This window comes from Passer montanus, unplaced genomic scaffold, assembly GCF_014805655.1.
Source record: "Passer montanus isolate IOZ18808 unplaced genomic scaffold, ASM1480565v1 scaffold56, whole genome shotgun sequence".
NCBI classification, from domain to species: Eukaryota; Metazoa; Chordata; class Aves; order Passeriformes; family Passeridae; genus Passer; species Passer montanus.
The window spans coordinates 4,389,320-4,499,484 of record NW_024370595.1 but is presented as its reverse complement, the minus strand read 5'-3'; the positions used below and the strand labels follow the sequence as shown (position 1 = coordinate 4,499,484).

Below are 110,165 nucleotides of genomic sequence, written 5' to 3'. Positions count from 1 at the left end.
TGTATATCAGTGCATGCAGTCTGGGAAACAAACACAAGGAACTGGGGCTCTGCACCCAGTCAGAAATGTATGATGTCACAGGAATAATGGAAAGATGGTACGCCAACTCACTTGGCTGTAGGATCACACTGGATAGGTACAGGCTAGAGGAAAAGGGGATGAATACCCACTGAGAACTACAAGGGACTTCCCAAGGGTTGCACAGATGCAGTCAGAAAAACAAAAGCTCAGCTTGAACTGAAATTGGCCAAAGATACAAAAAAAAACCAAACCAAAAACACACAAAAAAGGTTTCTTCAGGTATGTAAACAACCAGTAAAAACAGAAGGAAAACATGGACTTACTGTGCAATAGGAAAGGTGAATTAGTCACCAGCAATCCTTAAAAGGCAGAAGTTCTCAATGCTTTCTTCACCTTGGTCTTTACCAGCACTGTTGGGCCTCTGACCTTTGGAACAAAAATCCAGGTTGATGCAAACCTAGACTCACCATCAGTGAAGAAGGAGTTGGTGTGTGAACTATTGCAGGAGCTCAACCCCTACAAAGTGATGGGCCCTGACATTATCCTCCTGAGATTATTTAATAGAGCTGGCTGACATCATTTTGGGTGCACTTCCCATAACCTTGGAGATCAGGAGATATCCCAGAAGGCAGCAAGAAGGCTAATGTGACCCCCATCTAAAAGAAGGTCTTAAAGGATGATCCAGGAAGTTACAGGCTCATCAGTCTTACTTAAGTCCCTGGGAAAATTATGGAACAAATCCTCCTGGGAGGCTATCACAAGTCAGATGAAGCCCATAACTGGGAAAAGGGAGCAGGGATTCATGAAGGGCAAATTCATGCTCACCTTTTACGACACGTTCACTGGCTTGGTTGCTGTGTGGCAAGTGGTGGACATTGCCCACTCCATACGGATGAACAGAGCGCTGCTGCAGCAAAGAAACCCAACCAGATACTGGGTTACTTCAAGATGGAATCACCAGCACTGATAAAAGTAGTCTTTATCCCACTTGGCACTTGTGAGGCCACACCTGGAATGCTGTGCTGTTTAAGATGTGGGCAGGCTGCAGAGGATCCAGAGAAGGATCACAAAGAGGACCAGAGGACTGGAAGGCCTGTCATGTGAGGAAAGGCTGTAAGAACTGGGTTTGTTCAGCCTTGAGACCTTATCAACGTAAAGGGTGCTTACAAAGATAGAGACTCCTTTTTCACAAGGAGTGGCCTGGAAAAGGGAAAATGGTACAAATTATTACAAACTATCTTAAGGAAATGGTTATTAGACGGAAGATAAAAAATTTTCACAGAATAATCTCACCAGCGAGGTGGCAGATTTCCCCAACATGGACACTTTTAAGATTCAGCTGGACAGAATGCTGAACCATCTTGTCTAAATTGTGCTTTTGCTAATAAAGGTTGGAACAGATGACTCTTAAGGCCCGTTCCAACCTGATAATCTATGAAATGCTGTAAGTAATGCCACAGGTCACAAGCATTATACTGTAAAAGTTGCCTGCCGCTCTTATGTTAGGATGGGAAAGCAAAGGAGGCCTAAGAAACTAAGAAACTTCTTTTACAGTTCAATGCAACTGCATGCAATAATGCAATGTTTAGTGCAACAATGCATACAGATTCCTTACCTTAAGCATACTTCCTTTTTGCTTTTCTTGGATAGAAAACCCTGACATTGTTTTTCTTTCCTATAAGCAAGTTATAAACTCCATGTTACAGTAGTCCATATGCTTCTGAAATGGGGCTTGAAATTCAGGAATGGCAATTGAACTTGGTCAAAGACCTTGTACTGAGATTTGGGCATGACTCATTCATCCCCTCTCCTGAAAGGCTGACTACAGAATCTCTTTGATTGGGTTGGATGCCTACAGGGCTCCGGTGTTAGCATGCCGAGGGGCAGCAGACAACCACATGAGCACTTCTGTACTACTTCTTCACTCCTTACCCTGAGGAGAAATTAAATACAGCAGCAGAGATAAAAAAAGATTTCTTTAAGATTTTTGAGTTTTGCATCTTAAAGACTCAAAAAGACAGAGCATTTTTCACCAGCAGACCAAGAAAATTTGGAGGACCAAGCACAGGCCTGACTTCTGGAACCTCTGATGAGACAGAAAATCAGCAAAGGGGCATTTATTGCAAGATCTTTAGCACTAAACAGAGGACTCTAAAGATAACTTATTTCAAACCACTGACATCTGACTACCAGTAGTTTCACCACTACACTGAAATATCAAGTCTGTCTCATGAAAACTTAGTTCATGATCACAGTTAATATTTAATCTAGTTGGAACAGAACTCAAATGCACACACTAGAAAAGAATGAATCCACTCATAATTATAAAATGTTAAATTGTACAATGCTGAATACTCATATATACCTATCTTAATAATTACAGAAGCAATGGCATCACATCACCTACTAATAGATTTTAAAGTAAAATATTAGTGCTTTGGCACAATTAATCTTATTCTCTTAATTTGAAAAATGAGTGCATAAACTGTGTGGTCAGGAATGGGTCATGATCTATGTGTCCTGTGCCAACCTGTCATGATCAGGCCTTGTAAGGTGACTAAATTTTTTAAGTGATACAATGCTACACAAGTGTCATCAGACTCTTGTCCTCATCTTCAGGTACTTCATGACAGCTCAAATTTTTTTCCCCAAGTGTCCAAGAATAAATTCACCATTACTGACAACAGTGGCCCTAGGAACAACTGCGTAAACAAGGTGTACCTAATCATTACAATTATCATGTTATCTGGACTTGCTTAAGTTTTCTGTAGCTCACAAAATCTCTCTGGCAATGCACCTGCTATTGGTGGAGCAGTTTGGTCAAAAGCTGTACTTAGCATTACTTAGCAGAGCTGTTTCAATGTTCATCCCTTGTCTGACCTGCATTACCACGAAAAAAAACATCTGGTTCTTAATGTGGCAGAACTTTTATTTAGAGGGAAATTATAACTTTTGCATTTACATGGCACCAATTATATACAGTACACTTTCCATGATAAGAATTATGATGCTGTTCACAGAAAGGTATCAAATTTAAGATAAATAATGCATAAGCTAAAATATACAAACCAGGGGTGGAGGTGAAACTATTGGCCATTTTTAATTATCTTTAGAAGAATTTCAAGGAATAATGTTTATTCAATGTTCAAAAACTTTTAACAAACTTCTAGTAAAGTTAATTGAAATATTTATAATACTATTCCGTCGTTGCACAGTATTTCCAATATACAATCAAAAGATGCACAGAACACAACACTTAATATGAAAAAAAAACCTATTGCACCCACAATTTAAAGGTTTCACTGCCTTCTGGATGCTGCACTACCATATTTATATAAACATTTACAACACTTCAGTAAACACAAAGGTTCTAAATGTAGTGCAGCATTATGGGGGGGCCATTTTCAGGTCTTAAAATAAATGTTAAATGCCCATATACTGTGCCATTTATTTTAAGCTGATGGATTAAGCTGTAATCCTTAAATCCTACTGTGAGTAGCACACACACTCTCCCCATCTTCAGAAGATTACGATCCCTCTGACTATACAGTCTTTATTCTGAAACCTAAACTGTCCTTGGCTTCATTGTCATTTTGGCATTTTGCCTCAGTGCTTTTTCACAACTATTCCTTATATTACTTTTCAATGGCCTGTTAAGTAGTCCTGGGTAGAATCTGAAGCAAAAGAATCTGCATCTTCGTTATCAGAGTCGTCACTACTGTCATCAGCCGCCGGCTCTCCCGTCAGCGCTATGCGGGCGTAGTCATCAGTGTCTATGGACTTGCAGAAGTGAATGGCATACTTCAGCTTTTCCTCCAGGACCTGCTTACAGGAATACCTGGGCAGCTTCAGCAGAAAGAAGCATGTGTATGACTCAGGAAGGAAGTGGTCTGGAGGATTGTATTTATCCAATACCTGTTAACACAAAAAAGAAAAAAAGCACTGTATTTTTGATTTCTGTTCACTGTCCAAAACACAAGTAAGTATTGAAATAATAACTGCAATTTTTTTTTAGCACCTTGTTATATTTTTGATTCTGATGCTGAAGTTTCTTAACAGAACCATGAAGAGGCCAAATCCATTTTCCCTCCACTAAATCAATAAATAAAACCATTTATAAACCCCAATAAATAAAGCCAGACAGTTATGAGCTGCTTTGATTATGAATATGTGGTTGGGAGCAGTCTAAAAAAAGATGCTATTACTTCAGATAGTAGCAAAAAATGATTTGAAGATTGTGTGGTTTTAATTTAGCTGAAATTATTAACTGAACTGAATGAAATGCTAAATAAATGCCAGCAAAAACAGTTGCCTGACAGTGGAAAACTGTCGAAATTCACAGAAACCAATGGCTGGGAAACTAAAGGCATGTCCACTTGTCCAAGTCAAGAGAGAAGAATAGTTCTATACACTACATAACTGTCACAGACATTATTCAACTGTTGCACTGCTGAATCTACAATGTAAAACTGCAGAACACTTTAATGAAATCACACTCTTGTTATGTCACGCTGCAACTTCCCCACTACCAGCTTTTTAAGATGCCCCCAACTTTCCCACATCCCACACAATAACAATACCTGAATTACCTGAATAACAAAGTCCCTCCCCCTAAAGTCTGCAATAGTCCTGGGCAGCCTTGTTCTGCCCCATACAAAACGCAGGAACAGAGATCTCTCTGTGTTGGAAAAGGACTCCATCACTTCCCAGAACCACTGTATCAAGGAAGCAGTTGGCTCAATGCCTTTGTAAGTTGCTACAGATTTCAGGAGATGAAGTGGGATATCTGGGCTTCCACATACCTGAAAAACGAAATACAGTGATAGGCTACACAAATCTGATCAAATCAATTACAGGTGATTTGTTCCCTCCCTTCCTTTAAAATATTTAATCAGCTTTTACAGTAACAAACTGAGCATTCAGACCTTTAAGATGCCATGCAGTCTCCTAGTACAATAACACTAAATATACATCTTCCCATGAGGCAACAGTAATGAACTTTTTCATACTCCTAAAGTTAGGACAAGTATCTCCAATTTACTTTCTAGATCACTGGAATGAGATCACTAGCATGTGAGGCTTTTTTGGTTTTGCTTGTTTGTTTCTTCCTGAAATAAGGAATTTTATATCACTGCTCATCTATGTCAAAATAATTTTACTAGCACCAAGAGGGCAATTAAACATTTTCTGGTCTTCCCTTGAACTGATGTTTTCAACCACACAGCAATCATTAAATGCTGTAAACAGCATTTAATGTGGGTTTTGTATTAGTAAAGCAAATGAATGAATAATTTAACTCCCAAGTTAATCTGACAGAAGTAACAAAGCAGAAATTGATACCATGGTTTCCAGCTCATATCCTGTAAAGAGTGAAAGTAGAGGAACTGGAACAACACGGGCCATCCCCTCACGAACTGCTGCAACTTGCTCATCAAATTCATGAAGCCTGTAAAGAAAGATTTTCAAAGTTTCTGTGAATGTCATTTCTAGCAATTATTTATAGCAATTACTGTGTTACCAAAGCAACTTAAACCATTCTCCTCAAATGTCCAGCTATGTACCAAAGAACATTAACAAGCATTTTTTACAAGATACTTGATTTACTACACCAAAGAACATTAACAAGCATTTTTTACAAGATACTTGATTTACTACACCAAAGAACATTAACAAGCATTTTTTACAAGATACTTGATTTACTACACCAATTCCTATTGCACAGCAAGCTCAACATGGAGGAGATATCTCCCAATGTTTTAGATATTTTAATTCCAGTATTATTCATGTGCTATGCTGGGCAACAACAAAATAATATCCCATTTGGAAACAATATGCTCTTAGAAAAGAGTGGCTGCGTCTTGAAACTCTAACTTCAAACAGTCTCCATACAAAACAGATATTATCATTTTAAAAAAAAAAGGGTCTGAACTAAAATAGCATGTCTGACAGCAGGTTGTTGGTTTTTTTAAGACAGGCAAAGATAAATAACCATTTTCCACTTGTGATTCCACACACGATTTGTGTTTGGCTTATTCATTTTCCCTGTCAAATAATTTCTGAGATGTTTTACAGAGCCCTCCAGAGCAGAGACATCTCTTACAAGTGCTGTCCTCAGGCTAGTCATCACCAAAATAAGCAAAGATGCCAGGACAAGTTTGGTCTTTTGCATCCGCTTTGCAACATGGGTTCTATTCAAGTGCTAGTTTTCCCTCTCAAGGGCTTCATATAGTTAAAAAACTTGATACTTAACCTTTAAATGTTTCTCCACAAGGCCTTTTAACTGTAAAATGCTTTAGAAATGCTCACGTCCTCTGCGGACAGACACAATTGGCAAGAGAGCAAAGACATTTCTTCAAAGGAATATCAGCTCCAAATGAAACCTCTCTCTTTACTGTCAAAAACATATCTAAGTATTGGTTCATAAGCACTTACAGTGGGGAAAAAAAAAGAAAAACTAAGGCTGTAATTCATAATTGTTGGCAGACACTGGAACTACAAACTAATAAGCAAGTATATAAGACTGTGATGATACAGTCCTGCTCAAGCACTCTAAAGAAGAGGAATGTGGTGGATTGAATAAAACAAGCCTGAACCAGTTTCTTATCTAAATTACCTAAATTTACATATTTCAGTACGCATTAGGCCCACTGCTTCAGAGACAAGATGCTTATAATTGTTTCTGAGATTTACTCATCTAGATTAGCTACCTGGCCATGTAAGAAACCAAAGGCCAGTCTTCTCAAACACTGAGCAGTTATTTCCCATTGATTTCTGTGGGGTGCTCAGCTTGTGGCTCCCAGGGGTGTGCATCAGTGTCCTACCCAAGGAATAAACATTTTGGTTCATACATTCCAACCTGGCGTAACAATTCAGCTGATACTGCTCTTGACTGCAGTTGATGATATGCAAAGGTATGAGTGCAACAGTACTAGACCTAAGCTCTCTTCACAAAGTGCTTACTGATCAAGCCTCTTACTTTAGCCCACAGGAAGAATTAGATGCCTAGGACATTACTCCACCATTAAAACTGGCTGCCAAAACTGCTTGGTCAGGACAAATCTAGAGGCACGCCTGTCATTTATTAAGATATTTCTCCTTGGATACAATAAGTGAAATCAGAAAATCAACACTGTAATCACATGAAAATATTAATATACTTCTATATAACAGGCTAAAGGAACATATTCTTTAAAAGCTGATATATATTTCTAAAAATAAAATCCATATTCATATCTGTAATTTTACTGATTTATTCAACAAACCTGTAGTTTATTGCCAGCCTCACATATTCCGCTCTGTTATCCAGTGTAATATGGGTGTACTTGGAACTCAACTGAATATCCTGACCACTTGCATTAGGCACAGTGAATGGGAGGCTCATAGCTTCAAATTCTTCTGAAGTAGCTTCATTGTCTCGAATGTACATAAGCCCAGGAATAAAATCTTTATCAACCTTTGAAAGTAAGAAGCCTGAGTTAAAGCCAGTTTGCTAGCACTGTATAACAGCACCTCTTGCATGCCAAAAGCAGTGCATCATGTGTCACCTACCAAAAGCTGTGACCAATGTCTGACCACAATTCATCTAACTTGAATTCAAAGCCATAAAATGGCCTAGTACTTTACATAAAGCTTCGTTATGTTGGATGTGGGAGAGTGCACATATTCTAGATGCCAATCTTTCTGGAGGACATTTGCCAAGAAACTGTATCATATAAGAAAAGGGATTTAAAGCTTGAAAACATAATCATCCCTACCAGCACTGGATTTGGTACAAAAGGAATCCCCTCAGAGACAAATAAATGACTCAATGCTTTTATAGGAAGTACATTTCTACACGACAGTATTTGAAAAGGAACTTTTCTTCATAATGAAGACTTAAGTTTTACATAGCATTCACTGAGCTTGGTAAACAGAAATTGAAAGCTTGTGAAATTCAGTATGTGAGCACACACTAGTGACAGTCTGAGCTTTCTTTTACTTCAAAACAGTGCAAGCACGTGCCCTCAAATCAGTTATTGCATCTGGGTACAGCAGACAGTAACAGCTACTGGGAAGTAGGAATTGAACCACAAAGACTGTCTAGTCAAACCCATAGGAAGATTTGAGAATGCTCTAGAATTCAAATGGATTATTTAACTACTCTTGAACAACTTAAATTTACAGTTTTACCAGTCAGTACAAATCATCCTTCTGTAGCAGATCAAAATATAAAAGGCCAATCAAAATACAAGGACATAAAAAGCAGGGAGACCAATCACTTGAGAAATTTATGCCAGAGTCTGCTTGTCTTCTCTAAGTTATATCCCACCCAGGAACTTCCTTCTCACCTCACTGAGATCAGCAATTGTCAGGTTCATTCCTGCAAGCTGTTTCCACACTGGCTCAGCCAGGTTGAGGCTCAGGGGGCTGCCAGTCCGGATAGCAATGCCCAAAAGTACACCTGTAAGTTAAATATAGTCCATTGTTTAGTTAGATTCCCAGTATTCTGACTACACATAAAGCACACAGAATGCCACAAAGCTGCTAAGAAATTACCAAGAAAGCGAAACATGTTCATATGCAGGAGTGACTTGGCAGCAGGATTTAATAGGAAACAATCTCTGTTTGCTCCAGATTCATCTCTTCCATTTGGCGTCACAATTAACAGAGGGGTCAGCCCATTCTGAAGTTCTTCACACATTTCTGCTATTGATTCACTATAACCTCCACCACAATCATCCACAGATTCACCTTGTAGAAGAAAAAAGACTCAAAATTAAATATTCTTTAAAAAGTAACTTACATATTGAAATAATTTGTATTTCCTCTCTGGGGATAATTGAGTAAACAAAAGTTTACTAAAAGCTGCAGTGTTGTATCCCTTCATATGAAAACCCTACAAGTCTGGCTCTGTATTTGGATGTTTCCAGTTCATGGCCAAACATATAATTTAGATTATATGACATATCACAATGCCAAAAATACTATTTTAACAGAGTTCAAAAAATATTTTGTGCCATATGCTACTCACAATAAAACACAACAGAAATAGAAAAGGAATAGTATTGCTTTTATAGGTATGTTTTATTTGGCCCATAGATAAAATTGCTCTTCAATCTAAAATATTTTTTATTAAAAATCAGAGTGATAGGTGAATTGTAAAAACTACACTACCAGTAAAACTAGCTAGGCCAGGATTATTTGCCAATTCAGACAGCTGAAAAACTAGGTTTATGTTTTCCAGAACATTTGTTGTAAGCAGAAGAACTGCTCAAGAACCTGAAGAGAATTACAGACATGCTTCCATTAATCTTGAGGGGTTTTATAAAATAATTTTGAAAGGTTTTTTACTTCCCAGCATTTTAAGCACCTTCTTCTGCCCACACACATAAGCTGTTTTTCTGGATCTCTTTCTTCCTTCCTTCAGGTTTCTCCAAAAGGATAAATCCCCAGAAAACTGTAAAGTGCACAGGAGGAAGGGGTGGAGTGTTGAGAATTTCCTTACCAACAAACTTGACTTTCCAAACACGATGAGGAAGCAGAAGGCTGTCAGGGCTAAAGGAGCTCATTTTAGCACACATCTGTCCAAACACCGACTTTGTACCATCAGGTCCAGCCAGTCCTCCTTTACTCCTGGAGCGTTTTACCTATTGAGTAAGCACATTATAAAAGTCACCGTAAGACGTATTTCAACTGGCATCACTGTGCAGATAAATAAGGAATTTTCAGTTCCCCCAACACCTTATCTTCAATTTCCAAGCATTCTTTGTTCATCTGTCATTAATCAGCACTATATCTGTTCAGCTTTAAAGGAAAAAAGAAAGACAGAAGGATAGCAAAGATGAAGTCTGATGATAAAGACCTCTCTTGTTTCTAAAGAAGCAGCTCATGACTTGGCTAATTAAGTTTTTCTGATTTTAGTCCATTTAGTTAATTCATCCTATCTCTACTCATAGATTCAATTGACAAATTTCATACATGACACAGATTAGAGGCTGTGTTGTTGGCCAGAAAACTGAATGTGTTATTCTTATATTCATTAACAGTAATGACTAAATATGCATCTATGATACTTACTAGGAGCCTCTAAAAGAGAGTAAATACTACCAAATACATCTGTATATAGATACACAGATAATGTTTTCTTAGGCACCTACAGAAAACGGGTATTTGAATATTTTATGAACAACCCTAAGATTGGCATGCAAGTGAATTCCCATGGATTTTGTGCAAGAGATGCACACAAAGAGGCTAAGAATACAAAAAGTCTTTCACCAGTATAGAGAAGAAAGAAATGGAAAGTGAACAGAGACCTGAAGAAACACAAGGCTGTTTTTTTTCCCCTGCCTGGTGTTCTGCAATTTATCTTCTCAACCTGTCCTGACTGCAAATGGACTCCTATGTGCACACAGATCATCAGTATCTGTGAGACCATTCATTCAGAAATAGCTGAAACTTATCCCACTATATTTAGTCACACTACAATCCACAGTGCATCTCAAAATCCAGTTGTTCTCATGCTGGATATTTCTGATGGTTCTGGATGAAACGACCACCAGATTTCTTTCAGGTTTTAGTGAAAGGCTGATACACTCAGATCCTCCTCATGTGTAAGATGTTCTCTATCAACACAAGCTGGTTTTAATTCAATGGATTTCTGTGACATTTGTATGCCCAAGAAGTTTTAAATTGAGAAACTTTTTATTAATCTTAAGCAGCTTGAAAAATACATCCTATAAGACTCTCTTCAACACAGAAGAATTCTCTCCCAGAAGATAGGAGAAATCTAGTACACAAAGCCATGCACTCAGACACTAACAAAAAAGGTTTACAAAAAGATGACAGCTTCTGAGTTGGAATCAGCTAAGAAAGAGGAATATATGTTAAGACAGATCTATGAAGGAAACGCGATTCAAAGATGTCACAAAATCACCAGAAGAGGTACAAAAGTATCACTGTAATAATTCTAAAAGCACACAGTTCTCACTTGCACCCTGAGTTTCAGTTTTCTATGCTCAAACTTAAATGCTACAGAATAAATAAGAGTATAAAAACATGAAGAGTAGACAAAAGACAATTCTACACAAGTAGACAAACAAACCTTGATCTGATCAGCGTAGGAAAATGAAGGCTGTCATGAAATGAATGTTCACAAAAGTACACTCAAAAAGAACAAATCATTAATTCATTCATATGCTGTGCCTACTTTAAGATTAGACCATTTCTACTTATCATGTTAGTGAGATTCCTGTAACCCACATTGCATAAGAAGTCCTTGTAAGGAGGAAATAACTAGTCTTAAAGTGATACTTCATACATCCACACAGATCACATTCCTCCCTTCAGAGTAAAGAACATTAAACCAGGACATTCTTTGCCATATTACATTTATGAAAGTCGACATTCTCCTTAATAAGTGAAATCTGCATCCTTTTGAGAAGGAAGAAATTCCTTTCCACTGCTGTGCAAAGATGTGTTTTAATGCAGCATTATGAAAGTATCTGCTTAGAGGTCAGAACATACTGTCCATTTGACACTGCATGAACTACACAACAACTTAAACACTAGGAAATCTGATCTGCAAGTAAGAGGGTCAGTAAGTAAACCTGAGCACTGCAACCCTGTCTACTTATTTAACTGTTAGCTCACTTCTGGCTTAGTTTTTGACCATTTATATTACACCTTTCCAGAATAGGGCCCAGGTGCTGTTTTGAAACATGTTACTTCATGACTATTCCCAAAATATACTATGGATAAACCTGCATGAAATTTGGTTTCTTCTGCCCTATGCAGTCTCCAACAGCATCCCATACTGCCTCTGTACATCCAAGCTTGCCTTCAAGCTACAGCTCAAAGCATAAAATACCTACGTTCCATTTTATGCTATAGAAACACCAGGGTGGCACACAGCTGAGTAACAGTACAGCCACCACATTGTTTCTCACATACCCTGAGCAGAAAAACTACAGAAAACCACCATGTCCCATCATTACAGGCTCCCAACAGAAAAGACCCAGGGCCAAGAAGTATGTAAGGTAAATGTGATCTATCCTAAAGGAATCTGGTCCCTGTAACACTGGACCCCAGGATAAGGGACTGTTGCTTTGCTTGTGTTTACACTACTGTTATGTTCAGTTCTGGAACTTCTAAAGAAGCTACTAAACAGCAAGGGACACTGAGGAAGTATTGTAAAAGACAAGTCAATACCTGAAAAACAAGTTTAAATTAAAAACTCCTTTGGTTTTTTTTACACCAAGGAAGATGACGTGAAATGACTACACCACATAATCAATAAACTGCAAGAGGAGTCTTCTGAAAGCCAAGAGGTCTTAAAGCCCAGCTGCACTTTAACTTACAACTGCAAGGAAGATTTAACACTGACATTTAGCTTTTTCGAGACTACAAAAAGCAGCCTTGAACCTTCAATTAAAGGTTCAAACAGTTTCAGAATCCACATTTTCATTCTGAGCAAATGCTAACTCAAGAAATTGTAAGCCATATTAAGCCATATTTGGTACTGTGTAATCAGGGCACATTATGAACATGACCTTTTTTAGTCTTCATTTGGCTAAACTGACGGAGTTAGTTACAGCAGGATTTTATTTCCCCTAGAAGCTATGAAGAAGGGAAGCTGCCAATGCTTTTCTAGGGTTCAAGACAGATTTAAATAATAAACCGAAATACAAGGGAAAGCCCATCTCAATTAATGGAGGACACCAGAAAACCATCCCAAAACCTACTCATCACTAGTTTCCTGCTTAAAATACCAGCAATATTTATTGGACTTTCTGAATTCACACACTTATAAAAGTAATGAAAAAATCTCTGCTTCCTAAATAATACCGTTAGACTCAATAAGTAAAAACCTAGTGATTCTATGATTCTAATAAACTAGAACAACACAGTCACAGAACATGAGCACAAGAAATTTAACATGTCCATAGAATATTGTAAAGAAGTAGAAACAGGGTCCAGCCAAAACAGGATGTATTTCTGTTCACTAACAGAAAATAAGTTTAAGTTTTCACATTTTCTCCACTCTAACCTCACAAATGGTAATGGTTTTGCATGTTAAGGGGGCAAAAAAAAGAAAAAAGAACCCACCACAACAGGAAAGAAATGCATGCAGACTCTAAGATCAGGCTGCAGTCCATTTAAATGAAAACAGTGTTTTACTATTCTGTGTTACACAAGTATCTATCGAAAAAAGGCATATCTGGCCTAAGGCACAACATTACATTTTCAAACATCAATGATAAAGAAAAAAGCCTTTTTGTATCAAAGACTTCTGCAATCAATATGACTACATGTGATGACCACCAAAGGACAAGAGTTTATCATCCTGAATTTTAATTATAGTCAAGAGCTTTCCTTTTTTGCCTTTTTTTTCCCTTACCCTTCATTTTTTTTCTCTTTTTTTACCCTGCATTCAGCTGAGCATTTGGAAAGGTAAGAAGACTATTAGAATCACTACTGTCTTAAACTGTCTAATGTAGTGAGCTCTGAAAAGGCAGTCCTTTATCAAGCAGGACATACTTTGCTCCTTAAGAGTCTAAATAATTCACTTAACATTTCAAGAAGTGTCCCCTCTCCCCAAACAACTGCAGTATGGATAAAAACATACTGAAAAGAATATAAGCAGCCCTAAAACTGCAGTCACTGCTTCATTGCTTGATTCTCTGATAAAAATTCAACCCTTTAGTATTCAGATCCCAAACAGCTCAAAGAAAGGGCTTTGACCAACACAGCACTGTGGGCTAAACAAGCAGAGAGTGAATCAGAGCTCCAGCTGAAGGTACCTGTATCCTGTTGAGCTCCACGACTGGCCCATGCTGACGGTCTCTCACCATAGTAGCTTGCACAACTTTTCTGAAAGCTGCCTCCTTAAAAAAAAAGCCAACAACAAACAGATAATGGCAAAACTGGTATCAAGTAAAAACCCTGCACATATTTTGCAGACTAACATGTAGTTCAATCCAGGAAATAAAAAAATCAGATTCATCAGAATATGAAGGTGCAAGATATAAGTCCATGATCATATTATTTGTGCTAATCTGTTTCATGTCTAAAATAGTGGAGATACTAAAAAAGTACGGAAGAAAGTCACATCTGTATCACTTAAAACTATGGCTTGAAAGGTTGCACTTCACCCAGATACAATTATTAAGCAACCAATGTATTGCTGAAGACACAAGTACAAATTATTTTATACCAGAAAAATGTAAGTATATAGAGGATAATTAACATAGACAATGACAATCAAAAGAGCCAAATATGAGATCATCTTGCTATGGAAAGCAATAAAACAACAAATACATTTTTTTTAAAAAGCAAATTCAAGTATCCGAGGTTCCCACACTAAATATTTGAATATAATTTTACAGTCAATTTCAAGCAAGATTAAGAAGATTTTGAAGTCTTTAGAATCTCTGAAGGTAAGCCTGAGTTAAATGCCTAGATATGAATATGGCATCACAACCTCTGATGCCTCGTGAATTCTTCTGATGTATTTGTGCCCAATATCCCACTTTATCTTATGTCTGAAGCCTTTCTGTAACTATTCTGCAGACTCAAGGAAATCAGGTTGAATGTGCCTCCTGCACACACATTCTTATATGGAACATTACATATGTAAGGACTCAAAATTAATAGCATTAACACATAAAAGTCTCATGAACAGAAGAGCAAGGATTTCCTTTCTAGTTTAGGTTTGATGACTTCCCTCAGTCTGTGACATATGTACACAGCTTGACTGTTCTACTACACAATTTCAGTGGAGTCTAGAGAAACAGACCTGAGACAACAGACACTAAGTCATCAAGTTACAGGCCATGTGTCTTATTTAAGGACACAGAACAGCACTGCAGGAGGAAACTTAATCAGCTCTCTTTTCAAAGATATCTCCCAGTAGATTGTCTGTCTGTATAATGTTTTCCTTTTCAGTTAGACAAATTATTGTGACAATGAGAAAATTTCAGACCTAAACCTGATGATTATACTGAAGGCAAACCATGTTTTTATGGCTTATCATATTTGAAGTTTTGAATAAGTGTTGCAGCTTTGAAGCATTACAGTTGTCCAACGTTTTCTCATGACTGACTTGGCTTAACTACTAAAACCCCCTTTCACTACCACTTGAGATTGAACTCCTAGGTATTCTATTTTCACTTTAATCTCAGTCTAAAACAAGTTTGTATCTGCAGAGAGCTTTGCATTAACTAGTGTACTGCCTGAACTTGGTAACTGAAATACAAATAGGTATGAATTGATCATTGTCTACTATCTTACATTTTTTCCATGATATCACCCACTTAATACTCTAGAAGCATTCAGCTATGCTACAAACTGAAGATTTACAGCATAAAGTTACTTTCAAGATCAACACACAAAAGCACTATGATGAAGAACTGAGAAAAACACTGTAGAAAGAACACAAAGAAAGGAGTTTGCATCATCAGATTGCAAATATCTGATACACAACTTACAGAAAAAGATGGATATATACAGCTCTTTTTTCTTCAGAAACAGCTTAAACAGCACTTCTGTGCTATGGTTACAAATCTCTCCTTTAGGAAAAGTTTGATACAATACCTTTCCCTGTGATATCAGTATTCCCCGTAGTGTGTCAAAACCAACTGAGGGTCCTTGACCAGTTTCATCAAGTCTTCCTTCAAGATCAAACATTGGAATGCAAGGACAGAAGAGTTCTGAAATGTGATGCAGGAGCAGAAGCCTGTTCCTTAATGAAATGATGGGAATTTCCTGCAGATGATTGTACTCCATAGGAACCTATGATAAGGCAATGATATCCAAATATAAATTATAGTTATTATACACTTTATTGTATTCAATAGAACAACAATCTTTATATTTGTAGGTAAACTTGTATAGAATTTCAGATATTTGCTTATTCACACTGTCAAAAATTCATACATGGAGTTGTTTATAAAACAAACTAATAGTATCGATCTAAATTGAACCAAGTATTATATGAAGGCTAGAATACAAGTGCTGCTCCATATCTTACAATTTATCCATTTCACATCCTGTCATCAGTACTTCCAGACATAGCTGAAATCCAGAATACTCAAAAAAACAAGTCTTCTCAATATAAAGCAAGCAACAAAAAACTCCCTTGGAAGGCATAACATTTTCATAGCTGCAAGGCAGAACTAAATTCCTGCCAATTTTCAAACTGAGTTACTGTTCCACATTTGGATTAAAAACTGAATGAAGAGGCTTTTTCAGCTCAGAAAAATGGAATCCTTTGGAAATAAATACAGAAGTAAAACGAAGTTGAAGTCAAACCAAAGCACACTGGGCTTACGCAGGGATTTGGAAAGGAAATACATCTACTGAAAGGTCAGCAATAAAAACACTAAGTATCCTTAAAATCTGAATTCAATAAGCCAAAAACATTACCTGTGTAGGCAGCTTGCCAGCATTAGCAGGTTTACTGGTTGACCAAGCCAAAGTATGTGCTGAGCCACAGGCTACTCTGTTGATCTTTTTACCCTGAAGCGCTGCAACCAGGCGTGGTCTTTGGATGGCATTAGTTGTTCCATCTCCAAGCTGCCCTTCATCATTATCTCCCCATGTATAGACTTCCCCTAGACCAATAAAAATAATTTATTATCCTGAAGCTAATATACAACCTTTTATCAATTATTTGACCAGAGAAGACCTTGGGCTGTAAACAAGATTTCTGTGACTGATGGCCATCGTGAAATCCACTATCTAGTGCAGGTAAATCTTGATTGACACAGTCAGGCCCACAGTCTCTACAGAGCAGCTGCATAAGATGCATTTCTTTCCTCATAGTTTGTATAACTGAAAGGTTCTACCTCAGAATAGGAGGAGATGGTAGAGCACCATACCCTGGAACAGAACATCAGGAACAGCCTGTATTTGACAGTTTCATAGCAAAAGCAAAGCCAATACGAAAAAAAAAAAAAAGAAAAGGCTTAATATTTTGTGTAAGACAAAAATCCTATAATAAGCTCCATTACTAGACAAGATACTAAAATAGGTGCTTGCTGTTGGCAAGATAATTGGGAAATACTTTAAAAGTAACAACCTCATTCCTGAGCATTTATTTTCTGCAGCTATATTCATTACTCACATTCATTTTCAGCTTGTATATTTCACTAGCACCTATAAAACACTCAGTTATTGTGCAGACTTGTTAATTGTGGGAGTGAATCTCCTACAAAGGACATTCACAATCTAAACTTGCTAAGCAAGAAGCAATATCATTTGGGCAGTGCTTCATTTAATAAGTTGAATCTCCTACAAAGGACATTCACAATCTAAACTTGCTAAGCAAGAAGCAATATTTGGGCAGTGCTTCATTTAATAAGTCAAACAACAAACTCACAGGACCCTGCAAAAAGGAAAAAAAAAGGCCAAGTCCATTCAATGTTACTTCTTGACCATTCTGTAATCGCCTTTAGAACTCTGTATTTTTCTTTGATCAGTGCTTATGCAACTTGGATTCTTTAATTATTAGGACCATTCTGTAATCGCCTTTAGAACTCTGTATTTTTCTTTGATCAGTGCTTACGCAACTTGGATTCTTTAATTTTAATTATTATTTTATGTGATCACTTTAATGTCATGCTTGCTCCTCAAGAAATATGTAACATCTGCAAATACAAAATACGTCCATGCACACAGAGAACCAGCATTTTTAGCGAGGACAACCTACCAAGAGTTGACTAAAAGACAAAGTTTCATTTTTTTAAATTCAGTGCTAAGAACTAAGTAAATTATATGATTTTTATACCATCTTCAGTGCAGCAAACACAGTGCAAAGACCCTGTAGCAATTGCAATGACTTTCTTTCCTTGCAGTCCCTGCACTTGTCGTGGTCTTCTAACATGGTCATCAGATCCATGGCCTAAGCGATGATAATCTCCCTTGCCCCTGCACAGAGAAATAAACATTTAAAAACTGAGTTTTAACTGTGGAAAAAAATGTAATGACAGGCTATGTCTGACATTTGACCTGTAGATGTACTTATTAAATCCAATACCAAAATATTCTCCAAACATTCACTGTGAATCATCACTACTTTGGACAGATTCTTACAGCTCCAATACAATGTTCCTACTTAATCTGGGTAGTTCCTTTTATCACTTTTCCAGAGGATGGTCTTTATTTTTAACTCTTAAAGGAATCAAGTATTAGAAGCATTTATCTGCAAAAACAGTGTATTTACTGTTCTCAGAGACTGAGACCTCATTACAATTTAAGGATACCTAAATGTCATATAAACGAGGTAGCTGAGGGAAGTTGGGAAGGTATTTTGATAAGTCTTTTTAAACATTTCAGTCTAGCAGTTTAAACTACAAAATTTGGAATGGTGTAAAGAAGATTAAAACAATGACTTCTAAAATCAAATTCTCAGACTACAGCCACAAGCTAGACACAGTTTTGATAATACATGAGAACGTTATTTATGTTATCACTTTCATGCCCTGCATGACACTTCATACTGACCTTGGAAATTCTGCATCTTGCAGTGATCAGTGTCTGGAATGACAACCCTGTGCTTAGGTTTCCAAGGAACAATACTGGGATTTTTCATTCATAGGACTAGAAAATGTTCCCCAGAGTGGGAGATTGTATTACTAATCAAAACTCAGGAAATCAAAAAATTTTTGAAAGAGAAGATCAAAACAGTGAGGGAAGCATAACACCGATATCTGTTACAGACGAGGTGACATCTAACACAGTCAAAATAACAAATACAGAACACTCACCATGTATACACAGCTCCAGATTTGGTAAGGGCCACAGAAAATTGTGATCCACATTCTACTTTAACCACTCCAAGCCCTGTAAGGGAATCAATCTAGAAAAATAATATCAAATGAAAATTAAATGAGTTAATTAAGGAGACCATAGACTCAACTGTCTTAAGTAAAATATAACAAGCTACTGTATGTCTGTATGTATATTTACAAATTATAATGTTTACAGATTATTTAGAACAATTCCACTCCTTTCATCCTTCTGTCATTTACTACTCAAGTACTAAAAAGAAGCTCAAATTTCACAAACTGTTGAAGATCACCTCTAGTATGTTTTGCCCATAATTACTCTGCCATTGCCCAGAGTAGAAATGATAAGGCTTCGTCTACTAACACTCATAATCATCCTTAGCTTGTAAGACATGGATGTGATTCTGCTGACATAATGAAAATATTTCTGTCTCCAGCAGACCCTTCCTATTTATTCTGTGTAGGACCTTATGCTGCTCTACCATCGATCCTACAGGACTGACTGATGAAACATAAACAAGCTATTTCTACATTATGTTACACTATGCTGGAAACATCTGGAAACAGAATGATACTTGGATACCTTGTATTCAAGTACTTAAGTGTGATTCTGGATTTAGGATCTAAAATCCCCTGTGCATAGGTATACACAGTGACAAACACATTTCTCAAACACAAGCAACATTCACCTTCATAACAAATGCTGGAAGTCAAACTTAATGGCTATATGGATTTCATCCATAATATGAAGAATTTCCAAGTCAACCAGGCATTCACAGAAAGGGTTTAATGTAAAGCAGGATTACTTTCCAATTAATTGATAACCCTTTCTGGACTGATATTATGACTGTGGTAAATGTATTAACACAAGGAAACATGAAGATTTCTAGGCAAAACCTAATGTTTTGACTGGAACCAAAATTAAAATTAGAAGTATTATTTACACCAGCAATGTTTTCAAAAAAAAAAACCTTTAAGTGCAACTTTAACAGTCAGCACAAAGCTTGAAGTCCTGTTATTGTAACCTACAAAGTTCACTCTTAACAACCACCAGAAGAATCCTGATGTTCCAGGATGGATGAAAGTTGGCACATATTGACAAATCTCTCTTCAGCATTCTCCACCAATATCATAGCTTCTAAAGCAATGAAAAAAATCACACATAAATACCTTCATTGGTACTTTACAGCCATCACTGCCTCCTCTCCCAAGTTTTCCATAATCTCCATCACCCCAGGACCAAACTGTATCATCATCAGTGAGGCACAGGGTCTGTGCATCTCCACTGCCACAGGCTATATCAATCACACGGTAACCCTGGAGAGCTTCCACCTGGAATAAAATCAGACATTTTTGTTTACCTTAAAATACTCAGTTATTTAGTTTCACAAAAGATTACAACCCTCATCTTAGAGAGGTGATGGATGACTGGAACTACAAGTCTGAAACACCATAGGAACAAGGAAACAAAGGCAACTCTAAGAGCCTTTCTCTTTTCAAACAGAAAAATTAAAACTAACTACATATTTTAAATATAAGATTTATTATTTCTTAATTGGTGAACTAGTTGAATTTTTTTACCTCAATGTCAGTGAGAACAATGCAAAACACCTAAGGTTATCAAAGACTACATTCTGTTGAAATAATTTCAGGCACTTTGGGCTTGTACTGAATACAGTATGTGGAAAAAAAAGTCTTACTTTCAAGTAATCTTTTACTAGTTTACAATTTTTGGGCACTTGCATAATAATCTGAATTTAGTCGACATCTTTTGAAATGATGCCACCTAGTGAAGAAGTAGAGGATCTGGAATCACAAAGTAAAAGGTTGGTAACCCACATGCATCACCATCCTTCCCATCATTGCCACTACTTGAAATAGATTCCAGGTGGCACAATCCATCATTCAAAGCAGCACGAAACTTCACATATTTCTCTGAATTTTCCTTAAATCTCTAGAATAAATTCCTTGTAAACTTTCTGGTGACCACTAGCAAAGTTCTGCAGCTCCTCTTTCATTTTATCATTTCAATCACGGCAGCTTGTTCATTTATTACAAATACATGCCACTGTTCTGCCCTTTCATCCTCTGCATGCAGAAATGCAAAAATTTATAAATCAAAAGACATTAACTGGACACTAAGACTGCTGAATGCTCCAACAGTTTTTCTTACCAGTTTAGGTTTTAGTTGGTCCTCACTATCTCCATGGCCAAGGCGTCCATATCGTCCCTTTCCCCAGGTGAAAAGGTCTCCTGCAGCTGTAATACAAGCGCTGTGTGCTCCCCCAGCAGCAATGTCAACCACTTCTATGCCTCTCAGAGACTCAATCACACGAGGCCGATCACAAGGGCTGAAAAGAAAACATCTGTCTGGACAAAACTTCTGGGATAGACCATTCACATTCACCAATGTATGGAGAGTCCCCTCTTAAAATGAGAATGAGGGCACCTAAAATCACTGAGTATTTGCTTTGCTCCAGTTTAATATCCTAAGGATTTATTTTTGACTAGAAAAATTCATTAATATATAGAAACTATGATTACCATCCGCTAATAATTTTTTTTAAATAACATTTTCAAGTGTTACTTGCCTTCGGTTTCCATGACCAAGTTTGCCATCTTCTGCTTCACCCCAAGAATAAACTTCTCCCTCAAAAGACAATGCCAAACAGTGCTTTCCTCCTGAGTTCACTGCAACTTTCTTTATAAACACGTGTTGAATGGATTCCAGTAAAGTTGGAGTAGAAACTGATTCTGTTCCTCCAATTCCAAGCCTACCACCTGCTCCATATCCAGTGGCATACAGCTTTAAAATAAAGAATAAAATTTAGTTTTATTTCTCTCATGCAGAACATTCCCTAGAAATGAATTCTAGAGAAGAATTCTTAATGTATATATGTCACCATGCAGTTCAAAGAAAGTCTAAAAAAACTTTCTTGCAGGCTTCTTATTTTCTCTCTTTTGGAAGATAAGGAAATATTTTGAAATATTTCACAAAAAACTTTGGGAAAATGTGGCTACATTCAAGTCAATAAGAACTCTCACTGACTTAATGGATTTAGTGTGAAATATTAAAGCTTATTTTGTAAAACTATCAAGGGACCATAGCTTTGTTTGATAGCATTACAAAATCATCTATTGCCTGTAGCTCTCCCTTCTAAGCAGCACTATTCTAGTTTTCTCTCTTCTGTAGAATATGCACACCTAAACACAGTTTCTTCTTTCCCTTCCATCCCATAGTTTTAATTACTGTTTTTCACTCTTTTTGTCTCTCTGAAAATAATTTCTTCCAACAGAATTATGTCAAGAAATGCCACTAATCGGCTCTTTACCCTCCTGTGAATTATTAACAAGGATGATACTGACCCCAAGGAATCATTATGGTACCTCACTAGATCAATGTAACTGTTACACAAAGCTATAGCTAAAACTCTCTATCACATCCTTAACAGCTGCCATCTGCATAAAAATAAAAGCTTTTCAAATTCATGAACTGATTTTTTTCTCCTACACCTTACACTAGACTTCTGTGCTCAGATTTCTTTTCACTCAGGATTTCAGCACTAGGAAATGAGATCCTGCAACATCTAACTTAGATTCAGCCAACTGTGAACAATCTCACATTACACCTCTCCCCCAACTGACAGAAATAATCACCCCTGTTTTAGGGAACTCTGTGAGCATGCTGCTTGTATCCAACTTTGTTTGACAAAATCTGATCACATTTTTGAATTGAGAACTCAAATACGTTTCTTGTTTCAATCATATACTGCAATAGTAACTGCAGTCCTAGCAAATACTGGTGGAGTTGGTATAGCTTAGATTCTTTAAAAAAAAAAGTTACTTCTATCAATAAAAATGAACCCTGGACTATGCACACTATTTTTCATTTAGCCAAACCTATTCTAACTGAGGGTGAAATATTTCAAGAGAGTCAAATAAGTCAAATTTGTTATATCCTTACTTTCCCATCAGCAGTCACTGCAAACAGAGTTTGTTCACCACCAATTAATTGCACTGGTCTAAGGGTGGCAAGAGCTTCACATGGAGTTGGGACTTTGACTTTTGCTCCTTCAATTCCACCAAGCTGTCCTCTGTGATTATGACCCCAACCATAAATAGTTCCACTGCCTCCAGCTGAAAGTGTCCAATCATCAGGTCGTCTACAGGAAATGCAAAACAAAATCTTATATGAGCTTTTCAAAAGTCACAAAAATAGCAGTTAATCATTGTACCACAATAGTATCACAATACCAAAACAGTAGCAGTTGAAAGAAATTACCTATTCATCCACTGGACAAGCTGTTCATCCTGTTCTCTCTTAAAGACATCATGGCACTCATGAAGAACATCCATATTTTCATTATCTGCCATTAATTCTCGGATTTTCTTTGCCACCTGTGAAATATTTTGCATTAAACATTATTCAAAGTTGGCATAAAATAATTCAAACTCATTGTATCTTTTTACATGAGACACTCTCACATGTTCCATTAACCATTTGAAGTATTCCTGCAGTACCTCATCAAGGAAAAGGCGGGGTAAGGGTGTCCTTTTATCAAGAGCCACAGCAACCCTGGATGCCATGCAGTATCTCCTGAACCAGGCCCATTTGTGCGTCTCTGCACAGCAAGGGAGTGTGTCCAACTCCAGATCACAAGCAAGAGCCACAAGCACCTTCATGCAATCAAAAAAACATTTTTAGAGAGGTATCAAAAATATGCAATAAAAATCAGTAAGCATTTAATAGAGATGAACAGCTCATAGGCCAGTAGGGCCTGAAGAGTCTCAAAGACTTTAATAGTCTTAAAGTCACTAAGAGCCATCTTCATTACACTCATGGATGGGGTAACATCCAGTGAAGCCCCACTATCTCACATGGTTAGGTATTTAATTTCCTCTTTCAATCTAAAAATTTTCATCATCTCCCTGTGAAAAGCATTCCCAGATTAATTACCTTTTCCACATCAAATCTCACGTGCTTAACATTTATCTTCCCTTTCTAAACTAAGTCTCCCTTCTACAATTCAATGAATTTTCAATTGATTTTCAGTTTGACTCAATTCAAAATCAATGTTTCAGATCAATATTGTGAACAACATATTAATTCCTCCTTCTATAAACTTTTTAAGATTTTCTCTCTCTTAAGATAGGTACATCCTCTTAATTTCACTTTTATATAGTATAAAGGAGGCTTTTTCACCTTTTATTCTTCTTGCTCTCTAGAATTACTCAACTTGTTGATTTTTACTTTGAAGTACAAAATTTTCATTTTTTCCAACTGGATGTAAAAAAACCTTCAGAGTACTAAACTAACTAAATAGAAATTTACAACAACCCTATTAGGAAAACTCAAAATCACTTACCAAAAAGTGTGCATATAAGATGTTTTCCTGAGTTTCTCTGCCTAGCTAAGTCCTCTTTATTTTTCATTTGTGTATTTGATTCTCCTTTCAGAGTAGGATTCTGGTTTTGTCAGTTAACATTACTCATATAGGACTAAGTGAGCTTAGCACATCTCAAAAAAATCCCACAACTATTATAATGTGTTCTTTACTGATTGTCCTGCATTACCTTAAAGAAAGGGCTGTGGAGCAATTGTTTTCCACCTCTCACAATGGGGTCTTCATAGTCAAACTGTCGCTGCAAAGCTTCTGGAAGACCTTTAACCAAAGCAGCTAAAGCACTCCCTGTAAAACTCTAGAGACACCACAAAAGTAGAAAGTTAGTCATAGTGCATGCATTACAGGAAGTACATTATTTAGATGACTGTGACAAAACAGAAATAACTTCCCAACCTACAACTAGCTGTGTGAAATACCATTTCCATCCACTTGCTCAAAAAAAATTATTTCTATCCCTTTCTGGCAATTTAGAAAGTGCACCTGTTAAGTCTTGGAACTGGCCATTTTTTCTTTTCTAAACTGGAACACTTTTTAAGAGATGCGCAGACCTGTGCAAGAAGACTATTCATTTGCCCATTTCCTATTTTGCCATGAACACAAAAAATGCTGTACATCAGGGCTAGCACTTTAATCTAGTGTGAAAAATGTGAAGAGGAGAGCACCACTGCCTTCTCACCAAAGCTCGTGTTTCTCCCTCATTGTCCCCTAGGATCCGGTTGATGTTGATGGACTGGCCAAACTCCGTGGTGAGCAGCTTCCGCAGTCTCTGCAAGGCCCACATTCTGTGGCCAGCAGCTAAGTAAAAATAACCACACAAAGAACATAATTACTTAAAACAATCACCATAACTTCAAGAAAACAGACCTAATTTCAAGACTATACTCACCTAAGGCACTCAGTTGAGCACAAGCTGCAAGGGAAGCTGCCAAGCGAGGAACTATGCTCCTGTTGGAAGCAAAATTTAAGCGGAAATCCAACAAACACGTAACCAAATCCATGGAGGGACATGAAAGAATGCAACGATCTGAGAGAAGGTCTTTAGGGCCTGAAAGAAACAATAAGGAACAACAGAAAAAAAAAGCTGGGGAAGGTTTATCCTCGGACTGAAGTAAGAACAGAACATAGGCAGGACTTATTTGACCAAAAAGAGCACTCTAGAGGACTAGTCTGCATGAGTTATCTATTCTACTTCCCTTTGAAGAGACAGGAAGACAGATGTACTTTCATGACTTAATTTACATAATTTTAAAACAGATGGATTTTAAAAAATTTCAGGTGACTTGTGGCCCAGAAGTATCCTCTCTTCACTGATGAAGAGGCAAATTAGAGTGACTACAAAATATTTTTTTCTTGTCTATGTACAAGTGCACCTCTCAGGATCCAGTTGAAAATGCTTCCTAAGTATGAATGAAAATGTTTTGTTAGTATAAATGTAAATGAACTATTAAACTCTGGCACGTAAATACCACGCAGTAAGTGCAGTGTAAAAAGCAAACAATAAAATCTACTCTTACCCTCCTGTAAATGCTGTATGTGATGCCTTACCTGCAGCTGGCATGATAGGATAAACTGTGAATCGCCATCCCCATCCATTCACAGACCCATCACTGATGAACTTCCACTTCAACTCATCCCCTGGAATTCGCAGCTCACTAGACCAATCTGACCACTCACGACCTGTTATGGCAGGCAAGACAAACATACTCAGCCACACTGTCTGAGCCATACACAGCCACTCATCAATAGCAACTGGTTAAAAATTATAAATATCATAAAAGGCATTCTAGAAAAACAGCTGTGTACATGAATATAAATGTAAAGTATATTAATGTAAAGTGCATGAATAGCAAAGTACATAATGTAAAGAAGAAATGTAAAGTACACAAAGTACATAAATATAAATGTAAAGATGTTACATTAAGTCTTAAGTTCAAAACCAAGTCTTAAAAAGTTCCATGTTAGCACTGCTAGCAGATAGCCTAGAATCACAAGCAGGAGGCAACTACAAGAGCTTACTAAAATCCCTTGTCCTATTTTCAAATTATCTTTCACATTACAAAAATATATAATAACCTGTACATTAAATAAAGCTTTACAGCTTCCAACCAGGAACCAACCAGAAATATCTCAGTAATGAAACACCTTTGAGGAAAAATGGGTCAACATGAAAAGCCTACATTATGACTGCACAGGCAGTAGCTACTGAGACCCTTGCAGATAATGTAGTGTATGGGCAGGTTCAACACAAAATTTGATGAGATTGAAATATTCCTCCAAAACCCACTAGAAATTAATAGTGACTAAAAATTAAATCAGAGATATCAAGATTAAAGATGTGAAGAATTCATGTTGTGTCACATACAAAGGCCAGAGCAGGAAACAGAAAGAAAGAGCACCAAGCTATTATTTTGGGCATTTGACAGCAGAAGAGCATTTGTCTTGACTGTATGAAAGCTGAAATTTCTCCAAGTACTACCTGAAAAAGGAAAAAGCTAGCAAAATAAGTATCCCTTTCCAATTTGTTAAAATACACTTTGATTATGTAGAAATTCACACATTTTGGCAGGGGTGCTAAACACTGAATTTTACACTCCATCCGCTCTTTGGAAGAACTGGACTACCTAACATGCACTTCCCAGAGATTCTCCATATCCAAAGACACAAGATCAATCTTTATGTCCACATCCTGCAAAACTTTTTAGCTTAAAAGACAGTATCAATCTACAGAGGTTTTCCTCTCTTTGACTGGCCTATGCCCAAGAAGAAGTCGGCCAGAAGCAGTGGCACAGTTCATTCAGCAGTTAGGAGTGCATCCCACAGGGCACTTTTGGAAAGCCTCTCTCCCCCACCTGATCGGACGGACACAATCCTGTTGACGCCGTCCATTATGGTGAGTGGATCGTGACGCCGCTCGGTGGAGCACTGCCGGTCGAACTCCACCCTCAGCCCCTCAGCACCTGAACAGAACAAAGAGTTCACATACTTCTACAGCCATCAACATCTGCAGGATTCCAGAAACCCACATGAAATCAAACAGTTGTTTGGAAACCATAGTGCCCATTAATAAAAATAACTTGTTTTGATTTAATGACATATTTGCCTGTACTTTCTTCTTGTTGCAAGGCTTAAATCACAGCTTAAATCATGGGAACAGGACCAGCAGACAAAAGACCATACCAGAACATTCAAAACTAAAGTTGCAAAAGACAAAAAAAATGCCTATTTACAGTTAAGATAGCTCGCTGTTGTCTGTGACTTTTGGTAAGTACTAGGTAAATTACTGAAGGAAGCACTAAATGAAAAGACAGCATTAAAACAAAGAAGTATTTCCCTTGCTCAAGACTAGAAGATGAGATTTCAATTACTGAACCTGAAAAAGACTCAGTCCTTCTCAGCTTCATAACTGAATGGAGAAAAGCAATGATATGCAACTGGAATCACACTCAGTGAAGCCAGGAATACACATTGTACAGAACTGAGATTTTCATTAGCATGTAAGAAATCAGCTTCAAGAAATACTTTCTTATAACAACAGGACACATGACATGGCTTTAAAAGTTCAAAACATATTCTTTTAAGCTAAGGAACAACTTATAATTGAATCATAGCAACATAACTCAGAATTCTGTACCTGGTATTTTAACTGTGCCACTAGAAGATGTATCATCAGTATATGGATGGCTGCTCTCTACCACAACTGGTTGTGAAGAGAGGCGACCACTTTGTGAATCAGTTGCTACGTCTTCTAGTTCTGTGACACAAAGCTCCAACAACATATCAGCAACCTAAGAAAAGAAAAATACGCATTTTGCAAACTGTATGTTTGATTAACCCAATAAATCTAAGCAAATTACCATTCTTCCCAAATTTAAAATAAATCACTTGGGTTTGGAAATCTGATTCAAAATCATCATATTAACTCAAAAATACTATTTTTGGTATTGTTAGAGCAAGAAAAACTTCAAAAACTAAAGGCCAAAAAACTTCAGTTTTCAGTAAGTAAATGGCAACACAAATAACTGCTTTACCTTACAGAAAAAGCAAACTATTAAATCTAAGCTATAGGGCATACACCAGCATGGAAAGGTATAAATATTTAACTAGTATGAAATATTGCAAAATCCTTTTTAGGGAGGAAATGACAATGGTACTAATATTAAAAGAGTTTCTAATAAAAATTCTGGCTCCAAAACACAAAAACCCCACACAAACCCAAAGATGTTCAGTTACTCACTATTAATGATTAAAAAAACCCCAGAATTAATGTATAAGTGCACATACAGCATGTACATAATTTGACTTGGAAAACTCAAACCCAGCATAAATACACATAGCTAATCACCAGAAATTGGGCAGGGGGAATAACACTTTTGAAATATTAAAAAAAAGTATTTTTACTCGTGAGGAAAATTGCTAGTTGAAAGGTAAAGCTACCAGAAATATTAAACAGCTTTCATTTCATTATTGTACACACGTATTCTATAAATAATTTAAGAATTGTTACATTCTGCCAGCTATGTCAAAAAAACCCCCACACCCATGGATACTTTGTAAAAAGTTAGAAGCTTCAATGCATGAAACGTACATCTTAACAGTTCAGAAGAGTTATTCATTAAGATATGAAGATTTATTCATTAATGATATTCATTAACAATACAATATACTAACAGCATTTTAGCTAGCAGTAATGACTGCATCAATTTGAAAAATAAAGTCAGATGCAAAAAAAACCTGTCATGGAAGTTTTTACACTAACATCCTACAGATCAAGTAAATAGAGCTTGGTTAATTCAGCTTCATTCCAATACCCACTGATACTTGGTCAATACACAAATACATTTTACCTTAATGTCTAATTCCAGCATGAAAAACTGAGAAATTGGTCTGTTACTGACATCTGCAGCCCATGCATATATTCACATAATATTTCCATTAAAACAGTTAAAGCTCACATGCATTTAATTTCAGCTCAAATTTTCACGCGTAATAAGTTTCTCAGGATGCTGAACTGCACTTCCATTACAAGAAAATATTTGAGCAAGCTCGTAATAAAAAGGGCACAGTTAAAATGCAACAGAAACAGAAGCTGACCTGTGGGTAAGCTGTGCCCATGCCAGACAGCACAGCTGAGAGAACATCTCTTCCCTTTTCGCCCGCTCGGTTGGACACCGCAAGCTTTAGCAGGTCAACCATGACTCGCGTGTCATCTGGGACCAGGAGACTTGTAAACTCATCCAAGTACTGTGGTTCTGGGCCAGACACCTTACTCTGGCTTTCCACATCCTACAAAACAAACAACAAACATCCCTCTGTCTTTGCACAGATTTTTTTAAATGCAGTCATTTACAAAGTAACTTTTAAAGCACAAAAACCAGAAAAACTGCTTGATAAAAACATGATAAGGACTTAAGCTTTGAGAAGAGTATTGACAACATTACTTCTTTGGTTTTTGTCATGGTTTCTGCAATAATACTGGCAGCTCCAGGATCATCTGTGACTGGAATGAAAGGACGGGAAGAGGCAGCAGCAGCTGAAGGAGTTACAGCAGACGGTGTCACAGCATCTTCTGAAGGAACAACCTAGCCAGAACAAATAATAACTCATGAAATCTTCAACAAGACACTCTAAAACCATTAAGACTTTAAGTATTTATTAGAAGGTGTAGTGCTCAAAGACAGCAGCAATTTAAAAAAAGCTGTAAGTTCAAAACCAACAGATTCACTGCCTGTATTTTTAGCTTATTAATGTGCATAAAACAGCAAACGCTCCCCTCAATGCCAGCTGCTATAAAAACATACAATGAAACATCAATGCCTGCAGAAAAGTCTACAAAGCAGAAGGCAAGCCCTGACAATACCTATCAAGTTCACAATTTATAAATGCAAAAGACCTCTTCAGTAGCAAGCCTTTTATTTTTTCTGCTTTTGTTAGCAGTCAGGAATCAACATAGTAGAATTTCATTCAGGGCCTCATGTCTATATCTGTTATTTAAGTTTACAACTCAATTTCATTAAGCAATGGTCAAATATTCAGCTATTCTTGACCTTTTTTAACATCACTCCTGTAAAATGAATTCAATATCTCTAAAATATTGCTAGAAATCATGATGATTGCATTTAAATGACACAATGCTTTCTGAAAGTTCAAAACTGATCTTACGCTTGAAGTTTAATTTTTTTCAAATCTGACGTGCAGAGAAACTAGTCCTGAAAGTAGGGCATCATGGAATTTTTTAATCTCTGCTACTATCAGAATAATTGAGATATTTGTCAGCTTCACAGGTAAAACCTAATTAAAAAAAATAATGTGACACTTTACCTCCCCTCTCCTGTCCTGCCATGGGTTTGGGCTCAGCCTCTCCTCAATATCTCCCACAAGCACACACTCATCTCCATTTGCAGGGCTTCCTGCAGAAGTGGCATCTGATGGGGGGGCTGGTGATGAAGAGGGACATTCTACTGGTGCAATCATACTTGCAGGCATCAATGCTCCAACAACTGCATCCCTGAAATCATTTAGGATGAATTAACATAAACCTAATTATACTCCCTTGTTGAACTTGAAAATTTTTATTATCTTAACAAAATAAGGTAAGGTTTCCAAGCTGTAAAATCTAAAGGGTAGTTCGTTGTTATTCTCCTTTGGGCCTGATGATTCAATGTTTAACGTGAGTTTCTCTTTATAAATTTTAGCACAAACATTCTGTTCTCTATAACAGTGATGGCACTGCAAAGTTTTATTGTTATTTCCACTCTGCCCTCTAGTGCTTCCTCCATATCATCCATCATGATTTACTTACACAGCTTCTACATTATTTACTTGAGAATCTCTGAATGAACAATTTTTCCCCCCAGGCAATAGAAACTTCTTTAAACACAAGAACATAAAGCTAACATCAACAAAAAAAGAAAATTTAGATGAAGCTTAGGCCCATCATGAAGATCTAAAACTTGTTAAAAGAATTTATACCTGACTCAAGAGTACCTATTAGATGGTAAGTTATGTCATCTTTTGCTCTGCAACTGAAGGAATGTTTCCATGCCTACCTGGCATACATGATCTGTAATGCTATCAGTATGTGAGACAATGCCTGCTGTTTGGCAACGTTCCCATCAAGTGACAGGAGGATCTTAGCAAGGGAAGGGCGATTCGGCTTGGAACTGTTCATCCCACTGATTTTGTTACTGGCAGCAGAAGAATCTGCATCTGAAGGAACACCTAAAAAGAGGCAGCAGGAAAGAGAAGGTAATTACTTTTTAATGGTATAATACATAAAAGAATATGGTTTATCTAATTTCTTGTTAAATCAGAAGAGATGACTGAAACTAACTCTACAGGAGATTCTTAAACTGCAGTGCCTACAGTTACAACATTAAAGTTAATACTGTGGCTTTCCAACAAGGGCTTTCATAAAATACTATTTGATCTTGTTACTCACTTATGAGGATTAAGGCAATAACAGACAAATATTTTAGTGATCAGCACCTAAAGCAAGTTTTACTTACACAAACATTCTGAAATAACAAGAATATTTATTAGGTACAAATTGCTTTGGTCATGAAATGCTTAATCTGCAAGATGTTTGATGCTTTCATATTCAACACAAAACACCGATGTTTTGATTCCCTAATCCTTAACTCATTTACACCTTAGAAACAAGAGGTAATGCCTAAGATTAATACTAGTGTAGCATTCATGTATCATTATCTCCAGAAAGAAAAAATCCTTAGGGTGTTTGAGAAAGCACATTGCATTTTAATTTAAAAGTTCCACTTTCATGAAGAGTTTTGGTTGGGCTTTTTTTTTTTTTTTACCAGAGGTGTATTTTGAAATTTTGTGATTTTTTTCTAAACCATTTTCTTTTGCACTCTTCTATCACCTACTAAACCACACACACAACAAACACTCCATTGGCAGTAAAGGAAAAACAATGTAAGGCAACAAATACCAACCAAGATAAGAAGCACCTAAAGGGTCCCTCGCTGTTTGGAAAAGGACTGGCTCATGAACAGAAGGTGTAGCTACATCCACCGTTGTCCATGCTACACTGTGGGAAGACCCACAGGCAACCCGAGTGATTTTCTGGCCTTCCAAGCCCTGGACAAGAGTGGGTTTTCTGTTGACTGTGGTAGTTCCATTGCCTTGTTGCCCATGGTCATTGTCACCCCAAGCATAAACCTGCCAGGAAAAATTTCCACGCATTACTTGGCTTCACTGCTTATCTCAATTAAATGCTTTCTTAAAAACTCCTAAAAAGAATGTTTGTGATTTGTGCCAATAATCTAGAACACTTTAGACAGCCTATTGTCGTGACATTCCCTGGCTCCATTAAATAAAGCAGCATTGTCATACGCTAAAAGAAAAAAAACAACAATCAAAGCAGCACTTTATCAGATAATTAATAAATTATCACCAAATTATAACTGATCAGTTGATTCATAAATGACTCAATGTTCACAGTAAGTTAGAAGAGTTAATTGCTTAGTAATTACATTGGACATCTGAAACAACATTATGATAAAGTTGAAAAATCTGTCCAGAAAATACTATGACTGCTGCTGCATTTCCAGAGTAAGAAGCAGAAAACTGATCATGGATAATACAGGGAAAACACTACAAAAGCTACTATGACAAAAATATTTCAATTCTAATACTAATATTTTAAATACCAATACTTTTAAAATTACAATTGTGCTTATATTTATGCCAGAATTTTAAAAGCAAAGAAATAAAATTAGGAATTTGTATTTCATTTAATCAGCACCAATGCTGTAATACGTCCCTTGGAAAGGAGGGTGACACACAGCATACCTGTCCAGTGTCAGTCACTGCCAGACAGTGGAGTGCTCCCACAGCCACGTGCACAATCTTTTTACCCCTCAGTCCTTCCACAACCTGTGGCTTTCGTACATGCACGTCTGTGCCATGGCCCAGCCTGAAGTAGTCACCCTTACCCCTGCAACAGACAGAAAATGTAACACTCAGAACAACTTGACTGTTTACACACTCCTCTTGAATGCAGGTTCCCAACTGAATATACTTCATATATCACTGCCTGAAGCACACACACACCAGCTAGCAAATGTTTCAAAACTGAATCCCAAATGCATAAGAATGAGGATAACTGCAGTTCTACTACACTGTAGCTTCTCACCTCCCTACAGAAGAGCAGGATTATGACTATTTTTATATGCAAAGCAACAGGTATTACATTTCATTTCCTCTGCTGCAGAAACACTGCAATTATAAACACTTTCAAAATTCACGTGGCTTGGTAAGACTTGGACATATTTAACTACTGAGGCTAAACTGAAAAACCTTTAACCTAAGTCTGCCCCCATGAAAAAAATACACAGGGAACTAAAATGTCTTCAGAATTGAGAGTCTTTTTCCCATTGTTGGAAGCCTCAGTATAGATTCTGAGGTCTCCATAATTTAAATTCATCCAATACACAAATGGCACTAAAAAAACGATATAGCATACACAAAAGGAAACACCTTAAAATGCTTCCACCAAGAATGTCAGTAAAGAAGAAAAAATCTGATATTTCTTCCACTATGTTTTTAGTAACCACTCACTCGGTCCTTTTGCTCACCAAGAGTGGTTATATTATGCTGGAGAGAAATATGATGTAGAGTACTGCTATCAACCTAAAGTTATAACCCAGAAGTGATGGTTTTTTTCCTCAAACCACTACAAATTCAAGAAGAATAAAAGCTGAAAAACAATTCAGCCATCCCCAGCTAAAACAGACCCAAAAATCTCCTTGCAGACCTGTTATGTCATGAAATAGCTGTAGATTTTTGACTAGACATGACAGTGTTAAGAAAAAACTAGGGCAAGGAAGGAACAAACAAAAATTTTGGCAAGAGTTCTTAATTAAAAAAAAACTGTCAAATTATCTTTCCTCTTGCTCCTTTTGTCACTACAAAAAAAAACCAAAAAACATAACTGGAGAGAGAGCAAATACCGTTTCCAACATTCACTCTGAAAACCAACATCTCTGTTAAAAACTTCTCCTCCCTTTAACAACAGTAGTAACTTAAAAAATAAGAGTTTTGAGGATTTCTCTTCCTGTTATTCAGCAACTGCTGACAACACAACAAAAATGATCGGTTTAAGTCTACTTAGTTTTGATACACATCAAATAGGTCACAGTCTTATTACACAAGGATGGGGTAAGACCTTGATCTGCTTAGTGCTCTGAAGTTGACCTGCTATGCAGTAAGCTCTCAGATTTTACCAAAAGATTTATAAATACAGAAGGCAGATTTGTGTTCAAAACAAAGCAGAAGCAAGCAGGCAAACAGGAGAAAAATAAAACCATATCTGAGAAGCTCTCAGTGATCATCTCATACCAATTCTTGCTCCAAGGCATCATTACTGACAACTCAGTGGCCTTCTGAGCAGCAAGAAGCTGTTATTATGCTCCCATGTTCCCAAGGAAGCTCTTCCCATCTGCTCTGAATTTCAGCTTACTTCCTTACTCTCCTGCATCCCTACTCTCTCAAGTCTCTGCTTTAGCTGTAGGTTTCATAGTCCAAGCTATGGTTGTCAAGTTTTCTTTTTTCCTCTCCACTCTTAACATCCCTTTACATGTCTCACAGTGGCCAAGAGAAGACATTATCTTCCCTTTCTGCCTCCAATTCAATAGGAGCCAGGCATTCTAACAGAGTACAGCAAAGAGGAAAGCATGCTACAGTGTTAGAGTGATTGAATGGATGCGGCTTGCCTGGAAGACAAAGCACACAGGTAAGGCACAAATGGAGTCAAAAAGCATTAAATACAGCACAGAGCAACTGCTTTGTTAATACTTCCTGGCAAATGTAACATACCATGTCCATACCACTCCTGACTTGGTCAGTGCCAACGAGAACTGTGCACCACACTCAATCTGACAAACTCCTTGGCCGTTCAGTCTTTCGATGTTCTGAGGAATGTTGCAGCCTTCACTCCCTCCTCGGCCCAGTTTTCCAAAATCACCATCACCCCAAGAAAACACCAAACCTAACAAACATCAAATTGCAGGTGAAACAATGATCACGGTATTCCCACATGACAGAATGCTTCTGAAACAAGATATTCCCACCTTCATCTGTCAAAGCAAGAGTCTGAGCATCTCTGCTTCCACATGCAACCTGAATGACTCGGTGGCCAAGGAGCACTTTAACCTACAAAACAGAAGGAGCAAGAAAGAAGTTGTCAAAGAAATTGTGTTTTAAAACCTTACAAGCGTGTCCAAGGTCTTATGACTCATCTTGGTCATTGTGCCGAGCCTGAGCAAAGAACTACCCAGCCATGTCCAGAATCCAACACTGCTACATGGTAGCTTCCAGCTACGTATCAAAGTAGATGCAGGACATGAATGCTCAAAGCAGCACTTGCCATTTTACATCACTTCCCAAAAAAGAGACTGGATCTTTTTGGCCTTTCTGAAATAGCTTTACTTTCACTAGAGGTACAGGTACTAAAACCTAATTCAGATCACTCCAAAACAATGTCTTCATACAGCCTCCATGTTTTTTGCTACATTAGCTTCATGCTGCTGTTTGCTAAACATGTTTGCATTTCATCAGAAACAAGAAACATTGATTTTACCATCTTAGGCTTCAGCTGTGTGGTATTATCTCCATGTCCTAGTCTTCCATACTCTCCAAGACCCCAGGTATACAGCTCCCCACTAGAGGTAATAGCAGCACTGTGAGAACTGCCACAGGCAATATCACGGATGCGCTTGGTTTTCAATGCTTCGATCAGCCTGGGTTTATCACAGTTCCTGGAGAAAATGAACAACAAATCCATTGTGTTAATCATAAACAGCCACACAATATACTCCAACTCTTGTAATACAAATTGTGTAATAACTAACAGTAATCTCCAGATAAAGTAATATGCAACATTCTGATTCCAAGATGTACTCTGTAGTAGCACCATAAATCCAAGGTTTACACTATTTTAATATACTTCAAGTTTTATTTAAATAATATTTTAGGTATATGCTGCCAAACTCAGGTGAGAAATTCAAAATCAATCAATTAAACAGCACATAATAGAAAATGAAAACCAACTTCCTGTCACTGCCCAAAGCTGAGTGAGTTATTAGCAGTGGACACACAGTAAGATTAGGAGATAACACTCCCATCCCAACTTTGCTCTTCACGGCAGAGATATCAGAACTAGAACCCACTGTTAAGACTTCTATGCCAGTACTGCTAACATTTATTCTTCATGTGGTTACACTGGTCTCTCAATTCCAAAAAAAGGTTTAACGCAAGATTTCCTAACATGGGCTGTACCAGGACCACTAATAAGATTCTACAAAATTATGCATGGCTTCTGGAAATATTGCTACTATGAAATGCCCACGAGTTCCAAATCTCATTTTCAGTAAAATTACATAAAACATGAATTACATAAACAGCAATACTGCTCTCATCTGGACTTTCTTTTTCATCAGTCTCACTCCACCTTAAAAAAAGTATTTGCTGTAACATATTAACATCTGATTTAATTTCGTATGTATTATGGGCAGGTTCTCAAAATATATCAGAATGACAAAGTATTTATCAATGGGCTTTGTTTATCAGGGTTTTTTTCTTTCAAAATACAGTTCAGTGCATATATACAAAGCAAAATCTTAAAAAATTCCTATTTTTCTTAAAGCTGTCCTGTGGAAGATTAAACTACTATTACTAAAAATTGGAAGAAGTTTATTTCTGGCTAACAAGTTGGTACACTGAAGTCTAAAGAAAGGGCTATAAAATGACAGCTTAAGTTATGAACTGTTACAGCTGTTACAGCTCAGGAATACAAATTGCTATGTTTTCACCCCTCAAGGCACTTCTGAAAACCATACCTTATTAAAGTAAACAAAATCTGCATGTCCAAAAGTATGGAATTTCACCAGCGAAATCTGAAAATACTAGTCAAGACTTTATCCATCTTTTTAAAGTATTATATTAATTGAGTGCCTTCTTTCTAAATGGCTGAGGCCTGCTACAAATGCTGCACCATAAATTGGAATATACTGTGGAAAAAAAGGTCTTCTTATAAAACATTTTTTTATTCCTACTGTATTAAAAATACTGTTGTTGTCAATAGTGGTGGTCAGCTGTGCTGTGACATTCAACACAAATCTACCGAAATACAACAAATTGGGTATGCTTACATTCGACTGAAGTGACCAAGTTTTCCATCATCTCCTTCACCCCACGAAAACACCTTTCCATCAACAGTCAATGCCATAGCATGCCGGCCCCCTGAAATTGTAAACATAAATTTACATTTTTGAGCTTCCAAGCAGGCAGCAGGTCTTAGGAACAATTTAACATTGCTGTTCTTCTACAATGCAACTGTACAAGCCTTTCAGCTCCATAGACATTATGTATTTTCTTTGGAGCTTGTATGTGATTTAATCTAAAATAAAAAATTTCTGTGACAGTACATCTCCTGGCATATTTGAAGAAAAACCCACCAATAATCACTCAAATTACTATTTTCAGAGCTGCAAGAAAAAATAGTGAGAAAAACAAACCCACCATCTGGAAACAGTAAAAATGACAACTCTTTCAACCAAATGGAAATACCAAAGTGACCTGCCAGCAAATAAGAAAACTTGTATGATCTAAATTCACAGATTTTAGTAACAGAACCATTAGATTTAATCAGACATTGTATACAACAGACAGAGTTCAACAACCTGTATTTATTTTAAAAAAAGAAGACGACTCTGACATGCCAAGGCATCACAGCACCCAAGAAAACTGCAAAGGAACTATTTTCAGGCTTAATAGGTTACATTTATGCATGTAAGGACAGCAATAGTCAGTACCTGAGTGAACAGCCACCTTCTTTACCACATAGTTGCTGAGAGCTGTAATCTGGCGGGGAATAGGCACAGTTCCACTAGATATTCCTAAACCCAGCCTTCCATTTGTGGCTTCTCCACAGGCATACACTTTACCCTCTACAGTCACTAAAATGAAGAAAAAAGTTTGAAACCCCATTAGTGTTTCACAACTCAAAATCTGTTTCTGCCCTTAAAAAATTACATTTAAACTTTTGTTACCTGCAAAAAGGCTTTTGGATCCTCCAGCTACTTGCACAACATTCAAGGCAGACAGGGTTTCAGAAAAGGAAGGGACTTTGATCTAGAGCAGGCAGGAAATAGAAACCATTACAATTCAATGTTTTGAATTTGTTTCAACCATTCACTTCAATCTTTTACACTCTAAAAAGAATAGTTCTTAAGTGAAAAACCAGTTAATCTAATAGGTACTTTCAGATGCTTCACCCATGCCAATTAATATTACACCAGGCAAAGGACAAAAACCAATTTTTAAAAATGTAATACTGAAACTATGATAAATATAAAACCTGAGAAAAAATGAAAGGCCATACAAACAAGGACTTTCTTTTAGTGAAGTTTTCTTGAGAAAACTGAAGAATACAGGAAAGATGAACTTTCTTCAAGGTACTCTATGGATACAATACTATACTTTCACAACATCAACTGAAGAAATGCTTTCAACATAATTTTCAAATTAATGAATGATATTTGAAACTGATTAAGCATTTACGATGTATCTCATCTTGTATTATATAAAAATTGCATATAAATGGCTGCACACTGGGCTGAAATTCCTACTGTACAATTGCCAGGTACAAGTAAAACACAAGAAAGTTCACCAAAACTTTTATTTTATGCGTGCAAACTCAACAGGAACAGAACATGTCGAGTGTTACATATTTTTTAAACAATTAGTTCATTATCATCTATAACAAATGACTGAGTGGCTGCTAAAAATCAAGCCAGATTTCAGAGTACCAACCAAAATGAAAATTCTCTTCAATTTTCCACCCAGCAGACATCTACATGTCTTAACAATAAAAAGTCACCAAATCCTAATCTTTGTAGCTAATTTTAAGTTCTGTAACTCATACATTTTATTTTTCATTGTTTCTCTCTTGTACTTAAATGTGAAAACAACCTACCTTGGAACCTTTCAGCCCTCCCAATTGGTCTTTGTCATTCAGTCCCCAAACAAAAACTTTGGTTCTTATTGTAGCTGCTGATTCAAGCCCAGCTGCCTTCTTTCTAACAAGACTGAACATATTGAGAAAAGAAAAAAATGGTCACTTTAGCAAACAGCATGCTGTAACATAGGCATCTTTTTACAGAATTTACTGATTTTTACAGTTTGGAACAGTTTCAGGACTCAAACTGCACTACCACAGTTGGGGAAAAAAAAAAGAAAACCAAGTATCAAATATAAGCACATCAAGTTTTTAGCTCAATTTCCAACCACAATTGTATAGCAAAAGGGAATGAGTCATACAAAATGGTACACCTCACCAGTGTGATCATCTCAGAGAAGGTATTCATTGAGAAAGGATCTACTTACAACTCCAGTAAACTAAGATACTGATTTCTCTTTACTACCATTCAACCTAATTAATGTGTTCTTCCTCCATTCATCTTCACTAAGGTCACTTACCATCCCCCTGCCTTCACCACTGCAGTTACCCACCTCCCAGTGTTAGCTTTATCATCATCCTCTTCCTCATTATCAGAAGCCAGGAATGGGACTGCAGCCAAATCTTCATCCTCAGCACGTATACGTCCCAGTATGCTGAGGCCATGTATTTTGCAATCAATGCCAGAGCTTCTGCATTGCTTGATTGCAATCTCAATATATCTGTGGTACTAAGAAGAAAAATACTCTGTTGACATCTTTTATGTTCTATGTAACTTCATAAAACATAGGAAAGAATTAGAACTTCTGCTTGACTTTATCACTTTAAGAACATGAAACTGTCACTTTAAATGCTTGTCATTTCAGCTCTAAATAATTCATGATTTATCATTAGCATATGGCCTCATTCATATGAGAAATTTCACTCCCAATCTCATAGAATTCATTATGCATTTCTCCTTGTTGCTAGAAAAGATAAGAGCTGCTACCCAAAATTATCCCCAAAATTTAAGTCTATTGGAATGCCTTACTTGTTCACAGGTATATTGATTTACATAAAACTCCCTAAAATATCTAATTCTATTATAGAATTACTTTGTGATTATGGAAAAAAAAAAAACAAAACTTCTCAGAATAATTAACTTGACTAACTAGCCAGAAATATTGCTAAGGTAAGAGGAAAAATAAAATACCAGGCTTTAATGAGCACAATACTTTTCATCCATCTCCTGCAGCACAATACTTTCTGCTGCACACAAGAGTAATTCTCACGAACTTCACTTACTTCAGTACAATCACTGAGTAGAGGCACTGTGGTGTCTGTAGGATTTATGTTGATTGTCTTTAGCTCTATAAGGTTGTTTAAGGAATTACCCCCTAGAAAACGAAACACAGAATGAAAAACATTTTAGGATATGGTGGTTGTTTCACAAACAGGCACTATGCATGTTAAACAGATGACTATGTTAACAAAAACCAGATAAATCCCTCCTGTTGGGTGCAAAAAAAAAAGTTTTGACTTCTTAGAGAACATACACATACCTGAAACTACAACTAAGGAGGGCATGTAGCTGCTGTCTGCAGGGTCCACTATCATCTTTAGTCTGTGAACAAGAACATCTGGAAAAATCTCCAAGCGAATCCAGTGCTAGTGGAAACACAGAATTTCATTTTTAGATAGTATTGTTATGATTAACAAGAATATATATGTGATATTTTTGAAGAAAGAATGGAAAACATCTCTGAATGGTATACAACAGCTGCAATATATGGCAAGTGGCCAAAGGGAAATGACCTTGTGAACTTCTTTCTTGTCCTCTGTCCAATTACAAGAGAAACAGTTGTAGCAAACAATCTCAGCCAAGACCAACACCATTGAGAACATAGAAAGCACAGTACCACTGGAGGTTAAGTAATGGGACATATAAGTAGTAGTTTACAGTCTGTAGAAAACATGGAGTAAGGGTACTTGGGCATACTCTGAGCATGGCCATCAACAGAGCATCAAAACACACTGGAGATGCCCAGCTGCAAATCCTGGTGCCTAGGCTGGTCACAAAGCACTACTGCAGGCCAGTGAAACTGATAAACCATAAACTAAGGAACAACACCTTTTATAAATTATCTGGCTGCAGGAGTCAAATGTACATTAAGTAACTTTCCCAATGACACTAAACCAGGAGAAGCTGCTGACTCCCTCCAAGGTAGAGAGGCCTTGATGGACTAGAGGGCTGAATAACCACCAATTGTATGAAATTTAACCACGGCAAATGTGGCATTCTCTGTGTGGGATGGGGTAATTCTGCTTATACTAACACTCTGGGGGATGAGGCTGGAGAGTGGCTCCACTGAAAGAGAGCTGGGGGTTCTAGTGGATGAACAGCTGCACACAAGTCACCAGTGTGCACTCACAGAAAGCCAACTGAATCCTGGGCTGCATCCAAAGAGCAGTGACCAGCAGGTCAAGGAAGGGGATTCTCCCTCTACTCTGCTCCTGTGAGACACCACCTGGAGTGCTGCAACCAGCTCTGGGGTCCTCAGCACCAAAAAACCCTCGTGAACCTGATAGAGTGGATCAGAAGAGGGTGACAAAAGCAATCACAGAGATGGACTACCTCACCTACCAAGACAGGATGAGAGAGGTAGGGTTGTTCAGCCTGGAGAAGGGAAGGCTCTGGGGAGATCCTTTTAAGCATGAAGTATACCAGAATAAAGCATTTAGGGCTTGAAGTTACCTTTCCCTGTGAACCAGAAGACTGCCAGCACTGCTCACTACCATCAATAAGACGGGAAGCCTGATTCACAGAGGACGAGACATTCAAATTCTTGACTATCCTTGACCAATCATCCAATAACATTCCCCGCTGGCTACTGTGCCTTCTCTTCAGCTGCTTCCCAGAACGTCCACTGAACACGGGAGACTGACCTGCAGGGTTAAGTGACACATTTAGCATGCACCTCTCAAAGAAAATTGCTTCTCTGAAGCCCATAAGCAGGGGGAAAGGAAATATAACAAATCCAACATTTTGGGTACATAGGCTACATTTATGACACAGGTACACGTCACATCAACATGGTGGCACTGTGCACACAACACTCATGCTTAAAGGGTGTAGCTCCTTTTTTTTAAAGAAGTTTTAACTTTCCAAGTTCTTGACTAGACAACTACTTGAAAAGGTCCTTCCCTTTAAAATACAGATCAAAATTTACGATGATATGCAATCCAAAATACAGGTCCACAGCACACCAATTTTTTACACCACTACAGCATATGAAAAACACACAACTAAACCTCAACAAAATTCCCCTACCAAAGAATAGAAATAGAAAAGTTGGAACACTGGAAAATCCAAATCTTGTTCCAGAAGAAGGTGGTTTAGTGAGATGTTGATTTTCTCCCTGCAAAAACCATACTCCCACTATCCTTCACTGATTTACTAGCATCTAGAAATCTTGATGAAAAGAATATTGTAACTCCTCTGCCCTACAACACAGGGCAAGGGGAAGGATTACAGATTCACTCCATTCTAGCTGCACAGCTGTATCAACTGACTTATTAAATGAATGTCTTTCTTGCCCACACAACCCATGTTCACAATCTCTAGGGGATAAGCAGGTTTGTACATTTTCTCCAAAACAATTACACTGGTAATGTGTAAATACAAAAAAATTTAGTCCAGAAGTCACCATCATCCTGCAAATACCAGGAATAAGATTAATTGTTGAACAGGTGGATGGAAAAGAAGTAAAATGAAACATCAGGTAAGTTTTGCATAACAATGCAAAGCCCCAAATTTTAGGGGCTAAAATGGCTGTACCTGTTCATGCCCTAGGGGAAAAAAAAGTCTGATTATGAGTTTTTTAAAAGGCTTCCCTTTCCCATTACACTCCTATGGAGCCTTCACATCGCAAAGGAAATAAGGCAACAGCCATCACACAGTGAAAAGCAAAATAGCTGAAGAGCAACTGAGGCATAAGAAGGCATCTTAGGTATTTCCAGCTGCCCCTGGCACCATGAGGATTCTATTCATCTACATCTAGGCTGACAGCAAAAGGCAGAAGGATTAGAAAACTACACATTTTATTCTTGGTGTAAGTAGAAATGCCATTCTGACAGTAACAGTAGAGTTACTGTTACATAGGAGGTATTTCCAGCTGCCCCTGGCACCATGAGGATTCTATTCATCTACATCTAGGCTGACAGCAAAAGGCAGAAGGATTAGAAAACTACACATTTTATTCTTGGTGTAAGTAAATGCCATTCTGACATGTAGAGTTACTGTTACATAGACATTTTTTAAACTTTTTAACACTACAAAAAAGGTTTAGGTGTTAATGTTTTGTTGTAGTCCATTGGATGCAATTGTAGTAGCACATAAAAATAATGCTTTATTGTCTAGGGGGTCAATCTGAATAATAATTTCATCATATTAAGGAACTGAAATTTAAAACATAAGTTGTTTTTTTTAAAAAACAAAACTTAAAAGCATTTTAAATTGATCTAAGAAACACACTACAAAGCTTACCTGGTTCATTTATTCTGCCAAAAGTATGTCGGGTGTTATGCTTCCTGGTTTTAAAACAAGTTTCACAAAAGTCAAAATCATCACAGTTTCTGCATTTGAATCTAGGCCCATTGATAGGAAACATCTGACAGCCATCACACCTGATTTGATAAGAGAAAAACAAGTCTATATATATAGTACAAGTCACTTGTTAATAACACAAGATAACAGAATCAAGACAATAAGATGAAGGACAACCCCTATACACTAAGATAAAAGTAAATCATCACTTACGTGACTCCAGGATGAATGCTGGGAACCAATTCCATTTCTGACAACAAGCCAGTCCAGTGTGACTGCTGAGGAAAGTCCACAATAACATCTTTTCCATTGGCACTAAATGCTGTGACAAAAACATGGAGAAAACACAAGGTGTGGCAAATCTCTACAAAATGAAGCCAAAAGTGCTTAGAGTAGTATTCCATTTAAATTCTTCTACTCTGATTTTTTAATTAATTATTTTTAGAAGCAGTTCCCAAGCAAGCATGTACTTCTAAGCATAGATACAGTATGACCAAAATCTGTACCTCTTCAAAGAACCTGTGTTCCACAGATTACTTCAATAACATCCCTTACAGCCTGACACCAGTGCATCCCACTTTCTCCTCACTTCCTTATGAAGCTTCAAGTTACAACTACTTCTTAAAGAAAAATCATTTGTGGTTCATCCGAAGCGTAAAAGAGAACAACAACAGATGCATGTACAGATGTTTAAAGACTTTTACTGCGTGCAAATGAAGTGGCTCAAAAGCAGATGGACAGGCTAACAAAATGGGCTGCCACAGAGCACACGTCTACAAATTCACCACAGACTTCAGATGCATTCTATCTTCTCTAACATCATACAATACTCTACAAAACAGTGTGGTTTCTAAGTGTGTCTAGAAGAAAGTCTGCATGGTCTTGAGTTTCTTACCTCCCCATGCCCCATGCTGAACACACATTACCTTTGACGATGCCTACGCTTCGGTGAGTGACTGATCCCCATTTATACTTGGGAGTGGTGACAGAGCTTTTCACACGCACTTTGTCACCTATCTTGATATGGGAGGCAGAACTCTGGGGCGGGAATCCTAGCAAATGCAAGAATAAATGGATAGTGAGTGGGTTTCTCCCTCCAAAACTACCTGTCCCTTAGTCTACCATTCACTTTTTCAGTTAAAAAGCAGTCAGAAGTGAACTCACCTAAAAGCTCAACATGGATATATCTGACCCAGTAAGTACCACCCTTTTGTTGCCAATCACACTGCACGTTCAGGTCATGCAATCCATCTCGATCCAATTTAATAACTTTGCCTACATCTCCTTCACAAACCTCCTCATAGGTTCTGCAGCACCTAACCATCATCCCCACCTAGGGAAAAAGGACAACAGAATGCAATGGATCTGTAAAGGCTTTAGTACCAAGAGGAAAGTAGTTTCCATGTTGCTTTTGATCAGCATACTTACCTGAATATTCTCCCTAACATAGACAGCATAGTCATCATTGCTTAAGAAATCAGCTCGTTTCTTGTAGGTCTGGCTCTCTGTTACAACAGCACCATTTGACTGGAAAAAAGTCCAAAATAAATATGAAATAACTGCAAAATTTGTTTTGAAAAATAAATAGATAAATAAAGAAAATAAAAGATAAATAAAAATGTTGGTGAAGATTGAAGATAACCCAACAAAAATAAGCCCTTACAATATTCCCAGCTGCTTGCCAAAATGGGAAGAAACTTCAACAGGTTCAACTCACGGTAAAGATAACATTTATTATCTACTTGATTTTAAATTAAAATTTACTTCCCAAAATTACTTATCGAGGAACTTAGATACAAATTTTCAAAATGTTTGAAGGAAGCTGCAAGTTGCTTTTATGAAACCTGATTGCCAAGGAAAAGCCGAGGAGAGAGGATTTGTCACTACTCTTATTAGCCTTTAAGACAGACATTCACATTCTACTTCCTAGGACATTTGTTGGGAGAAGAAGAAAAAAAAAAGTGGTCAATGGCAATCTCTAACCTAAAGCTTACTAACTTTTCTTTAGATAATACAATGAGATTTAATGTAGTTCTTTAGAAAAAGAAGCTAAAAAATTAAATTGTATTTATTAAAAATTATTCCTTTCAAGATTTGATTAGCTTATTTTTTTTTAAGAGAACTACTGCATTCCAGCTGTAAGGAGAATTTTCAGAAAACTTTGTTCTGTTCTGAGTATTAAATGTTTGTTTTTTTCATTAAAGGCAATATATAGCCATTTTTCACTGCAATCCTGATAAGGTAGCAACAGCTGTCAAAAGTTAATTTCCTTCAAAACATAATGCATTAATTTAAATTACAAAATCCCACACGTGCAAGAAAACCAAGGTAAGTCCTTCAGGGATAAACACAAATATGAAACCCATTTAATTTTATTGACAAGTCCTTTTTTGAAACAGTTGAAGTCAACAGAAGACTAATATAAATGCACATTAAAGCTATCACACTCAATGGGCACTGTAATGGTAACTTAATCATCAGTAAGTGGAAAAAGTTTTTATAAGGAACAGGCTAAGTTATTTAAGAGACTTTTTTGCCATTTATTCACTAGTTCTTAAGTCCTTCCTTGTAGGTAACATATGTTTGTTTTTCAGACCAAGGGAAAGGAGAAGGGAGAACTCCTTTACACTATAACATCAACTATTTTCGAAGAAAATAAAAGGATCTGTCAGGGATACTTAGAACTACCACCAGTGAAACATCTACCTGCATTCTGCTCTCCAGTGCACTAACTCACAAAGTATTTATGACTATTCTGATTATTCTCAGTTGTTTTCTGTCATGTCTTAGAAACACAGGGCAAACATGATCCCTGTTACTGTTTTGGGACAGCAGGTTATCCTTGTACTCTTGCCATTTTCCCAAAAAGGGAAAAATGACAAAATTTGCTGCTAGCTGGCATAAATTAGGTTTACTAAGTTAATACTCACAACAGGACAAGCAGCTTCAGCTTCTTCCACTTCTTCTGCTATTTCCTCATCTGAATATTCATCGGAGATGGTATCAGCATCAGAAAGATCCGTGATTTGAACATCAGGGTGATCCAACAACCAGCCAACTAAGGCTTCCACTCCTAACACAAAAACAAACTCAGCTTGTCTCCAAGGGATTCTCTGACATTGTTAAGATTGTATCTAAAAAGAGGGTAACAACTTCTCCCACCAAGTACTGTTTTAATCAGCTTGCAACTCTTCTTCTACTTCTAATATTATTAATTTTACTAAACAAAATACCTGGCAATCCAGAAGCACTTCCAGAGGTTCCTGACAGAGATTTTAGTGCAAATTCTATGTTTTTCCTAGGAAATCCCATTTCCATAAGTTGAACTACAATGGGGAGGGGTGGAATTGGAGACTGCTTGCGTTTCTTCACTTTTGTGGGTCGGATATGTTGCACTGTGATGGGTGTTGTAGCTTCACTAGAGCTGCAGTCTTCAAACAGTGGAGTTGAAGGATGTGTAGACTCTACAGCCAGATACTGGCACACTGCCAAAGCAGCAGCCTAGATGAGAACAAATCAATCAGTCCAAGCAAAACAAGAATATTTGGTACGTTTGTATATGTGAACATGCATGCCTTAAGCATTATTTGCCCCAAAGGGTTCAGAGTCGCTTATTTTTAAAACCTATAATTTAATAAACTTCAAATGGAATGCAGATTACAAGGAGTTATTTCTTAGGTTACTTAGCAGAAAACACAGACTCTACCTCAAGCTCCTGTTTGTCAAATATGGCTTTCACGGGTGATGGTTGTGTAGCAGCTGACAAAAGCTGCTGCAAAAGGATCATGGGAGGCTGAGGTCCTTCAGGAGACATATCTCCTATGTCTGGAGAGGCAACTGCTCCATCCTCTTAAAGAAAAACATTATTTTAACGAAAACCATGTAACACAGCCAATCAGAAGACTTGTTCTATTGTTATTTCTCACATATTTCTTCTCCAGAGATACAATGCATTTAAGATTAAGCCATATGTACCACAATCTCTGGAGTGTACCATATATATACCACAAAAAAAGCAAGTAGAGAATTTATAGATAAACAATGTATTTATTAAAACACACCTAAGACATGTCTAACAGAAACTACCCAGTGGACAGTGAATTTGCACCTTGTGTTTTTTGAGTCCACCTTTTTTGCAATAAGGCTATTAGCAGGAGGTACTTCCAGGATAAACCACTTGACATAGATAACCAAGGATTTTAGTGATCCCAAAACCATAGTGCTTGCTTTCTGGATTTCCTTCAAAATATATGCATTAATTATAGGAGCTATTTTCCCTATAATGTACCTCTTGGGAAGAGCTCCCTTCAGGTGTTTATTGTCCCTTCAAAGCAGGATACTTTTACTGAACCAACTTGCTCACAATTCCGCACCTTTCATATTTAATTTTGTATTCCTGCTGGCATAAACATTCACGTTTCCTAAATATTTATTGTGACTACCACACAAAAATGTTCTCTCTTCATTAAACAATAATAAATTAATAGTCCTCAATATACGTTCTTCCGGTTAAAAAAAAAAGTGTTACTTTGTTTTCACCTTTAAAAATGATGGTAAGAGTGAAACCCTGCTCCATTCCTAAAAGGACCCTGTAGATTCATCTACCCTTGCAGATGACAAGAAAATCCCACAAATACGTATTTATTATATTTAAAGATATTGCATGCTTCACAAATACCCAAGGAATTAATACATACTCCAAAGGCATTGATAGCTATCCCAAAAGCTGACATAGTTATTGTATTTGTTTTTATATGTAGAATGCAGGTAGAAGAAACAATTCAAATTACTAGAACAACAGCTCCTTCAACTCCCTTAATACTATGATTAAGAAATTATATTTCTATATTTCTTTCACTGGAAGCTGCAAGACATTTGAAGTAAAATCAATAGCCAATTTTAACTTTTGAAGCAGAAAAATAAAACCACTGCATAAAGTATTAAGTATTTTAAAATTACTTACAAAGCTTACCAACTATAGAAGACCTACAAATGTAGCTAACTCCAGTATTTAGAGCTTCAAACATTTGATGTTCTTGGTTTTCAAAACTTACGTTAAAAAGTCAATCTTTTTAACACAGAAGCTTAAAACACACATGAATTTTAATTTTTAATCTTTTGAGAGCAAACTGAATTTCTACCATCCAACTGCCACTAGCAAGGCTTATGGTCACATACTCTATCTACCATCTAAACAAAGACCAGCACAGTCAGGTAGCATTCCAGAATACCTGCAGGATTTGATGCACAGTCCTGTACAGCTGGCTGAGATAAGATCTGCCTGAGTGTATCCTGGTGAGAAAGCAGAGCTCGTCCAGCTTTTAGTATGTACAGCTTTAACTGCTGGCACCGCAGCAGATCCAGATCAACTTGACCTATCAGAAATATTAAGTTGCCATTAGTGCTAGAAATCTCTTGTATTAGGGAAGAAAGATTATTATTCATACAACCTCAGCCCAAACATCAGTTTACATCTTAATTTGCTGTGTACTACTCCCATGAGTCAGTTTAAACAGCACACGGATCAGAAGTCTGCACACATTGTATGACTCATGATGTTAAAAATACTGCCTTCCTACTTTTCACTACCTGGACAATCATACAGCTGGTTTATAACACAGTAAGTGCAGCTAGAGATGTTACTTGGATCTGACATTTTAAGTAACTCAGTGGAGTCAGATCAGCCCCAAACCTTACTAACATTTTCCCATCAAAGATATTTCATATATAGTGCAGAACAATTCACTGTCTAGCTAAATATGTCCCTTAAGTACCTATTATCCAGTGCTGAATAAGAAAACAAGCAAGGTTCCAGGACACCCTTTTCCTTGTCTATGTTTGCTGATACTAGTATTTCTCTCAGAGCATATTCATCTATTTCCAAAGAAAACAAACAGCAAAAAAACCCCAACTGTACCTGAAAGACCTTGATTGGGAGACTTCATTCTTTGTTTCTCTATTTTACTTCCAGCTAAATTTACTAGCTGAGCCCAAATGGATAGCATAGGTTCAGTGAAAGGCAAGTTGTTCACATTAAAAGCCACAACTGGAAGCTAGACAGTGGGAGAAGAATGACACAAAAAAAGCAGGTAAGTCCTATGCTTTCACTAAAGTTGTATCAACCAAACCAAGACTCAATTGCAAATACCCAAGACTTTCTAAGGTTAATAAGCAAATCAAGTTAAATAGAAAGCCCCTCTCATCTAAGAGCTATAAAACACACTACAATGACTTGGGCTTGACCTCCAGCTTAAACCCCTCTTCCTTTCACCTCCCTAGCAAATGAGGATGGGATTTAAAGGTCATACAGAGGTTTGCATGAGGACCATCTTAGACATGCATTCAGAGCATTTTGTGTGTTGAATGTCAATGTATTTAGCCAATGAAGAACTAATGCTTTCTTTGGTCCATATTAGAGTTTTACACCTTCCCAGAGTTAAAGCCTTAATAAAACAAACTTACTGGTTTCAGCTGATTCAGAGGGCACACTCTGCACGTTCGCATGTCGTAGAACTGCACAGTGATTTTCCCTTTTGGGGTGATGCGTGTCACCGTGCCTTCTCCAAATTCATCATGAACTACTTGTCCACCCAGTCTCAAGCGACTGTCTATGCCACCAATGACAGCCAACACTGCCATCAGAGCTCCCACCTCTGGATTCTCAGTGTCAGGGAAGTAGTCATCCAACACAGCCTACCAAAGAACAATAAAATTTAACTGTAGGGAGAAAACACACCCTTCTATCTGCTTTAAAATACAAAGTTAATCACACATATTTCAACTTAAAAATTACAACACAAATATATATAAAAGTAGAAAAATGGTTTCAATATTAAGCTTAATATTGTTTACAAAGATTTAGTATTTAGCATTTCAAAATAAATATTGCTATAAAAATGAGCTTATTTTAAAACGTGGAAACTACCCCTTCTGACTGTTTTCCTGCAAAGATGTGGGTGATGGAGGTTAGCTGAGAGTTGATGTACTTGTTTATGAGTCCATTCCACTGGCTGAGCGAATGCAGCGTCCTCAGCAGTGCCACTATCTCTTCTGCTAAAGTACTACTATGAGTGGCAGTTAGAGATGCTTGGGGCCTGGCCTTTCTCCTCCTCAGAGTAGATTCTGGAAAGACAAAGCAGTGGCACAACAGTTATGAGTTTAATGCACTCATTTCGCATACAGAAAAACAAGCCACTGGGGAAAAAAATCCTCTACCTCTGAGTAGTGGGATATCTGAAGAACAAGTACTAAGCAGGCTCCCTAAAAATCCAAACAGTTTTTCCACAAGAAATTTCATGTCTCTTGACCTTTCATTTTTATCCCAGGATGGAAGTACTGCTTTCAATAAATGTACAGCAAGGATCTAAAAGAGAACAAAATTAGTGTCATTCTAGTCTACATTACCAAATAATAAAGAAGCTCTCAAACACATTAAGTACAGAAGAATGAAGTTTTCAAAGTTTGCTTTCCTTTGTAGTTGTTTTTACAATGCTGATTTCTTTCCATCTGTGGAAATTACAGAGCTACTGATCTTGAGTTTGCTAAGGGATATTTTAAAATAAGTGGATACAGTTCAGAGCCAGTAACAATTTTATTGGTACATTATATTAGTAAATCAATCTCTTAGGACATAAGACAAGCACACTGAGAAACAAAAACAAATAGGAAAAATAGGAATAAAGAATGGGAAGGTTTGTTCAGATTGCAGAACTCAGAAGTTAGTGCTAAGATGTATTTCAGAATGAAAGTTTCCAAGTGTTCTGCAAAGAAGGTATAATGGTTAAAATTCATAAGATATAAATCTGAATGGTGAGGGCAAGCAACAGCAGTCAGAGTGACATTCAAAAGTAGCCACTGTGAAACCAGGACCTCCAGCACAGCACAGAAGGAAGAGGCTGGCATCTCTGAACCCAGACACTCAGAGCAGGACTGACAAGGAACAGGGGAAGGTGCAGCACTGCAGTATCAAAGAGCAGAGGGGGTTGCATATTTTGAGTAGGAGCACTTCAGGTTTTGAGCTTCCTCCTCTTCTACCCAGAAGACTGATACAAGTGACTAACAGCAAAGATAACTCTCCTCTTGCAAACTTCTGTCAATAACATTTCTTTATAGAACTTCAAGGTCTCATCTTTTCATTGTTCTTCAGTTGGAACATGAAGTACATGAGGAATGGTCATTTCTCTTAAGTATTCTCTGAACAGCACAGATTACTCTACTGCACTAAGTCCTGGATGATAATACAAGTCTCACCATATTAAAAATACTGACAAGAATTTACTGAAAGATCACACAAAAATGAACAGGCCTTTATGACACAAGGCTTTAGTTAACAAATGTTGATGGCTTATCAAGGAAAAGAATAAGATCATCTTTTGATTCCTCAAGCCTTAAAATTTGGCAGTTATTCCATAATAAATTTTCTTTTCAGTCTCATGTAGAAGGCACTAACAAAATGCTAAGGAACAGCAAAAGAGGGAAAAATAAAAAGAGAAAAAATTTAAAGAAGATAAGAAATGAGAAAAGGGGAAAGATGGCAAGGTAAATACAATAACAAAATAAGATGCAAAGATGTAGCTTCTTAAGTGAGACTGTAATGTAAATAATATTAACAGTTTCCAATGGAAATAGGGACAGCAAACACATAAATTAGCTTCTTAAGTGAGACTGTAATGTAAATAATATTAACAGTTTCCAATGGAAATAGGGACAGCAAACAACACATAACTCGGTAACTTTAAATTAAATGTAACTTTTTCCTAACCATACACTTGTTATTCTTTCATTTATTCAACCTATAGGAACTATTATATGGGAGTTTCTGAAGCACGATTCTGGAACACTATTTTGACCTTTCTTTCAATAGAACTAAGTGCAACAACTAGTCCATAGTGTCCTGAAGGCTAAAAATTCAAGAGATGTAAATTTAAAAAACTCCTAAATATGAAGAAAATGTTATCTTTTTCCCAACTAACTAAAATCTGATTTATGGGACATCTCCCAGCTGTTTTGTAAAATACACCTTTCTTTTTAGGACAACTAAAGTCTACTAATTTTATTGTCTATTGAAGCAATTTGGAAATACACACATTACCTGTCTCTGTAGTGAAGCAGCAGTGAAAGATTCATGCCCCTCAACAATTTTCATTAGCAAAGTTATCCACTGAGAGGTACTAAGAGTGCTGCACATCTGAGGCATGAGTGCTATGCTTCGAATGAATCCCAACGTGCACCAACTCCTATGCTGTTCTTTATAAACTAATTTATTTGGCAAGGAAGCTAAAAACAAAAAGATATATACATGAAACAGTTGACATTTCACCAGCTACATAATTCTTTATATGCTGCATGGTGCTTTTTCTGGACAAATCAGAACATCAAGCCATTTCACTGTCTTTACATTAACTATTAATTTCAACTTTAGAGCCTGTAATTAATTTTATGAAATATGCCTTTAAAATAAATCTCATCATTACACTGTTTCCTTATTTCAAAGTAGTTAGTAGCATTACATCTGAAATTACAAAAAAGCTACAAAAAGGAGTATGACACACCCAGTCATACTGTTGTGGCCAAACACAAAAAGACTGCTAATAAATTAAGTGTCTAAGTCAACAATTCATATTTCAGCCATTTCTTCTGTTTTTATTGTTTATAATCTAAGAATGCACAGGATCACTTACATGACCTTTAAAAATAAAGATTTTAAAAGCTCTGAAAATGTATTTTCCAGCCTTTGGCCTTAAAAGGACTAAAAACTAGTAGGAAAATATTTACAAACTTACAAGACAACAAAGCACAAGCCAAGCACAGAGCTCAATCAGATTGCTGCTGTATATACCTGATTTATCTATTGTTCCACTCTCCACAAGCATTCGGAGTAGCCCACACAAGGTCCGAGTGGCATCACTTTGCATGACTTCAGCATGGACACCAGCAGAGAGACACAATGTCTGCAACAGGTTCACAGTACTTGTCAGCATCATGGAAGTAGGGTGGAGATTCCTTTCAACTTGTTCTCCTTCTGAAGGGAGACACAAAAGGCAAAGGAATACATTAATACTGAGTTACTTTATTTCACAAAGGTTCTGAAACAAAAATTGTGTGAATGATTTATCATAAATAGTTTCTCTGAGATGATCTGAAATGAAGAAGATTCCTTACTGCCAACTGCTAAGTAGTGCAAAATATAAACCAGGTATTTTGCACATATATCTTCAAGTTTTTTCTAGCAGTACCCAACTGAAAGGAATTCCAATGTATTGCCAAGAATAGGGAAACACTCTGACTAAATGCACAATGAGACCATATATAAAACCCACTTCAGAATGTTATTAACATATGTTAAAATGCATACCTCCAGGTATCTGTAACTGAAACAATTTCAACTGAATGATACTATTTTCTCTGACTCATGAATATGCAATATGCAACAATGGGACACCATCTAGTCTACCTTCCTTTCTCACAGTAAAGTTACATTAAGGAAGATTCTGGTCAGAAGTGTACACCTATATAATGAATCTTTGATGAAGCACTTACTTCCGCTGTGAAAAAATTATTTTATATTACAAGATACCAATTTTAATATTCAACTAAAACTGTGCCTCTGCTTTTATAATTTATTTTTTTTACCAGAATCATCCTCAGTGTCTGAATCCTCTGTTGTGGGCTGTGTTGCAGGCGGTGGCTCAGCTAGTTTGAGATCGTATTTTCCCTCCTTTCCCATTCTGTAAGAATTTGTACTTCCAGTATCCCACTGCACTCTAATCCAGCCATCTTCTCCCAGTTCTCCAATCACACGACCCAAACCTGGTGTGGGTCCATCCTGACAGAAGAGAGAGGTTCAAGTTACTCAATCAATAACGCTAATTCGTACCAAAAGCTCATAAAATAATGCAGTTGCTCCTTTTTGCTGCTAACCTAATGATTAGTCAGTAAACATTCAACAGGGTTTCAAAAATCAAGCATGAAGTTAGAAAGCATTTCACAATTTTCTAAAGAATCACCCCAGTAAGCTGCATGTTTGAACACCCATTATTAGATCACTTTTACTATGTCTTACACAAGTTGAAGTTATGTCCTACATAGTTGGAAATGGATACTATTACAGCAAGTAAGTTATTCAGTTTCCTGTTAAATGGCAAATTAGCAGAGTCTAACTAAAAGAGAATTTTAAACATTTCCAAATAATAACAGATAATTTATGTTATATTAATTCTCCAAGACTTTTGTGGTAAATGGTCAGAATTGCACAGCACTGCTCTAAGACAGTGAAGGATTGATAAAGCTGGTTGTGAAAAACACAAGCTGGGTCTCTTGCTTATCCTGCACCGGGCTCCAGCAAGGCCTAACAACTGAATGATGTCTGGAGTGACATGGAGCTCTCGTGCACCCATATTGTTTCAGCGAGGCACAGAAGGGCACCGGGGCTCAACCAACAGCCACACTACCCCTTCACTGAGAAAAACAAGCCTTGTTTTAAATCCAGTTCCTTCAGGAGATAAGGATGCACACAAAGACCCTCTGATGAAGGTGAGAGCCCCTACTGCTGCCTCAGTACATGGAGGAGGACTGAAGTGTTTATTCTACCTCTTTTGGCAACTATAAATTCTGACAGAAGGTAACTGAGACCCTCATTGAGCCCTCTTATTAACTCAGGCACCCCTCTGGATGCAGATGAAGGGAAACATGGGATGTTTAATAATACACATATGGCCCAAGTCACCAAATCCCATCTGTAACATGATTGTTCCATCTCATTGGGACAGGCCAAAATTTACAGTATAAAAAAGAGTAGATTCAGGGGCAAGAAAGGGCTGGAGGTTGAAAACTCTGCCTGCTCAAGATCTGTTAACAGACTACATCTCTCTTCTTTTCCCAAAGAGAAGCCTTTATGTGAGCTTTGCATCTCCAACAACATTGGAGCATACCTGGGAATACTGATTTACATACACACAGATATATATACATATGTGTGTGTATGTATATATAAGATATATATATATATATATATAGTGCTATTAGATGTCTTGCTATACTTTGTGTCGCAACACAAACTAACACTCTGTAGTTAGAGCACTTACCACCAGCAATCCTGAGCCTGCTTTTCTGGTGCTTCAATTAAGCATACTACTTGTGAGTTGGGATCATGCAGGTCCTTACTGAATCCATCAGATCTACAGAACTGCACTGTTTGTGCTTCTGTACTCATGCAAGTTCTCTCCAAACTCAGATTTACAAGGCTAAACTGGGCTATAATTAGAATTTAAGCCCAGCTGCAACCAACCCCTCTGATCTCTGAGGACCAGCTGGAAGGCAAGGTTTATTTTCTGTTAAATTCCTATATCCTTAATGCAACATTTTGGGAATGTAAAATGCCCTGAAGTTTGATGGACCAGAAAATTCACAGACAATCCACTGAACAGAGACTTTAGATAAATAACACACCCAAAACCTGCATGAAAGAAGTTGTACCTGATCACCCCATTTCCAGTCTACCCCTCTGACCACTCTGGTACCAATTTTCATCATGGCTGCCAGCTCTGGTCCAGAAACAGGGAGCTGAACAGGTGTTGTTTCTTTTCTTGACTCTTCTAGGACCGTGGCAGAAGCCCCATGAGAAGAGGCAATCATATCCTCTTCAATATTATCAGAACTGGGTCCTAACAAGGAAAAAGCACAAAAGAGCTTTTATCCAGCTACACATGTATATATGTACCTTTGTGACATGTAAACTTACAGGCACATAAACTTTGTAATATAAAAGCAGTAATTAACAGGAAAGCTGACTAGCAGGTGATAAGTCAAATGACCTTTTAGAAAACTGGGGTGTAATGGTTTTGAATGCACAGAAGTTGAAATACTTAATTCTGAATGAAAAAACAAGTGACAAGTAAGAGACATTAATAGTGATGACTCAATTGGCTCAAGTCTACAAACAGAATTTTTTAAAAAACTTTTGGTGCACACTCTAGTTGAACACAAGTTACAGGAACAAATGTTTGCTATTATAGAAGAAAACAAAGAGAGAAAAACCATATCAATTTGAATCATAGTGAAACACGCCAGAGAACAAAGAAAGCTTCAAGCTTAAATATGCAGACTGGGAACATTTTTCATATGTAGAACAAATGAAATAGAGAGTAGAGAGCAGGCAGATTTTACTACTTTAATTTTAAATTTTCCATTTTTAATTTATTTGCAACAGTTCCACCAAAACTACACATTAACTGAAATTTTAAAAAGGATGGCCAAAGCAAACACTTAATAAAAAAAAAAAAAGACTGAATAAAGACTGCAATTAAATTAACCTCCTTCTCAATCATGCTTGCAGATGTGCTTTTTGTATCAGGATAAAGGTAAATATCATTAAGCACTGTCTTCAAGCAGCAAAGTGATTCTGTAATTTGGGTACATCAACAGGTAAAAAATACAGGAGATTTGTATAGCAAATGCCTTCTTCCAAGTAAGAAAGAAGAACTGTACCTATCAGCCGCAGTGTGGTTTGTGTCAAGGCCAACATGCCAGAATTGAGGAGCAGGCTCAAGGTATTTGCACCATGCTGCAGTGTCAACATGTTCAGCATGACCAGCAGAAAACGTGCTTGGGGAATGGTTCCAAGACTTGGTCCTGCTGGGTTCTCATTAGTAATTGTTTGAAGAGGAACAGGCTGCAGACCTAGTTCAAACATAATATGAATAACAAAGTCAGCTGGCATTTGGGAACACAATAAAACAGCTTATAGATTTGTTTGATTGATGGTTTAAATTATTTTTTATTCCCTGCTTGGCTTTGAGCAGAAGTTCCAAGAAACGGACTAATTTATATTATAATACTAAAATGTTACTCATGAGTAATCAATCACCTGTTGCTGGGAAATCAGCAATATACTCAAACACTGAAAAGTAAGTTAACATGGGGTCAAGGTGAGAAGGTTGGAACAGCACACAGAAACAAAGTCAAATTCCCAACACAAATCAAGAGAACGGATTTCAACATCCTAATTACTGGGATCTTAAAGCAGTAATATTCGTGTAAAACAGTTTTCTCCACAGAAAACAGCAGCCAAGATTCACCTAGTTCTTTAAACTTTGCATTAGCATCTAGCAAGATGTTCCGGACATTCTGAATAGCCCAGGCATACAACTTCCCAAAAGTTACTTCCAGCAGCATTCTGTTAAATGGTGGGATCAGATCAACATCCTTCAGGCAGTCAGTAAGAGGCTCCCTTCAAAAAAAAAAACAACAACAACAAAAATAAGTATTGCTTTCTTACTAAGGAATTGTGGAAGCAAAAGCAACAAGAAGTTTTACCCTATGTTGGCTCCTTCTGGGATAAGCCTCTGCCATCCACAGAACATGGCATACTGCACAGATGGGAGCAAAAAATTTTTAGCTGATAATTTCAGAATAGTGTCTATTCCCTCCAGACGAACTTCTGCTCTTTCCAACTGTCAAAGGGAAAAAACAAGTTGTCATACTTATGTAAATTGCTAATAAACTGTCATAATTATGTAAGTGGCACATTTTCGTTCATGTCACCTGTTTTAATAAACATTTTCTCATTTTTTCTACATCCACTGGCTCTTCTTTAAGTGCAAATTCAACAATGGTGTTAAGGAGGGCAGACTGTGGATACAGGCCTTGAACATTTTGCTTCAGCCATTTGTATTTGTGGACACCTGTAACTGTACTCAAAATTGGCTGCCATTTATCCTGCAAAACAAGAAGGTAGTATGTCAAAACCTTTTAAACAACTTTAAATTACTGAAAATATAAATGATTTCATGCAAAACAATTTCCAAATTTAAAATACTGGGGGGATTTGGGAGAAAAACAAAAACTTGTTAAAAGTCAGGAAAGAACTTAGCATTATTTTAATCATTATCCTTTTTACTATTGCTACATAAAATTTCAAATGCCTTAACATTCAAAAAAAGAGGAAGTAACCCATCACAACATTTTATTTTTAAATGAAGCTTTATCTAAGATAATCAATAATTTTTAAAAAAGAGAAGGTATATTCACACATGCTAAATACATAGTACAATCTTATTTTTAAAAATCACTCCAGGCTTCACTGAAACAACATGTCACACTTAATTATACATACCAAACAGCATTATCAGAACATTAAATGTCAAGTTATAGCAATCATGCTTTAGGTCATGTTTTCTCCCTTGTTTTTTATTGACAAGGTTGATTCAAAATCTAATATCCTACCTTGGGTGATTTGATTGGTATAGGCTTTTTATCTATAGGTACAGGACTGTGAGGTACAACACAAGATTCTTCTAAATCACTCTCTTCATTTCCTATTTTGGATTCTTCTACATCAGCAGATTCAGATTTTTTTGGCACTATAAAAAAAAAGTATTATTTTTTCATGCAGTCTGATTAGATTTTACAGTGTAACATTTTTAGGTTTGCATGATAATCTAAGCACACACAGTGCTCAAGATCTGTCTGCAATAAAATGGAAATGTATTCTTGGTGAACTCTATGCCAACTATTATCAAGTTAACTCTGGTATTACTTTCAGTATGCTTTTCTCTTTAAAGACAACCTTGAAAAGCCCTTTGGTGTTTGTTCACCACATTAATTTATTTCCAGTTATATCACTTCTGACTACACTTTCGTAAAACATGACTTCTAAAAAGATGTCACTTCCAGTGGAACATTACTAAAACCAATTCAGAGGGTCTCATATTGAAGGATCATTTTTAATACACTGGAACATGAATAAACACACCTCAACTAAACCTGACACTTTAGTTTGCCAGTTCTTGCTGTAGGATCTGACATCCCACCACTGGTTTAGAAAACTTCATGAACAAGCAGCAGAAAGCAAATGGCTTTGATGCTTTATCTTTAGGAGAGCCTCATATAGCAGCAAACCTTGAAATAAGATGGATTTCCACTGTTTCAAAGAGAATACAACATTAATTCTGCCTTACCTCTTTTTTTCCTTTTTTCTCTAATGATTTTCTGAGCTACCCTTCTCCATCGAGGCAAGGAACTAAGAAGTTTAAATTTGGACATTATAGAGAGATCATTGCAAACTGCAGGACGCAGCTCATTGAATAAGAACCTCAAACGCTCAATGACAGGAGCACAAACTTCCTTGTAAGAACGCCCTTGTTCCTGATGTGTCTACAAAAGACATTGAAAGATTAAATTACTGCATAATACACATGAAAATGAACAATATATAACTTTTTAATAAAACACTTCAAATGAAAGTTAAGATTAACATCAGCAGCTAAGAGGCTTACCTTAATCAGTGAGCATTTTGCTTGGTAGACAACACGACACACATCCACTACAGATTTTGGTAAGGCTTTGTGCTTTACCTGGTCAACTCCAAGGGTACCAGGATGAACAAGAGACAGTGCTACATGACCTTAATAGGAAAAGACAGTGTTTCAATATGCAGTTCCAAAACCATCCACAGCAGAGTTTAAACTGGTCAAAACAATCACACCACAAGCCTACCTACCCAAATCTTCATGCTTCAGGAGACAGCACAGTAACAGACGTCCTACTTCTTCCACAGGATGCTCAGGAGGGAATGTGATCGGTGTTGTTAAGTGACACTGTTTACAGTATCTCTCTATTTGACACAAGAAGTCCTAAGAAAACACACAACAGCCCCTGTTTAACTTCAGTTTTAAAATACAATTAAAGGACTCAAAATACAACATTTCTGAGGCAGCATTTAAATAACACTGAATAATCTCCACAATCTGAACTAACATTCCTGAGATACAATATGCAGTGTGTGCAATTAACACACAGCAACTACAACCCAATCCTAAAAAGACCCTACATGTGCAATTAACACACAGCAATTACAACCCAATCCTAAAAATACCCTACATCCCTTCTCAAGAGAAACATGACTCAAGGAATAAAGGTCTACTGCTTTGATCTCTTCATGAGATAGTCAGGTCCTCTGACACAATTTTCAATTGTCTTCAGATAAATCATGACTCCTCATTATCACTATTCCCAAATAATTATTCAGGGATTTTCTTCATAAAGGAACTGAACTCAGAGGGTTAGAAAATCTGAATGTATTACAGAAGATAGTGCTCAATGTAAATCACAGGGTTTTTCATAATCTCCACAATTCCAACCATGTGAAACCTGAACCTCGAGACACAAAGGGATTTTAAGACAAAGGCATATGTGAATCTGAAACACAAAATACACTTGCGTCTTGACAAAAAAACTCCATCCTAGTTCAACTGGAGGTGAGCAGGATCTCTCATTGCTACTGAAACTTGACATGAGAAGTAATGCATTACTAATTTTTTTGTAAGAATATTCACATTTTTTAGCTCTCCCACTCAAAAATTCTGAAGAAATAACATACTGTTATGCCATTAAGTGACATATAAACATTTTATCCATCAGTAGTACTCAACAATTCCTTTCACAAAAAGTAACTCTGAAATAACTTCTTCAATTGTTTTGCTATAACTTTTGGAGAATTTTCATCATCACCACCACCACCACTGAGAAATGGTATTTGTGCACAGAACTACTGAGGGCTTACCTTCACAGTGTGATCCTGAATATTATTATCTGCAATAGCTTGGAGAAAGGGTTGTGAATGGTCACTCAAAGTTAATCGATGTGTATATAGTTTTGATTTATTTGGGGTAGTGTTACCAGGTGAACTGCAATGGTCTTCATCTTTTTCCTCATTGTAGCTGTAATGAATCTGACTAGTTTGCAAGCCTCCAGAAAAGATTGATGACTTCAACCATTCTAAAATAAAGAAAGCATGAGTGAATATTCTGATCAAAGATCGAGTCTTACCAAGACTCAATTTTTTCCAGTAAAATGCATTCACAGACTTCAACAATATTTAGCAACTTTGTCATTTGCTAAAGCTTTTTCACAGGAAAAAAAAAAGTTCTCCAACCAAGAAACAATTAACTAACTGAGCAGTCATTTAGAGATATAGGGGCTTAGCAGTTTTCTGCTATTAATACTGAATTATACCTTCTATTCACCAGACCAAGACACCCAATAAGAAAACATCCAGTACCACATGAGCCACTCTTAACTGACAACAAATTGGTGAGTCAGGAGACTGTGTAGCATCATTTGCTATTTTATGTTGCATACTATGAAATTCTAAATTCAACTGCTCAAAATTATCTAATCCCCATTTAAATCTTGTTAAATTATTGGGATCTTGATGAGTGTGGTAGCTAATGCTAAGAATAAAGAACTCCTACGGAAGCTATCAAGACTAGAGAAGTGCAAAATTTTCGGCCAACTTATTTGTCCTGTCTTTTCCTTGCATGCTTTGACAAGCATTTATCACTTAATAAAGCTCAAAATTACACCCTGCTTACTGGCACATTCAATTTCCAGAGGAGAAAGCGGTGTGCTCATTGCCAGGTAGGAAGCGTGCAGTCCAAGGAGAAGACCCAAATTCCGTTCTGTGTCTATCAGAGGTGATGACAAAGTGCTGAGATCTGGCGTTGTAATCACTTCTTGGTCAGGCTGCACAAAAGAAATAGCAACTGTTAGCTTGAACTGAGCTCCAACAAGAAATCTGACAGCAAGCAATGCTTGACTTTAATAAGCATTTACCCACTAGTAACATTTTTACCTCTATATATTGGCCAACACAGAAGGCATGCATCGATTCCCGTGTGTCCTCAAACTGCAACGCAGCTTCCAAAGCAACAACTGGGTCCTCACCAGCAAACTGAGCTAATGAAACAATGAGGTAGTCAATACAGCATCTAAAAATCTGTTAATTCCACCTGGTTTTCAAACAAAAGTAATTTTTGTCTTTAAGTCAAATGAAAATTCTCACCAAGTATGCTACTGCCAGTTAAAGACTGGGTTTGGAAGTCCTTTATATCATACACTTTGCCATCAATCACTGTCCAAAATCCTCCATCTTTGTTGTGGTTCTCTAGATCAGCCTTACGTATAAGTGTCACCTCCTCGTTATTTCTGCAACTCTGGCCAGTAAAAAATGAACCTATCCATATAAAACAGAAAAGAGAATTTATCAACAGAAAATCAGAAAGTAAGGGGGTTTTCCTGAACATTCTTTTAATAGCTGCCTAATCCAATTCTTCACATCTGTTCAAAAGCTGCTTATTTTTTATATGTTCAAAAATAAAAGTGGCTATTAGTATGTTCCTGTCTACATATTGTGCAATTAAACTGTCTGAATACTGTGTTCTAATGCACTAATCTTTAATGTCACCTAGCACTGCCCAGCTATATGGCTGCTTTGTGTGAAGGTGGAGCAGAATAATCAGTTTGCTGGTAAATCACTGCTCTAATTGCTTCTTCCTCCAAATTACTTTGGTTTTATTACTCACTTGCCTGCAAGGAATTTGCTGTATATTTCATTTCAGCTTAAAATCAGATTTTTTTTAATATAAAAGAAGCCTCTCTTTTGACCACAGACAGAGATCATATTACAAAGTGCCCTGAGAAAGTAAGAATTCTTTATTTCAAAGCTTTCACATTACTCATCCTTTGCATTAGAGACAGAATTTAGTAGCAAAACGTCTAGATGCACTACTCAGGTTTTCACTGCAACTTTTCATACTCAAAATGTGAAATAATGTGAACTACTTCTTGAAAAAGCAGCATCTGTAGTCTGCTTAATGCTACCTCTCTATGTAACTTCCTTAAGAATGTACTGACAGAAAAAAATACTGCCTTATAACTGCCATATAATTTGGTTAATAAAACTTTGTACTGTAAAGTAGAATTCCCTTCCTGAGAGTAGTTCATGAACAGCCACCAATTTTTTATAGCTACTTTATGAAAGCAGTCCAGATGCTTCTAAGTTCATACCCATTATTCCTGGCCATGCTAAATCCTCATTGTCATCCCTTTCCTTTCCAGGGGCTAAGTGGTTAAATCTGTCTAGATGTTCCAGCAAGCCAGCCAAGAGAGGGATAGCACCAGCTTCCTGCATTAATCCAGCATTTTTACTGAGGAGTAGCACTATAGAAACCACCAGCTCTGGAAGAAGAATGCCTAAAACAACAAACAAACACAGAAGAGACTCACATTTAGTTCAAGTTCTACATTCATTGCATTGCAGAAGTAAATCACCATTAATATACTCTGCCTTGGACTAGCGTTGAGTACAAAGCTCTTGCCTTCCTCATTGAATTTTCCCTCCTTCTCTCCCATTAACCAAAAAATTAAACTGACTCCTTCTTAGTCATTCAGAACTTTCAAAAAAGACTTAAAATTCCATGGAAGGGGAAGAAAAGAGGACAAGAAGTAAAAACCTACCTGTTAAATCTCCATCCACAACACAAGATACTTCTGCAAAATGCCTATGACTAGTACAAGCAATGCTGGTTGCCACAGGAAGTATATCACTAATGTGTGTGCACAATAGAGCAGTGTATTTCTTCAGTAAAGAACCAACACCTAAGAGGTCAGGACCTGTATAAAAATAAAGGAAGAGCTCAGAAAATCATCATATAGTCATATTTAAGAAAGAGACTTCAAAAGCTGACAACTCTCCTGAAATTATGCCACTGAATATTAGCACTAATTTAGGAAATCACATATTTTTTTAAATTTTTAAAAAGTTTATTATCTATCCTAAGTTTATTATCCTATTACCTAATCAGAAAAAAATCTCAGAAAAAAATGTAAACAAACTACTTTCAAACACTGTTCAGACAGCAACTAGGCTGATAAATGAGACAAGAAGATAAACTCAAATAAGAAACTGCTATCCCGTAAAAGCTATTACAGAAATACTTGGGGAGGGGTCAGAGATTATTTGCTTTTAATTTCAAAACCACAACTTACTGTATGTATTAGGGACCTGGCCAACACAATCTGCCGGGTAAAGTTTGCTAACAAGCAGACGCTGAAAACGGAGCAACAGGTCCAGAGAAGCAGATCTCTCTTTGCTGTAAAGTTCTTGGTCCATGCAGGAAGAAATGCGACGAGCAACATCTTTGAGTTTTGCTATTGTCTGTGAAGCGATGTTCCTAAGCAGTATAAAAGTATCACTTAAGGGGAGCTCACAGTGAAGACAGTCCACAGTCCATGGGTTAATTAAGCTTTTGCTACAATTTTGCATAAATATGTAAGAAACCTCTGCAAAGTTTCTATGCAGAACTTTCACTCCTTTGCATTGTAGTGCTCAAAAAGTCAATGGTTTTGTGAATACATGTTGGTTAACAGGATTTGTGAAACACCTCAAGTTTGTGCTTTTTGTCATCACTCACTACAAAACACAATTTGACAATCTTCACTGAGAGGCTGCAGTGAAAGCCATGACACTACATAGCTCAAAATAGTCTCAGTATTGACTAAATTACATGGCTGCCATCACAATTAAATGAAAAAGTACAATAAATTTCTTACTAAACTCATAATTATTTCCTGCTATACATCCTCTATGCTAAGTACCCCTTTAGCTTCTCTGGCTGATATAAAGCAGCTTTGTTTTCAGCACCCTAATTGGTCATGCACTCACAACTCTCAGTCAAGAATTTAAAAAGGAAGTTTCTTCCCCACTGACAGTCTCCTTGAGGCAATTCTAAATAGGACAAAATACTCAGTTCTGAACAAATTTGTGGTGATTCTCACACTTTGTAAGGACAGTCTTTTAAACATTTGTCCTGCACCTGGTACAAAAACTTTCAGGTATTTTTTCAAAGATGTATCAAAGTCCATAAAACCAAGGCAATCTTACTAAAATTGGGTAATTTAGTATAGAACATTGCTCCTTAGTAAACAGAGCAGAACTGCAGATAAGCTACAAGTGTTCAATATTTTGAATTCTGAGGAGCTAAAAATGCTATCAAGAGACTTTACTAACCAAAATTAAACATTATTTAGATGACTAGTTTATAGAACGTCTAAATTCATCTTCTGCACAAAAGTAAAAGACAAATTCAAAATAATTACCTTAGTAACTGCTGAATTAACTGAACTAATGGTAAACTTTGTTTTCCTGCAGATTCATAGATTCCAGTGTTAATAAGGTCTTTGTCTAATGGAGTTCTGCTCCTGTGAAGTGTTGATGCATTTGCTTCTTGTTCATCAATTTCTTTTTCTTTCTGTGCTTCTTTTTTTGCTTCAATATCCTAAAAAAGTAAATCAATTAAAAAAAACCACATGAACTTCCACTATGATTATGAAACATTTTGCTAACAAGCCTTCATGGTAATAAGATCAAGTTACTTTTACCTACAGCAAAAATGAAACAATTCCTACCAAACAAAATGAGTATTCTATATTCTGCAACAACAGTATGGGCGCACATTTTTAAAAACAATTATAATGTAAAAAGAAAGGCAAAGGGAGAGTGGTGAAGGTAAAAAAGAGTAGGGGAACTCCACAAAACTGTGGTGGACACATGCCTGTAAGCTGCTGCACAGTTCACAACTGAAGGCACATTTACTCTTGTATTTATATAAATAACATATCCAGTACCCTGCAGAAGAACCTGAACTGCAAAGCTGATGAACCATACCTGAATTTCTGCAGTAATAGCAGCGTTCAGTGCAGACTCTAAACCTCCATCAGCCATCAAACTGCCCACCAAGAGGTCAATCATAAATCTACGTCCGGGGCTGACATTCATTTCATTTCCTGAAACTAAGAATGGAAGAAGCTATCAATGAAGTCAAAATGCAAAGCCCAAATAAAAAAGCTTCAATCTGAGGACCGACCTGCACTGGGCAGGAGCGCTGAGAGCGCCCTGGCGCGCTCCTCCGCCGTGGGCAGCAGCACAGACCAGCCACTCTGCAGCACCGCCTGCGCCGCCGACTGCACCGTGTTCAGCACCCCAGCGTTGCTGGCCAATGTTACCACTGTCTGCTTCAGGCTGTTAAGCAGGATACTGCCCAAACCTAAGCCAAGGCATTCTGGATCCACCTGATGACTAATGGCAGCATGAAGCTGAAAAATAGAAGGCAAATTTTAATTAATAAGTGATATGAACTTGGTGGGGATGGCAGGAAGTCACTCCTGGCGCAAATGAGTAAATTCAGTGACCACAATACAAACTTTCACCTGCAAATCTGTAAAATTAAAGGGAAATGCGGGCTTGACTACATCCTGAATATAAACCAATATTCAAAGATTACAAATGGTAGCTATAAGTCCCAAAGATCTGAAGTAAATATAGAATAACCTAAACTGTTTCTGCGTCACTACATTTTGCTAGAAAAAACAGCACATTTTCAGAGACTGTCAGACACCAATTAAACAGGTCATTCACTTCTAAGTATGCTATTTAAAATTCATAAAAATGCTCAGAATCTCTGATTATAAAAGGTTTAATCCATTTAGATATTGTTTTTATAGTTCATTCTTAATGAAACTCAGAAGCTGTCAAGAAGAACAAAAAACAACCACTAGATGCCAAATTTCAAAGAGTAGAAAATGATAATGTAGTTATTTCACTTTTAAAAATCAATAGAAGTGTTTTGAGGCACATTAAAGGTCATAGTTTCCATCCAAGCAACTTAATGAAACCATTCTGCTCAATGACTGCTCAAAGTATAAGAAATTGAAGGTACCTGAAGCCTTAGAAGATTTAATGTTGCCACAGCCATACACTCCTTTTCCTGAGGAGGGGGCCAGTCTGAGGATCCATCCATTCCCTCAGTCACTTGTCTCAGTAACAGATCCAGCTGCTCAAATGTCATGGGGCAAACATCCACCACAAAAGGTACCCGCAAGCCTATTGACCATTCTGAACATGATGACCAAGCAAAACTCTATAAATGGAAACAATACACAAAGTTCCACAGTTAGTTATTGTCTAAATATGACACCGACTACAGATAGGAGTGTAAAGCTAAATTTGTCTTCAAACAGTAATAGATGATGTGGAAATAGTACCAGCACAACTGTCAAAGAGAATGCTCTGCTTGCATCCTTGTAAACATACATAATAAATCCATACAGATGCAAAACTCTCTTATCATATTTACCAATGTGCTGTCATACCCAGTCCAGGTACCTCACTACTTCTGTCACAGGAAACCGTCTACTGACAACTCCACAATTGCTGTATCACACAACACAAAAGAGGTAAATAGCTACTTCTCAGAACACCCAACACAGGGAAAACTAATCACCCCTTTTTGGCAGAACAACTGTGCAAAATTTGTTTTTTCCAAAGCCTTCATTTACTCAGAATAAGGAAGAATACAAAAAGTTATGCAACCACAGAAAGAAGGACCATGATTATAATACAGAACACTAACCTCAATGGGAAGTAAAACCAAAGAAATAAAATTTAAAACCTACCTGAGCAGGTCCACAAGCAATTCCAACTATGTGCTTTGTGTCTAATCCTGGGAGAGCTGCAGGCTCTGGTTTAGTGATACGCAAAGTATCAAAATGCTGACACTGATCATTGCTTCCCCAGCTGTGCACTTCGCTGTCTTCAGTCAGTGCTAAACAATGGGTAGATCCAGCTGCCACATCTATCACTTTCTTTCCTGATAAGAAAGTTAGATATGGAAAATATAAGTTAGATACAACAATCATTGACAGAAAACTGGCACATGTAAGGAAAACTATGCTAATTACAACCATGCTTAACTAGGAACATGTTATGGATGCCATGAGTCTCAATTCTGCCTCAGTAGTGGATTGAAAGAGTACAGCAAAGCATAAACCAAGACACAGATAAGTACAAAAGTTACAAGTTTCCAAAAAAATTTCTACTTTGTGTCCCTTCCACTTAGAAACTTTTTTGGTAAAGAGTTATTTAAAAATCTCCCCATCTATGTTGAGAGACTGTAAAGTTATTCGCATTTAGATCAGTCAACATATATGAGTAACAATTTAAAGGAAGGACAGAGCAATGAAAAAGGTTTCTCCCTCATCTTCACCTACAGAACCTCAGGTTTCTCCCAAATGAAGGAAGTAATTTTCTCTCCATTACAAACTAGTCAAAAGTCAAACACAACTTTAGTGACATTATTTCTTGTCTGTTATTTTCATTTATTCCATTCACCTGCCTTAATCTAAGCAAATATTATATATTTATTTGCATGACAATACAAACATGCTTGCTTTAAATAAGCATTTCTGTGAACCAAATAAAAGAAAAGCAATAAGAATAAAGAGAACACAAGACATGCAGCATTTAAAGTAGTCATAACATAGTGTCTTTAAGTCTGCTAAAATCTTGTAGGTGTAAATGCAGAAGTGATGGGAAATGCACATTATTACCTTTTTCAATGCGCCCAGCATAAAATATGACCGAGTGTATGGTGTCATCACTCAAAGCAGAACTCATTTGTGTCGGGTAAAAAGCTCCAACAACAGAAAGAGCTCTGGAATATTTCCAGCTCTGAGAATTACCTTTCAAGCGTTCCAGCAGTTTGGGATATCGAACATGCTCTTCTGTCCCATGCCCAAGTCTCTGATTGTCACCTTTCCCCCAGGTGTAGACCTGGCCATCTTTGGTTAAAGCAATAGAGAACTGACTCCCACAGCGTACTTTCACAATGTCCAGATCTTGAAGCTTTTCTATCAGCTTGGGAGTTTTGCAACCATCACTGCCTCCTCTTCCCAGTTTTCCATAGTCTCCATCACCCCAAGACCAGACCTGGCCTTTAAACCAGGAGAAAGAAAACAAAATAATTCAATTGCTTTTTTCATGTAATTAAGTAATCCATTTTAACAAATAAATTAGTCATAATCTAAGATTCTATACAAGCACAAATTTTAAATTGTATTTTAAGAAAAGCAGTTCCAAATTAATGTCTAATTGTTTGACAATAAGGAACAATATTTGAAAAATATTCATGCTGACAAAACTAAACAAAAAGATTTTCAATGAATGTTCTATATTGCGCTATCAGTGTATGAAGAGTCCTTCTTAAAAATAAATGAAGCACAGGATTTCCTGTAAATCAAGCAAGTTAAAAACTGCTTTCTTTAATTATTTATAAGAACTTACAAAATGTTTTCTACATCAAATGGCCACATTTTCTGCTAAACCTATTTTAAATTTCAGTTTATATCTTCCAAGTATTTCTCAAAATTAAATTAAATCATCATACTTATCATGTGTTTCTGAAATACACTACTAAATCTAAGTCCTGATGTAGGAACTTAGAAACAGTGAAGTCATTCTGCATCTGCAGTAAATAAAATTATGGTTCAAGACTGGTAAACCCATGCATGCCCAAACGGAAAGTCTTGTTTTATGTTCTGATGCACTTTTGTTCCCTACTTGCATAAGCAGAGCTCCTAAGGTACTCTGATAAGTAAAGGAAGCATGCAAGGCAGAGACCAGAGAGAGGAAAAAAATTGATAAAATCTGGGTTCCCATTTCCTGTATGAGCAAACATTTCAGTTTTTAAATAATGCACATCATATTAACCAGCTGTATTTCAAAGGAACAATAAGCCTCCAAGAACTATCTGCTTTCTAAGAGATGACTTTAAGGCTTGATCTCACAATGAAATGCAGGTTTTGAATCTGTCTCACCCTAGGCACCTTGGTCAAGGATGTTGGAAAGATGAACTTCCATGCAGCTTCTCTTGTACACTTTCAAAGGGTTAAGAGAGACAGCTCTCCTACTCTGAATTCTGGCTCTTGTGACAACATAAGATATTTGCACTTATATAGTAAAGAATAAAATTTAGACACATGCACATATATGTACTATACATTTACATGAAATATATATACACCATAAACTCAATATATTTACATATTCATAAGGAATGTACTGCATACCTGTGGATGGAAATACCTCTGCAACATTATATACAAAATGCATAAATGTACATATTTTTTCCCCAGAAGGAATTTCAGCTTCAAATTCTTACAGAATTCAAGCTGCTAGAAATAAGCATATCTGCAGTACAAATATCTTCAGAGTTTTTAAAAGGAAGGACAGGTAACCTTATGTAAAATTTTAAGTTTTGTTTTGCTACTAACCATTTTCAGTAACTGCAAGAGTCTGAGCATCTCCACTCCCACACGACACATCAATAACTTTGAGTCCTTTCAGCCCAGTGACCAGCATTGGGATGGTCTGATCTTCACTGGAACCTTCAAAACAAAGTGGTTCTGTGAGAAGCTAAACCCAGAAGGCCTGACAGGTTCTTTTGTTTGGTTTTTTTTTTGCTTCTTTGCTTTTGGATGATTTATGGTGTGAGAGCAGGGCAGCATTGTTTAGTTTTGTTTTCAGATTTGAGTATCATGACTAAGTTCCTGTATGGTTTCTGAGAGACACCCAACAAGGATTTAACCCATGAAATAGTCTTAGCTTAATGAGGAAAGGAACAGAGAACATTGCAGATTTTTCTTCTCCATCCAGTTGCTTATTTCCAGATAACTCAGGGAATTTAATGGGTTTGAGACAATCCCTCCCATAATTATTTCAATTCACATGAAGCCACATAATGTTCGCAAATCAGCTTTTTTTGCAACAGGCACTAAATTATTCAACAACTCATTTGAAGCTGTCAACTAACTCACCATGACCAAGCCTGCCATAGTTTCCTCGTCCCCATGTATACAGCTCTCCCTCAGCAGTAATAGCTGCACTGTAGGTGCTTCCACATGCAATATGAACAACATGTTTTCCAGCTTGCTTCCCAGATAAAGCAGATATCATCTTAGGTTCCTCCAGAGGGCTATTTAAAGAGAAGGTGACATATTTCACAAAAGGTGATTTGATGAGTAGGTGATAAAAGGTGTGACATACTTGTTAGAATTGCTGCAATTCTACCTGCAAGCCCTATTATTAGTCTGAAGTAACAAAATACAAATAGAACTACAAGCCAAAATTAAGTTCAAATTGTTCAACAATATACAAACCGCTGAAGGAATGTCTAACAACTGCAACTTCTGTTTTCAATTGAGTTCATGCAATGTTTTTTAAAAAATATTTGTCTGTTGTTAAAAATACCACCTTGAATTACTGTATCTGACCAACTAATTTCATGACACTGACAACCTTTGCACAGTCTCTCTTGCCTCAGAAGGAATTCTGCAATGGGGGAAGACACATAAAATCTCTAAAATGTATTGATGTACACCCCCTATACAACACTGTTGTAGAAGACTGCTTCTACACAAAAGCAAGACAGTAGTGTCCCAGAAAAATGAATAATGTACAACATGACTGCATAAAAAATAATGAGCCTGCTCCAACATGTGAGTGAACATTTCAGAGAAAATGTGCTCTGGATTCATAAAACCATTAATAAAAGGCCTGATAACAGTGCTCACTACTACACCCTCCACCTACAAGTACTTCAGAAAGTAGTATCAATAGAGAGCTAGGAATATTCCAGACAGAAAAAACATGCAGGGAGAAAGCAACTTTTGTTCAGTAACAGAGTCAAATGTCAAATGCTGAGCATTGCTTATATACACAACAAAATAATTTTTACTATGAATTCAGAAAACTTGCAAATAAATGTTATGATTATTTTTAATACGTACACTGTATCCCCATGACCTAGTCTTCCACCATCTCCACAACCCCAAGAGAAAACTTCACCATTTGCTGACAAAGCCAGATAGTGATGCCCATCTGAATGTGCTGCTATCTTCACAATATTTCTGGAAGCTAGACTCTGCACCAGCTGTGGTCCCTGTAAATCAAGCAAAAGCAATATGCTTACAAAATCTGCTGACATTTGCCATCACATAACTAGGTACAGTTTTCCTGTTTGCAGTTTTATCAAAACTTTGCTCTCAAATTAATGAGGTGAAAGCATGAAGAAAAAAAATGGTCAAATATAACAAAAGCAATGCTTTGAAGTTATTTGTTCCCATTCTTACAGGTCTTCAGTACATATGAAAATGGTGTTTCTCTTAACATTCCAGGCTATCTTAGGCTCCTATTTACAGTGCATTTTTGTTTGAGAAACTACACAGCTTGAAGACAGTTACATCACTAAAGTAAAATCCATTTCATATCTTGCAATTTCTGAAGTTACCAAGGCCAGCATACCAATAAAAGCAATTATCATAGCACCCATAACCTCTAGCATGATCGGAATTATAGAATCCATATGCTTTTCATCAAATCAACCCAAGAGACAAACTCCACTATTTCTGAAAGTTCAAATATATACAGAAAATTACATACAGAAAGCTCACAAAAAATCAGCATGTCTCCATCTACTTTCCTAAGAAATTGTAAATATTCAGAAGAGGAAACTTATGAAGTAATACAGAACAAATTTTTTTAAAACATGTAAAAACTCTCACCAGAGTATCGCTGTTATATGCTTGTGTATAAACTCTTCCATTTCTAGATAATATCAGAAAACGTTTCTCTGCACAAGCAACCTGTACAACACCAAGGTTGGCCAGTCCTTCACACTGGATTGGACCACTCACATTAGCATAGTATTTCCAACCTATTAATCCCCAAGCAATGACCTCTTGCAGTGATCCCTATGAAATAAGAAATTCTGTAAGTATTAAATTTTGAAATACACAGCTTAATAAAATCCACAGAGCAAATTACTTTTTAAAACTTTATATGCCAAATATGTTCAAATCTGAAACCGTCATTCCTTCCAATAGTCAATAAAACCTACCTAATTAGAAGATACCAAAAATAAAGACTTGCATGCATCATATTCAGTTCAGTGTGGTACTAAATGAGCAATAAGTGTCTACAGTAAGAGACTCAGATTTTTCAGGTTGGAAAGTTTGGCATTTACTTTTCTCTTTCTTTTATTTTTTTTAGTAAGTTAGATTCCCAACATTTATCAAGTCTGCTTTTGAGAATTTACTCTGAGAAACACAAGAAACAGCTCAAAATATGGCAGAATTCACTGTGGTAAGTGTGGTAAGAAAGAATGGTTCATAAACCATAAAATTGCACTCCAAGGCTCACTGAAAAAGGGCTGATGTAATATAAGTTACCTAAGTAAGACAAATTTCGGAACTCAAGGTTATGTTGTGAAAATCAGAAAGGAATTTGAAGAATCTTAGGAGCTGTTTTCCTTGCATTCAGAAACTCAGATGCTTTCAGGGAAAAGCATCTTACTGTATTCAATATTGCAAACAATTACCTTATGAGATGTAGGAGAGCTACACTGTGGAGGCATACATGGGGTGGCAAGGCGGTCTAAATGGGCCATGATCACCACAGCTGTTTGTCTCAGGTCAATTGCCAGTTCATTGTCCTGTGGCAAAGTCAGATACCTCAGAAAACTTTCATTTGGACTTAGAGGGTAAGTAAGGAGCTGGAAAAGAGAAAACAGCAGTCAGAAAAAGATTCAAGGTATATCTATGAGACTACACAATAACATTTAGATAAGATGACTATCTGCACAAGTATAAGAAAAAAGAAACTCTGCACAACCTTTTTTCACATTAGAGAAAAATTTGAAACATGAATGTTGACAAAATAGTCAGATTGTGTATATAATAGAAAGTTACAAGGATAATGTGATGGGAATGTGCCCTTTTTGTTCACTAAAAACAGGAGAGAGCATAGGGTTGTGATGGGAATGTGACCTTCTTGCTCACTAAAAACAGGAGGAAACATAGTGTAAACAAGTAACCGCCAACTAGCATGCGATAACATATGAGACTAAACATTGCTGAGCTAATCAACTACGAGTTGTTCCAAGTCCCAGGTTCCCAGAAGGGGGGGCACCGAGGAAGAGTACCAGAGGCCTTCATCGACGACCACCAGGAGGCAGAAGGAGACCCTCTAACAACCGGGCGGACATGCGCGGAGAAGCACCGGAAATGTGACGGGGCTAGAAAGCGGGAGGGTACAAAAAGGGGAAACGGAACAACTTTCGGCGCGGCAGTTGGTGGAGCGAGGACTCCCCTGCCGCCCAGCGCTGCAATTTGCTTTCTCTTTTCTGTATTAATAAATTGGCTATATAATTGACCCGACTGGCCCATTGCGCTCATTTATAACAGATAATAAAGGTTTTATCAATCTCAGTAATATTTACAAAGAGTCATAATTCAATTGATTTTAAACACAAAGAACAATCCAAATATGCAGAAAAGTTACTTAGCCACAGCTAAGTTCTTTATCACATCAGCATTAACTACTAAACACGCTGCTTACCTCTAATCATGCTGTGACATTCTTCCCACTACCTCAAAAAACTCAAATGTTCATATGAAAACCAAACGACCATGGTGTATATACACCCTACATGGAAAACACTGCCAACAACTTTGTTTGGATAATTTTATGACTATTTTAGCTAGGCAAAAGAAATTTCATTCCAACATAATGCCCCTTTTAAATAACCCAAGAATAAGTACCTGAATCTCTTCCTCAGTATTGGGCATGTCTTTATTACATATTATACTCTGAAACCTTTGTAGCAAAGGTAGAAGGGGCGCACTTGTTCCCTGTGCAGATCGCTCATTATCCGTTTCCCTCGTTCCGTTATCCCAAAGCTGAAGCAGCAACATAACTGCAGACAACATTTGGCTGAAAGAGAATCAACATTTTCTATTAATAAGCATTCCTAAAATCATTGGGTGAGGGTATCCATACAATTCAATCTCTACATTTTGAAGTTCAGCAAAATTGGATGCCAGGGTTTTCTGTGTTATCAAAATATAAAAGATGGATTTTGCAGGCTAGTTAGTATTAGGTCTCAATCACCACTGACTTAGTGAAATGGTGCATATGCTTTGAACCACAGTTATTACATTAAACCCAAATTCATCAAAAACTGAAGACTGTCAGCCCATTCCAACAGTGATGGTTAAAAGTCAGAGTGCCCATGCTTCTCACCTTAGTGTACCCCTCTGCACTGCCAGTTCAAGCAATATGGCAAGTGCCAAGTGCTGGTCTTGCAAAGGAATGTTTCCTGGCCCCTTGGTACTGGGAGCTCCATGCACATCTCTATTGAAAAGTCAAACAATATACATTAACTAAGAGCACATCACACACAATTGCTTACCAAAAGCATCTACAGCACCCCACTAAACTTACAGAAAAATATCAAAGGGCTGATGAAAGCGCTGAGAAGAAAAGCTCACACGTTCCAAACTAGATCAAATTTTAGAGGGACAGCTAGGCTTTAAAAACACCTTAAGCTTCACTATCTATCTACAGTTCTATTAAACAGCTAAGAACATGAAAAACATTTTTCACAGGTGAAATTAGAATATGTTTTATGATATTCACCTTAAAGAAATAGTTCCAGTACTGAAAAGACATTTCTAGTAACTACTGTAAAAAGGTAACAACTTGAAGCCTACTTAAATAACAGGGAAAAGAAGGGGACTGTTCCAAGTCCAATATGTGGATAACTTCCCTCATGCACAAATATCTGTATTATCTTACTCTCCTTGAAGGGCACACACATAGTATTACCAAAGCATTCTTCTGCAGATATATTTACATTAGTAAAACACAATTGTTTTGCTAAGTTTTCATGCAGTGATTCAGAATATTCCAGTTCAGATTTTTCTTAAGCAGCTAAATCATTACATCATATTTAAAGATCATTTCAATAGTTCATTAATTTTTTGCTTGTTTGTATAACTACACTGCAAGAGGAAGGAAACCTTTCAAATTTTCTATAAATCACTATGTTTTTACCCCCAGTTTCTGAGAGATGCAAGCTTGCCATTTAACAGCTCAGAAAAAGGAACTTACCCAGTCACAACAGACCTTAGGAATTTAGTAGCTCTTTCTACCACTTCCAGCCACACAGAAGACACAGTCCCTTCATCAAAAAGGGATGCCTCTGGTAGAGCTCGCAGTGCATCAAGTGATTCCTGTAGCAATTCACTGCACAAGTCTGCATCTTCACCTAAAGAACACAGCAAGAGCAGTTAGATTCCCACATTACAGAAGTTAGAGAAATGGTTGTAGACAATATTTTGTGGAGCTTTTTTTCAACACAAGATACAAGTCGCTTCCTACGGACAAAGTTCTCAATTTTCACATGAACATTTGATGACAAGATACTGAAGAAATCTTCACCAAAAAAAAAAGGTGGAAACCCAAACTAGCTGATTTCACTATGCAGCCACTGAGAAAAGAGGAGAACTAGAGCTGGCTGGAGTAAGCCCACACCTGCCATCTGACCAAATGGTGCAGACTGAGACAGGCAGGTTTAGTGGCACAGGTGACAATTCTGCCAACCTCTGCAATTTGACAATTGCTGACAAGTACACAAACTAAACACAAGCTTCACATTCAAAGCTTTTTCTAAGCTGCTGCTATCATGTAATAATAGTGGGTTGACCTTGTCTGAAGAATAAAACTAACTTTTCTGAAATCTAGCATTAAAAATACATGCTTTTCATGAAATCCAAACTTACCTTCCTCAGTATAAAATATCCCAGAAAAACCCAAGATTGATATTGGCTTGGGTGGCTTTGATCAACAACAACATTGTTGGGCATAGTATCACATAAGTGCAATTATGAAAATCCATTATTGACAAATTCATAGTTCTATGCCAATATTTAACACAGATACACACACTTTAGTGAGTCACATGGCTTCAAATTAAATATCTATGCAATATGCTCAAGAGCAGACCTACCTGATCTCCAGGCTCTACGAAGGAAAGCAAATGCAAACGAAAGTGCTGCTCGGGATCCAACACGTGCAAGTCCTTCCACACCTTTGCCTACAGGTCTTGAGCTAAATAATATTGTGTATGAATAGTTTCAGTAAATTTGTATTACAATAATATATATTTATGTTATGATTATTCTTTATGACATATATTTGATTAATTTACAATTTAGCCATATGCATGCATATACAATTACACTTTTTTTATTTGTAAAGAATCATAGCTGTGCCTTGAGAAACAAGGTGAACAACATCAAAATGTCAGCAACCAAAGTTCAACTTCAAGCATTTCAAAGAAACAATTCAATGTCCGATATTAAAAAGCTTCACAGAGAAAAATATAAACCAGATCAGCATAATGGACTGCCACCAAAAAATGCCCAGTTACTCAAAGTGAAATTATGATGCTTTACTCAAAATACACAAACATGTACTAATTATTTACTGGGGAAGTCTATATTTTTGGTGAGTTTGGACTTCATAAACTAAGCTTGCAGACTTTTTAAAATTAATTTTTAGTTATTGATGATTATTTCCATCCATTTTGTCACTACTTTATCATCTCTCTAGTCAAGTCTCAATGCTAAAAATCACTCTTTGAAGTTTCTGTACTTGTGTGTGCAAGCATGAGAGATAGCTTCAACTTTTTGTAATATTCACTGAACTCCCATTCACTTCTGTCAACTTCTCTTCTCACACAGACAATCAAATGCATTTAAGTAAGCTTCCCTTTGTGCTCAGCAACAAGAGATTCCCTACCACTTCCAACACTTAACCACCACGTCTAGTTTGTTTTGTTGTGAGATCACGACAAAAGTGAACAGCTTAGGACTTTTTCAATAAATTACACTTGCATTTTTAGCTATCTGATAACTTAAACAGTATCAGTGCTCTTTTTAATCAGAGCTGAAAAAAGATTTCAAGGGAACAGTCTATTCAAAGATATCCTTATCAGAACTCCAATTCCACAATAACTAGTGGTGATATCTACTTATAGTCTCCTTTCATATCTGAATCTAGAGACAATCTAACAAAAATTTCCCTAGACAAAGTGTCAGACAGCTACTGAACACTTTATTTAATGCCTTATCTGATAGATTTTTCTATTTTTAGGTCTAGACAGCTATCCAGACATGAAAAGTAATCAGATGATTCCTTACTCAGTTACTTCTCTTTGAAGAGTTGCATATAAAATGCATAATCACATCACTTCTCACTCAAACTAAGGAAAACTATGTTCAGCCTTTTTTGTATTTGTATTAAATAGCAGAATATAAAATGCACAATTACATCATTTTTCACCCAAGCTAAGGTTCTATGTGCTGCTTTTATGTATTTGTATTTTTTAATTTATGTGAGCTGAGCAACTACTGACAAAAAAAATTGTTATTCAAATGATGTCATTTCCCTTAGCACCATTTCTGAAACAGGCTTCTCCATACTTTCTAGTTGAGCAGAACAAAAGAAATACTTCAATAAATGTATACTTACAGCTCAAAGTTTAATATCTACAGCAATGTACTACAATAAAAACCTACTAGTACAAACAGAGGCACTATAAGAAAGCACCAGACAAGAAGGAGGACTGATGGCAGGTAACACCACTTAATATGGTAAAGCCATCTTAAGAAATAAGTTTCTTTACCATTAATGTTTCACAAGGAGGAATAAATCACATTAAGCCCCCACAGACAGGTTGATAACATTTCTATGGCTTTTCTAATGGATTAACTTGTTCATGCAGGTGTTATTACCTTTTCTTATCCACAGCAGGTAGAGGAACACTACTGCTTTTCCATTTTACTTTGATGTTCTCCTGAAGAACTGCTCTGTTCAGAGCAATGAAATATCGTTCCAGGATGACCAGCCTCTGCTTTAGCCTCATAGCTGAGAGAGCTGTCGTTGCAGTTTGTGTGGCCAGAGTTTGCTGTTCCTTTACTAGTACCTGGAGGCATTCCTTCAGTTCATTCACATCTGAGAATCAAGAGAGAGATGCCATTTTATGAACCTTCATCTTTGTTATATACAGTATCAAGAAAAATAAAGACAAATTGAAAACTAAAAATTGACCAGAAGTCTGAACTCAGTGGAACTCCCCATTTCTACATTTAATGCACACGATATGACATAAATAAAACAGGTGTTTAAACACAGGTTATCATCAGAACTGGTTTTGTCTAAACATATCTAAACCTTCATATTTCATGTCTGAAATTAAAACATCAGGAAATGTTTTATGCTTTTCAAAAAAACAAGTTAGACAACAACTTCTTATCATTATCCAACCTCAGAGTCAGACTTCTCTTAAGCTCAGGCAAGCCCCTTGCAAGTCCCCACAAGAATATGCTGTCATTTTACACTGATACATATCATCTAAAGCTTCTCAGAAGTTATAAAACTACTCAGAAGCTCTAGGATCATTGCTAAGACTTGTTATGCTTCTGAAACAACTCATAAATTTAAGATGCTTTCAAGTACTATTAGCAAATAAAAGATCTCACTTATGTACCCATGCTAGAATATTAATTCTTCCTTCTCTTCACCACAGCAAGTATGCAACAGCCCAAAGTCCTATTCATCTAATAACTGATGGCAACAAGTACAGTGTCAAAAACAACAACAAAAAAACTCTAAAATAAAAATTTGGAAACTGTATTTTTATATACTCTGTTATGGCAACAAGTACAGTGTCAAAAACAACAACAACAACAAAAAAAACCTCTAAAATAAAAATTTGGAAACTATATTTTTATATACTCTGTAGCTTTAAATCCTAAGACAAATATCAACAATGTACATTCCTAAAGGGGTTCTTTTCTGTCCCTTCATTAACAGTCTGATCACTGAGCCACCCCACTCTGCTTTGCACTGCATTACTATACTTGTCCCTAAGCCAACCACATTTGTTGCCTGGCAGCTACACAGAAGTGTCTTTGTTTTAAATGACACCTGACTAAGGGTATGAAAAAAAAAACCACCTATGTCTGTATATATGTAACAACGGCTTATGAGAAGATGGACACATTTCAAAATAATTATAAAAAAACAAATAATCCCAAAACCATATAAAATCAGTATGTTTTTTAGAACAAATGTCTCATAACTATAGAAATTTAGACACTTTTATGGTAGCCTCTATGGTTAAAGGTTTTAATCTAAGGAGGTATAAAACTTCTTTTGCAACTGCAGCTGTAAAAAGTATTTCAAAGTTTTGTCCCCCATCTTTGTGTACCCAGGAAAGAATTCAAGCAACCCTCTCTGCCACTGGATCACATTGCACAGTCAATTATGGTTTGCTGTCAGCCAGCATCCCAGCCTGTTTTCAACATTGCTACTCACCTTTCACTATTTCATAATGTGTTAGATTCCTTCCCCTAGGCAATTCCCACCTCTCCACCTGACTATGAGGGACTTATTTTTTTCAACAGGAAAGAACAGATTAAAAAATATTCCTTGCAGTCCAGACCTCACAGATAAAAGTGACAGCAACAATTATACATCCTGACTCAAACAACAAGAAATATGACAAAACCAAGAAGAAATTTGACAAAAAGCCACACCATGCTTAATTTTAGCTCTACAAAATTTGCCGAACTACTGTGTAGCACAGATCAAAAACACACACACAAAAAACCTCACAGTGTACCACAACAGAACATAGTCAATACTGACACCCCACTTCCATGATCCCTCTAGGCAAGCCATTCAAAGACATAAAAGTCAGGACTTTTTTCCTCCCTTCCTGAGCACTGAAGTCCTATCACCCTCTAAAATACCACCAGGCTATAACACAAAAGTAGAAAACGACCATGCTCTCCTCTTCACAAAGAGACTTGGCTAATCACTATTTGTTTTGACAAATAATTTTATCCTGCAGATTCAATTCCCAAATTATGGTCTTGTGTCTATAGGAAAAGCAAAGAAATAGTCAAGAAAAAAGAAGGCACTTTAACAGTGGTGTTTGGGGAAAAGACTATGTTTGTTGCTACAGAAAACAAGCACTGGTTGATAGATTCAGCAGTCTGTCAAGTAATACAGAGATACAGCATTTGTCCTTCTTTCCTGCCTGGCAAGTTACCTAATTGTGGAAACTCTCTAAAATTGCTTCCGAGAGTTGAAGACTTAGGTAAAAAAGCCCTCTGTTTCAAAACAACACATTAATGAAAAATCCATCACAAGCCCTACTAGAAAGAAATGCTTAGGACAAGCAGAGACCACCTACTCACCAAACCTCCAGCAATTACTTCACAAGGAACTTTCCCTGAAAGTCTGCAACTGCACACCTTTCTAACCACTTTCACACAGCCACAATGACATCCAGGTGTTGCATAAATTAAGAAAGATATATTTCTTGCCAGCAGAATTGCCTTTAGGGCTTGACATGTTTTTGACATGTGATCTCAGACCTAGGGGAAAGTTAAGAAAGCTGGGGGTGAAGGATGTGTCTTCAAGGTTAAAAATGGCTACAGTTTTAGGAAGGCTTCCTACCAAAATTAAAACATTCTGCTCGTAAATATTTTATATAAAAACTTCCTTTAGTATTTCGAGAAGGCAAAACAAAGTTCATATACAAAGTGTAGTAAAGTCTGGAACAGGTAATAGTATCCTTACAACTCAGACATCTAAAAACTGAGCAAGTGACTGTCTTGTTTTATTAAAAGCAACACTATTTTTAAGTGAGATATATCTATTCACTTCCTCACTTTAAATCTTCTCTTATTCCACAATAAGTAAATTTATCTTTACAAAAATTTTCATTAAGTTTTCAAAAAATTTAATCATATCTAGGAATTAACACAGTGAGACTCATGTCAATAAACCTTCAAATCTGAGCAACACTTGTTACTGATGAACTGAACAGTCTAATGAGAGAATAGCTTATTAATAGTAACGATTCAAATTTCATCTGAGAAGGTTACAGGGAAACTCTTTAAACAAAACTGTTCATATGTCACTACACCAGCCCTTGATGCTAGCCATCCTTTGCCAGTTATTCTGTGAAAGGCAGAGACACATTATTTACCTATTCTGCACCTGCACTGTAGGAGCTGGAGTCACACCACACCAGTTTAATTTCTCCAGCCACCATCAGCAGAATACTTGTTAACTGGCAGCTACAGTCAGGTATGTTGCTGGCTGCAGTAGAGCTAGGCAAGGGTTTTAGCCCCTTCTGTTAAAATTCATCACATCTCTCCCTTCTCTCAGCAAACAACACAACTACACATCTTCCCCTCCTAATTCCTTCTGCCCAAAGTTCCTTGCATTAGAAGGAAAAACACTGGAATTGTTCAACCCAGCCTATCTGACAGAACAGAGTTAAGAAGTGGTGCTATTCAGATATTTGAACAAAAAAGGGGACAAAACAAACAGCTGAAGAGAGCAGCTTCTTAAACCATCTCTGACACTAGTCCTAAGACAGGTAGCATGTCCAAAGGCAGTTTGCTCCTGTTTTAGCAGCACAAAGAAGTAAGAAACCACACAGCATGTTAACACTCATTTCATTAGCTCTTTTAGGGATCACCACATGCTTCTGACAGATGAATCAGGCACCTTAAAAATCCAGTATCAGGCTGAAATGTTTCCAGGTTGACTCACAAACTTTAGTAACAGCAAATATAGACGTTACAGTGTGGAGGGATTTCAGACTTGGAAGCACATTTCAAGCAGAATTTGGCATGACTTTACTGTTATAATGAGTACACATTCCTGTCACCAGCAGAACTAATGTGCTCTAATTTCCTAGAGAATTTCATATTTTGTCTTCTCTTTCCCCTTCCACTACACACTATTTCCACTGGACAAAGAGGAGATAAAGGATGCAGTTGGCTTGGCTTAACAGGCTTCTAATGACCCTTCAAACCTCTAGAATGAGCAAATTCAAAAGTTACAGGCACGGACAAAAATGCCATCACATACACATAATTTCCTTCAGAAACAAAACCAAAATAGGCTTTCAATGTTATTTTATACCAACAAAGACTAAAATGCCTAAAGGGCATTTAGCTTTCTCCTCCCCTGTTCAGAAGAGAACAGACTTCACCTTATTAGTATTCAGCAGAAGAAATATTGATCAGCTGCATGTGCATTCAGAACGCATCTCATTTTGTGGCTGGCTGCAGGACAGTGAAATGTCTGGAGGAGAAGCCTTATGAGAAGCAGCTGAGAACACTTGGTTTCTTCAGCCTGGAGGAGACCGAGGGGAGACCTCATTGTGAGCTTCAACATCTTTGTGAGGGGAAGTGGAGGGGAAAGTACCCATCCTTCACTCTCGTGATCAGCGACAGGACTCAAGGATATGGCACAAAGCTGAGTCAGGGCAGGTTTGGGTTGGATATCAGAAAAAAGTTTTTCACTCAGAGGGTTGTTTGGGCACCGCAGTTCCTCAGGGAAGTGGTCACAGCACCAGCCTGTTTGAGTGCAAGTGTTTGGACAATGCTCTCAGGCACATGGTGTGACTATTGGGGCGTCCTGGGCAGGGCCAAGAGTTGGACTCAATGATCCTCATGGGTCCCTTCCAACTCAGCATATCTTACAATTCTGTAATTGTTAAAGTTTTACAGCAAAACTTGTTTAAATTGATGTTCTAATACTCGTGCACAGAACAAATTAGCAAGAATTTAAATTCCTGTCTGTGTGTAAAAAATACACTAACACATTTGTAAAGCATTTGTAAATCTAAACTTGAAAGTATGAACCAAGAAATTTTATAAAAGCCAAAAGTATCTCAATAAAGAAGGCTAAAAGAAGGTTTTATTCAATGCCATGACTACTTTGTAATTACTCCAGTACACAGTGTAAACTTAGATTTCATCATGTAACTAAAAGCCCCTTACAGGATGGAAGCTCTGCCTATCTCCTTCTCTCACAACACAAATGCAGGAATACAAGCACACTGGGCAATGACAAGTATTTCAACAAGTTCACTGAAGTCACATGGTTAATTTTAACCCTGCCTCTTCAGTAGTGCCTAAAAAGCATTGCTTGGTGCAATCTTGGTGATATTGTACTGACAACAGCAGAAAAATAAGGTGCAAAACTATAAAAAGTATGATTCAATATAGGCAACCTTAAACATATTATGACTAAGAAAAAGAAGCCCAAGAAGAAGAAATACTTCTCTATTTTCTGTAGGCTTTGAACAACCACTTCAAAGAGTTTCATCTTGTTTTTTCCCCCCATACCTAGGGCTGAACACCTGGACCTCAGATCATGTAAGATGTTAAAACTAAAGTAACTTCAGAAAAGAAAACTGATTAAGGTAGCAAACAAGGATTTTTAGAAAGAATCAGAGGAACTGCTTCATGACTGTACTCAACCTGATATGAATACAACAGGCAGAAGATATTTTAAGGGAACATTCATGTAAAAAAGGAATAGTTTAACAGTGGTATCACAAAAGAGCTGCATATGAAATGGAAGAACACCAAGATGCAAAAGAGAAATTTAAAAAACACCTTAAAATCACATAATGACTTGTGCATGTATTTATCATTATCTTATGTATTCTTACAGTTCTTGGAATAGTAGGACTGTTACAAAAAAATAAGAAAACAAGAAAAACACTGTGATATCTTTGCCCTGTTCTGACAGCACAGTGATCTCAGCACAAATGAGACCTAGAGAAGCATTTTGCTTCTCTGAAATTATGCCAGGATGACAAAAGCAGCATGGAGTTGAGGGGCACATGAAGTCCTGTTTCTCAACATTTAATGAGCAGGTTTTTCTCAGTGCTCTCACAATCTCAGCCCTCATGGGGGAGGGGTGTCACAAGGCCCACTGACCTAGATTAGCCTGAAGTTCAACACCAAGATCCTCCACACTTGGCAAAATAAGATTGTATTACAGCACTTCTAAAACATACAGTGTCTAATATCTAGTTACTATTTTCATAATGTAAGGCTGTAAATCATTCAACTCAGTAGAAATGCTTCAGTGTATTGACCTGAAACATTGACTTGAAATGCCTCTTCAGTTCTTTTCATAACATAACTTCAAATCTCCATCTCTGAATTATACCTTACTTGTAAAGGAATATAAACCATAAATGAAGACATAGGAAGTGTTTAATTCTTACTTGATCAGTAATGATATATTTAAGAAACAACTCTCCTTTTTAAAAGTTCCTTCATGGTTTTGACAAGGAAATGTTTAGAAGTTTATTTTTTGAAGGATAAGATAAGAAATACTTAAAACAGTTCTCATTTTATGAAACATTAACAGAAAGTATCAAATTGAACTGATGTTGTTTAGAAGTTTATTTTTTGAAGGATAAGAGAAAAAAATACTTAAAACAGTTCTCATTTTAAGAAATATTCACAGAAAGTATCAAAATGGAACTGATGCTGTAGTTTTCTTCAAAATTAATTACCCAGCCACAAAAACTAGGATGGCTCAAAAGGCAGCTGTTAGCTACATTTCTGACAAATGCAAAACAAAAACTAACAAAGTAACCTACAATCATGAACAAGCTACACTTGCATTTTATACAATAAATGCATTTATTGTACAAAGAAACCACAAGTGTATTCATAGCACTGTTTAAGGAGTTTTGTCACAGCTAGGTGATACAAACTTCAAGCACAAAGGGTAACAGAGACCAAGGAATAAAAATTTCTGACAAATTATAAAGTCTTCACACGTTATTTCTAGAACAAGAATCCATACACATGGCAATAAACCATACTATATATAGGCATTAAAAGTAACTACAAGACAGAAAAAAAAGCAATTTCTTTCTGAAAACTCCAAACACACATAGATCCTTGTTATTTTGAAAAACTGCCTCTTCAATTTTTTAAAAAAATAATTGGAGAGTGAGCTTAAAGACCAAGTGTTGTCTCAAACACTTTGGTCAGATGGAAGAAATTCAGTAAGGTCTCTGACATTTAGATTACCATTCTCTAAAACAGTTTTATTTTACTTTTCAGCAACACACATTAAATAAGAATATAAGACATAAATAATGTGACCTTCAGCTCACATCTCTACAACACATTCAATTCTCGCTCCCTCTTCCACTGCAGTGGCAATTCTTGTCATTCCTGATATACTGCAAGATTCTGTCCTACTAGCAGAGTGACAGCAAATCCATCTGTCCTCCTGTCCTCAAGGAAAGGGAGCAAGCAGGCTGGCACAGAGCAGAGGACAGCAGACTGGCAGCTGACCCGTGGCTCAACAGAAACAAGTATCTCCCCCAGCAAACACAGCTACACAGATGCAGATTCTGGCAATGAAGAGATAATACTTTTCCCAGGGATCTTCAAGTGCTGTCTGGGTGAGGGGAAAGGACAAGTGACACAACAGATGTCTCTGAAGTTTGTACATGCCAACATCTGAATCAGGCAATATCATCTACCAGGAATTGTAAAATAAACTACTGAACTGAGGCTTCTTCTGATCTGCTATTTTTAAACATGGACAATTTTAGACAATGAACTGCTGCTCTACAGTAACAAACAGCCACAAACTTCAACTGGCTTCAGTATCAAAGGCAGTATTTTACAGACCCCTACACAAAGATGTGAACACACAAACTGCTTTTCCACTGCCACCACAGGTGCAATTACTGTCAGCAAAGGTGAGGACAAACAGTTAATTGAACTAACCATTTCAACCTTCCCCCCATGATTTACACAAACCTATCTAACCAGACCATGAAACCAAAGAGAAAATCACCATTAAAACATTACTGCCTGCAGAAAATTCAGGCTTCAGAAACAAAGCAATTTCTTTATAATGTCTGCAACCGAAAAGAAATATTCTGAAGACATTGGAACTTTTCACTGGATAATTTCATTTATTGTAGGTCAGTCTATCATTCCTTCAAACAGCCTGAAAGGGGCAAAATGACTTGTCAAGTCAAGATTCTAATTAAACTTGAAATTAATTACAGCAAATATCTAATTGCAGTCACATTTAAGCCACATATCCAACTTATTTCACTAACCTAACAGATGCTTATGTCAGCAAGAATAAGTATTTGATACAAATACTTCCTGATGCTACAAAAGTAGTGATCAATATAGAATACATAATATCAGTGAAAATGATCAAAACAGCTGTGATACCTGGTTGTTTACCCCACACCCAACTCTCAACAATCGATTTGGCCCTGTAAGTGGGCACTGGAGTCTCTTCTTCATCTTTCTTTTCTTTGTCGTTCTGCTCTTCTTTCTTTGATGCAGTTTGGCATTCGGTGCTATCATCTAAAGAAAACAAAAGGGAGGGGAAAAAAAGACCAGTTAAGCTACCTTCAAGTCAGGTTGGAATTTCAGGTCTAGGTTAAAAGAGTAAAGGTAAAATCCCCAGCCCACAAGCTTACAGAAATATTGTCTATCATTAAGAGAACAAGGTAGGGGGGAAGCAGTATTTTCTCATGTTAACTGTCACAGGTGCTGGGTCTCATGTTTCGTGAGACAGTGACCTTACAATCCAGAAATCACCTCTGTAACCTCCTCAGGATGAACATTTAATATAGATATCATCATGTAAGAATTGCAAAGAATTTACAAAACACAGTACTGCAAAGAAGGCACTTTACATCAGACTGTGCTCCCAACTATCTGTATTGCTGTAGCATTTACTTGGTTTTATATTCCATTTCCAAGAATAAAAAGACAGCAATAGCCCATATTTCAAAATCAAGGAGAGCTCTACATTGACATTTACACTACTTTCATGCAGCAGTATGTCAACATCTGTAAAACATCTAGCATCTTAGTAATTACTGGCAAATACTGAAAATAATACCACCATTTTCTGCCCAAGCAACAAAACAGCATGTGCAATCCTTTTGAGACTACTTTTACAAAGTCAGAACACAGACATTAGTCACTTATCTCTGTAATCAAAGGCTGCCTGAAAGTCTCAATTTTCTAAATGGAGTAGAACTAGACAGCTGGAAATTCTCATAATTTCTCAAGTCCAGCATTTGAAACTTGCCCATGAAGAGTTTAGTTCCAGCCTTTTTTACCTGGCTCCTAGAACTGATCAATCCTTCATTCCTATCTGCCAGTCTAGTCCAGAGACTCCCTCCCTTAATGTTCCAGCCACAACACAACAGATAATCACTACTATTTTGTATTTTTTCCTTTCTCACCCCCTACATACCCCACCAAAATAATACATTTGTACCAGCATATATCAGAAGAAAATAATAAGCAAGAGGTTTACATCAATAGCCAGACATGGAACATCTGACTGCCGCCTGCCTCACACTCATGGAGTGAGATCAAAGGCTCTCATTCCCTCAGAACGTACAAAATACACCTATCACAATGTACAAGAACATTCAACTGTTCTTTCCATCTGGCCTAACAGAAAATTAATGCTTAAGCTGGCTGGAACTGGATCTACGATTGCCTCTTGGCTAATTTTTTTTTTTTTTAACTGGAGACAATAAGACCTCCCAAAATAAAGTTCTTTTGGGTCACCTTCATTACACAAATTTTAAATTAAAGCACTGTTTCCTGACCTGTAACTGACAGGTGCTCAGGAGGTGGAAGATGAAGACTGAAGGGCAGGAAAAAGGAAAGGAGGCATAATTGCAGTATCCATGAGATTGTGGGCCAAGGAAGAGATAGCAAAGTCACTTGAGAACAGGAAAATGCAACTTGGATACACTTCTTGTAAGTGGCAAACAGAGAATCGAACTGTGTCCCTCAAACACTGAGGAACAGCCTGTGAGTCACCAGTTTGATAACAACATCCAAAATGTGATTCAATCCAGCTGTTTCTTTTCAAAGGAAGAAGCAAATAACAGGAAAAGTACAGAACCCATTCTAGACCAAGGACCCTGTTCAGGCCCAGTGGCTCAGAATATTTCCACAGTAACACCATCAATCTCCCTGTTTCTCCACTCACCCACACGTCTAGAGACACACTTTGCAGGGTCTGGAATTTTAGTTAGTGGGTAGAAGGATGCTGTGCCAAGACACAATTTACAGGCAGCTGTAGGAGAACTTGTTATGCTTTTTAACAGATCCTTGGCAAAGGATGATAACCAAGGGCTACAAACTTAGTCATTTTATCAAACTCCTCACTGCAAATAGAGAAGATCCCAATCCAGGTGGGAACTCAAGCTTTGTATGGAATAAAAACAACCCTGGCATGTAAATCCACAGGAGGATTTTCTTTTTTTATTGTCTGTATGAAGAGAAGAGGAGCAATGAGAGAAAAAGTGGGAAGAAAATGAGCTAAAAATCACATTAAAAACCATGTCAAATTGTTCCATAAAGACAGTTCACTAAACTTGCAAAAAAACTACTTGCCACATAACAGACAAAGCTGGTATCAGTCTAGATTGAAAGCAGCAACACTGACATCATAATTATGGAGGTTCTGTTATGCTTCATGAAAGATTTTTAAACAGGAAGACCCGAAGACTTTTCAGAAAGAGGGGCAGGGAGGAGAAATATCTTGAGCAAAGCCAGAACAGACCAAAGTAACAAGACAGTAACAAGACAGTTTTCAAAACAATGCATGCAAAAATACAGTGCAGTGTGTCAGCATGATTTAACTTAATTTTGTGAATCTTGTGGTGGGGGAAGCAACATAGCATCTACCTAAGAGACCTTTCCCTTTATTATGTTTTAGTATATAGCCTTATACCTCTACAGTGAGGCAGGTAGGCACAGCCAGCAGTCAGAACTGAGCAACTGAAGTAACTCTTCTCAGCTAGAAATTAGCTCCCAAACCAAAGCACAGCAGCTCACCATGTGTGCACTATCTTGCACAGCCATGGCCTAATCTGGTATAAACAGAGGATAAAAAGGAAGCACTAAAAATGGAACTTACATTTCATAATCAATGAGGGAAAAAACCTGACACTGCATAGTGGCCTCCACCACCTGTTCTAGTATGGTCTTGTGCTGCTCTGAAATGCCAATGAACTCATGTAGTTGGGAATCCCTCCATGGCAAGAGAAAGCCTGCAACACATTCCCTACAGATGTTGACAGGGCAAAAAGTCACACAGTGTGCTTCAGAAAAGGGCTGTATTTTATAACCACCCTAAACCAGTATTTGGTAGTTCCAGATCCAGGAAATATTTCAGCTGCAATATATTTTCTGTCAAAAATCCTTGTTTTTTTTACACACACACACATATATACCTACATACACAAAACTGATAGTTATTTATGAGGGAAAGATGTGCTTTACCATTTGCAAACCATACTTATACAGCCTTCTAGGTTAGATGATAAGTTTCTGATCTCCTAATCCTAATCAGAAATAAAGTTTATTTTCTTCCCTGTACACTGTTTTTTTTTAATGCATTAAATTATTTTTTGAATTTACAATAGAGCGTTCTACACTTCTGAAGTCAAACAATCCAACAGAGTGACTACAGACTTCCCTATCCTGCAGAGAGAGTATGATAATCCATAGCTGAGCACTGAATTCTTGAGTCACTGCGTACAACCCACAGCTGGGTATGGGGAAGCAGAAGAGAAAAGTGCCACTTCTCACTTTTAACAAGTTCTGCCTTACACAAAAAAAGGAGGCTCAAAGCAGGAGCCAGCCCACATCCCTACACACTACTACAGTTTGATTTATAATGTGGTCTGAACACCAGCCACCATAACCAATTCCTACAGGCTGTTATTCTTGTCATAAATATTTTGTTTCTGCCAGCCTCTCTGGAATTGCTTGTGGCATTTGGACTTCATTTAACCTGCTTGCAGGTGCAACACTGCATGAGGCTTGTGTATTTAGAGGCACCAGGCAGAGAAAGGTCCAACTTTCAGGAAAGGGGGAAGAGAAGAGGAAGCCCACAGTGACTGCCAAAGGCAGGATGGAGGCATGAAGCTGAAAATTTTACATTTTTGTCCTCAAACTTAAAACAGCTAATTGAAACAGAATTTTCCACCTATGAAGTTTGAGGAATCAAAAATAAATAAAAAATAGCAACCCACAAAAGAGACCTGTGTGTCTCAAAGAGACTGGTACATCTTAAAATTTTACAGTAACAGTTCTCGAACTTGAAAATTTAGTAAGAATAATATTACTTAATACTTTCTATTATTTTCAGAACACAGATTCCAGTATACAAGGTATTAATCTAATCCAAATTTCCTGAGGGCAGCCTGGTTGTCTTTGAAATACATGGAATGCTACAAGTGCACCTGTATTTGGACATCACTACTGTCACAGCTGTGTCCTCAGATGGTACTTGGAAACATACAAACACATTCTGTTGAACACATTTATCAAACATGTTTCTCTTAAAGTGCCATGAATTCAAAACAAAGACCTTATTCCTAACCAAACATTCTTGCTAACAGAAAGAGGGAAAAACAGCTAACAGAAGGGGAAAAAAAAAGCACTACTTCTATATTCTTCCTAGAGAGAAAAGGAATGTTTTTTGCCATCAATAGCATGTTCTTCCAGTCTACTGCCACTGCTAATATCCACTGACAGAATGAAGTGCCTCTTCTGAACAGTCCAGTCAGCATCAACAGAGAGCTATAGCACTAGTGAAGAAATAGATTCTAAGTGGATGGGCTTAAATCAAAACTTCTTTTAAAAGACTGAATAAAAGGGACTACATACAGCAACCTCTCTTGTTCATCTCCAGATTAGTCCATTTAGCAGTAAATTTTCAATATTGCCATTAATCTATATTGCTTTTCATATAAAACCACTGGGTCTTATATAAATCTCATTACTTGTGTGTACTTTTCCCTCTCCTCTTGAATTGTATTTGCAGATCATTTATGCAAAAAAAGTACCAACTAAACAGATGTAAACACTTTAGATTTTCATTTCATGAAACTAAACTTGAGCTGCAAGTTCAGAGGTGCAAACTGACCACTAATTTTTCTGGTTCCATGATCAAACATACAACCTGACTGACATGACCAAAAACAGCCTTTTCTTTTTTTTTTCCCCCTCAAGCCTGGTAAGCAAGATAGCTGTACTGACCACCAATTTTTCTGGTTCCATGATCAAACATACAACCTGATTGACATGACCAAAAACAGCTTTTTTTTTTTTCCCTCAAGCCTGGTAAGACACATAGCTGCATTTTAGAATCCTGCAGGACAACACAATAGCATTTATGAAGACTAACTTCACTGAGACACAATTCATACATTAATCCTAAGAGTTAAGAGCCTGAAAAAGCTGTTATTTAAATTTCTAAACTACTGCAGAGTTTCAAGAAATTTCAAGAAATACGTAGAAGAACATACACCCTCCAGCCGTGGGAAGGAAGCATACATTAATCCTAAGAGTTAAGAGCCTGAAAAAGCTGTTATTTAGATTTCTAAACTACTGAGGAGTTTCAAGAAATATGTGGAATATTTCCAGCTGTGGAAAGGAACAGGTGTGATCTGTGCTATGTAATACCTACACTTAACTCCTCCAGAAGCAAAGACAAGTGGAAGGTGGCATTTTAGCTTTTACCTCTGTTACTCACCATACAAGTCTATCTTAATTGGCACTAAAATAAACTAAAGTAATTATCCCCAAGTCTATTTTTCCCACAACAGTAATGGGTAAGTGATCTCCCTGGCTTTATCTCAACTCCCAGGCTTTTATATTTTATTTTCATCTCCTATGGAGGAGGGGCAGCAGGCAAAGAGCTGGAAGGGTGAGCACCTGGCTAAGGTCAACCCACCACAACACAGTACTGGAAACAACAAGTGGCAGTCTGCCTTTACCACCACCACACTATGTAGATGAAAAAGCTTTCAAAAGCCTCATCACAGCTTGGACACTTTAGAGTAACATAAAAGCCTTATTTATACAGTGAAGTGTCAAACTCTGTATTTTTAAATAACTGTTCTACAGTCTTCAACACTTTCTGAACCTTCTGAGACATGTACACACATCTGACATTAAAAAAATAAATTCATCATTGCTCAGAACAAGTGTCCTAAGTGGACAAACATGAAGTCACAGATGACTGGCTTAGCACTTCTGGATTTTATACTGCTGTCTATAATTTGCATCAGAAGTGACAGATTGCATTTTCCTAGGTGATATTTCAAGGATTACCCTGAAAATTAAAAACAATTATACTATGACATCTCTCTGTAAGCTTTCTCAGAATTACTAAAAGCACTACAGCACCATAATTAACAAAACATCTCAATTCTCTGCAGCTACTTAGCTATAAAGATATTGGAAGAACAGTTTTCTGTCAAAGACTAGCACAGGTACAATTCTAAAAACAATGTGTAAGTATCCATCACAAAAAGATCAATTAATCAATTTAATTTGCAAAGAAAAAATATATCCATATATAAATACCCTTCAGTACTACAGATGTTTGTTATCCTTCCTCTACATGAAAGCATAGTGTGTTGAATTGTTTTTCCACAACCACCACACCACCTCTATCATGAGCTGTCAGTGAACAGGAAAGCATTTCCTACAATTCCTCTAGCAGGTAATACTTCCCTTTATTGCAAAAAGTTTACAATGCCTTTTGTTACTACACATGGAAGTAGCCAACGCAAAGAACAAACTATTACTCTACCTCCGCTCATTTCATGAGCAGCTTTGTAGTAGCCTGCCTGATAAGATCAGCTGTATTTTCACCCAGTGTCAACAACAATATTCCAAAGGGCCAGCAGCACAGGGAGGACAAAAGTCTTCTAACTCTGATACAGTTAGGAGCATAACCTGATTTTTACTACAGCATGCAGCCACTAATAACCTAAAAAGCTTATACTCTTGATAAGTAAATGTATAATTCATTCTTCTCTCATAAATTATTTACTGTATCTTACTTCCTGTAAAAATTACCTCCACTAGTCAAAAAGATATCCATTCTGCCTATTTTTAAAGGAGGCATACTATAGGTATGAAAAAATTGTCTACATGAGTAATTGAGCATTACTGGTTGTGGGATAATTGTACTGTGGGATATGTCTATATCCCATATAGACATAGTAACAGGAAGTCACAGATGCCAAAAAAATAGTTCACTATTACCAAAGGCAGTATTTCTACCCATCTCCTCATTTATCTGGGAATCTTACAAATTATTGACAAACTTATCAGACCATTTGGCGAGTCCATTTCAGCCAGATCAGGAAACAAATATTTTAGTTTTTGACCAGTTTAATTTTTTGTTCAGTATGGAGTCAAAAGAGTACCACTTTTGTGATGAAGATGAGAAAAAGGCAAGAGCAAAATCACCCCATTCCAGCATTCCCCATCACAAACCAAAATCCACCCCCACCAAAGTAATCTCGCTAAGCAGATGTATTACTCTGCCATTTGCAATATTTGCAGTGTTCTAACTGCTCTCAAGTACACTGGAAAACTTTAAAAAAAAAAAAAAGGCACTAGGTTCTCAGGCAGATCGTGGACAGTTTTTAAGCTGACCTTTCAGATACTTTCTGAGGACTGTAAACAAAATTAGAAATAGCAGTATCAGCTTTATCCCATTCCTCAGTCCACTTCCTTTAAACAAAGGCTACAGCTGTAAACACACCAAGCATACCAAACAAAAAGACACTGCCAAGCCTGTCTCATAGTAACATGCCTAGTTATGAAGTTAAATTTCACAAGGCTAGAACAGATTTAAGCCTTCAGTTGGAGGCTTGAATATTACCTTTTCATACACTTTTCAGAAATCACTTTCAATTGTATTTAATTCAAAACATTAACACCTGCAAATTGTATAGACAAGTAATGATAAACAAAAGTTTTGTGACAGTATGAAAGCTGAGGTCCATTTTCAACATCACAATGAGAAAAAATTAACAAATTCAAAGAAATTTAAAATTCATACCTTTTCTTGGAGGTAGTTCACCACTCTGTATTAATTCTGTTCCAGGATATACAATCTCCCCATCTTTTACCATTTCATTCCACAAGCCACACAATCCATCTCGTGTAAAAGCAAGCTGTTAAAAATAATACATTATATAGAGTTAAAATAATACATTATATAGAGTTACACACACTTTTCTCTCAAGGCAATTCAAGCTAACACTTCAAACACATCTGATTACATACATCATCCTGAAGAAAGAAAACACACATACCATCTCACTGGAAATGAGATTTTGTGTGTGTGTGACAAGGTTTTAAAAACTCTTCAGAATCTCTGATTGTCTAGCTATGCTATTTTCAGGTTAAAAGTGCAAAATGGCAAATTTTAGGTAGACTCAAGTCCAGAAAAATAAACTTTTTTTTGGTGACAAATTCTCATCAAAAGCATGGACTTGGTCACCTCAGAGCTAACCACCCATTCATGATGACACCGGCTGGGGGGGCAGGGAGAGGGTGTGGGGAGTCCTTTTTCTCTTCAGGAAAAGCTATTCAAACAAAGTCAAGCAGCATAAAATCCCAAAACAGAGAAGCTCAGTCCCCTCGCCAACCAGCAAATGAAGAGCTGGGCATCTTAACCAGAATGATGACATCAAGGCCCAGATTTGTAAATGAATTCAGCCACTTCAATCTGGTCCTGCTGTGCAAAGCATCTCTCACCACCCTCCCTCTTCTTTCCAACTTCTACAATGCCTCCTCTCCCACCAAGAGCCAGATTGTGGAACAGTTCAAGCCTAAAAGCAGCTACACCCAGAGGAAGAGCAAAGGGCTGCCCCAGCCCAGGTCAGCTCCCAACACACTCTGTGTTCAAGAGCACAAATACTGGCAACAGAACACAGGCTCTGCTAGCTGGAACCACTCACAAAAGCACTGGCTCTAACACAAGTCTCCTAATGATTTAGGAATTTGGATCTCCCTTGGAGAATCCTAATGACCAGGACAACTTCTCCTCTGTGGATGTTGGTTTTTTTTCTTTATAAAATCTGCAGAACAGGTATCTACATCCCGAGTGAATTCCATAATAACCAGGCTGTATTTCACAACTGTAGAGCATAAGGGAGGAGGGTAGGACACAAAACTGAAAAACAGTATTTTCTACATACCACAGTGGTGCAGTGGACCACATTAAAAAAAAAAAAAAACAAGCATAAACAACACCATTTTTTTCTTAAGTAAGAAAATAAAATACACCACCTGCTGAAGGCTCATTCAGAAGCATCTTTGGGTTATGTAACTAACATTCAAATCCAAGGTGTTTTAACTGAGAGGTAATACACAGATGTGGCTTACAACAACTACCATAAAATATTTACCACTACACAAAAGTCCACTCATCTCGAGAAAACAGCTCAAAATAAAATCATTACATTGGAATGATTAAGGATTACAGGTTTTAAGAGACACATCCACCAGCAGGGCAGAGATTTGCTAATCCAGCTCATGTCAGTTAACAGGAATTAAAAGACAAGTTGCATGTTTTCACACCACTGTAACACACTAAATGACCATAGTAATTTCTTGACTTCATATAGCATACATCAGAAATCCACTCCGTGTTTTAATTATTTCCATAATTCTTCTTTCAGCATAAAATGTGAATTGACACATTGTATGTGTCTGTCACTTACTACTGCCTGATCAGAGGCAGAATCACGCAGTGTGAGCTAGACGTTATTCATCTTATCTGTGACTTATCAATTGTACAGCACCAGAATCAAACTCTGACCACACTTCACTGAGAAGAACGGTCCCTGTTCTTCAGTGTTACACAGCACAAGGAGCTTTTGCAAAGATCTGCTTTGTGTTTTGCTAAGAGCTTTACATTTGGCTTCATTTTTTAAAAATTGGAATAATCTGAAGCTGCATTTCAACAATGAAAAAAATCAGTCACCATTTACTGATTTTCTTGATTGTTCCCAGCCTATGAATATTTCAACAATAAATGGTTTTCACTTTTTCCTTCTTTAGATGTGGTCATATACTTTAGTAGGACACCTAGGGAATTTACTTTTCATAGTTTTTTCCTGTGTAAAAAAAAAGTAAACCAGTTATTTCACTGATTTTGGTTCATATAGTGGTGATACATTATTTAAATGCTAACCTATGGTAAAATACAAGCTTGAAAAATAGTAAGTGAGGCAACCCTCCAGATGGGTTGCATAATAAATTATAGTTTTCACAAACTAAAGATCTTTCTCTAATAAACTGTCTTTTTCACACATTTTACTTTACATTCCCAGATCACCTTGGTATGGAAAAATCATTCTCACAGCCCATAGAATCTAAATGTCTCTGGGCTTTGAATGTCAGATTCTTCACAATGTAGCACTGTTCTATTTCAGAAAAAGTTATTACTTTTGAAAGCATTCATGTAAAGCAGAATCAGGAACTGTTTTCTCCACTTGAACCTCTAATTCTTTCACACAGCACAAAGTTCACTCAACTCTTTCAGGCAACTAAAAACTGAAAAAGTAAACAAAATTTCTTCGGCCTTGGGTTTGGTTCAAAGTCTTATCAAAGTAATTTTTTCTTGGTATGTTGCAAAAAGATAGAGGAACCACCAAGACTACGGGTCACAGAGTTCCACCTCCCTCTCCAAATACTGTAAGCAGCCTTCAGATAAACAATTTTGCCTACTACTCAGGCTGTAGTTAACATTTTGTCAGCAGTATCTCTGTCGGGGGAAGGGAAAAAGGAGGCAAGTTTGAAAGTAAAGAAACACTGGACTGACTTTACAGCAATAATCAAAGCAGCCAGCTGAACAGATAATTAAGAAATAGTATTTACAACCAATTCATATGTCATAACAGGGCAACTTAATTTCAGCTGTAACAAAATGACTATTAATCTATTCAACATTCAGCAGGTATCTAGTATTTGCTATATATATTAGCTGAAAGTGAAAGAAAAGTCTGAGTTTTAAAGTCATAAATTATTTAAGCAAGTTTATTTTCATGATCTAAAAATTACATAATCATAATAGAAAATTTACAACTCCCTTACGAGAAATATTTATTTTAGCCAACAGAAATGGGGTGGAGTGGTTGATACAAGAGAGGGTTGTGCTGACATCCAGAGGGCCCCTGACAAGCTGGAGAAATGGGCTGACCTCATGAACCTAAACCTCATGAAGAAGTGCAAAGTCCTACAGCTGGGGAGGAGCCTACAGGCCCAGAGTAGGCTCCATGTGAGAGACATGGACAAAAAAGAGAGAGCCCAGCAAAGAACGATGAAAATTATTAAGGGACTGGAACACCCTTTTTATGAGGAAAGGCAGAGAGAAAGGGCTTGGGAGGAAAGCTCATCTATATACATGTGTATAAAATCTGAAGGGAAGGTATAAAAAGGATGGATCCAGGCTTTGCTCAGTGGTACCCAGAGACAGGATCAGAGGGAATGGGTGTAAACTGAAATGCAGGAGCTTCCCTCTGACCACCAGGAAACATTGTCTCTGTGAGAGAGCAGCCAAGCACTGGCACAAGGTGTGCCCAGGGAGGTTGTAGATTCCCGATTTTTGAAGATATTCAGAAGACATTCAAACACAGATCTGGGCACTGGACTCTAGGCAGCCCTGCTTGAACACGGGAGTTGGACCAGACGACCTCCAGAGGTCCCTTCCAACCTCAAACATTTGTGTTTGAGAAACACAAATGTGTTGTGAAACTTGCAGCTGAAGATTACACTCTTCTGTGTAATGGAAGTGTCTGCTTTAACTTCCCAATCCTGCATCTTTTTCTTCCTGCAAAATTTTATGACTTTCTTCCTTTGCTCCCACCAATACCTTTCACATTCAGTCATTCATCAAGAATCTATCAACACATCTCAGCGTTCCAACTAGAGAACTAAAACTTTGTTCAGTACAAAAAAAAAAAAAGAGAAAAAAAAAGGTACTTCCTCCACTAAATTATTTGAAGGATGTTCACAAAGCAATTGGTGGTACAGTGCAAGGCAAGAAAAACACATTTGGTGTCTTCATTGTTCCTGACATACTGGAGTTCCAAACACAAGAGCAGCCATTTGTGTTTTGTAAAGTCTCTCTCACTAGATTGCTTGATTCATATGAGTATCCCTCTAATAAATTTAGTAACTTCATTTGCACATGTTTAATGGGATGAACTTAAGCTCAGTAAGTTAACAAGTTAAGAATAATGAAGTCTTCATTGAACTTTTGCAACTGACAACAGTAGCAGAGATGTACCCTTAGTAAATCTTCCCCCATGACACTGCTTGCCCCACCACTTACACACTTCCTTCCAAAGACCAGGACAACAGCGGATGAACTTAAGCTCAGTAAGTTAACAAGTTAAGAATAATGAAGTCTTCGCTGAACTTTTGCAACTGACAACACTACCAGAGATCAGAGATGTACCCTCAGTAAATTTCCCCCAAGGCCCTGCTTGCCCCATCACTTATACGCTTCCTTCCAAAGACCAGGACAACAGTAGCTCCATGCTCCATTACTACTATCCACTGCCTTGCAACTTTGGCCTGTGTTCTTAATCCTCCTACTCATTCCCCACGCTAAAAATCTCCCTTGTCCTTTCCCATGACATCTACTGACCTCTTCTCAATCCCCATCTCCCACGCATCTCACCTTCAGAAACCCCAAGCCTCTTCCATCATTTGTCACACTTTCTCATCCCCAGACCATGTCTGGATCACTTGAAAACCATGTATCTCCTCAAATCCACACCTCCCACACAGACCTAAGGCTCAGCCCTGCTCACTTATCCCAAACTAAAAACACAAGGGCCTAAGGAGACTTTAAAGGGAACTTCTACTGTAAACTAGACTGCCTCCACTCTAATCTTTAGCTAATCTTATCTCTGCAGTAGAACTGTAATTTATTCTGTCTGGTACAACATCTGATTAAGTCAAAGGGGTATCTAGTTTGGTTGCTGACATATGCTGCTGCCTACCTCCAACAGGGCTGGCAGTGAAATTTCTCTCCATTCCCATCAACTTCAGACAATAAGACCCTGGAAGGAATTAACATTTACTTCCATTTGAAGAAAATTAAATCTTGCAACCATAACTGGGTAAGCTCCTGAGAATTCTCAAAGCACTGCTACAATTTTGTTTTCACTAAGTTATTTTAAGAATAATCAGCAGCTCTGATTTTGTTTTAAAGTCAGCTACTTTAATTAGACAAACTCTGTAGTACATTAGATTATGTTCTCAAGGTGGTTTCATAAACTTCCCAGCAGAAAGCATAGAAGCCTTCATAAAGGTTAACTTGAACCCAAGAAAAACGAAGCCAGGAAAATAAAATTACACAAAAGAACAAAGATTGACTCAGGTAGGATTCCTGGTTATATAATTGCACTGGAAATTTAAGAAACTGACTTCATAACTACAGAACATCAATATGGATTTAAAATATAAGCTACTTAAATGATCTTCACCTCAGAACTGCCAAGGGTAGTGGAGAATCTGTTCTCCTATTCACTTATTTTTGCATTAGCCACTGGCTGTAGGAAAAACTTTTCTTGCTAGAAAAATACTTAACTGAAAAACACTTTCAGCCCAGTAATAGTGAAGAAAATCACGGAACAATAAGTCCTTTACTAAGTCTCTCTTTTGTTTTTGCTTTTTTTGAATCCATTCAATTTGTGTTTCCTTTTTTATTGTTGTCTTAGTATTTTGTCCTAGCTTCCTTCCTCCCCTTCTGAACGAGGCATGCCCTGAGACCACAGCTGCTTATCATACCTATACAGAGCACAGTGCAACATCACTGTTGTGATGTGCTCAAGTGCTCAGAGAGCAAAATCAAAAAAATTCAGCTGCCCCCACATTACTTCAACAGATTTAAACTAGAAACATACCCATAATAGCATCCCCATAAGAGGATGCTGGTCTTCCACTTGCTGCAAAAGTTAACAGCCAATGGTCACACACAAGGAAAAATTATGGAATTCCCTCAAACCTAGAAACTATCTTTATGCATCTGAAGAATAGCTCTGTCTGAACCCAAATATTTGAACCTATGTATTAAATCTAATTTCTCTAACCTACCACACCGCATATAGTGTTTTTCCCTCCATATGGAAATCATTTATTTAGGAGAGAGCACTACTTCATTTTTAAAATAACTTTTAAAAATTGCTATCACAATGTTCACTTCCTTTAAATACAAAGGAGTCCTCATTTGCAGTTTACTGTAAGAGCTTCCAAATAAGCCCTTCATTTTTTTTGATCAGAAAACCAAAACAAAGTAGATTAACAGGAAAGCAATAAAACAGAGAAGGCAACTTTCACCAACTTCTTGCTTTTAAGAGCCAAGACATCATTTCTTTACATAATCTTCTCACAAGTAAAGACACTGATCTGAATGTTGGAAGCTACAATTTTCAAGACAATCAAAATGATGAATGTAACTTTGAAGGAAGGGTAAAAAGGTTTCAAACCAATCCAACTCTTAAAGGTGGCTATTTAGTTTCAAAAAACTGATTTTCATCTCTGTGGCAAAAGGTAATGACAGAAATTGTCTGTCACCCATGAACTCAATGAAAACTGATGGAAATGCTTCATGTTCCTCTTGCAGACAGCTCCCACACCTTGACTGTTGCCTAAAGTTTTTCTCCACACTACAGGAAAAAGAAAGTTTTTCCCTCTAACTCCTGCTATTAAGCACAACAGTTCTCCACAGGATCCAGAATAAGCAGCCTAATTAAACTCCATTTGAACACACACATGCATCCCATTAGCTCACAGCAATTCTAGTTTTTAGTTATTCATCCATCACTAATTAAAGGTCTCTGCATAAGATTCTAATTTAGTTGTACAGTACATCTATTTAATCAGAATTATTTTAAGCACAGTTTGATTCTGCAAACTGGGTACCTAGGTTTAAGTAAACAATTTTAATCTTCCCTTTTTATAATAAAGGATATCTTCCTTAGGAACAGTAATTTAAACACAATTTCCCATTACACACAATGTTTGCTATAAATGTGATGGTTTCTACTAATAATAGTCATCAATATGTAGGTCTTTTCAATGTATTAATTCAAATCTAAATAAATAACTTATAAATTGGAATAATACACTAACTTTTTAAGTGACTGTATTAATGAATGTTTGCTATAAATGTGATGGTTTCTACTAATAATAGTCATCAATAGGCAGGTCTTTTCAATGTATTAATTCAAATAAATAACTTATAGATTGAAATAATACACTAACTTTTCAAGTGACTGTATTAAGAATGGTACATGAAAAAGTGGCCTGCACTAAAATCCACCTATTTTATAACTGCATAGGACTATTTTATTAATGGTGATGTTATACACATCCTGTTGATGTGTCATAGGAGAACATACTACATATCGTGTACTGATGTTCTCATATTCAGCTGAACTACCCTGATATTTCAGCTGCTGTAACAGTCTGTTTTTTTCACATACCATAGAATATCCTATTTTGCTCCACCAGGAAATTTAGGTTTTTTAAATAAAATAAATGTTTCTGTGCACTTCAAAATTACATTAGTAGCCATAAATCATACAAACAAATACAAAGTTTGTAAAAAGACATGGAGCAGTTACAGGTTGCATTTGGATCTTTGTGGAGCACCTTGGCTTCCTAAAATAGTATTGTTCAGTTTCAGAAAAATTAATATAAGCAAAAAACACTGTGAAGATACAGTTCCATTAACATTTCACACCACGTCAAGTAATTGTGCAGGCCAGAAGGTCACTGCTACTACAAAAGGACTTGTGCCTTTAATATTCACTTAAGAATAGTAATAACATACTACATCACACTGCCTTTGTCTCACAGCAGTAACATCCCAAAACTGAGTAAGAACATTTAAATTTGGCCTGGGCACAACCTGCAACAGTGGCGCACAGGTGATTAAACACAAGCCATGCTACAACCCACATGTCACTCTTTTCTTATTGTATTAATACCTCAATACAATACTTATTAATGCAAATAGTACTACAATATTGCGTATTACACTATTCATGCAACACCTTCTTGAGCTAAAACAAAAAAAGAATACAATAATTTTCAGAGAGATTTCATTGGCTTAATCTACAATAACTGCCAGTTATCAAGTCTAAAAAACAAACTCTCTGGCAACAGTGACAAAGGAAATAAGGAAAAAAAAAGTACTTTGGAGACTACTAGGCCACCAGATGAAACCATTTTACTTCCAATCCTAGTTACATGCCTCAAATTTTGTAGCAGTAGAATTTACTTTAAAAACTAATCAAGTCTGTATGTCTCCTAAGGTAACTCCCCAGAATAATTCTGTTTCTACAAGGACTGTCACCTACTCATTCTTGGACTACTGTACACTGAGAAGTTAAAAATGTAGCTACAAAGTGAAGAGTTCCGGGGTCCAATTCCAAACAATTTGTAGTCATCTTAATCCTTTCACATAAATTTAGTTTGTCTTCTTCAAACCTCTCATAGTACTCTCATAGTAATGTGTTCACCTTTTCAATTCCTGCTGACAGTCTCTTGAGCACCAATAGGGCTCTCTACAGCTGAGCCAGTAAAAACATGCACATGAAGAAATCTACATATTCACTTAAAGGATTTAAACACAGGATTCATACCTATTAAAAAAATAACCACACAGAGCTAGGTCATGCTGACCAACCAGTAGCTAAAATAATCATTCATGTAGCAGAAAAATTCTCAAGAGGCCAAAACCCCTTTCCTTTATGAAGGCATCTGCCATATAATGCATTAAAAGATGCTACTCAAGATTCACATGCTCAGTTTTTCAAAATACTGAGCACACGAATCCAATTAAGAGTTCTGTGATGAGGACCTGTGTAATACCAAAAACAGGTAACCTAATAAGAAAATTATATTATACCCAGGAGGCCTGGCTTGTCTTCAGATTCCAGAGAAGTGATGTTTGCATCCAGCAGATGACAAATCATTACTGTTCTCGTATTTCATTATTCGCATTATTTTGACTACAGTTTGATTGGAAGAAAAAAAAAAATAGTTCTCTGGCAATTAAGAGTCTAACTTGTTACTACACAAAGAACTCGCATAAGTAAGAGCATTTATTCACAGAAATATGCTGCAAATGATGATTTTTATTATTAAAAGGAAGTCTTGTAAAACATCAACTAAACTACAGTCTCATACATCACAAATATTTCATTGCACTTATACACACAACTGCAAATAACCCATAAAACTTTATGGACCAAAACCCTTCTATCAAAAGTTTAAATAAATAAGAAAAAAAAAGGAATGTAGAAAAAAGGCACTACAAAAAAAAAGGAAAAATCTGATCAATCACATGAACAGTCACATTTTTCACCCAATATAATACAGAAGAAAAAAGGCAATGCATAGTCAGCAGGTGTTACAAACAAAGGTTGCCACTTTTTCAGATTAATTTTCCTGTATTCAATAATCATTATATACAACATACTTGTAATCTAAAAGGTACCATTCTGGAAACAAAAAAAAATATTTCCATATTTATCTCCAAAATGCTGTATTGCATCTTTATTTACTTTATTTACATTACAGAAAACATCTGACTTTGCACTGAAACTTTTACTTTGGTAGGAACAAAAGATGAAAATAGAATAAATCTAACCAAATCAAGAACAAGACCTGTCATTTCATAGCATTTACATTCAAGACCTACTAAATAATGGAACCTCTTAGGCTATCTCTGTCACTTCTGATTCCAACTTATGTTGTTTGATGTAAAATGCTGGAAAAAGGGTGCTTTTGAATCACAACTGCTTGGGAAAATCCTTGTCTAACCACAAGAACAACTCAACTCAAGCTGTCACTTCTGATTCCAACTTATGTTGTTTGATGTAAAATGCTGGGAAAAGGGTGCTTTTGAATCACAACTGCATGGAAAAAATCCTTGTCTAACCATAAGAACAACTCAACTCAATCATATAGACTATCAGCAGGTAATCTGGGATAAAGTCACAAAGACGGAATTTTTAAGAGTTTTTCAGGAGCACTATCATTAACAGTAACAAAAGAATAACAATGGCTGGCCCATACCAAAAAGAATTTCGTGGTTTTGAGTTGAAACTTGCAAAGGTTATTCAAAGTAAGAAATCTACATGCAACTTCTGGGTAAAGGAAGGCAAAGAGACAAGGACCTAATCTAGTTACTCATTTCATCTAACCCAAACCACTCTATTGCTCGATATTTTCCACTTATTTGTAAAACCTGAATTGGGAAAACATGTTAATATCTTCCTCCTTCCCTTATCACACAACTTTGCTAAATGAAGAAATCTTCTAAGACAAAAGAAAACTTTCACCAAATACTGGTATATTTCAGTGAAGACCACTTCCATTTCAAACTTGAACCCCTGACAAAAAAACTCAAAAAGGACAAAATTTAAAGGAACCCTCTATTCATAATACAAACAACTACAGCAAAATCTAATTTGAATTCTTGAAAATATAAATTATAATTTCCATCATCTTTCGCTTCAGTAGTCCTGTGTATTAAAACTGCTAGCTCGGATGCAGGCGAGACATTTAGCAACAGCCTAAATAAGAATTTATAGTTCTAGCAGAAATGCCACACACTGTGCTAGGAGCTTTGACACTCAGCAAAGATAACACACATATGTAGACTAGCTTGTTTCAAAGCAGAAGGGATGGACTGAAAACGCAGATCTATCTGCAGATCAAAATAACTTGGTGTTTCTTCAAAGCTACTTATAAATCAGCATACTTGGGAAAACCTGTACACTATCTCAAGAGCTGCAATCTTCTACTTGTCAGCTCTTTGGACTAAAAGCATCCTTGAACAGCACCTGAAAGGTCACAATGCAGTATGACCATCAAAGTCCTTACCTGCAAGTCTGTCTTCAACCATTTGGAGTCAAACCTTGCTTGAGCAGACAGACAAAAAGAATCAGAAGACATGTTTCCTCCTTCAGCCTTCTCTCCAGGCTGGCTGAGCAGCCCAACCTGCAACAGATATGAGCAGAGAGAAAGAAAAAATGAAAAAAAAGGATAATCTGGCACATGAAGTAAACCACTCAAGGTTATTTTTGTTTAGACTACGACGGCTTCCACTTGATCTTTAAAAATGTATCATGAAGAAGGACCTCCCTCGTTCACATCCCCTGAATTTGCACGGGGAGAGGAACGTGCATTAGGAATACTACCTGAACCTAGAAAAAAAGCCTCCACATCCCTTCCCCATCACACCCGCGGGAAGGAAGCCTCCCTTCTGCTGCACTGAGCCACACCAAAGGCCTTAGCGCTGCCCCTCAGCCCCGTAAGTGGTGCATGAAATAAATAATTGATCGCAGATTACGCAAGCCGCAGGCCAACATAAAGCGATTATCAGGGTCACCCGCACCCCCTCCTCCCGGCGGCGGCCGAGGCCGGGGCTCCCCCTCTCCCGGGAGCATCCCACCCCCGCGCTCACGTCCCGCTGTCACCGCCCCTGACGGCTCCCACCCGCCCGGGCCAGCCCGGGGACGGGGCGGGGGGCGCGGGCAGCGCAGGCAGAGCCCCGCCCGGGCAGGGGTCCCCACGCACGGCGCCGCGGCCGCCCCCTCCCGCGGGCTCCGGGGATGCGGAGCGGAGGCCGCGCTCCCCCCGCCGCCCGCGCCCACCGCCGCTCCACGGCGCTGCCGCCCCTGCCTCCCCGCTGCCCCCGGGGCTGTCGGGGCTCTCTCACTCACCGAGCAGCCGCGGCAGCGACGGCGGCGGCTCCGGCTCTCGCTCCACCGCCGCCCGCTCGGCCCCGGGTAAATACTGCCTTCATTAAAAAAAAAAAAAAAAAAAAAAAAAAAAAAAAAAAGTTAAGTCATTGAGGGACCATCTGTAAACTGTACTGTTGATTTCTTTTAAAAAAGTGGCTTTTAAATGTTTCAGACGAGGAAGGTCAGTAACGAGTAGCTCGGAGGCAAACAGAATCACAGAGTGGGAAAGGTTGGAGGGGACAACACTGGGGAGTGTGGCCCAGCTTCCCTGTTCTAGCAGGGTCATCCTAGAGCACGCGGCACAGCATGGTGTGTCTCTCTCTGGAGACATTCGGAACCCACCTTGCTGCCTTCCTGTGTAACCCGCTCTAGGTGACCCTGCCTTGGCAGAGGTGTTGGACTGGATGACCTCCAAAGTCTTTGCCAACCCTAATAATATGTGACTTTAATTGTCCTGATGCCTCCTGGGTATCTCCAATGAAGGGGACTCCACAACCCCTCGGCATAATCTGTTCCGGTGCAAGGTCATCCACATGGTAAAGAAACTCATATTCAGGTGGACCTTCCTGTGCATCAGTTTCTGCCCATTGCTGGTCTTGTAAGTAAAGACTGATTCAAAGAAGACCTCAGTAGCTCTGCCTCCTCTGCATCTTCTGCAACCAGGGAAGGAACAGAGGCTGGGAACAGTACAGCGATGCCACCACACATGAAGGAATAAGGATGGTGGAGAATAAAGTGTGAACTTGCTAATGGCAGGCAATGACAGGAGTCTGGAGGCAAATATTGACTGATTGCTCAAGGGGGAAACTGCTCTGAGGCAAATAATCATCCTTCAGCATAAGTTTGTTGGGAATGTATATTAGTAGTTTGAAATTCAAATTAACCAAAAGTCAAGTTTCTCACAATACTTAGACTCCTGTTCCCTGGCAGCTAAGGAATTAGGAATGTAGAGCAAGACTTGGCAGATGGGACTGTTATTGGCTTTGGCCAACGTGAAGCCACAGACTGAATGTCAATGAAATGCTAACAGAACTGAGACCATTTGCTGGCATTTAGGCAAAGGTACACAGCATTTAGTTGTTGTTATTATGTAAGAAGCATTGTAATAAAACGGGGAATTTGATTCTCCAGGCTTCATTTTTAAAGTAAAAAATGTAACCGTGACCTAACTGGTTAGTCTGTCATTTATCACAGACCTCTCTTGAATCAAGATACAGTAGGCATTTGAAGTAAAATACTCTACAAAACTTCTGAAATGTCTCAAAATTTATATAAAAATATAGAAATGCTCCATTTCCTCAAGTTACTCACAGAAATTTCAAAATATAAGCTTTCAAAACCAAAAGTAGTTTCCTTTGAAAAGCCTTCCCAAATGCCATGTTAGTGCAGCAGGATGGGAAATACTTTACTCTTGTCTTACCTGGCAGACTGAAAATGTAAGAAAGTGGTCATATTGACATAATCCAGATAGGGATAAAAACTGCTTTGAAACATAAGGATTAAGAGACAGACAAATAAAGTGGGTGTCGTCATGGGAGTTTAATGTAGGTCACCCAGCCAGGATGGCAACAATGATGAATTATTCTTTAAGGAACTAAGGGACACCTCTAAATCAACCACCCTTGTCCTTATGGAAGACTTCAACTTGCTAGATGTTAACTGAGAATATCATACAGCTGGTACAAAGAGGTCCAGAAATTTCCTAAAACACTCAGACAATGACTTCTTTATACAAGTATTGAGGCAGCTGAGTAGGAAAGGTGCACTCCTTAATTTTTTAGTTTGCTAATTGAGAGAGTGTCATGAGTGACGTGGTGATTGGTGGCTATCTTGGCCACAACAATCCCAAAGCAACCCTGTTTAAATTCTCTGTTGGCAGGAGGAAAAGTGCCATCAAAACTTCACCTCTGGATATGAGAAGAGCAGAATTCAGGCTACTCAGGGAACTAGTTAGCAGGGTCACCTGTGAAAATGCTTTTGAAGGTGCTGGAGTCCATCAGTGTTGTCCCGATTTTCAAGCAGGGCAAGAGGGATAGCCCTGGTAACTACAGGCCCATCAGTTTCCTTGCCATGCCTGCTCATCATTCAGCTGGATAAACACATGCAATGGGTGAGCAACTGGATCCTGGGTCAGACACAAAGGGTTAGAGTAAGTGGGGTTATATCAGGCTGGTGACCTGTCACTAGTGGAGTTTGGCAGGGCTCCATTTTAGGGTCAGTCTCTTCAATATTTTCATAAATGACTTTGTATACTAAGTAAGTTTGCCCCTGATACTAAATTGGAAGGAGTTGTGGACTCCCCCAAAGACAGAGAGACCTTGCAGAGACATCTTGACAAATCAGAGGGCTGGGCAATGAATTTCAACAAGGACAAGTGCCAGATTTTACACCTGAGATGGGGCATCCCTGGATGTGCATCCCAACTGGGGAATGAGATGTTGGAGAGCAGCAGGAGATCTGGGGATCCTGGTTGATGGTGAGTTGAACATGAGTCAGCCATGCCCTTGCAGCCAGGATGGCCAACCATGTCCTGGGGTGCATCAGGCACAGCATGGCCAGCCAGGCATGGGAGGGGACTGTCCTGCACTGGGGCAGCCTCCCTTTGAATATTGTGTGCGGTTTTGGGCACTGCAGTATAGAAAAGATATCAAGCTCTTAGAAAGTGTCCAAAGGAGGGACACAACGATGGTGAAGGGCCTTGAGGGGAACTTGCATGTGTAGGCCCTGAGGTCACTTTGTCTCTTCAGCCTCAGCAGAAGAGACAGAGGAGACCTCATTGCAGTATACAACTTCCTCATGAGGGAAAGAGGAGGGGCAGACACAGTTCTTGTGTTGGCTAGTGACAAAACCCAAGGAAATGGCCTGAAGTTGCCAGGGTAGGCTTGTGCTGGGTACTAAGGAAGTGATTTTCACCCAAAGGGTGTTGAGCAACAGAACAGGCTTCCCAGGAAGGTGGTCACAGCACCAGCCTGATAGAGTTTAAGAAGCATTTGGACAACATTCTCAGGCATATGGTGTGACTTTTGGGAGTGTCCTGTGCAGTCCCAGGAGTTGGACTCAATGATGCATGTGGGTCCCTTCCAAGTCAGGATATTTTATGATTCTATATTTTAAGTATGGAACCAAATCTAAAAGGAATTATGAAAATTTGCTTGAAACCACAGTGCCCACTGGTTGTGCCTACTGCTTGTTTAAATGATTTGCAAGTCATATCTAAATAACCTAATTTGTATATGCAACATTCACTGCTAGTTCTGGTTTGGCTTTTCAAGATTATCATCTTTAGACAGTATACATTGATGTCCAGAAGTTTTCTTTTATTAAATAAAAATGGCCATAGCCTTTGCTGGAACTCCTAATGTGAAGAATTTGAAAAGTGTTCAATGA

The 110,165-nt window shown here is 37.4% G+C and overlaps 1 protein-coding gene across 4 annotated transcripts; it reads right to left on the bottom strand.

Moving 5' to 3' along the window:
- Positions 1–2,929: 2,929 nt before the first annotated feature.
- On the bottom strand, positions 2,930–106,821 carry HERC2 (HECT and RLD domain containing E3 ubiquitin protein ligase 2). Of its 4 annotated transcripts, none has more exons than XM_039725736.1 (93): positions 106,758–106,821; positions 105,916–106,032; positions 95,057–95,171; positions 87,376–87,513; positions 79,063–79,282; positions 77,274–77,374; positions 76,376–76,532; positions 75,506–75,616; positions 75,025–75,196; positions 73,803–73,976; positions 72,988–73,176; positions 72,214–72,365; positions 71,242–71,399; positions 70,699–70,812; positions 69,109–69,360; positions 68,044–68,237; positions 67,308–67,508; positions 66,456–66,684; positions 66,257–66,381; positions 65,689–65,867; positions 64,579–64,763; positions 64,048–64,203; positions 63,598–63,783; positions 62,594–62,764; positions 62,384–62,487; positions 62,124–62,274; positions 61,313–61,527; positions 60,251–60,383; positions 60,027–60,154; positions 59,709–59,904; positions 58,975–59,111; positions 58,294–58,467; positions 58,066–58,202; positions 57,828–57,979; positions 57,238–57,429; positions 56,227–56,414; positions 54,385–54,577; positions 53,591–53,773; positions 52,844–53,028; positions 50,968–51,115; positions 50,678–50,874; positions 50,215–50,445; positions 49,670–49,805; positions 48,984–49,127; positions 47,459–47,601; positions 46,986–47,253; positions 46,683–46,825; positions 45,181–45,279; positions 44,917–45,085; positions 44,679–44,804; positions 43,966–44,074; positions 43,693–43,832; positions 41,902–42,092; positions 40,709–40,814; positions 40,452–40,543; positions 39,722–39,897; positions 39,186–39,297; positions 38,260–38,341; positions 38,023–38,166; positions 37,360–37,450; positions 35,790–35,967; positions 35,281–35,362; positions 35,027–35,198; positions 33,002–33,146; positions 32,143–32,368; positions 31,237–31,408; positions 30,509–30,695; positions 29,629–29,769; positions 29,282–29,473; positions 27,822–27,975; positions 27,040–27,147; positions 25,736–25,867; positions 25,077–25,235; positions 24,867–24,985; positions 24,360–24,485; positions 23,307–23,462; positions 23,068–23,183; positions 22,750–22,948; positions 21,377–21,591; positions 20,959–21,136; positions 19,956–20,117; positions 18,765–18,856; positions 17,786–17,925; positions 16,423–16,610; positions 15,592–15,789; positions 13,800–13,883; positions 9,506–9,647; positions 8,557–8,751; positions 8,349–8,461; positions 7,284–7,474; positions 5,362–5,467; positions 4,611–4,823; positions 2,930–3,936 (listed from the first exon to the last, which is right to left on the bottom strand). In XM_039725736.1, the coding sequence occupies exons 2-93, from the start codon at positions 105,985–105,987 to the stop codon at positions 3,664–3,666; spliced, it is 14,520 nt and encodes a 4,839-aa protein (XP_039581670.1). In that variant the 5' UTR covers positions 105,988–106,032; positions 106,758–106,821; the 3' UTR covers positions 2,930–3,663. The 4 variants fall into 4 exon arrangements, 3 of the variants coding, with proteins under 3 accessions (XP_039581670.1, XP_039581671.1, XP_039581672.1); XM_039725737.1 differs by having other exon boundaries at positions 76,391–76,532; XM_039725738.1 differs by lacking the exon at positions 72,988–73,176.
- Between the last annotated feature and the right edge of the window lie 3,344 nt (positions 106,822–110,165).

Bases quoted from the DNA above. Each gene is read 5' to 3' on its own strand.
- HERC2 (XM_039725736.1), bottom strand. From the start codon at position 105,987: ATGTCTTCTGATTCTTTTTGTCTGTCTGCTCAAGCAAGGTTTGACTCC. The intron at 44,805-44,916 runs GTGAGTTCACTT...TGCATTTGCTAG, and splicing joins TATCCATGTTGAGCTTTTAG to GATTCCCGCCCCAGAGTTCT. The intron at 8,752-9,505 runs GTAAGGAAATTC...TTCTTCTACAAG, and splicing joins TTGGAAAGTCAAGTTTGTTG to GTGAATCTGTGGATGATTGT.